Source organism: Melanerpes formicivorus, unplaced genomic scaffold (genome assembly GCF_026170545.1).
Source record: "Melanerpes formicivorus ecotype bairdi unplaced genomic scaffold, bMelFor1.0.p_v2 SCAF_2, whole genome shotgun sequence".
Taxonomy (NCBI): domain Eukaryota; kingdom Metazoa; phylum Chordata; class Aves; order Piciformes; family Picidae; genus Melanerpes; species Melanerpes formicivorus.
Window position 1 is genome coordinate 12,227,510 of NW_027142354.1, and position 124,136 is coordinate 12,351,645.

At 39.5% G+C, this 124,136-nt stretch overlaps 1 protein-coding gene across 4 annotated transcripts; it reads left to right on the forward strand.

Annotated features, from left to right (window-relative positions):
* The first annotated feature begins 963 nt into the window (after positions 1-963).
* Positions 964-119,673, forward strand: ADGRG6 (adhesion G protein-coupled receptor G6). Of its 4 annotated transcripts, XM_068150804.1 has the most exons (26): positions 2,052-2,102; positions 6,926-7,026; positions 47,093-47,434; positions 54,138-54,758; positions 59,765-59,833; positions 62,864-62,947; positions 70,151-70,236; positions 71,381-71,433; positions 71,514-71,567; positions 81,622-81,764; positions 82,345-82,459; positions 84,801-84,862; positions 86,267-86,474; positions 86,929-87,094; positions 90,608-90,748; positions 94,311-94,427; positions 95,480-95,525; positions 97,190-97,296; positions 102,738-102,865; positions 104,100-104,368; positions 105,888-106,002; positions 106,854-107,137; positions 112,304-112,405; positions 113,551-113,703; positions 114,411-114,457; positions 116,796-116,885. In XM_068150804.1, exons 1-25 carry the CDS (start codon positions 2,083-2,085, stop codon positions 114,422-114,424), a joined length of 3,600 nt encoding a protein of 1,199 aa, XP_068006905.1. In that variant the 5' UTR covers positions 2,052-2,082; the 3' UTR covers positions 114,425-114,457; positions 116,796-116,885. The 4 variants fall into 4 exon arrangements, with proteins under 4 accessions (XP_068006879.1, XP_068006896.1, XP_068006886.1 ...); XM_068150778.1 differs by lacking the exons at positions 2,052-2,102; positions 114,411-114,457 and adding an exon at positions 964-1,195 and having other exon boundaries at positions 116,796-119,673; XM_068150795.1 differs by lacking the exons at positions 2,052-2,102; positions 114,411-114,457 and adding an exon at positions 1,629-1,697 and having other exon boundaries at positions 116,796-119,673.
* Positions 119,674-124,136: the final 4,463 nt, after the last annotated feature.

The window sequence follows — 124,136 nt, forward strand, 5'->3', positions numbered from 1 at the left end:
AGTCTTCTCTTCCCTCATCCATCCTAAGTCTGCCAGCTCACATCCAAGGAGCTCTGTGAAAATGTGGGACTTTTGTGACCTTGTGATTTGCTGTGTTTCCCTTTCTGTCACTTCAATGTTTTCCCAGCTAACTATAGTGGAGTACCATGTTACAGAGATCTTAATTGAACAAAGCAGATAAGGATCATTAGGAAATGGTGCAAATTGCCATCCTCCAAATAGGCTATCCAGGAGGTGTGGGCCAGCACTGTCTGTGTGAGCAGGGCACAGCTTTGTATGTTTCATACAACAGGTCAGAGACGTAATCCCTCCCCCAACTTTTCTACAATGCATCACAGAAAATGGTACATGGTAAATGCCTTGGGGTCTGTGTCAGCAGCCATGGGATGCATCACCGTGGTTTGTTTCCCAGAACCATGCGGGCAGGCCTGTGTGCACTCTCCTCTGCTGTCTACGGCATAGCGGTTCTGCGGGCTGTTTGCCCCAGGGACCTGCTGCTGCCGGGATGCTGCGGCGTGCTGTATGCCCTGGAGGTTGTGACCACCGAGGATAGTACTTCTAGTACGTGATCTCCTCCGAGGTGTCCTTCGGGGATGGCTTTGGGCCTGCGGCTACCGCCGTCTGGGGGATGCAAGTGTGCCTGGGACCTCTGCGCCCCAGCACTAGCCCATAACCAGTGAGCCGGGGTGCTGTATGTGAGCAGTGCCCTTTAGAGAGGTGTCGGTATCAGGCGGCGCGGCCCCGAACCCGCCTGTCTTCCCGGCGAGGCGCGCCGGTCCTCGGAGGAGAGAGCGAGGCCCCCCGGTGGCGGCGGCGGTTCAGCGGGTCCCATCCTGCTCCCCACGCGGCGCGGCGGGTGGGGGCGTGACGGAGCCACCACCTGAGCCCCTGGCGCGGCGTGCGCGGGGATCGGCGGGCGGGGCGCCCGTTGCCCTCTGCGGGGGTGGCTTCCCTCCACACCGAAGTTTTCCCGACTTGTGCCAGGAGAGGCCGGTCCCGGCGTGGGGGCTGGGGGGCATCGCGGCGGCAGAGAGGCGGATTGGCGCGGTCCCGGCCGCCGCGGGCGGCATGCGCGGGGGCGGTGTGGACGAGAGGTGGGCGAGCAGCAATGACCTTCGCGAGCAGCCCTCGCGAGCGGCAGCGGGGCAGGATGGTTGCTGAGACCCGGAGGAAAGCCACTCCGTAATGTCACCATGTAAGTTTTCTCTCTGGACTCCGAGGCGATGGTTGCGGATAACCCCCACGAGCTCCCTCGTGGGGCAAGAAGTCCTGGCCATCTAGATGGGCAGAGCTTTACATCCCCCACGCCGCCTTCCCCAGAGCAGGCGATGAGTAATGTAAGGTTTGAGCGTGCAGATAGGTAGGGCTGAAGGAATGGGGAAACGGAGGGAGTTTCATGTCGGGAGCTCAGAGGGCAGGGCCGGCAGAGCTCTGCCCCGTCCGGGCTCCGGACCCGCTGGCGGGTGCCCTGCGGGGTCCCGGGCGGCCGCTGCTCATCTCAGAGCACAGTAGTCCAGTCCTTAGGACTGATCTGGTGTGAGCTTTCCGGTGCTTGGAGGCAAGTAGCATGCTCCCGGCCCCGCTCGCTCTGAGCACTGGAGCCCGGGCACCCGCCCGATCCGGCCTGTAGGCTCGGGGCCGTGGTCGCTCCCGTCGAGGAGTCTCGTCCGCCACAGGCACCGTTCCAGGCGTTCCAGGTGCAGTGCCAGCAACAAGCACGGGGGAAAGGGAGAGGGAGGGCCGCACGGGCTCCACGAAGCCTTCCCAGCCCCGCCGCTCCTCCCTCCCCGCAGCGCTCGTCAGAGAGGAGGCACCGCGGGGCTCCGTCGCTGTCTGGGGGCCAGGGGCGGTCGGGGGTGCCGCGGGCGGGTGGCGTCGGGGTCCTCCCTCCCTTCTGTGCGTACGCCTCCTGGTCCTGGGCGGGCCACACCAGTGGCCGCTGAGCGCATTCCCCGATATGTTTTGCCTTTCCTGACAGGCTCTCACCGAAGGTAAAGCGAGGTACTGGAGTTTGGGATTAGGCGTTTCACCGGTGCGTTCACGGCCGGAGGAGGGAGGGGAGCTGTGGTTGGTCTTAAGGGAATGGGTCCAAGGGGGAAAGGGTAAGGTTTTCTAACAGTTCACGGTGAGGAAAGTTAAGGCAGAAACGAGAAGGAGTTCGTAAAGAGCTAGCGTTGCAGTCTTTCAGAGTTGCAAACTGCCAGCAGATTAGTTTCCTGCAACTGGGAGAAGTTAATTTTGTAAGGAAAGCCAAAGGACTGAGATGGATCTGATACAGTTGGCACCGTTTAAATTAAAAAGCAGTGTCTTATGTTGCTCATCTCTTTCGGTGACTGAGGGTGTTTTCAGGGTTGACTGGAAGCGTAAGTAGGAACAAGTAATATTTAACAAAATGAAACTTTTAAGTGGCATTGTGTGATTAATTTTTCAAGATATTTTGTGTGCTTTTTGAGTTTAAAGCAAGAGTTTCAAAGTTAAAATCGACTCTTAACCTGCAGGAGCTAAACTGTGAGTTGTAATCACCATTCACTTGTAGTTCCACTTAGAAGTGATTAAGCTTAAAGTCTTTTTGTTTACAACCTATATAAGAAAAAGAAATGTGAAATTGATGTTATCTTTCTTTTAATTTTGAAATGTCAGCGACATTTTTCCTTAATAGCTTTGGACATGTCAAAGACCAAAGAAAGTCATGTCAGCCTGCCTGAGGCATAGTTCTCATCCTACTCTAGGGAACTTTGCTGAAACATTGAACAAGGATGATGAAGTAGTCAAATTGAGTTGTGCGTGTTTTAAGGCCATACAGTGTACAAGTGAAATGGTCTAGACTTATTCCCATTTTTGTGTATATTTTCTTGAAGAGCTGTATCCTCTCTTAAAGGTGATGGTGTTGTTTTAACTGGCTGCTGGCATGGAGAATACAAGGTCTAGTAGTTAGATGTAGCAAGACTCCCACTATGTCAAGTTGCCATCCATTTATGGTTTAGATAAATTACATGTCTATTTTGCTCTTCTGGAATGAATTGTGAATAAGCTCATTGTCTCCTATGTTATAGAAATGAAAGTAGCTGGGGACTGGACTGTATTGAATTCGTAGCTAGAGTGCAGAGCTGCCCGTGTCCCACAGTGTCTGCAATTGGAATAATGCAAGTCCATAGATAAAATAGTAGTTCTGTCAAACTCCATAGAAGGTCACTTTGTAATTTCTCTTTTTCTTTTTCTTTTTTTTTTTTTTTTTAACCCCCTCCCCCCTTACACATGCATACAAGAAGCCAACAAACACCACCACCACCAAACCCAAATGTTCAGAGGGGAGTTTTGTTGTGAGACTTACCCGGCGGTAATGGATGTACTCCTACCGTAGGTGTTCTCACAGTTCCCAAATAAAATGATTTATTTGGAGCTGCTGGTGTCTTACTAGCTGGGAACAGAAAAAGGCTTTTTCATTTAAATGGAAACAAAATAGAGAAGGAAACCCAATATAAACAGTGTTCAGCAATTTTGATGTGTTGAGAGTTGAAGGACTGAAATAATCTGTACATGTTCTGAGAATCCTCATTATGAACTGCTTTGCTTACTTAAACTCCAAATGTGTTTTAGTACATTGCTGTTACATCCATTCTCTGTGTCATTGATGAATATTAAATGACAGAATGCATCCTTTTAATTCTATTTAGGAACATAATACCAAAGAGGTTTCTTGGGCTATCAAGTCAGTGCTGTTGTAGCAGGGGACCATATAATCCCTTGGTAAGCTATAAACTAGCCCAGAATGGTTTACAAAATTTTCTGTTTAATTATTTATATGCTGTTTGCATTCAGTTCCAGATGTTAATTTACACTAATAATCAAGAAGATTAACCTTACAGTAAATATAAATGTAGTTGGCTTTGACAGATGAATAACATGTGCAGCTAAGTTGGATTGTTGTTAATATCTGGGAAGTATTTAGTCGTTGCTCTGGCTTGTTTTTGTAACTGTCTGCCAATTGGGATGTCACATTACAAAAATATTAGGGATGAGTTTTGCTACAGGAGAAGCCTTTTTGTTGGCAATGTGTTATCTGACTTCCATCCCTGACAACTTCTTGTATGAACAGGGGTGTTATACACATCATAGCCATGAGCAATCAGGTTTCTAAAGTTTGTCTTTTTGTCTATGCACGATCTCAAGAACATGTGAAGAACTGATTTCCTCAGTCATTATGGCACTCAGAAGTTATGCTCTGTAACACAGATATTTGAAAATCCTCTGAAAAAGAAACAGATTTGACTCATGGCTTCTGCATTTCGGTAACATGCTACTTCTGTGGTCATTCTTGTTTTAGTTTGATAAACCTTTCCTTCATGTCAACTGAGGTGATACAGTGTAAAGAAAATTATTTTATTCTTCAGCAGAAGCAAGTGTAAGTGGAAGAGACAGGCTTGCCATTTTTTACATATTAGTTTATTTTGGTGGAGAATTGTATATTTTTTTTATTGCAATTGTATAATTACCTACCCTTTTTCTCTGAGAATGGGGAAAACCCTTTATAGTTACTCTTTTCTGCCTTGTTTGCACTTGTTTATGCTCTGCTATTTTTATTATCCATGTTCTTGAAACCTTTCATGACTTGGGCTTTTTCACAAGAGTGAGGATGAGGAAACAAACTGTAAACTCTGGAGTACTGGCTTGTAAGTGTCACCACAATGCAAGTAAACATTAACAGAAATTGGCCAAATTAAATAGCTCACTCAAACTTACATAGAATCTCAGATTCTTCAGGAAGGCACTAAAGGCCATGGGACTGGGTAGATTTACTCCATATGTAGGCAGCACAAATTTGTCATGTTACTTTTTGGTATCTCAAAAGTTGTGTCTTGGGCTCTCCAGCTATGCAATGAGCAAAAGCAGCTTCAGCTGAGTTCAGAGACATCAAAGGGGATAATTTTGTATAACACGTTGAAAATGTATCAATACTATGAAAATCAACATAGATGTCTTCTGAATTAATAAACAATTGTTTGCAGCTGTTTCCTACTCTATCTTTAACTGTGTTGGCTCAGAGCAAAACAACAAACAAAACCCAGTAATTCACTCACTCTGACAGGTTTGCATCAGTTGATTATGCAGCAGGCTGGCATGTGTCTCAGCAATAGTGCAGCCTCTTCCTTCTGTAGAAACACCAATATTCTGTATCTCTGTTATGGCATGCTGTTATCTTTGGCATTTCCACTTCAGCACTCGGTGAGGATATATGCATGTTGTTTGTGTATGCGTGTGCGTAAAACTCTTTTTGTATCTTAAAAGGACACCGAAGTAATTTTTTAGATTAATATTAAGAGTATTGTGGATTTATTAACTATATACATTGAGCAGTAACTGTGCTCAAACCTCATCATTCTGGTGTCTGAGATTTTAATAGGGATTTTTTAGGTCATAAAGTGGAGGACAATAATTCTATTGTTTGATAATCTGGTTATTTTGTGTGTCTGGCTTCATCAAAGAGATTCTTGTATTTCAGTGCCCAGTGTTTTCTGTGCTTGTCTTCAACACTTGTTAAGTTTGACTTTACAATATCTCAGAAAAATAAATCGGCTTCAAATTCCTAATTTGATACAACTCCCCATAAAGAACTGGACTTCTTTTGTAATCAGAGACTTGTGCTATGTAACACTGCACTGAAGGGAAACCTGTAGCAGTCTGTTGGAAGTGCCATTTACCTGGGCCCGTTGGCACCTTGCCCACAGGATTAGTTTGATGAACTGCTACTTTTAAAACTGAAACATTAGTTGCTCCTTTACAATGGTTTATCTTGCAGCATTAAGGTTGGCTTGTCTGCGTTACAGAATTCCACTATGGGAAGAAACAGAAGCTGGTATTTGAAAAGGACTTACATTTGCCCCCCTCCCAGGTTTCACAGGCAGGTTCACAGCAATGTCTGTAGTGCAGAGGAAAGACTGTTTTCCCAAGTTTAAGAAAATTAGATTTTCTTGCCACTAAGGATGAACTCTGTACTTTCTTTCACTTAGCTTTCACATCTCCATCCTGACAAATCATACCAGTGGCCATTCCAAATACCTTTCTTTTTTTCCTGTGTTTAATATGCACTAACCTGGAAAACATTTGTGTTCATTGGTGTTTCTTCATGACTATTCATTTGTGGTTCTTCTTCACATGTTGTTACTGGGAATAACTTATGAAATATTGTGGGGATTCTGTTAGAGGTTTTGTCCCAGTATAAGTTGATAATATCTTACTGAACAAAAGCCAGTTATCATTGCCAAATAGAAGGGGAAGGAGTCAGTCAAAATAATGCATGTTGTGTTTTCGTACTTGTTGCTTACTTTTGCTTGCTGCTAACTTGTTGAATAGAACGAGACAGGAATGTAATGGATTACCATTCATTCTGGATACATGGTTTCAAGTCTGACCAAATTTATTTGGTCTTTCTTGCTTCCTCTTCTGCCCACTATGGAGGAAACATTTTGTTTGAGCCATTAAATGTCCTGAATGCTTCAAGGGAAAGGAAACTTTAAGCTATAATGGATAAAAAATTTTTGTATAATTGCATTTATTTCTTTTATAAAATAATATAGAAGTCCCTGGCCTTTCTGTCAGCCCATATGAACCCTTAGATTTTGGCAGGGAAAGTTTCAGGATTTCGGCAGGAAATGTAGCTATCAAGATACTAGCACTGGAAAATATGGCTGGCTGGTTAAGGGTAGGTGTAGATTTTCTCCTCCCATCTTTGTATCGTTAATAAAAAATATGTATATGCTAGATATGTAAACAGCATATATATATATTTTTTATATATATATGTAAACAGGTAAGGTAAACTAAAACTTTACAATCTCAAAAAAAAACCCTACATCTTCCCCCCCCCCCCCCCCCCCCCCCCTTTTGTTTTGGCTTGTTGTAAAGCTTTTTTTTTTTTCCCCCACAGGATGTTTCATCTAAGTGAAATGTGGTGCTATCACTGGAAATGGAAGCTGCAGCACTGTCTTTGCTTGTTTACTACATACATTGTATGCATGCAGCAAACAGGTAAGTCAGCAAATTACCATGTTGCTTAAATAAATGCTTTGTTGCTTAAATCAGAGTTTTGGTGACTAAGGATTATGTGTTTGTATGACTGAATTATCTACAATAGAACATCTTGATGAAAGTGACATAATTGATAGTAGTGATTTGATAGGTTAGGTCATATTCTGCCACTGATGATTTTAATTTTTGCTGCTTTTTATAATTTTGCTATTAATATTTTTTCTTTGACTTTGGTTTTTGAATTCTTTAATTATGCTCTTCCTTTGCTTTTACCTTGTTAATGCTTACCTCTCCTCTGAATTTCTTCAGGTTGTCAGAATACTAGGAGTTATCACATAATTCTTTTCCACAGTACTGTTTATGCCTATAGATTGTGTGTCCTTCCTTCTAGTTCAAAACTGTAAAATTACTATGGTGTGTTCAGTGTTTTTAATCACTTTTATAATTCAAATAATAGAAACATTCCTCATCAATCTATTGTGTACATAAATATAATCATACGCTGTAAAGGACAAGCAATTTAAAGTTACCATCTTGTAGTGGCACTTGGATACAAAGTAACATATTGTGTTGGGACTCTTTTCTTTAAACATACGAAGGAGAGATTGCATTTACTAAATGTCTTTTCCTAACCACTAGAGTGCAAAGTATTTTAGGAGCTCCAGCTGCCTTACTGGAAAAAAAAACTCTGGAGTTTATTCTGGAGCATATGAAAATTTTGGATCAGCTTGTAGTGCTCAGCTAATTCCATATCAAGTGGGTAGTTCTGCTGTTACAGACTTGCCATTGGAAAAATGATGGTTTATATATAGAAAGAGTGTCTAGTTTCTTTGATATTATTTTTTCTCAAAAAGTCATTTTTTCTCTTTTTTAATCCTGCACTTTTTATTTAGAGAAAAAACAATGCAGTAGCTGTTCAACAGCAGTTTCCAGCTTCATGCCACTTTGATGGGTGTTTTCCATTTCCACTTAATTGCGTAGCCAGAAATGCATTTAGAACCCAACTCTCACCTGTGGCTCCACTGACTGACAGCCTTTGTTCCTGTGTTCCTGGCCCATGTGAGATCCTGGGCCATGCAGCTGCCATTCTCAGCATAAAGCAAATCATCAAAAGCTGCTGTAATTTACAGCTACTGTGGGCTATTATCTAGTGACTAGAATATTATACTCAAAGAGTATTGGTCTTTGATAGTTTCTTTTTATAAAAGTTTAGGTACTGAAAGTGCAAGTAACACAGCAAGAATAAGTCCCATGAGCCTGAAGGTCCTAGCCAGTACGCTGTGGGGACAGAGAAAGCGACTACAAGCTCACTTGTGCATTCAACTCATCAGCACACTGTGGCTACCTGTGCTGGTACAGAAAAAGCAGATAGGTCAAATACCCCATGCCAAACTCCCAAGATATACTCCCACAAAATCATATATGTTACCTGGCTGACTGCTTCAACAATAATGTGTTTGGTGCCACTGGACTGATGAAAGCAACCAAAGCATTCTAGATAATTTGGTCTCTGCTGTAGGTACTGTCTGTACTCTTTTCTAAAGCACTGGTTTAGCATGTAGAAGACTTATAACTAGGTGGTTATGATGGAAGGGAGTTAGGATGGAAGTCAGAGGAGAGACCTTTTACATCTCAAATATATGCCCCTGGGAATGTTTTCTTTTTTGCTTTGATTTGCTTTAGTATTTTCAATAAATGGAGAAGACATTTCCAATCAGAATGACAAGAAGATAAGTAAGGTACACTGGAAACACCCAGGTTCAATAGACATATGTTTGCTGTTCAGGACTGAAAGAGACCATAAATAGTCTGCTCTTAATATTTGACTGAAATGAAAATCAGACATTCACCTTCACAGCAACCTGTCATTTGGCCATACTTGCCTGTAGACCCTCAGGATTCATGTTTCTTTTTATGTTGCTATAAAGCCATAGGTTATGCTGCAAAATGGAGTCTTCTTTTTAATAGATCATGGCAGACAAGGTGGGAAACACTGCTGCTTCTGTATTTTTTGTGTTCTTAAAATATATTGGTCACTTTGGCTGTGGATTCACATGGTATTCATAATCTCTCTGGCAGCTTATGGTGGAAGTGTCATAAAACCTGATATTCACCCAGCTTGACTAGTGAGCTTTAAGCTTAGAAAGCTATTTGGGCTTGTTAAGCTTTGTGTAGAAGAGGTTACATACAAGTGAGGGATTAAGATCATCAGGTGCAGATTTTATGGATTATTTAAGGGGCTGTTCATAAGGATAAAAATGTCAGCCATGCTGTGACATGACAGAAAATGCAAAAGGAAGGATTTTATAGTTTGACTAGAGAAGAACTAAAGGATTTGTTCTGCTTTCAGGAACAAAGCTTGGGAGAAGAATTGTACCGCAGACAACTTAGAATAGGAGCAGCACGGTCTGAGAAAAAAAGTGTTTAGCCACAAATTGATCAGTAAGGTCACTGACAAGCAGGTGCAACAGTGAAATGCAATCTCAGAATACCTCAGGTGAATCAATGGATGGACACTGACACTTGAAACAGAAAGAAACAAATCATAAAAGTAATTTTAAAAAAATGCATCATGTACTTTAATTTGAATCTCAACAGCTGTAACTGTTCAGGCATACTGGCTTCAGGTCATGTGTTGTGACATGGGGTGAAATTACAGAGCAGCTCAGTAAGCAACTTGACAGGTTTCCATTCCTGTCTGGGGTAGACATCCCTTATGGCCTTCAGTGAGTCATTTAGCTGTGCCTCAGTTTCCCTGCCTATTATGATGAGTGTATGTCTTGCCTTCCTCGTAAACAACTTGTCTGTCTTCCAGTGGATCAACTGTATGGAAGTTGAGCTGTTAGAATGGTGGAGTTTTAAACAGAATTAATTAAATTTTATTTTTTAAAGAAAAATCTGTGATTCAGACTTGCCTAACTTTTTGTTTGTAAGTACGTCTCTTTGGTTTAAGAGAGCCCAAAGCAGAACCAAAAGAGTGAACAGAATTTTGGAAAACATAACTAATGAGGGCAGACAGAAGGAACTAAGGTTTCTTAGTGTAGAGTAGGCAGAAGGGGCAATGTATAGGAACTGAGAATATTTGAAGAGAAAGCTTCAGTGGGAAGGAATGGACTGATATTTTTAGACAGATGAAAGAGCAAAAATAATGGGTTAAATTACAGCAAGATAAATGAGAGGAGGACATCTCATTGAAAGGTATAGATAGCAGTGGGGTAGATTGCCAGGGAAGACTGAGGAATCTCATTCTTTGGGAATATATAGTAATATTTGCCAGAAATGTTTTAAATCTGTAGTCCTCTTTCCTTGGGACTGAGAAAGACATTAGAGGGTTCCCAAATTCCCCTAATTTCTATAGTGCTTCCTTGGTCTTTGCCCAGTAGAATCTATTTTGGCTCAAATATGGGAAATGTGGAGAATATGATAGTGGTTTTGCTGTGCCTGCAAAATTATGTTGGTGTTTGTCCTATTGCAACAGCTTCACTTTTATCTGACATATGGAAGCAGGAGGTAAAAATTGTTGTTTCAGGTATGTGTAACCTCACAAAAAGCCTTCATTTCAGTTTCACCTTGCTTTTTGGCTTTTCTGCTCTTACAGCAAAATGTCTAATGTTTCAATAGTGTACCATCTCTTGGGTTTCACTGTGCCCTCTGTGGTAGCCCAGGAGCAGAACTGAACATTTTTTTCAGTAACATTAAAAGCAGATTACAGTTTGCTTAATTACTTTCCAGTCTAGTTTCCAAGTCTCTTGTTGGTACTAGACTTCTAGGGCTTTGAAGACTTGCAAACTTTGAAGAGATTTCAACATTCTCATTAGAGTTTTTACCTTCTTCTGTCATCAATAGGTACATAATTATTTAAGAGCCAATAGCTATTTTAAATTTTGACTGCCATGCAACCATATTTAATTTTACTCAGTATGTGGAAAATATTAATTTTAATAAAGCTATGAGTACATCTACAAATCTTATTACCCTATTTCTTCATTTGCTCCATATGACAGGATTAATTTGTCTGTAGCTAATGCCAGAGCAAGCATTTATCTTTTTGTTCATCCATCAGTAAAGTGGGTTGGTGTCTGTAGTCACACATCCACGTTTTCAAAGGGCTTTAATCAATCCCCAGGAGCTAACCAAACAGCAAGTTTTAATTTTATTACAGCACTGACAATTTAATTTAGTTTTTTTTTTAGTGGCAGTTCAGAGCAAAAATTTGTGCTGTCTTTAATTCATCAAGAAAAAGAGAAGTGTGAAGAATAAAAATGAAAGGTCGTTCACCTGCATGGTTCATAATGGCATAGTAATCAGACTGAATAATCGCTGTCCATCATGTTCCTTAATTCAGCCTGTGTAAAGAAGGGATTATGGGAGGGTTTCAGAGTGACTCTGCAGGCTCAGGAGACTAATAAGAGATGGGACAGGGTATGGTGAGAAATACTTCTCATGCTACCAGTGGCTAACAGCAAGAGTTAGTCACATGGCTATCTGTGAAAATGGTTTTATCTGGTATGTCCCAAGTCAGGAAGTGTGTATTCTCACCAGAGATCTGAAACAGCCTACCCTAGACAAGGACCAAAGATGTTATTGCCAAGCAAATGATGAAGTGGCTGTCAGCACATTCCTTTATCTTCCTTATCTACCAAAGTGCCAAGATACTAAACCGATCAGCACAAACATTGCATTTGGCAGAGAGGTGGGGGGTGACTTTACAACACTATTACTGATGCATTTTGAAACTTCTCCTGTGGTGTCCCTGGAGTAGGAATGAGCAGGCATATATTGCTGAGCAGAGTGAAAAAAAAGGGCTGTTCCTGACTAAGGCATGGAAATTCTTGTTTCTGAAGTTATGGAAAAACTCAGGAAAAAAAAAAAAGGTTTGAGAAAAATATTCACTCTGGCAATCTTTTCCTTACACAGGCACACATATATCATTAATCAGAAGGAATTTGGATATTTAATGAATAGCTCCAAAATATTATTCTTTCCCCTTTCTCTGACAGCCTTTTATATTTTAATGTAGTGTAAACAAAACAAAGCAAAACCAATCCTTTATGTTCTCTTTAATAACAAAATTTCTACTGTCTTGAGGTATGTGTTTAAAATGACTGTTCATTTATATCTTGCAGAGGAAAATGTTATTAGTTGGCTTTGTTGTATTTCCCTTAGTTGACAGTTCATTAATGTAAAAGTAAATCATTGTTGGAATGAATTTCACAGGAAGCTGCCTCTCATTACCTCTGTTTACTCTTTTTGCTATAATTTTTTGATGGTGCTGATAATTATTTTCCCTAAAGTGTTTGGACCTTATTGTGTTTACCATAACAGTGTTGCCTTAAAAGCACAATGATTTTTTTCCCCTGATATGCACCTGTAGCCAAAGAAGTGAAATACTGTGAAACATCACAGAAATTAAAAGCTGACTAGGAACTCATCGTACAGGGTCTTTGCACTCTTTCACTGGAAGATAGGCTAAAGAATGTACCTTTTGCTAAAGAATATACCTTTCACTGAAGGTCCTGTCTTTGTGAACTGTTGATTTTAGGATGTGTTTGTAATTTATTTTTGCCATATTTTTTCCTGTTCACTGTTAAAAATTAAAACCATAGCCACATAAGAATTTGGCGCTTGTCAATATTGCCTGTGCCAATGGCCATCAAAAGTATCTAGCCCAGTGTTATATCCAGCAATAGCCCCCCCACAAAACTTGTGGCCAGCTGGACTGTGCTTTGCAAAAGGCTGCCTCTCAGAGGGGGTATTATGTAAAGAAGTTAATTCTTTATGGTATTTGGCAATTGCTTTCCATAAAGCAAATGAACATTTTAGAACAAAATGAGTTTCTGTCTTACTAAAAGACTTTGCAAATGTCACTTTTTTTTCTCTTGTGGATTAGTAATGTGAGAAATGTTGCATCACGAGGTGAAAGTTTTAACTGGGAATAGAACAGCTTTCCAGATAAAATGCCTCATGTATAATTCTAGCACTCACGTGACATGCATTTTAGTATGTATTACAATTCAATACAGAGTAATGACAAGGTTTGATTCCATATACAAGTGGACTTTTTAGAAGTGAGTGATTACTACTGTAAGTTTGTTGCTTGTCAATTAATAAGAAGGGCTGATCTTGCAGATTTTGGATGAATATTATGCCCATGATTATGTTGCTAGAATATTGGATTACTTAATAGGATTGCTTAAGTGATTTGCATATGGTGTAACATGTAATCTGCACTAGATCAAGGCCTCAGTAATCACTATCTGATAATTGAAATGTTAAAATTGAAGCTTTTCTTGGAACCCCAGCATAGATGTGCCTGAGACAGATATACTTAACTCATGTATTATATATGAATTAAGAAATGAGAAGACCCACCTGAAAAATTACATACCTTGGTAATATTTTGTATGAAAATACTTTTGACTAAATAATTCATCCATACTGCTTCAGAATGTCTTCTCATTGTGGAAGAGAAGAATATGTCTACTATTACAGGAAAAGAAAATATTTCAGTTATAGGCTGTAAAAATTGTCTCTGTCAACTGTAATTGTTGACTGTTACAAATTGCTGTAATAAGGGTGTTAGATGAGAGGAGCACATCCATTACTGTGATACATTGAACTAAAACTACTTTCCCTGCCCTAAATATGATTATGTATGCCCTCATATCAAGAGAAGGCAGGGCTTTTAGGAACACTTCTTGTTTTGTCTGGATTCAGTGCTCTCTGGTCTGTTCAGTTCCTGTAAATGACAGACTAAGCTCAAACTCTTCCTGCAGAACAGGAAAATTAAGTGCATAATTCATAGTTAGAATTCTGTTTATGTGGTCTGGACTCAAGGTATCATTCACACTAATTCATTTTATTGGTCGTCTCTTGAAGAATCAGGTCACTTTCCACTCCAAACCCAACTCCCATCATAATTTTTTAGTACCACAATGAACTTCTAGTCCTTTTTTTTGTTTCTTTCATCCTGTCTGGGACAACAGCACCTTTAGCTGTAAGTTCACCATTTTACATTTCTTAGTTGAAAGCAATTTTACTAATTGTCTTCAATATTTCAACCCCTAAACATTTTCCCTTTGGTAATTTCTGAACATCTTTTCCATTATTTACTGGTTTGTCCAAATTCCAGTGCAACAAATAGCTCTGACAAGAGATCACACCATGGTGGTGACTCAGATGTTTAATACTCTGTAACAACAGCTATAACAGTTACAACGTAAGATAATATTCTGTGGAAGTGTCAGCATGGCATGTTGTCAGAGAAAGTATTTATATGCAGGTTTTTGTAGACTGAAAAAGTGTGTTGGAAAACATTTTGCTCTTTTAAAGGGTTGCAGAAAGTTAGTTCTCATTCTTGAAACCACTTCTCTGGACATCCTCAAAGTAGTCCATTTGTCTTCCAGTATATTGTAAAACAGCTGGTTTGGTTGTTGGGTTTTGGTGTGTTTTTTTTTTCAGGAATAAACATCTGCAAAAATACAGATCTTGCAGAACACAGGGTAGATCCATGAAAAGATTGTCACACAGCTGACCTAATTTCTGAAAGGATACAATGCCATCAGAGTTTTCCAATTCGAGATTTTTCCCTCATGAATATGCTTCTTAATGGGTGTCACACAGAAAACTGCAACTCCCTATCTTGAACAGAGTTTGTTTTGTTCAGATGCATGGTCTGTCTTCTCACAGCTCGTCTCATTAAGAGCTGTGCAGTGACAAATCCATACTATGAAGCTGAAGTCATTTTTTAATCTGAACTTGATTTGAAGGTGGTGAAAAAGGCCTCGTGTTTGAAGTTATCACGGAGGCATTTGCACAAGCATCGGTCCTTGGTGTTTTTTGGTTTGTGGTGTGAGGACTAAGGGGAAGTGTGTGTGGGTTTTGTTCATGTTGTTTGGTGTTTGGTTTGGGGTTTTTTCCTCCTCATTTTCATGAATTTACAGGAAGGGCCTATAAGTGAGTATAAATTTTAAGTGTTTTTCGGTTTTTGTTTGTTTTGTAATTTCTTGTGATTCCAAAATATGCTAGTAATACATCATCCTGCACTTCACAGAAGCTAGAAGTACACAGGGAATGCAGAAATCGCCTTGCCTGCTGAGTCATGCACAAGGAACACCAATATTGTGTCCTTTGTACCAAAATCTAAACTAACAGATTTTGCGCTGGTATGTTTGTCCACCTCTCCAATATTTTGCATAACAAATAGGCCAAATTGTGTTCAACTGGAATTGGATTTCAGCTTTGGCTTAGAGAATTATTATTTCAAGAAATCATATTTATAACAAGCATACAGAAATAAAAGGGTAAAATGCTGGTGCTGAACAAAAGCATCATTCATACGATGAGTTTGAAGTTGTGGGGTGTTTAGAAAACAAAATATTATTTGACCAATTAAAATATTTAAAGGGAGTGTAACTATAACAACAATGAACCCTATCCCTCCTGTGTGTAGTCCTGGTACCTCAAATGTGCTGGGTGCAGCAGTAGTTGTGATTACAGTTTGTTATGTCAATAGTTTATAAAATGTTGGCTTTTTAATTTGACCTGTCAGATTTCAGCAGTCCATTGCCATGATGTTTGATCTTAGTTTGAGTTGGGTGTGCTTCTGGCAAAGATGTTGTATAGCAACAATACAACCAGTTAGGACTTCCCTCTCTCTGTGTGCATAGGAAATTACTTTTCTCTTAAGTAATTATTCCCCTGCAGTAGGAATGAATTGCATTTAACCCTTCCACCTTCTCAGAAGGGTCTCAGTAAAAATCAAAATGGTAGAAGTAGCTTTGGTATAAGGAACTTCTCTCTTTGGTAGCACATGGCAGTCATAAGATAGTACTGAGGATTAAAAGGATGAACTTCTATCTATATACAATCTCTCCCTCTAATAAAATCTGTGCATATTTTTCACATGCAAGTAATACCAGATAAGTGGTTTCTATGTCCCTTGCTAAACATTAGTAACATAAAAGTTACCTGCAAATAATACATGTCTGGCTTAGTTGATTGTCTTTAGTTTGGGTGGTTTTCTTCACCCCATTGTATCAGCACTGGCATTGTAGCATCCTCTTTTAGGCATCTTCAGTGGTTACTGACTTCTTTGACTACTTCCCTCAATAAAAGTATCTGAAGTTATTCTATGTTATTTACGGAACATTAGAACTGAGTGACTGGCAGTTTAATTATATAATTAGTAGCTGAACTCAAGATTTTAGGGAAAAAAAATTGCCTATTTTCTTGTGCTTGGCTACATAATTCTTTTTTGAATATCACATCAGAGCAATGGAATGTATCAGATGCCAGAAACGTAGCTGAGAGTAATCCAGTTTCTAAAGCTATTGTTTTAAAAACATTTGTCTTGCTTTACCGTCATAATCAGTTTTCTGATCTAATAAATATTCTGAATTTGAAGGAGAAAATTCCAATATTAATTTCAAACATTCACCATATTTGCCTATTTTTAAAAATAGACTTTCTTAAATAGTGATTTTTTTACCCCCAATAAAGTAAAGTAGCTTTCTTGTAGGCCCCCTTCAGATACTGGAAGGCCACAATAAGGTCTCCTTGGAGCTGTCTTTTCTCCAAACTGAATAGTCCCAGCTCTCTCATCCTGTTCTCATAGGAAAGGTGCTCCATCCCTTTTTGTTGCCCTTCTCTGGACATGTTCCAGCACATCCAGATCCTTCCTGTAATAGTGGCTTCAGAACTGGACACAGTACTCCAGGTAGGGTCTCATCAGAGCGGAGTAGAGGGGGAGAATCACCTCCCTTGACCTGCTGCCCATACTTCTCTTGAGGCAGCCCTGGATATGGTAGGCTTTCTGGGCTGCAAGTGCACACTGGTGGCTCATACTGATCACCTACCAAGCACCCCCAAGACATTTTCTTCAGGGCTGCTCTCAAGCCATTCACTGCCCAGCCTATATCAGTGTCTGGTATTGCCCCAACCTAGATGCAGGACCCTGCACTTGGTCTTGTTGAACCTCATGAGGTTGTCATGGGCCCACCTCTCTAGCCTGCCAAGGTTCCTCTGGATGGATCCCTTCTCTCCAGTGTGTCTGTTGTACCGCACAGCTTGGTGTCATCAGCAAACCTGCTGAGGGTGCACTCAATGCCACTGTCCATGGCACCAACAAAGATGTTAAACAGGTCCCAGGACTGATCCCTGAGGGACTCCGCTTGTCACTTGCCTCCACTTGGATGTGGACCCATTGACAGCCACCCTTTTGTGTGTGATCATCAAGCCAATTCTTTAACCACCAAGTGGTCCATCCCTCAAACCTATATTTTACCAGCTTGGAGATCAGGATGTTGTGTGGGACACTGACAAAGGCTTTGCTCAGGTCCAGATCAATGGCATCAGTTGTGCTCCCTTGCTATTGGCGTTGTGACTTTATCATAGAAGGCCACCAGTTTTGTCAGGCAGGATTTGCCTTTGGTGAAGCTGTGTTGATTGTACCCAGTCACATTCTTCTGTCTCAGCAATGCTTCCAGAAGGATCTGTTCCATGATCTTACTGGGCACAGACTGACCTGTATTCCCCTGGGTCATCCTTCCTTCCCTTTCTGAAAATGTGGGTTATATTTCCCCTTTTCCAGTCAGTGGGGACTTCCCTGGACTGCCATGACTTTTGAAATATAACAGAGAGCAGTTTAATGACCTCATCTGCCAGTTCGCTTGGTACCCATGGATGTATCCCGTCAGGTCCCATGGATTTGTACACTCTCAAGTTCTTCAGATGGTCAAGATCCCTTCTCAGAAATCCAAATAGAGACTATTTCCAAGTTAGTGTCTTGGACAAATCGTTTTATGTCACAGGAAGCTGACATTCTGCCTCATGTCTTTAAAAGATTTAACTTGCATGGTGTCACAGCATTGCTGTTCACTGCTCAGGAAAGAAAAAGGCATACCAAGCGAAAGAGTTACTGTGTACACTTGGCAGCAATTATATGCTGCAACTTGTGGGTTTTGTCTACAGATGACTGTGATCTCACCCAGTGAGCTTGAAATGGAAGAGGGTTTTGTATTCTGCTTTTTGTCTCTGTAATCTCCCTGTCATGTGAATCTTGACTTGGTACTTAAGAACTAACTTGAGCTCCCACAAAAAAACTCATGCTGCACAAACTGTCCTGGAAGGACTAATACCGAAAGACTTGTTTTCCTAGCACTGTTCATGCTTTATGCAGAACATGGTACCATTTACAGGAGTTAAGAGCATGTCAGATTTCCCTGAGATCCAGTGGGAAGTGAGCATTCTCAGCACTCACAAAGGCTGAGCTGAGGTGAAGACAGCATTTTTGCTCTATTGCCCTCTTTGTGGCTAAGTTTACTGTATCCTGTTCAGATTGTTCAGTAGCTGGCAGAGCCAGAGCCAGTTAAAACACCGTAAGAATCCACACATCCACTTTTGTTTCTCTCTGCATGTTCAGCCATGGTCTGCCTGGTTTTTAATCTTAATACAGAGCAGAAATCTTTCTTTTTGTTCTTTAAATGGATTGCTTTTTGTTACAGTGGCATGAATGACTTTTTTGAGCTTTCCTCGTATTTCACTGTAGCGTATGCCTTTCCAGTGAGAAGACAGCTCAGCCTGGAAGAGTTTTAATCTTTAGGGTGAGGTCTGCAATGCTTCTTATCTCAATAAGCTACTGTGTTTATTCACTTGAACTATGTGAAAATGTGAAGAAACAAAATCTGGGTTTAGCAATTTATGATATTTTGCATTAGATTTGTATTAGCTTTCCTTTGCAGAACTCATCATAAGGAATGATACAGTGGCAGCAGAATGGAATATAAACTTACATGTTTCAAACTAGAATCTAGTCAGAAAAACATGAACATTCTGAGTCACAAACATAAATTGTTTGATAGCAGTTAGTGAAAATTAAAAGAAACTTTTTTTTTTCTTGCCAAGAAGCTCTTCTGTGGTCTTTGCAATTTGTTCTTTGTAGATTTTTGTTTAGGGTTTTTTCCCCAATATTTGCCCTCGCAGTAGTTCTCACAAACAGTCTCTGTTAATCTGTTTATGTCATTCCTCGTGAAACTTACAGTATAGGAATGCAAATTAAGAAGTAACAATAATAATAAACCAGGTTGGAAGAGACCTTCAAGATCATCGCGTCCAACCCATCAACCAATCCAACCCACCTAAACAACTAAACCACGGCACCAAGCATCCCATCAAGTCATAGTTTCATAGTTTCATTCAGGGTTGGAAGGGACCACAAGGATCATCTAGTTCCAACCCCCCTGCCATGGGCAGGGACACCCCACACTAGATCAGGCTGGCCAGAGCCTCATCCAGCCTGCTCTTAAACACCCCCAGGGACGGGGCCTCGACCACCTCCCTGGACAACCCATTCCAGGGTTTCACCACTCTCATGGTGAAGAACCTCCTCCTCACATCCAGCCTGAATCTCCCCACCTCCAGCTTCATTCCATTCCCCCTAGTCCTATCACTACCTGATATCCTGACAAGTCCTTCCCCTGCCTTCCTGTAGGCCCCCTTCAGATACTGGAAGGCGACAATTAGGTCACCTCGGAGCCTTCTCTTCTGCAGACTGAACAGCCCCAACTCCTTCAGTCTGTCCTCATAGGAGAGGTGCTCCAGCCCTCTGATCATCCTCGTGGCCCTTCTCTGGACACGTTCCAGCACCTCCACATCCCTCTTGTAATAGGGGCTCCAGAACTGGACACAGTACTCCAGGTGGGGTCTCACCAGGGCTGAGTAGAGGGGGAGGATCACCTCCCTCGACCTGCTAGCCACACTTCTCCTGATGCAGCCCAGGATCTGATTGGCTTTGCGGGCTGCAAGTGCACACTGAGAGCTCATGTTGAGCTTTTTGTCCACCAGCACCCCCAAGTCTCTCTCCTCAGGGCTATCCTCCAGCCAGTCACTGCCTAGCCTGTATTTGTGCCTGGGATTGCCTCGACCCAGATGCAGGACCCTGCACTTGCTCTTATTGAACTTCATGAGGTTGGCCTGTGCCCACCTCTCCAGCCTGTCAAGGTCCCTCTGGATGGCCTCCCTTCCCTCCAGCGTGTCTGCTGCACCACACAGCTTGGTGTCATCAGCAAACTTGCTGAGGGTGCACTCAATGCCACTGTCCATGTCCCCCACAAAGATGTTGAATAAGATAGGTCCCAGGACTGATCCCTGAGGGACTCCACTTGTCACTGGCCTCCACTGGGACATGGAGCCATTGACAGCCACTCTTTGGGTGCGGCCATCAAGCCAGTTCCTTATCCATCTAGTGGTCCACCAATCAAACCCATGTGTCACCAGTTTGGAGACCAGGATGTGGTGCGGGACAGTGTCGAAGGCTTTGCTCAGGTCCAGGTAAACGACATCAGTTGCTCGCCCCTCATCTATAAATTTTGTCACCTGCTCATAGAAGGCCACCAGGTTGGTCAGGCAGGATTTGCCCTTGGCAAAGCCATGCTGACTGTTCCCAATCACCTCTTCACTATTCTTTTGAGCGAGTAGTGACTCCAGGAGGATCTGTTCCATGATCTTTCCAGGCACAGAGGTGAGACTGACTGGCCTGTAGTTCCCTGGTTCCTCCTTCTTGCCCTTTTTGAAGATGGGGGCAATGTTTCCCCTTTTCCAGTCTGTGGGGACTTCACCAGACTGCCAGGACTTTTGAAATATAATAGAGAGGGGTTTAGCAACCTCATCTGCCAGTTCTCTCAGTACCCGTGGGTGTAACCCGTCGGGTCCCATGGACTTGAACACTTTCAGGTTCTTCAGATGATCACGAACCTGATCTGCACTTACAATGGGCAGTTCTTCCTCCCTGTCCCTGGCTTTGACTTCCAGTCTCCTCCTGAACACCTCTGATGATGGTGACTCCACCCAATAATAGCAAATACCATTATAATCAAATGTTGTGCACATAGATTTTGTATGCCAAGGTTATCCATACGTTCAAGACCCAGTTACCTGAAATGCAAGGAGATAATCTGTGCCAATACTAATACTAACTAACACTAATTAACATCATCATATCTCACCAGGGATGTATTGTTTGAATGTGGGATCAGTCATTACCCTGTGCTTCTGTACTGCCACAAATACTGCTTGAGTTATTCTTTGACGTTACTTTAAAAATAAAAGTAATAAAGAAATATGTGATTAAAATGACTGATGAAAATGTCTAGAAAACATGATATGTTTATGATGCAACTTAAACTTTAGCTCAGCATTTTCCTGTATTAAAGTTTTGGAACAGTTTAAGGACAAATCTCCATACAGAAACACTTGAATGTGTATATTTGGATTGTGCAGGTGTATGTCCAGTACTGCCTGTGAGCACTGACAGATCTATTAAGTCTAGCACAATAGCACAGAGCCTTTGTCCACACTATAAATAAATTATGTTCTTGAGTATGAGCTGCTTTGGTCATGGAAAAACATATCTCTATGAGACTAGAATAAATAATGTGTTTCATTGTGAGCACCTTTTTGTTAGTAGCAATATGAGGGATTTGCATTAATATCCAGACTCAGTTACACATGGATATTGCCATTTCTGTGTAACTTTCCTAATTATGACATAGCACATCTATTTCTGGAATTTCACATGCTATTAAATGTGTCTTACTTGTCTGTTACTGCTTTAAAGCAACACAACCCTTTGTTCTGGCCAATTATAACAGAGACTGAAAACTTTACCTTTCTTTTTTTTTACTAATAATTTCCTGCCTTATGTGGAGGTGAGGAAAAGATTAGGACTGAACTAGTGAACTGAAGTAGAGGATGATAATCAACCCTTTCTACTTCATCTGAAATGTTGGAGACCTGTGCAGTGAAATTAAATGCATCACCCAGTGGGGTAGGTGTCTTTTGATTGTCACACAGTGGCAGTTTTCAAAGTTTTACTTACTTTAAATAACAGAAAAAAGGCTTTAGGAAGAAAATACTATAAAGACAGTGATAATGTTTGAAAGCTCATGATTTAGTAATCTGGAAATAACATCATTGAAGAATTCAGATTGTCTGTGGAAGTTCCCATTTCACATCCATTGTGGTGATGCAGTCACCTGTTTTTGTTGTTGACCTCCAGCTTTGTTCAGAGCAGACATGCCAAGAGGCCCAAAGCAACACCATTTTTAAGATCTTTGCTTAATATGTAGCCAGAGGTAGACTGTACACTAAACAAGGCATTGGCTGCAGGAAGATCTCATGGTTAGAATGATCAAAGGCTGTGCTAGAAAACTGGATGCTGGATATGATTCTTGTCTGCTAGGGGTGGCTGAACAAATTAATTTAATGGATGTCTTTAATTTGTCTCATTTTCTGTGCCTAATTTAAAGCTATAGAGTCATCTGCATCTATAATTGCAATTGAAGTGAACAGGAACTATGTTTGACTATATTAACCTCTATATAATGCTGCAAATCATGAAGTCAGGTCTTGTGTGTTTGAAATTAGATACTTAGAGGATTCTTCCAATCTTTGTATTCCCCAAGTACCCTTCTGGTAAATTAGTTGAAGAATACTTTTCCCCTCAGAGTTGTATTGTAATATTTTAATTAATAACTGTTCAAAAAATGTTCAAATATTATACTAATGAACACCAGAGAAGAGGTCATGAGGGAATCACTGATTCTGTATTAAGAGAAGACTGAAATTGCTGCAAGGCTGAGGCTCACACATCAAAGAATGGACATAAAGCAGGATACTGAAAAGTTGCTTTTTTAGTGGGATTTTGTCCTTCCTGTGCACTGAATAAGCTTTTGCAAAAATGTAATTTCTCTGATTATGTAATTGAAGATTTCTTTTCAGTTAATCTGTGCACAAAGGCCAGAGGAAGGTTAACTCTGGTATTTCCTAACTTCAGTAGTTGTTGATAGTGTAGTCCTAATGATGTCTGCATGTTTCTGCAAGGGTTTTCTAGTGTCGGGGTGTGTGTGTATGACTGTGTGCAGATAAAGATATAGTTACTGTTAGAGATGCTTGCTTAGAATTTTAATTTAACCCATATGCAGCACAGAAAATCTTGTTAACAAAATGTTATTAACTTATTTTTCTTGTTTCATTTATTATCACTTATGTTTAAGGAAGGTATGATTGACAGTGATTGGAGTAATCAAGCCACTATACTGTGAAGCAATTTGCTTGAGAGCAGAAGAGTGTTACTTTTAATTTATTTATTGTGACTTTTGAATGACCCATCAGTTAGAACAGGAGCAAGCTGGTTCTGTACAACCTATGTAACTCCAGTACATAACTTTTCATTATGAAATACTGGAAAAAAAAAAAAAAAGAGAGGTATTCTGTTGTAGTATTTCCTAAATGCTACTATTACTTTTTTCCCCTTCATTTTTTTCATTCTGTCCATAGGTTGCATATTTGAAATGTCTCTTTTCTCCATCTTATTCAATATTCATTCCATGGAAATACTGTACATGAGGGGTCTTTTGTTTTGTTTGCTTTACTGTTGTTTTAAGGCACTGCAAGTCTTAGTTTATTGATGATTGATTTGTGTCATTATGTTGAAAAAAGAAAGGCTTAAGTCTTTAAGTCTTCTTAATGTAGCCTGTTAAGGCTTCTGCTTTTGCAGTGTTTGTTTCAGGATGAGCACTTGGGGAATACTGGAGTCAGGATGAGGATGTCCTATGTATACTGAGGTTTGAATGATGGCAGCATTTTGATAGGAAGTGGGGTTCTCTGAAATGCATAAAATATTTCTGTGTATCTGAAGTAATGGCAGGGTGCCCTGAATTTTATGGAAGGGTGCGTACTTCTTCAGCAATAAATAAAATAAGTAAATAAATATACTTAGTCAAGGGTAGGATACCTTTGATGTGAAGATCTTCTGCTAGATGAAAGACTGTAACTGGCATGCAATGCCAAGCATCCCCCTGCTTCCTTAGCGCCTTTGGTGCCAACATCCTCAAAAAGAACAAGGATTGTAATCCTTCACATCATATTTGAAAAAAGGATTTCCTTTAGAGTTAAGATTGTTTTTCTTACCCTCCAAACATGTAGCTGATGGTAGGACAAATAAGTCTTCCAGAAATATTTAATAACTGTGGCAATTTTCAGAACCCACAAACCTTTTGTAGACTTTTGTGAGCTCCCCATTGCATCATTTGTTTCCCAGTTTGAGGGGTACTTGACTACTCCCTTGCTTTCCCTGAGCATCCCAACTCAGGAACCCCACATCTGTTTGCCTGTGGCTCAAGGGCTTCATGGAAGCCCAGACTGAGACACCACATGTGCCCTGGCCTGTCAGCAAAGTGAGAGCAGCAGGAGCTAGGTGGCCTATGATGAGGGAGGATTTGGGAGCTGGTTGAACCCTAGCAGAGAAAAGGTGATCGCTGACCAGGTGCAGTGCCACCATATCTGAGCTAGGTTAACAGATGTGGCGAGACAATGAACCAGGTCCAGGATCCGTCCAAGAAATCAGATCAGGCGTGGCAAGAGGCAAGACCAGCAACAAATATGCCTACAGCATATGTCCAGCAAGAATAGAAAGCCAATTAAGGACTTTTAGTGCACTTAGGGCACTGTCACACTTATCTATGTTGAATTTTATTTATTGTTTTATTGCTTAGTCACTCTGTCCTGTAAGAAGATTAATACTCAATTCTTTGGTTTGCCTTCAAGGTATCTGTTATCTGGAATAGCTTTCTGTCATTAGCAAGCTTTTCCTGTACTTTTATTTTCAGATACTTTCTGGATATGGTAAGTAACATGGATCCCATCAAAGACCCCTGTGGAACTCTGCTGGTGAATTTCTTGCCTTTTTACCCCTTCAATTTTGCTCCTACACCTAACCTCTTAACCAGTTATTTATCTGTGCCAGAACTTTCCTTACTGTGTAACGGCTGCGTAGTTTTCCTTTGGTGAAAAGTCTTTTCCAGAAAATTTCTGGATATTCAAGTTGACTGTGTCAACTGGGTCACATTTACCCACATAACAAGACTGAACCGTGCAGAGAACTCCAAGAGGTTTTTAAGACAAAATATTGCTTTACAGAAGTCATGTTGACTTTTCAAAATAGATTTTATTTATCCAGGTGTCCACTAATTCTAGCATTTCTTATACCACAGATCCTTTCTGGTAGCTGAGGTACTGGTCTACTCAGTGAGAAAAATAAAATTGGAATAAACCAGTTTTATGTGACTGGCAGCCTTTACGTTAATGTTGTTAGCAAATCTTCAGAATGTGCAATTTATAATTACACTCCTGTTCCAGTGCTCCAGACTAAGACTGCATCTTGCAGGAATGATCTTGAAAATAATAGAATGCATTTGGTCATGCTGACAAGCAGCAGAAAGTACTGATCAGGGCTTCTAGTGCTTTATTACAACGTAATGAAAGATTCAAGCAGATCACTTAAGTGGTAGTTCCTCATTATAATTTCATCCTAGAGCCACTCTTGCAGCTCAAAACTGTGAACATTAGCTGAAGAACCTTTCCAGTTGCAGGGAATAGCTAGACCACAGTTTTACCATTTCGAGGAAGGAATCAAATGTCTATTTTAGTATAACACTCCCTCAGACTGAAGGAGAGGAAAAAACCATCACTTGAATAAGAAAGCATGAACTTCTGCTTTCTTCTGAAAAGCAGAAGAGACAGGAATAACCTGAAATGAAGAAGGAGCAGAGTCAGCCTGTAATTGACCATATAGACCATTCAAAAGTCAGTTCTAAGTCGAAGATAACACTGTTGTACTAGTTTTCTTTTGTTTTTGTAAACTCAAATGCCAAGAAACTTCTGATACTATTACTTCCTGGAAAGCAATTGTTTTCTCAGAACAGGAAAGCTTGTAACTTGTAAATGAAATGGCAAGATTTGCATTTGCAGGGAATAAGAAAGTTGGCTTAAAGCAGATGGAAGTGTAAGATAAAAGAACGTGAACAAGAGCAGCCAAATTAGTTAACTTATTTAAGCTATTAGGCTTTTAAATTCTTTTGGCTACTAGCATTGCAGCTAGAACAGGAGCTTTTCATACATCCCTCTTTACAAAATTATAGATATGTATGTAAGGATAGTGAACATGATTCATAGCTAGAACTTAGAACTCTTTGTAATCTAGTGACATTAGTGGTGTGCAAGGACAGTCTTGTAGGCAAGAAGTCCCAAGTATTGGTCTGCCTAGTATATACCTGCCTAGTATCTTCTGTAGAATATTTTTTCCGATGCTTCTATTCTAAAGTTGTATTTTACCACTTTAAGTGCCAAAAGGGAAGAAAATCATGTTCTTCTGATTATTGTAATACATTTCTAATGTGGCTACTTTCCATAGTATCTTGGTCCTCTACAATATTTACCATCACTTTTACTTCTGAAGGTTAAGAAATTTCTACACTGGAACTACTGTTTCCTTATTGTCCCTGTCATTTGCCATGAAGTTGCATTGCATCTGTACTAAGCATCATGGATTCCAACTAGAATAAGGTGATTTCCCATTACAGCTCCTCTTTTGGCTTTTGAGGTGAAACTGAGCTTTTGATTAGTCATGGACACGCTGCTGGGAGCAAGCCCAGCTTCAGGCAGAGTAGAAAGTTGCTTTGTGCAGAAGTCTGCTGTAGGCAACAGAGAGTTGTAGTAGTTGTAGTACTGCTATATATGTCCCATGGTAGCCTTGCTGCCATTAAAGAGGGATGTGAACATGTGGCTTATGCCAGAGGAGGTGTTTATTTTTGTTGATTTGTCCTATTTGGACAGTTGGTTTAGGTTACAGTATTTGGTTTTTTGTCTACAGTCCTTTTGCATTTGTTTTGTTGGTAAAGTCAGGCTCAGTAGTAGCACTTAGCACAGCTAAGAAGTTTGAAAAGTGCCATTGTCTGTCTAGTCATTAATGAAAGGACACTTCTGACAAATGTTTGCAAGTCATACCTGGAGATGAATCCAGTAGTTGCCTGATGACTTATAAACAACCCCTTGCCTTCTCCTTAACTACTAACTGCTTAAAGTTGCTGCTGGCAGTTGATTTTAGTTTAGAGTTCAGGCTGGAGCAGATTTACCAGATGAGCTAAAAGGTGTTTATCCTGCCACCATTACTACCATGCAATGCAGCATGCAATTCTGCACTTCAGTACTGGGAAGTGTGGTCAGTTTCATGACTGTTTAGATCATGATTACACAAATGTTTTGTTTCTGTGACATTGCATATATGTGAGTGGTACCTGAATGGGTCTGTTCAGTGTTGTAGACCTTCCTCAGCTGGAAGGCAGGCATTTTGTCCAACTATGTCCTAGGCAAATCATTAAGCAGTGGTCTGCCATTTTCATAACTGATCCAAATCAAACTAAAGAAAACATGTAAGCAGTTACCATCTGAGTTGTTATAAGAATTTTCCTTTTTGTAGTTGCTGCAGCCTGGTCATAATGACTCAATTATCACACGCTGTAATTCCTGTTAGTACTGTATACTGCCAGAGCCTGTTTTTGCTGTTCTGGTTGAGTAGTCTTGAGACTGAATAAGGATGGGTTGGGATCTGCCTGGAATTCAGAAACCCCTGTAATCATGAAAGACACAGGAGAGCTGTCTAGCACACCTGAAGGCTTTTCAGACTACACATGGGTCTCCAGCACTCTGTCTAACCACAAGAGTTTACTGCATAGTAACACCTAAAAAAAACTACAAAGAGGAAAGAAAATCTCTGGAAAGCTGTTTGGATGAGGAATTAAGTTGCTATTAAATCACAGTGATGTTGGGTTTTTTATGTGGATTTTTTTTTCCCTTCTCCAAATATTCTGGTTTTGTTGAAACTGAAAAGCGTATCAGTTGTGAAGAAAAGTGACAGGGTAAAAATTCTAGCTGAAATGTTTTGATGAAGGAGGAAAAGTTCTTTGAAAAATCAAAGCAAGATTTTTGAGTAATTGTTTTAAACTGACTTCAGGTGATAACAATGAAGTGTTTTGATATATTTGATGTAATACAAAATATTTATTTAAAGGAACTGTCTTAATTTTTCCTTTTTAAAACAAACAAAACCAACAACAAAAATGTTACTGTCTAGTTTTTCCTAAGCTACTTATTGTCAGGAGATTCAATTATTAGTTATCAGCTTTTTAATCTTCCAGCTGTTTCTTTGCTGCACCAAATTAACACGTCTGGATCAAATGACCAGGTATTAAGTTCATATTGGGTTTAATATCTGCAGATGTTAAAAGATCTCTCAACTTCTCCATACTTCCTGTGGAAGAGCTCTACTGAAGCTATCCTGAAGCATAGTGAAGACTTCCTTGTTGGTTTGCACATACAGCTCAGTAACTTTCACTGAAGAACTTGCAGTGATTGGTGCTATTGCCAGCCATACAATTACTAAAATTGATTTAATAAGTTTGATTTCATAAGAACTAGGAGATCTGTAATTGCCTGTCTATTTGGAGAAAATAGGTATAGTCATTCTTCAACTATTGGGAGCAGCAGTTTTGCAGACCTTGGTAATGGGGTCAGCTGAAGAAACTGGAGTACAAAGGAATACTTCTCTAACTAAGGAGCTCTTCATATTGATTGTATCTTAGTTGAGCTACTACCTGAGATTCCTTGATAGAAAAATCTAGAGGAAAACATGAGGTCACTAAATTTTATTGACTGAACTCTTGATCAAAGACCTAGTCTTTGCACAGTAGGTCTGCCATAAATCTCAGATATCTATCTGAAAATTCTGCAGTTCCTGCCATGGGAGTCTATCACAGCTCCTGGCTTAGTTACTGACATGTTGAGGAAATAATGGTGTCACAGGACTGTAGCAATGTGGATTTAAGTCAACATGACAGCATGCAGAATATAATAATCACTTGGTTATGCATGTAGGTAGTGTGAAAGGAATTGTTTAATTTTTCTTATCCATGGTAATTAAACACTGTGGTCAGGGTGAAATGCAAGACTTCCTTTATTTCCTGTTTACACAGACTCCATCCTCTTTATTCTGTGCTTCTTAATGATTGGTTTGGACTCTTGTTCCTCAGTTTTCTGACAGTGTGTCCAGCTTATTTCTCCCATAGCCTTGGTAGTGGACTAATTTTCACAGACCTGTTATGAAATCATTATCAGCATCTCTAAATATCTAAGGGTTGGTGTCAGGATGAAGGTGGTAGTCTCTTTTCAGTTGTGCCCACTGACAGGATAAGGAACAACAGGTACAAGCCAGAAGGAGGTTTGACCTCAGCATGAGGAGAGCCTTCATTACAGCAGGGGTGATGGAGCACTGGACCAGGCTGTCCAGAGACACTGTGGAGTCTCCTCTGGAGACATTCAAAACCTGCCTGAATATATCACATGTGGCCGGCCCTAGGTGATCCTGCTTTGGCATGGGGGTTAGACTCAATGATCTCTGGAGGTCCTTTCCAAGCCATAGCATTCTGTGATTCTATTGCTTGCATGAGTGAAATACTCCTGCTAAAAAAGAATCCTCACTGTGGCATGACAACATGTTATGTGTGCTGAGCAGTGTCTTAGCAAATCTGTGCAACAGGTTCAAACTTACACATTGTAGTATTAATGTGCTGCCCATAGAGTGGCCTGATGGATGTTTTGGAATGTTCTTACTCTCAGGATCCAGAATATCATTCAGAAGGAGATAATATTAGGGGAATCACAGAATGTTAGGGGCTGTAAAGGACTTCAAAAGATCATCTAGATAAACCACCCTGCCAGAACAGGATCACCTATACCAGGAACACATCCAGGCAGATCTTGAATATCTCCAAAAGGAGAGTCAGATACAGTTCTCAGTGTTTTTTTCATCAGACTTTATCTACCTTTTCCTGTTCCACTTGTGTGCAAGTACAGTGACACAATCATTTCACAAGCAAAATGGTGTTGTGGTGTGCCTTACCTTGTTTTCTGTGCTGTACCTTTTCTATCACGACTGTGTTACAGCTAGGACTAGCCCAACAAAAGTTAGTTTTGTGTTTTAAGCCACTTCTTGCCTTTTCTGACAACTCCTCTATGAAGGTAACATGCTGTCCAAATTAGGTCTTGTATTTATAGTTTTCTTTCCCTCTGAAAAATGTTCTGTGATTTCTGCATTATCTTACACTTTTTTATTACTTCCCATGTTTAGGAAATTGAGGGTGGCACTGTTGGAACAATTTGTCAGTTTTCACTTCTTGTTTGTGTAGATTTTCTAGTAATTCTGTAAGCCTGATAGGGACCAGTTTGAATAGTGATTCAAAACTAACAATGTAGATTTATGAAGTAATAAGGAGCCCTTTCTCCATTCTGTTGCCTGCTGTTTTCTGGTCAGATATTATAACCATTCGTAGGGGTAGTATGCTTTCCATGTGAAAAAGTGCCAAGCTTAAGGTGCATAAATTAAGCAACTTTTTGTGATGAATGTTGTGTGTTAAGATAATGAAGTAGGTAATTGATGTCTGTTTCAGAAGTTGTACATAGACAGCAGTCAGGTCACTCTCTGAGGCTCCCATATTTTCAAGTGCAGTTTTTCATGTTTAAGTCTATAAGGTTTGATACAAATACTACTCCAAATGGTGAGAGTATTTCTTTGCGTTAAGAGTTTTGATTGAAGCCTAAAACTAGATCTGGCTGCAGGTCATGAAAGGGGAAAAGCTTCCAGTAAGCCTAGCATCTCAAACTAAAATAAAGAGAATTAGGATGTTTATATGTATTTAATATGTTTAAACATATTTTCTTCTTCAAAACTTGAAATTTATACCCCTGAATTCCCATTTTTAAGTATTTATCTGAACTCCAATAAGATAACATCTGAGTGCCAACAGTTAGTAGAATTCACTTGTACTTGACAGGGTGGTAGGATGTGGGAGACAGAAACTATGTCCACTAGTCTCCTCAGACTGCTTTTGAACACTTTACTGATAGGTTTCATTAGCCCCTGAAATGAATTTTCGATGTAGGGAAATCATTGAGGAAAGTCCTAAATGAGCTAAGTCATTGATTGGTTCATTTATGAACCTGTTTGCAGATTAATAATTTACATAGCATATGTGGAGTTAGGTGAAGATAACCCCAAGAACACAGTTTTATTTTTGTTATGTGAGGTAAGTTTAAATACCTTGCTACTCAGAGCATTGTAAAGGGTAATGCTGTTAACATAATGGCATGTGCTGTAACAGTTGGCATACGCTTTATATTTTGATGGTTTTTATTAACTGTCACACATGGCAAATTGCTTTTCTGTTAATCATTCTGTACCATAACACAGATATTTCTCTCAAGTTCTCCATCCAGACTTTGCAGTTAACTCTGCGTAATCACAACCCTGTAGTCATGAATAAAAAGATACTTGACTTTTAGCTGTTTGCTGCTAGCTATTTTATTGACTGTTACTGCAAAGTAAATCTACAATCAGGAGACAAAATCTTTCCCCTGTTTTGGAGAAGTATGCTTATACTCTCCAAGCTGGCTTGTTTAAGCCTTTGGGCTTGCACCATTGCTTGTTCAAATGCTAGGTCAAAAATCACAAACTTGAAGATTTTTAGTATTTGCAGAATCAGAGTAATTGTGATTAAATCTGTAATACAAGGTAAGTAATGTGAAAGCAGGGAGAATTGTAAGCACTCTTGGAACTTCAAAGTCAGGTATTGAATATTAGAGTTTGATTAGCATCTCTTCCATATTTGCTCTTTTTATTAAGCGTGTTTTATTTTAGATGTCAGTCAGGTTCCATCATTGGAAAGCCCCTGACTCAGTATCTTGAAAGATTCAGTCTCTGAGGCTTTGAAAATGTCAGCAATAGTAATCTTGAAGTCAAACTCGGGTTTGATTCTCCGACAAGTCCAGGGGTCAGGTGTTGGAATAGGCATCCCAAGGAGGTGGTGGAGTCACTGTCCCTGGAGGTGTTTAAAAAAAAAATGTAGCCATGGTGCTTCAGGACATGTTTTAAATGGGCATGGGTGCATGGGTTTAGGTTAATGGTTGGACTCAATGACTTTAGAGGTCTTTTCCAACCAAAACAATTCTGTTATTCTGTGATTCAATACTGATGGCAGATTTTAAATGGTTACTTTCATATTGTTGTTAGTTCATATTTCAGGTGCAAAGTCAGAGACAATTGATAAATGGACTCTAAACAAGAAGATACATTTTTCATTGTGGATTTTAAAAGGGCTTTCCTTGAGAACAGCTGAAATGTAATGATAAATGGTGTTGAAAATGTTGTTCTTCTGGAGAGCACCATGGTCATGAGTGATTGCTGAGCATGGGTTTTTATAGAAACATTGGCTACAAATTAACGAGATGACAATTTTAAGTTCTGAGATGATGACATGTTGCCTTGCTGGAACTTCAAAGCTTTGCTGAATACAAAACACCTTCAGAGTTAGATATTTCAGAAAAATAGTTTATAAAATAGACTCAGACAAAAGGAATATGGGAGCAACCCAGGGCTTGGCTGTCATTAATTGAATAGTTAAGGCAATAAATGCAGTACAATGTGTTAGAGGTCAAGTGAAGGTACAATACTTACTTGTAAATGTTAGTCTATCACCATTATTAAGAGAGAACAGTCTGTCCATTTAGCTTTATTGAAGGATGATGCCGTAAAGTTCTCTCATACTCACTTCCTGCCTCATTTCAAGGAACACTGTGCACCTGTCACTATACTTCCTAATCTTTTAAAACCTCCTTAAATTGTGTCTCCAGAGTTAATAAAATACCTTTTCCTGTCTGCTTTGTATGTAAATAACAGATTCTTGAAAGAGGTTTCCTTTGGTTGATTTGCTTGGTTTGGTTTCAGAAATTGCAGACCAAGTCAATTGTAAAACTGCAGCTTCCATTAAGTGACAAGTGGTTTGGATGTTGTTTCCAAATAATGCTGACGATTGCAGAACCATTGCATAACATAAAATGAAGTTTCCTTATGTGAAGCAAGTTCTGTTAGGACTAAGAAAGGGTTCTTGCTCTTCTAATAATAACTCAATGGTTTTGATTTGGGGAAGAATGAAGTTGTAACTCTATTTTCAGAATTCCTCTCCCAGTGAAGAATTTGTTTCTCCTGATATCTGAGTTTGAAGCTGTCCAGTACTGCATAATTAAATGCTGCACATGTTTTGAACAAATATAGCAGTTTAGGTTTGTAAGCAGGCATATTAAAATACATCATTTCATCATCTGGAAATCTGTTCGTTAAGAATTAAACATTAAAAACAAGACAAAGCATATTGAAACCAAACAGAGGTTTTCAAGCCAAACTTAGTAAAACCTATTGTAGTTTCCTTGTTAAAGAGAGAATATTTTGGGGCTTTGCACTAAGCAGCCATAGTTGACAAAAAAGACACAGATTAGTTGTTTGTTTCAGATTTGACCCTTGTGAATTTGTTTTCTTGCTTTCAGTAAAGAAGAAAGAAGCAGAAAAGAGAAGTGGGGCACTCACTGTCCATCCTGAAGAAATTAAATACATGTAGTTTGATCAGAGTCAAATTCTTACCTTTGAAATCCATTGATCCATGGAATACTTTTCTCTAGGGAGCTAGTAGAAAAATCTAATAGAGTTGGAAAAAAGTACTTGAATGTGTAGAGAGACTTCTTGATTTATTGCAGTGGGAGTTCAGTGGCTAGAGCAGCTGGAGAACTGGATGGAGGTTACAAAAATAAATCACATAGCCCAGACTGGCAAAAATAAAAAGTTCAGGTGTAGTCACACAAAGATCAGTCATTGTAAGCTCAATGGAAGCCGTGAGGAGACTACTGACTGTTCAGTATATGACTTTACTGTCTGTGTTCATAATGTTTTCTTTCCTTCTGTTATGTGAAGGGCCCCCCAGTTCAAGAGGGACAGGGCTCTACTTGAGAGAGTCCAACGGAGGACTACAAGGATGATTTAAGGGACTGGAGCACGGCCGTATGAGGAAAGGCTGAGAGAACTGGGACTCTTTAGTCTGAAGAAGAGAAAAGGGGATTTAATAAATGTTTATAAATATATGAAGGCTGGGTGTCAAGAAGGAAGGGACAGCCTCTTCTCACTTGTGCCCTGTGATAGGGCAAGGGGCAATGGATGTAAACTACAGCACAGGAAGTTCCACCTCAACATGACGAAGAACTTACTTACTGTGAGGGTCACAGAACACTGGAACAGGCTTCACAGAGAGGTTGTGAAGTCTCCTCTGGTGACTTTCAAGACCCATCTGGCTATGTTCCTGTATGATCTGCCCTAGATTATGTGGTTATGAGGTCCTGCTCTCGCAGGGGGGTTGGACTTGATGATCTCCAGAGGTTCCTTCCAACCTCTTAACAACCTGTGATCCTGTGACCAGCAAACCAGGGGCAGAAATAAGTAATACAGCAGTGAAGGAATTAACTGTTTTGAACTAGGTATCCCTTCATCTTTACATCCAGTAAAAGTAACCACAATAAGAAAGCAGTTCTACATGTTGTATCACTTGCGTTATTCAAAATTATAATGATTGGTTTCTACGAGAATATAGAGCAAATATCCAGGACTAGAGATGTCAAAGTAACACTACATGGCAAAAATATACACAGGTTCCCCCTGCAAAAGATACTAGTTTGCTATATTATACATAGAGTTATTTTTCTTAGCAATGCAGAACTCCAGAGAAGTAATTCCTTATCTCACTTGTGTGGTTTTGCCGTTTACAGCAAGTCCATAAATGAAGTATGAAAGGTAAAAGCTTCAATTAGCAAAGAGGCTCTAACACCTTTCCAATCTTCTGATCCATCCACTAAAGATAGTATACAATACCTGATATCATTAGTCAGAACATCTTTTCAGTTTGCTCTGGGCAAAACTGATTGAATAGTAAGTGAATACTGAATATGTTACTGTCTTTCGAAGGTAAAGGCATGACCAATTTTCTGTGATGGTAAAAAAATCACAACCATTTTGCCTCAGATTACTTCTTCTTGAGACAGATCTGTTTTTTAATATCTTAATGGGCCCAGAAAATACTGAAGTACTGAAATAAGTAGCACAAAAAAATGTTGAAATAGATAGTTGAAAACTAGTAAAAGGAGATTGGCAGGCTCTGTATAAAACAGGGTTTGAGTCAGTGTTTTCTAGTCTATTTAGGAGACTTTGGTATTGTAGTATAACAGTGGATTCCAGTGTAAAGTAATTGTGCATGATTTCTGTATCTTAAACAGCAGCAAACCATAGCTTCAGCCTCTACTGCTGCTGCTACGTCACTTGACAGCAGAATTTCTGGGATAGCCAAAAAAAGGAAAGACTGAGGGAGCTGGGGTTGCTCAGCCTGGAGAAGAGGAGATTCAGGGGTGACCTTATCACTCTCTACAACTACCTGAAGGGAGGTTGTAGACAGGCGGATGATGATCTCTTCTCCCAGGCACCCAGTACCAGAACAAGAGGACACAGTCTCAGGCTGTGCCAGGGGAGGTTCAGGTTGGATATTAGGAAGAAGTTCTATACAGAAAGAGTGATTGCCCATTGGAATGGGCTGCCTGGGGAGGTGGTGGAGTCACCGTCATTGGAGGTGTTCAGGAGGAGACTTGATGGGGTACTTGGTGCCATGGGTTAGCTGTTTGGGTGGGTTGGATTGGTTGATGGGTTGGACACAATGATCTTGAAGGTCTCTTCCAACCTGATTTGGTTTATTCTAAATAAATAAAGTTTTATTCTAAAAAAGCCTTCCATATCCCAAATTTGGCTTATAAACAGAAAGCTTGAAGAATGTAACTGACTAGCAGTAGAGTAACCCCCTATCTTCCATTTTCCACAGATCTTTGTAAGGTTTAAGAATTAAGCTGATTCAGAATACAGATAGTAGCATCCTGAAAAGGTATTCCAACACCGCAGTCTGGAAAAGTCAAGTCTGCAATTGAACTGTCCTCTTATAGGCTGTAAAAATTGTTGAATGCATCTTGGGTCAAATAGAGACTGTTTTGGATGTTGGGTGTGTGTTGGATTTGTTGGATAAAGCACCCAGTGAAGAAGCAGTGTTTTCCACTTTAACTGCACAACCCACAAATTGAATCCTAGCAATTTCTTTAGTCTGTGTCCAGTGTATATGTAAAGCAAATATATTTGCTGTGTGCATCTTATGACTTCTATTAATAACATGACTTGTGCCCAGATATAACATTATTTTAGCCAGTTTTGTGGGATCTGCAATTCCTACAAATGATAGCTTACTGAAAGATTGTCAGCTCTTTTCACACCATATTTTTTGAACAGCTTCCCAGCTAAGCACAACACTTGCTTACACAAGGATTTACTCTACCTGAGGATGTGTTCCTCTCTGTAACAGCGCAGCAAGTAAACAGCTAAAACCCAGCAGCCAGGATGCCAGGACTTCTTGCTGGAGTGGACAAAAATACAGCATTCTTGATGACCACTCCTTTTTGCAAATGTCAGCATGATTTGTGATGAAGTGTAATCACACACACAGAATCACACAGACCAGTTTGAAATGTTATGTTATATACAGCAATCTCACCAAAAACCGTACATATTCCCACTCTATCCCTTCCCTAACATCATCCTCTCTCTCATAACCTGTGTTAAGCCTATGTGCTTGTTATACTACCCTGTATACTTACTAGTTTTTTGGGGTTTTTTTAAGCATATCTAAACTAAACTGTCAATACCATTCTTTGTCCCAAACTACTTCTACTTTGTGGAAAAAAATTCCAACTCAGGCCAAAACTAGCAAGTCAATTCTGTTATTTTTATAAGATTATCACAGGAATGCCAAAAAAAATATTCTTAAGTTACAATGGGTGTAACACAGGATTTTCACATTACCCCCTCCCTCTGGGGGAAATCCATAACTTTGTCTACAGTGTGAACTCCACTCATGTGGGTCAGGGCAGATTTACCCAGTCAGTATGTTTGTTTCCACTTCCATTTTTATTGGCACAAAACCAAACAACTAAGGGGAAATAAGCAGTGCAGGGCCCCCACCCTGGCTCAGAATGTATTTTTGTCTATTGTAGCTGGTTCCCTCAATTTCCCAGATCATTTAAAACCTGCTCCAGTCACTGGTATGGTAAAGTTGATTGCTGTCAGGGGGTAGGATGTTTGTTCTAGAGTGATCAAGAGGGGTCAGAGCTTTTAGTGGCAATGACAACCCGACAGAAATACCTGCTGAATTCCAGCATAAAACAGGGCTATGGTCCATGTAGAATATCTGGAATCACACTGAATTTCTTATGATCGCAGTATCTTGCTAGGATCCCACTCTGAGAGACTAAAGAGCTCTGATCTTTCCACCTCTGTCACAGCATTTTACAGATCTGGCATATTAACAAATGCCAGTAGTGTCATTATCTGGATGACTCCCTTTGAGGGCAAGTCCTAAGGAGTCAAGAATTCCCAGAACCATTCCGTCCAAAGTCTCAACAGCCTGTGTATGAGTGATAAAACCCTAAATAGGTGTAAAGTTCCAATCCATCTATGTCCCTTATGCAAGTGATTAAGAATTACAATGTGTTTTATGCATTTAATGATGAGAAAGTAAAAAACCAAAATTCTCTTGGTGTAGGCCCGTGTTATGTAGCTGTGTCATGACAAAGTGCAGATCAGCTTATGCTGTCTTGGTTTTTGTGTAAAGTCTACTGGTGGTTACTGACTGTGTTCATGGTAAATGCTTCCTGAGTCAGTAATGTTCTATTCTGACTTCTGTTTTTCTAATCTGAACCTCAGATTTCAAAATTAAGCTTTGCTCTTCCTGATTTTTTTTTTTTTTGGGTGCATTATTACTGTTACTGACCTCAAGTGTATCCTGAAAGATAATTTTGATTATCATGCTAGAAACAGGATGTAATACCACCTGTTTCTCCCGGATTTACGTGTTTGAACCACCAAACCAGTGAGAACTGCTCTATTGGCTCCCACATAAGATACACGAGATAGGGTCTAGTGCCCTGCCTCATGTGGCTTCTCTCCCTTTCCCACATATGCACTGGCCACCTTTGTTCTGGTAAATGAGACACGCTCAGGTCTGTTCTCTGCCTCAGGCCAGCTCACGCCATGTTGCAGATGCTCATGGTTATAAAAACTAGAATAGCTGGTATTCAGACTGAATGTTGGCAGTGGTGCCTGAATTGTACTGGCTGCCTGAAGGAGAGCTCGCTGGACTGGCCAAGGGTCAGCCTCATGCTGTGGCTACACAGGCAGTCAAGTCCCAGAGCTTGGGATCATGCTTACCATCAAGGTGGAGCTATTAATACTTATCGTTTGGTTGAGATTAGTTCCAAACATGAGCTGCGAAGTTTACAATTCCTTACAGTTGTGTGTCATCAATTATTATATATCTGGAGAGATTCAGGGGTCTTACTAGATATTGGAAGCTTGAAAAACTGTCTATTGGCTTTCAGAGTGGTATGTTCTTTGCTTTGACGCTTTTCAAATTGGATTTCCACATGCTGACAGTATAACATAATACTGCCATTTATCAGGTTTCATTTGCTACATGTAACTTTATGAAGTGCCTTGTTCTGTGTTTATAAAAGAGAATGAATTCTAGTACTATGTGACAAAAAATAATTAATTTGTTAATAATCTCATAAGTAATAAGGGTTAGAGAAAGAGGAAGAAGGAATATTACATGACTTCACAGGCAAGAGTTACACTTTCATTTGCATCTATGTATTAGCCTATGAGGAGATTTATTTTTAAACCATTTTATTATCCTTAGGTGCGCCAAATGGCTCAGTCATTTAAAGTGTGCGCAGGAGGACTTACTGCATCAGCAAAAGAAGATGTGAAGCAAGCTGATATGACTGGCCAGGGCATAGTACTCTCTTTGTCTCCTGGCTTCAGTGACCAAAACCCAATTGTTGAATTATTTTGTGAGAGCACAATCTTGTCTTTGATTGAATTGTAAAAGGCTCTGCCAGGGTTATGTGCTATTTCCAGTCAGGAATATGGAGGCTTTAAATTCCTGCTGGGTACAAGGAGTGCTATACAGATGATGCAATGGGAAAGATGCAGAATGATATTTGAACTTAGTTTTAAATAGTGCTTAAAATAGTGTTTTCTTACAAACCAACAAAAAGGTAACATTTGCAAACTAAGAATAACACAGAGATGAAAATTTCTTTCTAATAACATCTTTATTATACTCATATTGTGCAAGATGTGTTTGATTATGTGTTCCAACTCTATGCAGGATAGTTTCACTCATACAGAGCCTGAAAGATTTCTGGTTTTAAAATTCAACTGGCTATAGTACTGTTGACTCTATGCAGGTGATTCCACATAAAAACTGTTGGGTGTTTTATGTATCCTACATCTTTCAGAATGCTTTAGATAATTATTTAAACTGTACTGAGTGTCTTTTTTTTTTTACAACCTGCACTACACTGCCAAGTATTTTAGTCACCAGCAGTTTAGTATCTGGGAAAATTTAAAACCTCTCAAAGGTGAGCTGAAATATATTTCTCCACACACAAGTTGTCCCAGCATAAAAGCCTGTTACTGACACCTTTGCAGAGATGGAAATTAATATAGCATCCCACTGACAAAAGTTGATGGGACAGGTTTGAACCCTGCCTACAGGAAGAATGCCTCTAATTTTAAGTGCAGAGGGCAGGGAATAAGAGACTTTGACCTCCCCATCTACTCTGCCCTGCTGAGGCTACATCAGGAGTACTGTGTCAAGTTCTGGTCTCCTCAGTTCAGGAGAGACAGAGAACTACTGTACAGAGTGCAGTGGAGGTCTACAAACATGATTATGGGACGAGAGCATCTCTCTCAACAAGGGAAAACTGAGAGACTTGGGGCTTTACAGCCTGGAGAGGAGCAGACTGGGAGGGGAAATTATCAATACTTACAAATATCTAAAGGGCAAGTGTCAAGAGCATGGGGCCAGTCTCTTTCCAGTGGTGCCCAGTGACAGAACAAGGGGTAATAGACACCAACTAGAAGAGAAAGCGCCACCTGAATTTAAGGAAAAACTTTGTGGGTGACAGCACTGGAACAGGTTATGGAATCTCCTTCTGGGGACATTCAAAACCCGCTTGAATGGATTCCCATGCAACCTGATGTAGGTGAACCTGCTTCATCAGAGGGGGTTGGACTACATGATCCCAGAAGTCCCTTCCAACTTCTAACATTCCATAGTTTTCAAACACTCACAGAACATTCATGACTGATTTAGAATTAAACCTTGCCTTTCCTGATCTTTAGGCAGTAAGTAACTTGGGAAGAAAATTCAAAGGCTGGAAGGAACTATTTCTGCAACAGTGTGATATAAAAGATCAACCTCTTGCTCTTGCCAAATTCAGTGAGCAGCAAATCTCAAATGTGCCCAGTGGGGTGGCAAGAAAAGGAATGAAGGTTATGGATTGCTCTGTGGATGTTAAATGGGTGTGAAATGGTTCATGTTAATCACACAGTAACTGGCCTTTCATATGCAACCTGTGTGTTAAACAGTGGATCTCTCTCCGTGAATGGGTGTTTGTATATGTTGGTCCAGTTATTACTCCTTTCCTTCAGAGGAAAAGAAATTATTGGAAATGGAGAGGATGGCATAGGCTTCGTATCTGTTTGGGTCTGTGCAGTACCTCCCCTGTGGTTTTTATATGCAGCAATTACAGAATCATGCCCTTCCGTTCTGCCTTGAGGGGGCTGCAAGGATGAAGATGGGACTGTGCAGTTTCAAATACAGAGCTAAAAGGCAACATTGTGCAGGAAAATTTAAACAGTTGCTGAATTTTAAGTCCATGCCTAAATCCCATTGACATCTGTGAGATTTTAGTTTGATCAAGAATTTTGTGACTTTAGGGCTGTGCACATTGTAGAAATGCTGAAGTAGAAATGATTCCATATTATCGTTACAGATTGGGGAGCATTTACATCTGTACACAAGCAAAATCATATTTCCAACCAGTAGACCTCAGACCTGTAATGTTGTATGTGCATGGACAAACCCTTGCACACATCAGGATAAGAATCTGACTTCCCTTCTCTTTATTGCAGAAATAATCCTTTTTTGTTGTTTTCATCCTTTATTTTTGTCCTTCCTTTTTTCTTTTTTTCTTTTTTTTTTCTTCTTTTTAATTCCAGATGTTTAAATTGTTATAATGACGATTCTCTGTTTAATTTGAGGGTTGCAGTCCGTGCTAACATTAAATTATGTGTAGTGTTGAGTAATTTTTATCAAAGTCAGCATACTCTGGCGATATAAGGATCTTTTGGTGAGATCAAACAGCTTCTACAATTAGGAAAGGAAGTAAAGAAGCAAAAAATAAGCCTGCTATACCTCCTCATTTACACTTTCTCAGACAGATCTCATTGAAATTGTGGGTTGAGCAGAAAGCAGACAACACAGTTTGATGTGCAGAGGCTCCAGAAGAGTGCCATGCTTAATGTTTTGCATAAAATAATGAATAGGTCTTTCCTTGTAACTAGCTTACAAGTGAGTAAACAGAGCATTATGTTTTGTCTATATTGAATGACATGACACTTACTTGCAATTAATATGCTCAGATTTTGCATACAGGTATTTATGTAGATCTACAGATCCCCTTCCAAAATGATTTTTTTAAAGTGAAGATAAGTGACCGTTGAAGCCTTTGGCATGTGATAGTTGTTCTGAGTTTAGTGTTTGTGTCTCATTGGAGTAATATGGGTTTGTTTGTTCTGTAGCTATTCCAGCCCACCCACATCTTGGTGGTTTGGCCCTTCCTCTTGCTTGTCTGCAGGTGTGTCCATTGCTGACCTCATTCACCCGTCTATTTGGAGTCATAAATACATTTAACCTAATGTTTGGACATATCTCTGTTATGCCATCATTGAAATAGAAACAACCTCCTCTCCTCCAAACAATTAATTCCTTATTATGAAACAAGAATTTTCTGCCTAATGTTCATCAAAATTGGTTGGTTTTTTTTTTTCATCCTCTCACAGTAAAAGATTGTAAGGTTTCACTTCTATTTTGGGCTTTGGCACACACTTGCATCATCTCCCTGTTCTACTCTCTTAGTTCAAAATGACCATCCTTCGAAGTGCTACCTTTTCAAATGTATGTAAAATGCTTAAAGGTTCTCATATCTCTATATGAAAGCACATTAGAATGAATTCTTCATGGCTTTTTTGTGTCTAAAGTGCTTAGGTACTGTAATTAAGATTTTCTATGGTTTAGGACTGGCCTAATTCAGTCAGGCAGAGGAGATTTTAATTGTTCACTTGAGTGAAACTAGAGTTAAAATGAACTGCTTTGTTTTGTTTTCTGAAAACTCAGTCTCAGAGCTATGATGATTTATTTCACGACATTTTCATATGAAAGTTGTGTCCTGTCCCTACTGGGAGAAGTAGAGTTAATTTTCATGCCAAAATGAAACACGGCAGCATTCTATCTTACTTTTATGAAGAAGTTTTTTAGTGGACTTCTAAAAATACCACTAATGTTGATTGAACCCATACTGGCTATCATTGGTGTCTGCTGCCACAACCCATGCGTATGTTGTCTTTTACACTTCTCTTAGGTGGAAAATGCTGTACAGAAGGCCTGCTGCATGCTACAAATGGTAAAAGAAAAATCCAGTGCAAGATGTAATTTAGTGTGAAAACAAACTGGATAATACACAAATTGCAAGTGCAATTTTCTTCAGAGACCCTGTTTTGTTTTGATCCTAACTTCCTCAGCAGTACCCCAAGCTGCACTGCTTTTGCTCTTTTAAAACAATTCTTGCCCAAGCAAAATTTTACTGTCCAGCATTTCTCCAAGGTTGGGCAAGCACAGAAATTAAAGTGGGTGGAGAGGTAGAAGTCAAAACTAATGCTTGAGAAATAAGTGGAAAAGATGTAGTTTTAGGGGAAAATTATGACAATGGTGAGAAGTAGGGACATGTGAGGAGCTAGAGGAAAATACAAATATCATCACAGATTTTGGAGGCAAGTGCTGGAATGTGTTAGTCATGTAAGAAGAAATCAAAAACAGAGAAGTATGAATGTATGGGACAATATATACAGAATGTTTCCTTCCCAGATCTGCAGTTCAGTGTTACAGCTCCAAGTCTGACCATGGCTTCAGCTGCCCACAAATGGCTTGTGAAAATTACTTTCAAATTGTGTCTCTCAGTGCATACTCTCAGTTCTGTGCTGGGCCTCTGAAGGGACAAAATCAGTACTTGGTACAAGCTGGGCAATTCATTTTGTCCCATGGGATATGGGGGGGGAGGAGGGGTGTATGGTGCAATTTTTAACGAGTCTCATAGTGTTCCCCCTACTTCCTTAGCTTTAGGGCAGTCTTCAGACAATTCAGCATGGTGTAGGAAAAATTAATATAGAGTACTTTCCTCTTCATAGAAATTAATATATATACATGTGGAATAGGCAGGAGATTCAGAAGAGATTGAGTGGTCTCATGGTTAGGAAGATTGGCAGCTATGAGAAAGGGTAGACTACTCCTGCCTTTACCAATAAGTTCCTATTAAAGATGGCCAAATTGCTTTGACCAAAAATACTATTCTATTCTAAAATTTTCCATCAGCCACTAGATACTAATGGTTTTGATTTTCTACAGTGGGACGGATTGGCAGACTGCTTTCCCAGCTGGAGTTTTAAGTCATTGATAGTGTGCTTTGGACATCTAAAACCTGCTACAAATACTAAGTAGTGAAGGAAAATCAGTACTCTAATTTCTTATACTAGAAACTCAAAATACATGGAAACTTCTGCCTTTTTCCCCTTTATCTCCATGCCTAACTTTATCCTTATATAGTGAGCATGATAGGAGGGAAAAAACATTTCCCCTACATTCAGTTCCCCTTCTGAAGTCAATGTGAATTGCTTAGATAACTTTGATGAAAGCTTTAACATACTCCAGAGCAAATTATTAATTTTCCTTTTCAGTGTAACATTGAAGTATCATACTAAATACTTACTTATTCTTTTATTATAGGAAGTATGAGTCCTGCAGGGGAAAAAAAAAAAGTGATTTTGAAATGAAAACCATACTCCATGGTATTCTCATGATGGAGAAGAATTAATTGCCTGGTGAAACTTTCAATGTAGGAAACGCTGTAATTAAGTACTTGATTTCACCATATGGGGAGAGTATTCATTCTGGTTTCAGGAAGAAAAGATGAAGGGGTTTATTTGATAAAATACATGTAGAGAGTGACTTTCCTGTGACCTAGGGTGATAACAAATCCTTGACAGGCACAGTCTGCATATGTGGAATTGCTGACCAAGAATATCATACCTAAGTTTGTTCTCATTAAAATCAATAAAATATCTCAGGTTGCTTGTAGAAATATTTGTGGTGTGTATTGCAACAAGTATTCAGTATCCACAGTTCAGAACTGCTCTGGGCCAATGGGATTGCAAAATATCGGTCAGCTTGGCTGACAGCCTAAGGTTGCCACAGCATTTTTTATCTTTAATGAGTAAAAGAGGTGGTGTTTATAGAAAAATAACTGTCTCTTGAGAAGCTGTGCAAAAAGTTCCATTCAAAACCGTTCTGTTTATATATAGTTTTGTTGTTTGTTTTCTTTTCTTTTTACTTACTACTGTGGACATTTGCATGAAAACAGGATATTTCTCCTTCAAATTGCAGTCATGGACAGAATAGCTACTCTGCCAAAATGGAGCCAACCCACTTCAAAAAAGTAAACTATTTTTCTCACCAAATCTGTTTCTTCCGTGTATGTAAAGTTTAGAGCACTTATTTTCCTACCTAAATTTAGGGGCTGGGTTGGGTTGGGTTGGGTTTTTTTTTTGCATTAGATCTGTAAAACCAACAAAACAATATGTATATAGTAAAATGAGACTATGTTAGTGAAAAGATTTAAGTTAGGGAAAAAAAAGCAACAGTAATGTAAGTAGCATTTATGGTTTAGTATTTACAGTGACAGAGAGCAGGGATAAAAGTATTTTTGTTACATGTACTGAGGTTTGGGGTTGTTGTCCACACAGCTTAGAAACAATGCTAAGTACTTGAGAGAAATAAATAGAAGAGCTGGGTCCTGTTTTGGCTGATGGTGATCAGTAATACTAATAAAGGCGGGCTTCTCTTAAGAATGCCTCTGTTCCTTCTAATGAACAAATTTGACTTCTCCAGTCTTGGGTTAAATGTAATAGTCTATCAATTTAAGAGATATGCTTTTACTGACAAGTGGAATATACTTTCTTGTTTGGCAATGTTTTATAATTCCTTTAAAATTTACTTTAGAGGCCCAAGGTTGAATGAGTGTACATTAACAGCAATGTTCCTATACGTATTTACATCACTTAACAGCTCAGTCCAAGACCATCTGGCTGCACATGGAACATCAACTGCCCAGATAGCTCTGTGTCATTTATTTCTTGGCAGAAATGAGTAGGATAGTGGGTGTGGCACGCTGCCAGATCCTTAGCCCCTGTAGCCCTCATCCTAGAGAATAACAAAGGCAGGAACGTGAATCACAGAGCCTTCCAGCTGGAGGCAGCTCCAGCCAGAGCCGTCTTACAGCTGCTTTGCCCTGAAGAGGCTCACTCACCCTAGACTAGGAGGCTGTGGTAGCTTCTGGCTTTGAGCATGCTTTTCTTGTTCCTCCTACTCTCAGTCTAGGGTGGCTCTCTGAAAACTGATACATATCCGTGTAAAATCTTCTGTATTATCTCTTTATACAACTTCAGGATTTATAGTCACCATACTAATAAATAAATGTTCTCTCTCTCTGCTTAATAAATGGAACAGCAGGGTTTTAGAGCAGGTGATCATAGTCCTCTGACTGTAATGATTTGCAGAGAAATTAAGAAGGAACAAGCTCTCCTTGTCAAGTTTTCCAATGTTGTGAGCACCAATTCTTCCCAATGTAACTGCAGATCTTTCAGACAATCTTTTTTTTCTTCTCATTTGAACAAATAAGCATCTCATTGATATTTTTTATGTAACCAACTTGTACCTATTTGGGGCCATACAAATTTGTGATTTACAAGTAATAAATTATTAAACCTCTGTGAAATAGACCTTGCAATTCTCTCTGCAGATATAAACTGCCTTTGATTTTGCCATGCCACTTCACAGAGTCAGGGTCCATTTGCTTAGGCCAAACACTATTTAAATGTGACTGAACAATATCAAGACTCAATCAGTGGGAAGAAACACCAAAGGTCCTCTGGAGGAATCTGTTGTCTTCATTCCTAGTTTGTAGCTGCTCTATGTGTAGTTTATACTTGACAACTTTTCTACTTGGGCAACTCACAATGCGTGTTCACATTGTCCTATTTGTTTTGTACTTGTAGAACTTTACACAGGATTGGGGCCTAATTAAATGTTTGCAAAGTAATTCAGCATAAATGTGATGATTAGTTTCTTTAGTTATTGGTTGGCAATATTCGGTTCCCACCTAGTTTGTTCAGTGCTACTTTGGCAAACTTACAGTTTTCAGCAACAGTCATTCACGGTAATTATCTCATATAACACACTAAGTAAATATATGGTAAATGAGCAAATGTAAATCAAACAAGAAAGAAAACCCTGGGGACTAGCGGGGCCTGAAGTTCTTGTGGCACAGCAGGTAAGCCAAAGTAGAAGGAGGAATAGGATAAGAATTTCTTAGAGCCTAACTGCTGCAAATATGTCAATGGAGCTGAGTCAGCATGGGAAGAATGCAGTAATCTGCTGTTGATTCAAAAGCCAGTAGCTCACTGCTACCCTTCTGGGTGATGTGGAGATCATTTGCTGGAAATGCCAATGACTAACATTCGAGGACTCTGCAGAGCTGCTGCTTCTGCTGCTCTCCAACCCATCTCTTGTACTGCTGCATTCCAGGGGCATTCCACTGGAAACAACATCATGTCACAAAGCTGCTGGAATAGCCACCAGTCAGCATCAGACCAGCAGCTAGAAAATGTAAATGATACCAATCATCCTTTTAGAAGTTGCAATTTAATAATTGGTTTGCCTTTCTGAATTCAAAAGTGTTTCTTCCCCTTTGTCTGTCTCAGGTCAATATACATAGCAGATTTGTATGGTATTCACAAACGAATATTTAGCAGCATAACTTATATTTCTTTTGTGTAGAATTTCTTAGGTAAAACATTCCTTTGATATCCTTATTCCTCTAGAATTTTGCTCACGAGAAACCAGGCTTTTTTCTGCCTTTCTTCTGGCCAGCTGTTTGTTTTTCTCTGCAGAAATCCTTCTAGTTATTGTGTTAACAATTACTTTCCTGTTGTCTTCCTGACTTCCAACCTTTCTCTGTTTGTTTTTTTTGCCAGCTTATGGATGCTATGACTGCAGGACGGTGCTAACTGATCCCTCTGGAGTTTTCACTTCTCCATGCTTCCCCAGTGATTATCCAAACAGTCAAGCATGCAAGTGGATCATCCGAGCACCTCATGGGTTCATCATACAGCTAACATTCATTGATTTTGACATCGAGGAGGCTCCAGGTTGCATTTATGATTCACTGACATTAGACAATGGGGAAAGCCCAATGAACCTTTGTGGAATCACTGCCAAAGGATTATCGTATAACTCTACCGGAAATGAAATGATTGTGTCATTTAAAAGTGACTTCAGTATCCAAAAGAAAGGGTTTAATGCCAGCTATGTACGAAGTAAGTAAACTCAAAGTATTTCATCCCTCTTAGAGATGTTAGAAGGAAATATACTATAAGAATTAGAGCAATAATTCCCAAAGAAATCAAGTCCTCCATGAGAAGGGAAGGATGGGGAGGATTGGAGGATAAAACTACAGTTAGCCAACATGGATTTAGGAAGGGTAGGTCCTGCCTCACCAACCTGATCTCCTTCTATGATCAGGTGACCTGCCTGGTGGTTGTGGGGAAGGCTGTGGATGTAGTCTACCTGGACTTCATCAAGGCCTTTGACACCATCCACCATAGCAAACTCCTGGCCAAGCTGTCAGCCCGTGGCTTAGACAGCAGCACTCTGCACTGGGTTAGGAACTAGCTGGAGGGCCGAGCCCAGAGAGTGGTGGTGAATGGTGCCACATCCAGATGGTAGACAGTCACTAGTAGTGTCCCCCAGGGATCAGTGTTGGGCCCAGTCCTGTTCAATATCTTATTGATGATCTGGATAAGGAGATTGAGTCCATCATTAGTAAGTTTGCAGATGACACCAAGCTGGGGGCAGGTGTTGATCTGTTAGAGGGTAGGAGAGGTCTGCAGAGGGACCTTGACAGGCTGGACAGATGGGCTGAGTGCAACATGATGGCATTTAACAAGTCCAAGTACTGGGTGCTGCACTTTGGTCACAAAAACCCCATGCAGTGCTACAGGCTGGGGTCGGAGTGGCTGGAGAGCAGCCAGGCAGAAAGTGACGTGGGGGTACTGGTTGACAGCCAGCTGAACACGAGCCAGCAGTGTGCCCAGGTGACCAAGAAGTCCAATGACATGCTGGCCTGTATCAGAAGTAGCGTGGCCAGCAGGAGCAGGGATGTCATTCTGCCCCTGTGCTCGGCACTGGTTAGGTCACATTGAGTACTGTGTCGATTTCTGGGCTCCTCAATTTAAGAAGGACATTAAGACACTTGAATGTGTCCAGAGAAGGGCAACAAGGCTAGTGAGAGATCTCGAGTGCAAGCCCTATGAGGAGAGGCTGAGGGAGCTAGGGTTGTTTAGCCTGGAGAAGAGGAGGCTCAGGGGAGACCTTATTGCTCTCTACAACTACCTGAAAGGAGGTTGTAGCCAGGTGGGGGTTGGTCTCTTCTCCCAGGCAGACAGCACCAGAACAAGGGGACACAGTCTCAAGCTGTGCCAGGAGAAGTTCAGGCTCCAGATGAGGAGAAAGTTCTTCACAGAAGGAGTAATTGGCCATTGAAATGGGCTGCCCAGGGTGGTGGTGGAGTCACTATCCCTGGAGGTGTTCAAAAAAGGATTGGATGGGGCACTTGGAGCCATGGTTTAGTTAGTCATGAGGTGTTGGGTAATAGGTTGGACTTGATGATCTCTGAGGTCTTTTCCAACATTATTGATTCTGTGATTCTCTGGTTTTTTAACTAATTTATTTTTCTTTGGAATAGAAGAAATTATATTATTCTGGGACATGACATGAGTCATGTTAGAAAAGCTTCTCACATGCAAGGATCTTAGGCCTTATGGTGCCTCTCCCTGATGATTTATGCTGGAGGGTTTGGAACCAGGACACCAGGTCAATATACCTGCAGAGAGACATCAAAAAGAGAGCATGAGAGGGAATTTAGCTCAGTCAGAAGTGGGGCCAGCATGGCCCCATGAGGCACCCAGCAGTGCGGAGGAGTTTATTCACAAGGCAGAACTTCTCAGGGATTCTTCCAGGCTCTAGGAACAAACTCCCAGGGATGAACTAGTGTGTTCAGATCCTTGACCTTTCTTTCCCTTCTTTAAATGCATGGCAATGCTGCGATTTCAAAAAGCCTAACAACTGAACATGACAAATGAGATATGATTGGTGTTTCCTTTGTCGTTTCAAGGGTTAATTACAAGTTGCTCTGACATGATGGTAAAGGGCAGGAAGGTAGTGGAGACCATTAGGGGGGTGATCATTTACAGGCCCTATCTGCTGCTCACCATTCATCCACTTCAGAGTTATAGTTTGCAGTTGTGAACAGTAGTCTTTCTTTTGTCAACATTACACACCTTGGAATGAACACTAGTATTGCTTTGAGCATTTATATTTCTGTAGCACACACATTCTGTTGATTCACTGGCAGATGTAGAAATGCAGAGCACAGAGATTTGCAGTTATCTCTTCAGTTACAAGTAGATACTATGATACTAGATTCTGATATTCTGATACTAGATCCTCCCTGTAATTAATTTTGATTTTAATATCTATATATTCATATAGATGTCATATATTTTAAAATAATGAAGATAGCAACCCCTGGAAATCATAAGGCAAAGGAAGTCCTAATTGTGCCAGCAAAATTGGTGTGCTGTTCTAAAAAGGCAAAAAAAAGATAACATCATATCAGAGGAGCTAAAAATACTTAATTCTACTGAGGTCCTTTCATGCTGACAAACTGAAGGCAGTAGTAATTGTAGGAGCACCTATTCTTTTCTGAAAGTGGAAGCAAATTTTCTGAAAGGTGTCTCTATTTGAAAATAGCAGCTTTTGCTGTATTGTAAGAAGTTGTAATGTCAGGTGGATCATAAAAAATTAAATGCAATCTGATCATGCAAAATTATGTATTTCTTTATTTCCCTTTAATCTTTTTTTGATTACAAGGGATAAGATGACTTAGAGCCAGAATTGAAAAATTTAGTACTGCCCTCAGATATATTCAATGAGGAGGAGAGGAAAAGTCCACAAATGTAGTTGGAGAACCACTTGTGTATATATACATATAGGTGATGCCAAATTGAGTTATACCTTGCATTCATGGATTGCACTATTAAAGTTAAATAGTCTTGGAAGATACTCTTTCCTTTTGAGTAAGACAGCTGCTCCCCAGCTTGAGTAATGATATCAGTGACCTTCACCAGTGACATATTTTAATGGCTCACATATGTGCTACTTTGGAAACTCTGTTAAGGCTTGCTGTTAAGCATCTGCTGGATTTTCTTTCATTATTCCGAATCTATAACTCTAATCTGATGTCTTGATTTTGACTGTGGATGCCAGAAGAGCTGGCTTCATGCATATGTGGCAAATGACTATTTTCTGCTTATTGACCACGGTCTTGCAGTATCTGTAACACTGGATTAGAGACAAAGATCATGGCAATGTTTAAGCTGGCAATGGATAGAGAAAAGGAGCTTGGTGAAACAATGATAATGTACTGCTTTCATGTTATAAAAGCACACACATAGGCAAATTATGATGCAGCTGCATGGCAGATGACAATACCATGTTCTCCTGCCCCTGTAAAGAATTCCCAAAGCCATCAGGGAAATTGCACACCCCCTCACATCAGGTCCCCAGTGAAGTTTCAACGCACCCTTGTCAAGCTGACGCCACTGCAATTACTATAAACATGATAGCTGGGCAAAATCATTATTTGTCCCAAAGTGAGGGGACTACTGTTTTATTCATATTTAGCTTCTGTTTCTCTGAAATTATCATATGTAAGAAATAAAACTAAGTAGTTTTTTTCAATTCTGTGTTTTACAGAGTAATGCAAAGTTGGAAAGTGTATTCAAAGAAACACAGCAGTTTGCTATATAGTATTTAAAAATACATTAATGGTACAATATGTACACAAGACAAAATATATGTGGGGAAAGACAAATATAAATGAGTTAGTTTTGGGATGGAATTAGCCAAGAATAGAACAGGTTTTGTGTGACTGCTTAGTTTTATGTAAGAGCAGTTTCAAACTGAGTTTCACAGGGCACATCCTGTTATCCACAACAAGCTGACCACCCACACAAATGTTGGCTTTCCTCATTGTCATCTCCTGCAGTACACCAAGAGGAGATGGATGGACTAGATCCTCAGCAGCAGTAAATGAATGCAGATTTGCTAATCTTTGGGGAATTGTGTCAATTTACACCATCTGAAGAGCTGGCATGTTAATTATAAGTCACTCAGTTACCAATTAATAATGATAAGTAGAAGTCACTCCATTACCAAAAGGAGAGGAAGGAGAGCTAACAGACCTCTGCTAGTACAGAAATGCTTGGGGCAGTGTCACATAAAATTAACTGACAGCTGAGTAGTAGTGCAGCAGCCCACATTGAAAGCACAATTCAGCACAGTAGTAGCAAAGAAAGGTCTCAAGGAGCTATTTGGTATATACATATATACACACTTGCAGGTGTCATTAAGGTTAATGCATTTCTTCCAGCATCAGAGAAGGAGCAGATGAAAGCAGTGAAGCTAGGAACAGATGAAGCCACCACTTAAGCACTGAACCATGCTGAAAAGCCCATCAACTGTCAGGAAAGCAATCTTCCCTGCAAGAGGTTGTAAAATACAGTCTAAGGACTCCTGGCTTGCTTATGTGTGAAGGGACATAGGAGATGTGCAGCAGTGAGCTGCAAGTAAGCTAGAGGCTGTGAAAAGCAGCAGAGGCAGGCTTTGTGTCATCCCAGCGCTCCTGTGAAAGCAGATGTGAGTCTCAGAATAGTGTCTGGTTGCTCCTTATGCATCCAGGCAGACTTTTGTACATTCTTCATGAGTAAATAGCAATATGTCCAAAATAACCCCTATTCATTGTAATTCAGTTATCCTCCTAACAGAAACAATTTAACATTATTCTGAAAGTAGTCTAAAGACTTGGATAATCATTCCTAGAATGTGTTCTTTCTCAGAGAACAATCTGTTTCTGCGGTATTAACACCTGAAATTCATCAGTGTGACAGTTGTCTGTGCTATAGTAATCAGGAAAGAGATCTGTACTTAATGTTGATGGCGGGATTCTGTTTTCTCCACATGGTCTAAATACTTGTCAGTTTTTTCACTGTATGGGGAAGGTGGCAGTGTTTAAATCTCTCGAATACAGCAGAGTGTAGTAGAATTGTTCAGTACTGGAGCAACATCCTCTCTGTTTATTTCTCTTTCTATACTGTTTAAATGTGGCCAGGTGTTCCATAACTCTTCTGCCCACCCTAACACAGGCTATACAGTGCTTATATGAATGATCTCTCTTCTTTTTTGAGTTTTGAATCCTTATACTTCTGGAACATTTTCCATGTTATGTAAAGAAGCTAACAGTATAATTAACCCATGGAAAAAAAAAGGCTCTGTTTTCAATGGAGAGTTGAACACATTTTCTATCTATAAAATTGTTACAACATACTTTTGCCCTTGGAAAGAAAAAAAAAGGTCTCTGAAGTAAATCCAGTAACTGTAAAAGCCCAGTATTTTTCTCCCTTCCCACCCATTCTTTAGTTGCTGGGTTGGCAAATAATGTGAAATGCTTTATGTTATTTTACTGTATAATATATTGGTCAAATTATGTCCTTGTGTATATCCAAATATGGTAGTTTGGAGCTCAGAGTCTTTGCAAGCAGCTGGCAAAGGGAAATTGCAATACCACAGAACACACAGCATCCTTATACCCCATAAATGTGTCTTATTTTCCTGAGTGTGGCATGACAGTCACCCTTCCCCCACATGTGTCATCCCCTGATATGGAAAGGGTTTTATTTCATTCTGAGATAATGTATGTTGTGGCATCACTTAAAAATTCCAAGGGAGACTAGATAGTAACTACTGTAGAAGTCATTCTTCATGTCTGGCAAAACCCAATTTCACTTCCAGCATATACACTGTGAAAATGTGTAAAAGAGGCAGCAGACATTTACTGGATGTGTGGTTGGCCACAGGACTGCAGAGGCAGAAGTAAAACTGAGAGCTGCTGCAGTCTGGTCTTCTTGACGTTGATACCTTTGCATGACTGATAACCTGAAACTTCTCTCTGTGGGGAAATTTACTGGAAGAGTTTTGTTGCCATGAGTGTGCCAATAAAACTGATCATATCAACACTTTATTTTGAAAAACAATGTTCTTCAAATTAGGGTGAACTTCTACAACTGTCAGTAGTATCCTCATGGAGAAGAGGCATATATTGTATAATAGTGTTCTTCACATTTGGTGACTGCAATGTTGCCCAAGCAAATCAGAATAGTTAATATTGATTAGAGACGGACTAGTTCTGACCACACCTAAATACCCTTCCTGCAGTGCATATTTGCAAGGAGACTAGTCATTTCTAGATACTTATGCTGACCCAAATATTAGCAAATAATGAACAGCTTGGATATAAAATTCATGAGCATGCAATTGCAGTGTTCAACCAGAAGGCTTCTGGGAACAAAATTAGAAAGCCCTGTGCTTTGTAAAAAGCCATTAGCTGAATTCAGGAACAAAATGTAATGGGAGATATCTTGCATTGCCATATTTAAAAGAAGCAAGGCCTGAACTTCATCGGTGTAGTGCAGTCATGCAGACAAGTAATTAAAATAATACATCGTAAAAGCCAATCATCCTGGGTTTTTCAAATATAACTGTTTTATCCCATTGCCTAATGCCTCCTTACTAGATGAATGGGTAGTAATTTTTCTGAAGTGTTGGAAGTTAGGTAATAAGTCATAATGCTGCTCTTCCTGCAGCTATAGGGGTTGTTAACTATGTGTTGTGGAGTGTTCACTGTGCCATTGAAAACAAACCCTACATTGTTTTCAGCTGAGTGCACTCCCGAGCCAAATTCCCCTGGATGTGTGCTATTGGTATATTACAGTGATAGAAACCACCCAATAAATGTTTGATTTAATGGATGTTACTTTCACCCCTGCTGTCAATCTGCCTTCATTTCTATACAATGAATTTTATTTTTTTTTTATTCATTTATTTATCTGCTCCTGGTTCTAGTTGCTGTATCTCTGAGGAATCAGAAAGTCATCATTCCCCAGGTTCCTGATGTCGATGTTGTGTCCCTGTCAGAGACTGTCTCAGTGCCAGAGCTTAGCCAGTTTACGCTGTGCTTTGAAGCAACCAAGGGCAGCAGCGATGACAACGACGACTGGAAAGTTTTCTCCTACACTGATACCTTTTCAACAGAATTCTTCAGCTTTGGGAAGACCACAAAAGGCCATTTTCTGTCCATCTCAGGCAAGCAGTGCATCCTTGAGAATACCTTGCCCCGAAATGCAGAGTTTTTCACAGAAGTCTTTCAACAGCTCTGTGTTGTAGGGGACAGCTTCTCAGGCGCTATAGGTGTATATGCCAAAAGCACCTATCAAGTAGAATACTGTCCAGATATCTTTGGCAAAGTTATCCCGGGAAATGGGAGGCTGGTGCTGGGCTCTAATAGCAATGAAGTGAGCTCTCTAAATGGGGACATTTACAACTTCCGCCTCTGGAATTTCACCATGAATTCACAAACACTGGCCAACCTCAGCTGCGATGTGAAAGGAAACATTGTAGACTGGGAAAACGAATTCTGGAGTATTCCAACTTCAGCACTGAAAGCAGAAAACAATTTGAGTTGTGGTGAGTACGCCTTGCCAAATCTTTTTCGCTTATTTTCCCTGCGCACATCTGCATTGTGCTGACCATACATACCAGCATGGAGGAAAAAAGAGTTCCTGTGAAAGAAAAACAGCTAGGCTTTACCTTCTTAAACTTTAGTTCAACTCTTACCATAAACAGAGGCTTTGAAACAGTAGACGATTCCTAAATAAAAAAAAAAAATCCTCTAAATACTAATTTGCTGCTTCAGATGATCTGCAGATGAAAGTATTTACTAAATAGTTTGTTTATTTGGCTTCTGTTCATATGAAAAGGTTGTTTATTGGCCTTCTATTCATACAAAAAGGGCATAATAGGCAAGTACCTACTAGGTTCAGATAAGATTGCAGTGGTCTCTGGAGAAAAAAATGGGTGTTAACTAATCATCTAGTAAATGTTTTTATACCTGCTCTTTGATTAATCAGAAAGAGCACTTCCTAGCCTTGTGCTGTGCGTGCAGAGCCAGCAGAAGCAGTGACAAAGCAACAATGATTGAGACAGAAAAGTACAAGAAAAATTTAAATTAAGGAAGGCAGACAGGAAGGGGTTTAGATCAAAATCATTGTGATTTATCTTAATTATGGCATATTATCAGTCCTTCTTTTAACTGGTAATTAATGGATGTCTTTCTTCCTGTGGATTACTCTGAAAGATAAATTTCAATACGTTGCCCAATCTGTTCTCATTTCATGGCTCAGACTCTTGATTTTCATAAGTATCCAGATATAATTTTTATATAGGTGTACATCACTACAGCTGGTTGACAATTTTCTACTGGAATTTTTTTTTTCCACATGACCACCAAAAAAAAAAACCCCAACAACCACCAAATTAAAAAATCAAAGAATATTAGGGGTTGGAAGGGACCTCCAGAGAGCAAGTCAATCCCCTCTGCCAAATCAGGATCACCTAGGGCAGGCCGCAAGGGAACGCATCCAGGTGGGTTTTGAAAGGAGACTCCACAGCCTCTCTGGGCAAAATAACTAAAAAATCATTGTCACTTTGGACCATTTATTTTAATAATTATTTTAAAATATTTTTTTATTAAAAAAAAATACCCAGTGTTTGTGGTAGCAGCAATTTTACAGAATTTGGAGAATTATAAAACGAGTAGGGGAAAATCTGAATCATAGCCAACAGTAGCCTATACATGCACTGATGATGCTTGTGAAAATCAACTGCTATCAGACCTTAGTTTGAGCCCTTCTACCAAAGCAAATACACATTAGTTAAAAAAAGAAAGAAAGAAAAAAAAAAAGTTAATCAATTACAAATATTTATTGGTTTTGAACCATGTGGTGTCTTTTCATATCTAATGCTGTCCTCTCCAATTATGCCTTTTTGTTCCTTTGGCACCTCAATAGTTTAAACTTACTTTAAGTAGTGTCAATTTAAGTCCTGACAAGGCATCACCCACTGTGATACAGGCTTTCCTGGACCAGAGTATTTCCTAAAAGAAAACACTGGGTTCAGTGCCATTTCAAAATTGGTCACTAATCCCAGAGATGAAATTGTCAGAATTTTCTTCCCTTCATCTTCTTGAATAAACGCCTTCATTGTAAAACAGGCCTTCAACAGGGGAGTTGATGAGTCAGGCTATCAACCATGAATAAACCACTTACAGTGGGGAGATGACTCAAACCGATCAGGCTTCATTTAGCAGCAGTGGAAGGGTTTATGCAGAAAAGAGGCTTTTGCAGCGCTCCAATAATGCTTCCCAGGAAGCAGCATGTAACTTCAAAAGAGGCAAGCCAAGCGTTTAGAAGTGATCTCAGCACATCTATGCCTGAACAGTGCTTACATTTTTCAAGGAGAGTTATTTTCATGGTATTTCAGACAAAGCTCATACAAGTACACTGGCAAATTGTTCCAGATAATCTTTTCATAGTTTTACCTTCTCCTGGTTTATTCCTTAGACTAATGTTTTCACAGCTGTGCAATCATGGTGGGGTGTTTCTGTAAGACTTGATGGAATTCTGTTTTTATTGCGGTACCTCCGCACAGCTTGCATTTAAAGGTATATGTACACAGCCTGGGTATCCGGACTAATTTTAAAACAGGTAGCCTAGGTAACGGCAGCAGGGTAATGCCACCAATGCAGAGCTCTCTGCAGGCAAACTGAGGAGCATGTAGCCAGTTTTGGGTACTGATCTTGGAGCCTGAACTGGCTGTGCCTATACCACGGTATGATCCACTCAATTTAAGGGTGACATTGCTGCATGTGTGTCCATGCCTGCAATTCCATTTGCTTCATACACACATCATGTAAACTCTTCATTCTCAAAGGCCAGAAGAATACTTAATTTTTCTGCCCACCATAGGCAGCTGGATGATGTTTCAGGATGAGCTAATTGACCTCAGTGCTGTTTATGAGTAATAGAATGAAAAATGCTGTTCCAAAGGTCATTGCATATTGGAGAAGATGCCTCAGTGAAGTCAGAATTTTTTTGCTGTTGAAGTACCTGTTCTGCTTTGCTGACTATAAGAAAGTCTAGTGTGACAAGCTATATATAGATATAGATGTCTCAGTTTTAGTGAGTGACATACATCAAAGTGTTCATATCTGTTGTTCACATTACTGACCATGCCACATTACTGACCATGCCATTTAGCTTCATAAAGTTGCTTATGGGAAGTATCTGCTAACATCTAAATCATTATATTTTCTTTAGTGGATACGTTGGGAAAATCTTGCTGGAATTCAACCCAATTAAAAGTTAAAAAAGCTGATATATTCACTGGAAGTATCCCTCTTTAAAGTATACGGTTGTGGTGGATTGAGCCCTGGCTGGACACCTGGTGCCCACCAACACCACTCTATCACTCCCTTCCTCAGCTGAACAGAGGGAAAGAAAATACAACAAAAGCCTCATGCTCAAGATAATGACGGGAGTGATCACTCACCAGTGACCACTGTGTACCAAACAAACTAGAAGCGGGGAAGTTAGTTCAGTTTACTACCAATCAAATCAGAGCAGGATGAGAAATAAAATGAAGTCTTAAAAACACCTTCCCCTCACCTATCCCTTCTTTTCAGGCTCAACTTTACTCCCAAATTTCTCCACCTCCTTTCCCTGAGTAGGACTGGAGAATGGGGGTTGCAGTCAGTTCATGACATGTTGTCTGCTGTGCCTTCCTCCTCCAAAGGAGGATTCCTCACAATCTTCTCCAGCTCCAGTGTGGAGTTCCTCCCATGTGAGAAAGTCCTCCCCAAATGTCTCCAGCATGATCCGTCCCATGGACTGTAGTTCTTCATGAACTGCCCCAGTGTGGGACCCTTCCATGTAGTGCAGTTTGTCAGGAACAGATTGCTGCAGTGTGTGTACTCCACGGGATCAAAAGTCCTGCCAGCAAACTCACTTGCAGTGTGGACTCTGGTCCACAGGTCCTGACAGGAGTCTTCTGCAATGTGGACTTCTGATGGGGATCACAGTGTTCTTTGGGCATCTGCTTGCCCTGGTGTGGGGTGTTCTGTGGACTATAGGGGGACAGCCTGCCTCACCATGGTCTTCACCAATAGGCTTCAGTGTAATCTCTGCTCTGGCACCTGGAGTACCTCCTCCCCATTCTTGGCATCTGCAGAGTTGTTTCTCCCACATATTCTCACTTTTGTCTCCAACTAGAGTTGCTGTTGTGCAACAGTGTTTTCACCTTCTTAAATATGTCATCACAGAGGCACTACCATCATCACTGATGGACTAGGTCTGGGCCAGCAATGCGTTCCTCTTGGAGGCAGCTATCGCTGGCTCTATCAAGCATAGGGGAACCTCTAGCAGCCTCTCACAGAAGCTACCCCTGTAGCAACTCTCTAAGTCCCCACTACTAATACCCAATGCAAGTCTTCTGACTTAATAGTTTTTACCAAATAAAATCATACAGAAACAAGGAGTTAATTTACAGCAGGGTTGGATATTGACTGTTTAGTATTTACAAATATATTTTTGGGGGAATATATTTTTTTGGGAGCCAGTATGTTCACTTCATCATTCCTGGAGTTTGCTGAGCTTTGTTGAGGTTAAGCTGTTGAGCTGCCCTATTTTTCTCAGCAATGCATGTAATGGTATCTGTGGCATGACATGATTTTGGCTTCAAGGCCCTATGCTTTATCTATTCTTGTATCACAGGAAGTATTTTCCTAACTTTATCAAAGAGTTGGCTCTTTTATAAAAAGATACAGTGTTTTGAGAGAGACTCTCACTGAGTCAATATCATTCTGAAGTGGTAAAGCAAAAGCCAAAAGGGCAACCCTCACAGTAGGTTCATGATTATGTCATGCTCTATGGCCCCATTATTTAGCTCTGTCTGTGGTTGAACTTCTGGGATACACAAGGTGTAATTAATGCACAAGGTGTAATTAACCAGTTCTTTTTCAGTAGCCATTCTTGTATGCCCTGGTTTTGGCTCCATGTCATCAAAGTGTGTGCATGTTGTTATGAATAATTCAGTAGGGATACAGACTTACAACATTATCTGCTTATAAATCATGCATACCAGAATATTAATCACACCCACGTCCCAGGCAGAGGAACAAGTTTAATCACCTTTTATCTAGTTGGTGTCTGTCACAGGCAGATTACTCAGAGGTGTGTGGTGCAAGTAACCTGTGCTACAGCAGCTAAGTGTGGCTGGTTCTCCAAGACACTTTATGACACATGACACAGGATTGCTTAACTCCTGTGGCCACATGAACCTCTCTCTTAAAGCCATTTCACAGGGTACGTGCAAGCTGCATTCATTTAATGCAGTTATTTAATGAAAGCTAAATACATGACTGTAACTTGAAAGTATGCAAGGTTTTCACAGATCCCTCAGCTGCAACAGAAAACAAACATAAAACCCCTCAAGCCTTACATGGAATGGTAGCATCAGTTTCACCAGAGAAATTAGGAAGAGGACTATGTAACTGCAATATGAATATATTCTGAAACATGACAGTTTTCTTCCCAGTAGCCAAACATTTCTAATTATTTTGCTTTCTTTTTCTGAAGGCTCATACTTAATTCCCTCTTCTACAATTGAACCAACCAGTTGTGCAAACCTGGGAAGCCTTTGCCAAGGTAAGAAGCCTGGGTCATTTTCACAGGTTCGTCTTTGAAGAATATCTGTTTTCCTTGGTTTTTCAATTAGTGTTTCAAAAACAGTGAACTGCAATAAAACATAGCAAGGGAAGGAATTCTTCAGTCTCATCAAGTGTGTGGGTGATCTGTACATACAATATGTGGGAAAAAGTGTGATCACTCCCTTGATAATACATTTTTCAAATAGTTTCCACTATATTAAAACTGAATTAATCAACTGCTTTAATTTTTTTCTCACATCTCTTTTCCTCCTGCACATTTGGACAGTAAAATATTAACCAGGGTAAGAAATGACTATATCTGTAAATATTAAATGGGCAGATGTAAATAATCTACTAGCATTCCTTTTTTTTTTTTTCCCAATAAACTATTTTGAAGCTAGGTAATTTGAGATTAGCAGCTAAAAATTTAACATTGAACTGCAATATCCAGCAGCTATTAGTTAATGAGAGGCTGCTTACAGTACTTGGTGGTGGTCTAATAGCCTAAAAATTACTATGTAGAAGGATCCATTAGGTGTCTTTAAAAGTCAGCTTAGTTGAATTCAAAGAATTGGTGGACCCCATTTTCTGTGCCACGTAAATCATTTGCCATACAAGGAGAGTTAAGTCTTTCTGCTTTGTTTAGAGGCTGAAATTCTATGAAAGTGCTCAACGGGAACATCAATTCATTTCACAATACCTTCACGAACACCTGCTAATGAGGTGGCATCCTATGTCAAACTTTAATCACTGCAGCAGCTGCACTAAAAACAATGTCTAGCCTTCTAACCCTTTTCACAGACTGAATGATGGAAGAAGGTGACAGAAAAAAAATAATATACAAAAGAGTAGGAGGAAGTTTCAGAACTCTTTCAAAATGGACATTTATAGGTAGCTTAAAAATGAAAATGCATTCTGCTTGGGAAGCCAGTAAGATATGTCAGTCTTTGCCTGAGGTAAATCTGGCTCAGGTTCTTGGAGCATATTGTACTGATTTCCACATGGAAAGTGAGATGCCAGGTATGTCCATAATCAGATTTCAAACAGTAACTTTCAGGCATCATATTCAGAAAAAACAAGATGAACTAAATACTACTACTTGAATACCTTAGGTAAATGTGACAGCAACAATTATTAAGTCTTTTTCTATGTAAAAGGTAATACAGCCACTATATAAAGAACTATGCGTATTCTCTTGGAAGAATTCTGAGCATTTTCCTCTGTCAAAATGGCATAGTGTGAAAGGAGAGAGAATATCTTTCATTGGGTCAGCTAATAGGGCTGTAGAAATGGACACACCTTCATCAAAACAAGCCCGCTTTTCTAAAAGCCTCATGCTTTTTTCCAGCCTTGTTAACTTGTCTAGTAGAAGATATTGCCTCTAATAAAAGATGCTACCTTTCAAACTTGCCTCTCTTAACTTCTTAGACCACCACATCTTCAATAAAGACTATGAGTACTTTGACAAAGGTAAAACACTTTCATTCTCTGAAAATTGTTTGGTAAAGTATCTGTTGTTCTGTTTGTTACTTTGGATGTGGCAGATCAAATTTACCCTGTTCATCACCATCCTCTTTACTGTCAAAGTAATGAAAAATCGTAAGAAGGTGTCTGTGTATTTCTCTCATCAATGCAGACCTATTTTAAACTGAGAGGCCAGTTTGGATTCCATTTTTACTTCTTTGTTGTGTGTTATGCAGCAGTAACAAAGTTTGTGAGTGCCAGATTATGTCAGCTGCAGTCTGACGAAAGAGATGTTTTCTTCATTATGCATAGCAAATATTTTCATTCATTGGAAGATGCCTCCTTTGACAGCATTGACTGAAAGACATAATCAGTAAGAAGCCTTATAACTTCTTTCTCAGACAGTATAGTCCTGAAGTTTCATGGAAGATGATCTTTTGTTATATTACAGGGTGTCATTTTATATACTCACTATCCCAGTTAGAACCTGTTTGCTGCAGTGTCTAATTCATCCTTCGCTATCCCTGAGTTCCTTACTGAACATGAACATGAACCTGAACATGAGCCTGCTTCCTGAGACTTTCAGAATCAGCAGATAAGCTAAAACAACCTCAGAAAAAAAAATCAAAAGTGCTGTTTCTTGCTTAAAATACGATTGCTTAACATTTCCAGTTTGGTTCTTGGTCAAAAATCTGTAAAAACCGTGTAGCATTGTGAGGTTATGCTTCATCAACCTTCAGATTTTAAAAAGAATTATCAGGGAAAAAGAATCTGTCAGTGAGTGGATTTTCATTCCTTGGGAGTTACTAGGCAAAATTAAATGATTTTCCAAATTATTATTTGAAAATTTAGTGGTGTGATCTTTGAGTTCCTTTACCATGTACTCCCTCCCAATCCACTGAGGGGGAAATTTGCAGTTTTGTCTTCTCACTCTGATTTTGCAAAGTGTTCTGTCTGGTTTTCCTGGGAAACACTTGCCAGGATTCTATGAAGTGTTTCTGTTAGTGTCAGTGGGAACAGTACAGCTGAGACCCTACATGAAGCTTTCAGAATATGTATTCCACTCTTAAGTATTCCAAGTCTGATTTCAATTTTCTTCATTGTACAGACTTCAGTGGAGTTAACTGGATCCTTACATGGGTGTTTGTTTTAGTTTCACATTTGTTGCCTTGAGTCTCTGAGTAGGGATAATTACTCTTCTCACATGCAATGCTCTCAATGCATACATCTTAGAAGATCTATTTTCTGGTCTTTACATAGATGTTTGAATCTGAAGTTCTCATGAGAGGATTTTCAGTTATGAAAGCAGTACAGGACTGATCTTGCAAACCTTACACTGGCAAAACTCCTGCTGAAGTCAGTGAAAGTGAAGATTGCGTGTTTGGGATCTCGGTTCATATTCATTCATCACTTTGTGCAGGAAAAATAATGTGTTTATTTGGCATTTATGGCATTGTGTGCAGGTGGTTTCATTTTACATTGTCATGCGTTGTTCCCATTTTGTCTTACCTTATTAACATTCATATTTCATTCAAGTTCACCTCTTTCTCATCTTTATTACCAGCTACTGTAAATGCTACTACTCCTACACCACCCACTGTCACCACTAACATGCCTGATACTAACAGAAACGATAAGCCAAACAATGGTAAGAAATCCTGTGTTACATTTTTCCTTGTACTGTGTCTAGAACCGATTGATTGTATTTCAAGGTGTTTTTCTTCCTATTATCATAATGTCAAGGGTCATGTCTCAGTTCTGATTTCATTTACACTGAAAAAAACATCAAGAGTAGCTTCACTGGACCATGTAAGAATAGTGTAAATAGGAACACAAACCAAACTTGGCTATTTTTATTATCTTTAACTGGGTCTTACACAAAAGGGACCAAATTTGTGTCACCCATGCAAACAATGAGGGAGGTGGGAAGGATTTTTTTAAAAGGGTCTAAGAAGAACCATGGCCATGATTGTATAGTTGTTACTACTCTGTGCTGTGATTTAAATGTCATAAGGCTGCATTATGAAGCAGTGTGGAGCTCTTGGTTGTGTAGCCAGGGTGGTAGTATGCTAGAATTGTCTGTTCCTCACTAGTCACGCACAGGAGCCAAGTGGAACCATTCCTATGGAGCAAAGCCACTTCCACTGAGTCAACAGGAATCTTTCCACTGACTTCAAGAAGAGCTGGATCAGACTTTACTAGGGAAAATGTTGACAGTATCAGATATCGTTTACTTTTCATTTAGAAAGATTAAGGGGAAAAATAAGGTAGTAAATGAGCCTATTATTAGCACAGGAAAAAAAGCAGGGATTTCTTTTAAGATTTTTCTCAAATTCTGTGATATCACTGTCTCCTAGAGAGCATCATTTTGTCTGACACTGATGAAGTATTTATTAGATTGTTAAAGATAGCTGTTAACCATTATGGGTTAGCTGTTTGGGTGGATTGGATTGGTTGATGGGTTGGACACGATGATCTTGAAGGTCTCTTCCAACCTTGTTTGTTTGGTTTGGTTTGGTTTATTCTAAATATATATTAAACTATATTAACAATACAGAGATAAATTTCTGCAGTTTTCATCTGAGGCTCAAAGATATTTTTTTGTACAGATCTATTTTTTCTATGTGCTCCACAAAAAAAAATTAATTAGACTCTGAGGATTTTTTTGGTGGGTTTTTGGCATTTTTATTCCTAATTTTTTAATGTTTTTTTTTCAAAAAGCATCAGAAGTTACTGTAGGACTTGAAATTCTTGGAATACTTTTTTTTCTCTTGGCAGATTATTTCTTGTACATTGGCAGTCGGGCTGTACAGTAGACAATGTGAAAGAATTTATCTGATTTCAGCCTGTTTGGATGTACTAAACTGTAGAAGTAAGAAGAAAATATTGAAAATTTCTTTCAAATTGTGTTTTTTTTTTCTTTTTGGGGATCTGTATTCACCAGGTGCAGTTAATGTTGATTTTTGTAACTACAGAAGTAACAGAGTGCTTTATTTATGCTAGTATGGATAAAAGCTAGACAATTCTGTCCCTTCTTTGGCTTTGAAACTCCCAAGAGAAAGTAGAAACACTAAGAAAAATAAGCCAAATTAACTTACAGTAGAAGCAAATTAAACTTTCACTCAGCTAACTGGTATAATTTTCCACCTTTGATAACTTCATTTCCAGACCAAGAGCAGACCAGTTAAGTTGCATGTATTTTCTTTAATCCATTAACTATGTGGCTTGCTACACACAGACCTGCAGGAATTCAAACTTCCTGCTACAGTTATCTTCAGAATGAAGAGAAATTCACCTGTATCCTCCCATTCACAACCACAGAAGCAGCAAGAGTCTAAGATAGAAGGAATCAAAACCATAGGAATTATTTCAACCCCAATTATTTGGCCAGTGAAACAAAGGCCTCTCCGTTTCAGTAAAAACTCAGCAGAGGAGAACCCAAAGAAAAAATCCACATACAGCTTGTTTCTTCCAACTGTGTCCACATCAGCTGCTTCCGAGGAGCCCAGCAATGATATTTTGGCTGCTTTTACAGAAAAAATTAACCTAGATAATACTGTGATGAATCAGTTACCAAATGAAAATATTTTGAATGATTCCAGAAGTTCATTTCATGGCACATCTTATGCAGCAGTTGCTGTTACAGAGCCTTCTGTGAATGCAGCAGTTCCTCTTTTTCAAAGCAGATATCCTAATGCACAGGTAGCACAGACTTTGGCAGATGGGCTAGATCATTCCAACTCTGAGTCAGCATTCCATTCTCCCATTAGCAGCAGCAGTGCTGCTTACAAACAGGAAAAAGAAACTGTGTGGATTTCATCCTCCAATAGCAGCACGACGAATTTCATGCATATAAGCAACACCTTGGAGCCTATGCGTTGGTGGAGAGAGACTGTATTTCATCATCCTATCACCTTTGATATTCAAGGCAGACATTCTAGCTTATCTATATCACCTACAGAGAACTCATCATTCCAACAAAGGCTAGATTTGTTAGACTTCACACCTGAAAATTTTAATCTGGAACTTGTAGAAGGCAATGCTGATAGGAAAAGTTCTTTTATGTTAGCATCAAATAGTGACTTTCAGTTTAGTGAATCTACAGACATTAAGGAACATCACTCAGGAGTCATTACAAATTTAACCTCTGCAGAGACTCCACATGCAAACCCAACAACTTTTTTTCAGAAGATGAAAATGACATTCACTAAATCTATGCCTGTCATCCAGCTGACCAATTCAGTCCAAGGACACAGTGGAGAACTACTAACATTGTCAGCACTTCTAGTAGGAGCAGACTGGGCAGACTCAGCACTGAAGCATGTTGTAACAACCCTGCCTGTTAATCAACAATCATTGACTCACATATATTTGGAAATGGATGACCAATTTATATCTAATAGCAATTACTGGTCTCATTATTTAAAACCTTCATTACATATTCAAAAGCCAAGTGAGAGCCTCAGAAGTGGGGTACTGGCGAACAATTTAGATTCATTTCATGATAATAATGAAAACAAAGAGTCAGCCTTTTCTATACTAGAGCCAGGGAACATGAATAGAATTGGCAGCTCCTGGGACTCAGGTTACATGAATTTTCCAACAAAATATGGAGATATTTTGCCTTCTTTAACAGCCGATTTCTGGACTGTCTCCTATCATTTCAAAGAAGTATCGCAAGTGTTTTCAGCGGAACCATCAGAAAATTGGTGGCTGTCATTTAACAAAGGACTTTCTTCCTCCACAGAAAGATTGCCACCCCTTAATTCACCTGCTGAGTCTGACAGTACCTCTGAACAAACAACTGCCATTAGATTACTAGGTCACAAGGCTGAAGAAACTAATTTCTCTAGTCAGGTGTCACCTTTGGAAACACAAATCTTTAGCTCATTAATTGCAGACATCTCAAGGGGAATTTTGGAAAGTAATGGCAAGAGAGTATCACAGTTGCAGTCAACAATGAACTTTGCAGACCCAACTATACATTCCAACACCAAACTTTATTTTGATTTTTCTTTCCCTTCCCTGGATGCCCCTTTGAGTCAATCCTCCCTGTGGGTACAAGTAAGTCCCTTTGATAATGGACTTGGAAACTCCACAGAAAAATTGATATTTGATAGTTTGCAGATGCAAATTGGAACTGAAATAGTAAGTGGTCAAACCAACATGATCTTCCTAAACAATCAGCAGCATCTTGTTACTGCATATCCAGGAACTCAGCCTTCACGTTCAAGAGATAGCCAAGCTGCTTTCTCAATCAATACATCAGTTAAGAGTTTGGCAAACAGTACAAGAACACATAGATCATCACAGTCTCAAAGCCTTTCAGGAAATGGTACTGTGACAGATACTACTGATAGAGCAAGAAGTAAAGTTCAAATAGATACAAGTGCTTTTTTAAAAAATATCAGTTTGATGACTTCTGACTTCCTTCCAATGACATTGTCTTTGGAATTAAGGCACCTTCTTCATTCAGACTCAAAATTCAGCATCGGTGTACCTCCTAATAGCTACTCCACACCTCCACTCCCACAAAGTTTTCAGAACCATCTTGATAGAATTTCTTCAAGCCTGATTCCTCAGTGGGATGTAGAAGAGTTAAGGTTGCCAACAACACCACCAAGAAGTCACTTAACTGTTTTAGGACAGAACTCTGTTGAAAATCAAGGGGACAGCCTGAGATACTCTATTTGGGCAACAGAACAAGAAATCCTTGGTGCTAATGAAGACATAAGGAATTTTGCTGTTCCAACATCAACAAACATATTGACACTTTCCATATTGGATGTGGAAGCAGATGGATATGGGTCTTTTAGCAACAACAGAGGGGTATCTTCTCTGAATATTGTTAGTACTCAAGCCTTAGATTTTGAAAATGCTGATTATGAACATTCTGCAAATCTGTCCTCTATTTTGGAGTTGTCAAGAACTGCAGTGATGAATGATGCAATATATTTGCAATCTTCATATAGTGAAGTTATTACTCATCACAGAGAGACTGTCTTGAAGGGTACTTTGATGACACCTGCAACAACAATCCATCTCTCTCTCATGCAGTCCCAAATGCCAGTTTCTTCTGTGATGTACCATCAGTCATCAGTTTCCACACATGTTCATTCCTTGATCAATTTACCATCTGGGACAAGCCAAAATACCATCCCTTATCCACCAGTGGATCAACTTGCTAGCTCTTCTACAGGCTTTTTATCTTGTGTATGCCACTCCCTCACTGAGCTGGGCTGCCTATGTCAACCTGAGGTCTACTACAGTATGTCAAGCCATTAAGTCAGATGTAGAATAAAACCCGGATCATCTTATCTAGTAGATGTTCAGTTGGTAGATGAATATAGAAGTAGCTGGCTTTCATCCTTTAGCTATAGATCCATTTAGCACATGAAAAGATTTTGGAATAGTAATTTAATTACAGTAGAAGGGAATTTGTAACCTCTTAGTGATAGTAAATGTCATTAACATTTGATTTCTAACTTTTGTGTACTTCTCTAAGACAGCTCTCATGAGACTGTGAGGATAATGTATTGGGTTACCATGTATTTTATATATATTTATGCCATTGTATTGTTTGAGGCTGTATGGGTGTATTGCAGTTAGAGTATTCACATATTTTTGAGGATTTAACTTTCAAAAAGCAAAGATTTTCCAGAAGAAACTTTTGGATCATTTGCATAAGAGAATGAAAAGAAAACAATGCTGGTATTTCATTGATCATTGTATTGTTGTGTTTGGTGCTGGGTGTGGGGAAAATTGTTTTTCCAGGTTCTTTTTTCAAATTATCTTTGGCTACTTTTCATCAATTTTCTGCCCATAAAAATATTTATTTTTATTCAGCATTTTGAGGTGGGATTTCCACTGTTTTATTTGGAGAGTGAGGAATCATTTTTAGTTTTCTTTATCTACCACTGCAGTCTCCTGAGAGTGTTTTAAAATGTAGATTAGTTCTTTGTTCTTGTTCTTTTTTCACCTCGTTAAAACATACTTGGGTTCACCGTCTGGTGGAGGCCTTGAAGCTGTTGACTAGTTTGTAGTTACTATTTGATTTTAAAAATACTTTGCATATTCCTATATGAAGGTGATTTTGTCCATACACATAATTACATGAATTAGGTTATAATTATATATATGATTATATATCATTGCTTGAGACTATATATAACACACACTACATTTGTATCTATACAGTACATTAAAAAGGCACATCATACATAGAGAATGGAATGTACGTATGAACAGAGATCCAGGTCTTGCAAGTGTTTTAACTTGCCCAAAGTTCAATTTTCTACACCCAAAAACTTAATTTTTTGTTGTTGGTTTTGTTTTCTTGAAATGGTCACAGTAACCATAACAACAAACTAAAGCACATTTTCAAATTAAACTGCACACCAAATTTGTGTGTCTGTGGAGTTAAGGGAAGAACAAAAGCGATCAAAAAGCAAGCATTCTACTCATATCTAAAATTTAATCATGACTCACCAAAAAGGGTAACTGGTAAACCATCTTCCTGCAAGAAATCATGGAGGAACTTTCATACTAATTTTATCATGGAGGAATTTTCATACTAATCTCTGTGATCATTTTATCACTTCCCTAATGAAAAGAAAGAACAATACTTAAGCCAGTTCATGAACAGGATACTAACCGATCTGCACAATTAAATTGTAAAATACTCAGTTTAATATTTTTTCCAGTTACTTTTGTTTCAGGCTCTTGTAAAATGATTGTCTATGAAGTTGTAAAATGGTGACATTTGTTCTGCTTAGAATAAAAGGTCTTCTATTTACATGCAGATAGGGAGGTTCCTTTGTAATCAAGAGGCAGAAAGAGATTTCCGTAAAATTGTTTTCACATCCTGTTCTATCCAATGTGGTGTCTCTGTAAGATTAACATAATATTGATATAAATGCATGTATCTGTGATGAAGACACATAGCTTTGTTTGGTAGCAGCTGTGAACCAAGAATGCCATGTGCACAATAATGCAAGTGAATCAATTCAGAAGCTCTTAAACCTCCCCCTCATCATAGGAGAGTTTGTCCAACTAGGGTGTCCAGAATTCTTAGTATCTTAACAAAAACTGACTTGTAAAAAGTATAGACTACTAACACAGAACATAACTATGAGATGATTTAATGACATTTATTGGCTGTAAAATCTTGTAATGGTGCCTACCAACTCATGAGTTTAAGGAGAGTCTATATTTACCCAGTGCTCTATCAAAACAATTTTGCTGAATATAAAATCACTCCAAGCCAAGTGTTACACATTTAGTGACTGAAAGATGGTTTGTTCAGCTGCCAGTAATGGCCATGTGGGTTCTTCTACTATCTGGCCATCACCAAGCCTGAGAGCCAAGGTTTTGCTGTGAAAAAAAAAAAAAAGAAAAAAAAAAAGAAAAAGAAAAAAAGAGCTGAGTATCCTTTCTACCAGCTAATTCTGTCCTCAGTTATCTTTTTACTTTCAGCTGATGAGCATTATCAGCTCACTCAGTTTTACGTCCAGTAGCTGAGAACAGAATTTTTCCATGTTACAGACTTCAGTAATTGATTATTTTTTTAAATTCATGACACACTCATGATCTTGCTTTTATACACCACATTAAAGGCATATGCAAAATACTATTTAGCTGTACCTTGTGAGTTTGTGTTGCATTTCAAGTGTCTGTAAAAATACGGAGGGTTCTGTTTTAACAGGACTAGAGAGAATGAGCTCAAGCGTGCAGAGCTTGTGCACACCAAATTTGGGAAACACCCGCAAGAGTGGGATGAGACTATAGTCTCATCATTAAAAAGGTACATTTGTTCAGTTTCTAATATTGTAATGCTGTGTTTAATGGACAGGTGGGCTATTCTACAGGATATCTATAACTGTTTTTAGTACCAACTCCAACTCGGTGTCGAAAGTACACGATGTGGTTGCAGAATGGGTAAGTTAAGTTTTCTTTCCTGTGTAATTAGATATATGAATCTGCCTCACTGATGTAATCATTCTGGAAAGGAAAAATCCGAATAAATTCTTAAACTACTATGTATTATCTGAAGATCTTTGTATTACTGGTTTGCAATTTTAAAATGTCTCCACTATACTAGCTAGCTTCTTAAGAAATGTGGATACTAGCTGAGATTTTGGAAAGTATGCAGAAATCAGAAGTGTCGACTGAAAGAGGTAAATGTTTAAGTTCCAGCATCACTATATGCACAGCAAAATTTTTCTCCTCCAATACTTTTGTGGTTTAGAAGTTGCATTGTGATAGAAGTAATTAAAAAAAAAACCAAACCCAAAAACAAAGCTAGCAAAAAACCCCAAAACAAACAAACAAAAAACCCACCACAAAACACACCCCCAAACAAACAAAAAACCCAGGCAGTATTCATTTGCCTGAGGCAACACACTTTTGTGATTTAACCTAATATTCTCTACTTTGGAAGTCTTCTACCATATTATTGGGGTTTCTAGTAGCCCCTGTGTTTTCCATCCCATTTTAGCAGACATAAGCTCCTTTCTGGGGCCTCTGGGTGGAGAATTCTTGAAGTTCCTGCCTCTGAAAATTCCTCTTGTCTGAATACAGATACTCTCTGTTATTTTGACAGTTCACATAGTGGTACTGACACAATCTGTAAGTAGCCTTTTACTGACTACTTACATGAAAATATGTCATAAATATGTGCTGATTATTTTTTCCTTTTATAAATGCTGAGGCTTTCAGAAGCTAAGAAAGCCAGCTGTAGTCATCAAACTAGAAATGTAGCCATCCACACCTGCCAAGGTTGTTCTCTTATCAGCTGTAGCCAGGTGAAGTACTTAGATGCCTAAGCAAAGAATCTAGAAAGGTGTCACTCATCCCTAGCAGACTGTGCAAAAGCCCACGTGTAAGAAAGCCCACATCTGTCACTGCTAGTTGTACATCTAATAAAGCAATCACCTCACTGAAACTGGAGTGTGTTCTGTTTTGAAAATCTAAAGGGGATTTGTTGAAGGGGAGAAGGGTGAAATTCGAACTCTGTCTTAGGCAAGTAAGAGCCCTGTTTGCATCTCACCATTCATGTGATCAATGTCTTACTTTTTTTCAGCTAAATCGTACATTCCAGAACTGGAATTACACGGTGTATGTGGTCAATATCAGGTAAATGGAAGGGGAAGATGCTTTTGCTGTGTTTCTTTAGAGAATGAGTCCACCCTAATCAGTGTTTATTTCTTTTATAGCATCCACCCTGGCTCCATGAAAGAGGGAGCAAGAGAAAAAAGAAGTATTAAAAGGTAACATTTGAAAAGACATTTTCTTGATAGAGGCAACAGCTGCAATTACAAGTGGCTTTACAACAGGCTTTAGTGTGTATTGTTGGAATTCATTGTCTGCTACTGGACATAAGCTGCTAGTCTGTAAATACATGACTGCTGGAAGGCTGAGGGCTCTGGATATGCTCAGAAACCTAATATTGGTTATAATGGTTGGTTTGGTTTAAACCTACCAAGCTTTAAGCCTTAACAGATTGTTTTTTTTCAGAGATCAGATTTCATCTGTCACAAAGATTACTAGACAGTCATATATATGTATTATGGCACACCCAGCTTTATTTAGCAGCAACCTTTGGTACAGCGGTATCTGTCTGCACTCACTATATTTGTTATCATGAACCAGAGCCTTTTGAGTTAAAAAAAAATCTTACTAGATGCAAAACACTGAAAAACCATGCTAAAATAGAAAGCCAAACTGGTGTGAGTTAAACTGTTTACCATATGCTCTCATTTCCTGACTTCTGCTGGGCTCAGTGGCAGCAGAGTTGGGATGGCCTCAAAGGCAGCCAAAGAAAGTTAGATGGGTCACACCCCCTGAAAATTTGGTCTCAGGAGATGTCTTTGAAAGAAGCAGGCTGATTAGTAAGTGATATGCAGGAATACAGTGAATCTTAGGACCTTAGTGATAGTGAATCTTAGTTTAATGAGAGGAAGCCAAAACACTAGTCTTGTAAGAAAGGGGCCACAAGTTGGTATGTGATATATCTGTTTGCAGTGTAGGCAAAAGTCCCATAGGAAAAGACTTTATCTACACAGTCTTGAGAACTACAGTGGTAAGAGCTGGGCTTCCTAGTTTCAGAGATAGCCCGGTATTTGCAATTTACCATACCGATGCTTCCAGTTTGCTACAGAGTTTACCTAGACATGAAAAGATTTGTAATGTGTACTATCTCCTTCCCACATACCCACAGCAGAGACAGCTTTAATTGCCAGAGCTATTAAACTGGTATAGTGTAAACCCAGTCTCTGAATAGGCTGTTTTGCTGCTTGACCTACATTTACAGTAGGGTGTAGTGATGTGGGTGGGATTTTTTTTCACACTTATAAATGATACGGTTACGCCAGCAAAACCTTTTAAGTGGAGACCATGCCTCAGGTCTTAACAACAATCCAGGAATGTAAAACTTCACCCGTCCTTATTTCTGCATCTTTTACAAGGCTATTAGCCCAGCTTGTCAGCATCTGTTCTCCCCTACACAGCACACTTGACTTCTTGTCTTACTTTCCCACCATCCCGTCCTCTAGGTTTTGTTTCTTCTTCCTGGTCTATAATAAAGCAGGTGAAGAGGGAGACTTTAGTCTAGTAATTTCCTTTCCTTTTCCTCCCTTTCTGAGACACAGTGCATATAACACTGAATTACCTCTAATAATGTATGACCATTATGGGGTGTTAACCCCATTCCTATCTACTTACCTTATCATAAGGCAATAGGATTGCATGTTAGTAATAAGTCATAAAGGTTTTCAAGGATGTCTTGGTCTAATGAGAACTAGTCTTCACATGGGAACTAGTGCACTTTGTCATCATTCTGAAAGATGTTACTGTTTGCCAAATAATCAGGATTGCTATGCTACTTTCTTAGAAAACTGGGGGGTTTTCTGTTTGGGTGGTTTTTGTGGGGGTTTTTTTGGTTGGTTGGTTTGTTTTGTGGGTGGGGGTTTTTTTACCCTGTGGGGTACCACAGGGATAATTAAGATTTTACTTGAGCTACATGATGCTTGAGAAAAATTACGCTTTTTGCACATTGTATGTGCATATATACACACACAGAGACATCTATGTAGGATATTTTTTCTGTTTGTTTTTCTCCCCCCATGTATTTTTCATGTACATCATACATCTTTTCATGCATCATTTGCCTCTTACAAGAGAAACATTCAGGAAAGGTTGGTGCTCTCCCAGCTTTAAGTGTTCTGAGTATATGCCTATCATTGTACATTGCTTCCCTTCTGAGACAAATAAAGAATCATCTTCCCAGTCTTCAGTGTTCCTGGCTTTCATCACCAGGTTTCCAGCTCTTCAGGGTTCACAAAGCTGTTTCTAAATTTTGCAAGGAAAAATATCTGTTGAGTTTGTGAAGATCCAGACAGTAAACTTTTTTTCCCCTACCAGTTCCTAATCATTGTTTTCAAGACATTTTGTTTGCCTGTCCAATTTCTTGTTTTTTTCCAGGGAATGTTTCTAAGGAAATCCTAAATGACAACAGAGTAACATTTTGGGGTGTAAAAAAAAACAACAAAATAATTAGCAGGTTACAGGTTGGATGTGTTTAATCCTTGATGAAAATAATGTTAATTTCTCACTGCACAGATAATGCACTGAAATATTATGACTGGGTTCTTGTTGGTAGCTTGCTTGTGATGTGATTTCATACAGTTTCAATTCATTACATATTCCTGTAAATTACCTCTTTGAATAGCTGTCCAAAGATTTTCTTTTTTCTCCATTTTGGATAGTCAGGAATAAGTCTGTTGCAGCTTTAGACATTTCCCTTAGTTTTGAAGTATTTTGTATTGCTCTTACCTTCATGTTCATCTGAACAGAATCTTACTCCACAGTTAAAAGACCCATAAATATCCTGGCCTTAACTTTAGAGAAATTAATATACTATTCTTACTCTAACTCATTAAATATTATCTCTCTTTTCCATTTTTTCCAGAAGATCATAGCCTTGTTATTACTAAGGCATTATTATAATTCTTTAAATTGCTCATTGACAATATTTCTTATCATCCAAATTGCATCTTTTTTTCCTTACCTTTTGGATTCGTATTTCATACAGCAGTTTAAAAAACCCTAAACAACAAAATAAACTTTCTCAGCCTTTTCTATGGATTTTGCCTTGCTTCAACCCTTATTTACCACACTGTTAGCTTATCAAGGAACTTCTGTTATCAGACTCCCCACCTAGTCGTCTTGTCAATGAAAGGAAGAATTGTTAGAGAGAATGATTCAGAGAAGAAATAGAAGCTGGAAGTGGGAGGTGGGAAGCTGCTATTTTTGTTTTTTTTGGTGCATTAAAAATAGGTGTTTTCCATATAAATATTTTAAACTGTACTGCATTCTGGAGGAAAGCAAAACAAAATAAAAATATGGAAGTGGATTGTTATTCTTTCGTTGCTGTGTTCTATGACCTGCAGAAATCCAAAGTACACTGTGCTTATTATGAGTTTCTTTATGTGGTGATGAGAGACAGAGTGCCGAGTCCAAAAGTGCATGTTATTATCAGCACCTTTAATACTGGATGGTGGCAATATATCAAGCTAATACTTTGGTATATGATTAACTATTTTAATAGAATTTTATCACAGCTATACTTGACTTTGTGTCAGTGTTTAATTTTTTCCGACTGTTTCCACCCTCTTAATAAGAGGGCAGCTGTTCAAATTAAACTAAGCTATGGAAGTTCATTATTTCATTTCTTTATTTCTTAATTATTTTCTTTCTTTATTAAACTTAATTAGAGTATTTTAATTGAGCTGCTCAAAACAAAGTAGTCTAATTCAGAATGGTCTGTGGGCATACCTGTTTCTTTGTGCCCCGTTATTTTGCACAAAGCTTTGAAAGTGAAGCTGATGTGCAGATTTTATGTAGATAAATTACCATTGTATTTGTATCTTTGATAAATTCTTTGCTTTTTATGACTCTACAGCTTTGTCAAAACTTTCTATTGCTGCTGCTTTTCTCAGAAGGGTCCTTCAGATCCTTGGTCTTGACTGTACAGTGCTGCCTCAGTAGGGGAATTGGTCTTTATTAAGCAGCTCATACCCCCTGCTACTCTTGTTTGATTTCACAAGCAATTCTGAGAATTCAGGTCCCAATTAATTGATAATCTTGTCTCAACATATAGATAAGATATTAGTTGCTCCAACTTTCACTACCTGATCATTGTAATTTTGACAAAATTGAAAAACCATGGTGACAGCAAGCTGTACAAAGACCACTAAACTTAAACAGAAATCCCTTCTCTTAGGGATGAAAATAGAGAGGAAAGCAAGGAAATCAGAGGTGCCCTTGCCTTGTGCTACATTTTTTAAGCCCATGGGATTTTTGCCACCAGTGTCAGTGAGAGATTCAGGCTCCTGAATGTTGTGTTCTTGGGTGCTGTGTTGCTTAATGGAAAGTTGAATACACTTGGATAAAACTTGAGCTAATTAGATTGTGTAATAGTTTTGGATGGGACTTAGCAACATCAGAGTAGCATAATTTTGCATTTATAGCTGTAAGTTTCTTTACCAACTAAAGTATTAGGCTTTTACAATCTTCATAGATTTACTTTCAATTATTAGTTATTAAATAAGAATGCTATTCTTCTTATAAATAAATCTGTGATCCCTATTCCCATTAAAAAACAATATAAATTAAAAATTCCTGGTTTCTTTTGGTGAGGTTGTAATAAAATTTATATTTGTATATATTTTATAATTAATACTTCCTGGTTGTGGTATCTTCAAACACTGCCATAACTTATTTACAGGTTCTATTACTCAATTGGGGGTATTAGATTCCACATATAAAGACAGTTAAATGACTCGAGCACACGTCTAACATTTCCAATACAGCAATTCAAATTGGAAATGCAGGTGCCGTGATCTGTGGTTTTCCCACAAATGGGAACCTGTGGCAGATTAGCTGGGTACTCACAACTTGCTCCTCTGTCCAGTATCTTCCCAGATGCTGTGGCTATGATTTGAGCAGTCCTTGGCTTGGAGAGGGCTAAGGGGCCTCTCTCTTGTGTGTTCTGTTGCTGTAGCCTCTTCTGGGATTCACTTCTCTTGGAGCTTTTCCCCTTTCTGCCTCGGTCCAGGTGCAACGCCTGGGTGTAGTTGTTGCCTATTAGGACAGGTTCTTTAGCTGCTATTTGGGCACATTTGGCTCCTGTCTCTTTGTGGTAAGCACAAGGCCCAGGCGTAGTCGGTCTGCTAGGACAGGTCCTTCAGTTGCTACTCCAGCAGCATTTGGCTCTTGTTGCTTTCTGGGTGAGAACAAGGTAAATTGCCTGACTTCTTGGCAGGTTTACTGTCCCAAATCAATTAATGCCTTTTGATAGCATAGAACCCTGATAACTGGACTTACAGGATGGGGCATATCCAAACATGGCCAAGGGCACACACAGTTCACAGCTGTGTTACAAAGTTAATCACATGTACTACATGTTTATCTGGACCCCAGGAAGTGTCCAGGCTTGCACATTCACGGGTGCTTACATGTGCTTGACCATCTGGACCCCAGGAAGTGTCCAGGTTAGCACATTCGCAGGTGCTTAGCCCATTGTCTGGGCTGCTGCGGCATGTTTTGGGGTTTGACTCTTCAGGACAGAGATCTTAGGAATAGCTCGGAGCTGGCTCACTTCTACTCACCCTGAGTTCAGCTTCACAGTGTTAGCAAAGGCAGTAAGGGACAACCCTGACCAGTGCTGAACAGCACTGTAAAATGCCTCATTATGTGCAGTATTTCTGCTTGAAAAACTGACCAAGCACAAATCTTCAGGTTCCTCCACAGTTCCCTGCTGTCGTCTTGTGTCAATGATGTGTAAAAAAAAACTTCATCTTTGACTCCCTCTGTGGATGGAGGAATTTGGGAATTCTTCCCACATGACTAAAGGTTGATCCCTTCTTATTGTCCTGCTGAAGCTGCCTGCTCTTGATCCAGCTTCCAATGACTTGCTTTTTCTTTCTGTTGATTTTGACTGGATTAAGTGTAGGTTTGATATTAGATGCCATTTTTAGGAAATTAATATATCATTGAATGGGGGGTTTCTTTGTTATTTGGTGTGGGTTTTTTAACATTGTTCAAGCATAGCCAACAACTCATTTCAGCAAAGAATGGCTGTTTAAATGTGAGGGATTCCAGTCCTTTCCAGTTTGCCTTTCTGCTACGTTCTCTAATGATGATCAGTCTTCATACCAAATCATCACATATTGTAAGTGCTATAGTTGTTTTTATTCCCACACATGATTTGAAAGGAGGGGTAAGGCCCAGAGACAAAAGAACAGGCACAAAGACTTTACCATGCTGCTCACAGCACTGTTCTGTTACAATGGCTATTAACTTGAAAGGAAGGCTTAGGATTTTTTAATTTTCAGTAGTCCAAAAATTAGCTGAAATTTTTAGTTTTGTGTCCTGAAGACTCAGATTTTGTCGGTTTCTGTAACATCATCTTCTGCTGAGAAAAGAACCAGTCCTAATTTTTAGCTCTCTGTTCTGAACATTTTGATGCCATCATAGTCAAAAATCACCTGAAGTAAAAGTTTATCCACAACTCAGATGCTTTTGTGGAGTGCTTTTCATTTCCCTCTATCTTCGTATTTCTTTCTGCTTCATTCTGTGTTTTTTCTGAAGTTTCATCTGCTGTTCATATTACACTTTCACTGAGTGACTTACACAAGAGTCAGATCATTTTTTGTCTGTCCAGTCAATGTGAAGAAGTTAGCAGGTGACTATGTAGGCCTACTTGTGCTGCCAGTCTTGAGTTATAGCTGCCCATCACTTCTTATCTTTGAAGCCAATAGAACGGCAAGATTGGTAAAGAGTTCAATTCTGACATCTTAAAACTGCTAGGGTAGTTAGGAATTAAAGTCCCAGGGCCTTTTAGTGGAAGTTTAGATTCCTTGATTAGTTAGGTGCTTTAAAAATTGTTCTTTAATTCAAGTAACATTTACAACTAGAGAAATTAATAGTTAAACAGTTTGACAACTGCAATAATTCAGTATTGTTCACCCTGTCTTGTAGAACCAAAACAGGAGGAGAAATATGCATTGCTAGCTATCAGACAGATATCTTCAGGTATGAGACAGTCTGTGCTGCACGGTTCGCATGGTTTGTTAATCCTTCCTTCAGGCTTCCCACATCATGAGTGAGCCCACAGCCTGTGTGTAGGCACACTGTCCTGGAATAGCTCTGAGTCATGCTGCCGGAGAAGAAAGCAGGCTTTGTGGTACGTGCTGTGGCAGCGCAGGCTCCCTCACTGCCTCCTGTGCCACTGATGAGGATGCAGCTTGGTAACCTCCTTTCTCTGATCTAGCTTAGCTTGACAGACTAGGACAAAGTGGCACAGCCACCGGTCTTCCCCTGCTTTCCTGCTTGCTCCAGCTGTCATCATTTCAGTCAAAGAGAAGAGGGCCATAAGTGCTTATTCCTATTGTGTTTACCAGCACCACAGTCCATTTTTTAATTGTGGCAGCAGTAATACTAGCAGTACAGATCACTGTAGGTGATCACTGTAGGTGATCTGTAATTTGTAACTGATTACTGCTGTAAGAATCCCTCTGCTTTTATACAGCATACAATAAAAGGTGTAAGGTTGGGTGTAACAAATGTGATGAATTTGGCAGAGCATGGTAGTGTCCCCATTTATTTCAGTCCAGGCCTACTGTTTCCCAAATCAAGAATTTTGTTCTTCATCATTAAAATGTTTTCTTTTTGAGATTTGAGTGTGACAAAAGTGGAAGGAAACATTCAAGCTTCCTATTGCATCAGCTGTCAAGCTAAAAGGTATTTATTTAATTTAGGAACCTAGCATGAGTGATTCTGAAAAGTTCATAATATGGAACAGGTTCTTATTACACAGACACGTGCTATAAGAGTTTCTCAGGAAAAAAAGAACCAAACAGTACTTCATAGCCAATACTTTACAACTTTTCAAGATAACTGTAGCCAGTTCTACCTCATCTGTCATCATCCCTTCTTTTTTGTTGCCATTATCCTTTTGAAAAGTTACAGGTACTAAATATAATTTTAATTAGTTGAAAGTCCCACAATATGCAGCGTAGCAGTAGCAGTGACTGTTCACTTATGACTTCTGTTTTACAGCCAAAGCACTGAGGTAGGGAGTGGCATCAGCATATTAAGTTTTCCTCTTCTGAAGTAAAGGGAATAGATGAGTGAAGCCAGAATCTTTTAGGAAAGATGGTTTAAGTGCCAGGAGACTCTGGGGCTGAAATAGTGGAGGGCTGAAAGAACTGGCAATCATGTAAGTAATTTCCATGCTTCTGCTAAAAATAAATGCCATAATAAACTTGTGCCTCACAATATATCTGAGGTATACAGCAAGAGCCTGCTAATGCACATGTACCCTACTGGGGCTATTGCCATATGTTGAACACTCCACAGAGGCCAAAGGACTGTTAGGAGCTCTGTATCTGTGAAAGCAGGGCAGGAGCAACCTGGTGAGAGATCGCTGGAATTTCTCTGCTAAAATGGATCGGTTGGGAAAAAAAACAAGCCAAACCAGCAGGTGATCACATTTTAATCTTCTTCTCCAGAAACATGTTACCAGTAAAACAGTGGATATGGCAAGAAAAAAAGGAGTGTACTACTGTTCAACAACAACAACAAAACTCCACAAACAAATAAACAAAACAACCCCCAAACCAAACAAAACAAAACAAAAGCAAAACCAAACCAACTCAAAAGATCAACAAAAAAATACACAAAACCAAGCAACAAGAAAAACCCTATAACACTACAACCAGGGACTGAGTATATACTTATTTCTTTGCATCAATGAAATGTGTGGAATGTTTATTTCACTTTCATGACTTCTTGATGATGTTTTGGCATTACTTTACTTTTTTAAATTTTTTTATCTAGACCAAGAGATTGTTTTCTAATGCCAGCTCTTTTAATGCCATTTCACTGATGAGAGTAATTCAGAGTAATTGGTTGAATTTGTTCAGTTTACAGAATGATGTCTGACAGAAAGAGGGTTAAATCTGCCATCTCAGAATAACACCTGTATTCTAAGCTGCAGTTTTATTCTGTACCAAACTAGGTACCTCTGGAAAGTGCAGCTCTGACCTGTCATCATGGGGATGTCTTTTTGGAAATGAAGTCCTGATCTCTGTGGTCCTTCTCCCATACAGTACTTCTGCAGACTTCTAAGTAGACTGCAAGACCCTTTATCTCGCTGCTGCTTTCTTGCACTGGGGAGCAGTGGCGAAAGCAGCTCTGTTTGGTGTGTGCCCCACTCGCTGTATGTGTGCTGGCAGTGCTACCACTTGCCAGGCTGCCAGGAATAGCTCACACACTGTGAAGGTCTGTCTTTATTCATGCTTCTGGGTATCCAAGGGCAAAGCTAAGATGAAGACAGCCCAAAGCAGGCTTTTTTCTTTTTTCCACATTTTGGCTCCCATGGAGTTCCAATGTTCCATGCTTCAGTGGCGTCACCTCCCACTAGCCAGAGCCAAGCAATGCTCATGGGTACCAACATATTCTCTTCTCCAAGATGTGTTTTCTGAGTCCCAGGAGGAATTTTTTGAGCCTTCCACTCTGGACTTACTTTCCTGTGTTCTGCTAGAACTGGTTTTCTGTTCATTTTTCCCTTCCAGAAAAGTTATGTTTTTGGACAAGGGTGGAGATTGTTTTATTTCTCTCACAGCAAAGGGACTTGAGCCCTTTGAACTAGTTCTTATGCTCCAGAAAGTAGCAGTGGGCTACAGTACAAAATAGTTATAACTACTCAAACTTAAATTACTCATCTGAGCAGCTAGACTTTCCTAATTAGGACTAAATATTTCAGAAGTCAGGGTGGTTTTCACTCCATCAGCATTTAGACAAATGTTAGGCATCTGTTCTATGTTAATCTTCTACCCCTGTAGTCAGTGAGGAGACAGACCCTCTGATGGATGGCTTGTCCTGTCCTGATATGTTCCATAAGGTGGGATGAATCAGCTCTGAAACTCCTAAGCATCAGCAACCAGATTTTTCGATTTAGTTAGGGCCTGTTTGGAACTCACAACTCAGATTTATGCTTTCACCTTTGAAGATTGTCAAAATCTTCTGAAAATGTTTCTTAGCTCTTCTGATAAGATGCTTCATTAATGGCAAATAAAAGACAAAATTCCCAACCATATTTTCTTGTCATGTCCCTGTGTATACAAAAATAATAATGAGCAACATTGTTTTGATAACACCGTTCCATACTCAGAAAACCAGAGTTTGTCAGATATTTTTATTTCCAAACATTTGGCCTCTGCTGTTCTGACTCAAACACTCAGATAATTTTCCTTGCAGTTTTGAGGTTTTGGCTCTTCTGGTTTATAATGCTACCAACAATATCAATTTAGAAGAGGAAGACATCCGACAGAAGCTCATAAATAATAATGGAACCATGGAAGAAGGGTATAGGCTTCATACTGTGAATGTCGATCCAGTTGGTAAGTAGTTTTCACCTTTATTACACAACAGATTTTATTTGCTTGTCCACAAATAAGCATCTTCTGTGTCAACATTATCACATTTCCAAACAGTATGACTTTCAGATTTTAAATTGTCCCTTTAAGCCTCAGTGTTCCACTAATCTCAGAGAGCTGTGCTCAAGATAGCTCTTTTAACACAAAGACAGTTGTCCAGGTTGCTTTAGTCAGTGTTTTACTGACTCGTTCAAAGAGGCTGGGACAGTTCTTGACAGCTACTCTGATATAGGAGAAAGAGGTGTGATTTACAGCCAGAGCTGCAGAGAGACATTTCAGACCTTCAAGGTCCCTCATGCCCTCTCCTCAAGCTGTTGTGCTCTTGCCAGCTGCTGCCCTTAGTCAATCCTTTCCCTTAAGAAGCAGCAGTATATGTTGTCCCCTATTGTGCACCATTCCATTGGCACTGCTGTACAGATAACAACCAAGCATGCGTTTGAAGGCAGCTTTGTGCTGTTGACTGGTTGATGAGCTCAGGATAAGAAATGGAAAATGATTAGATGAAGAAATTACCATTAACACTGATACACCTTTGTTCTTACAGAAAAATGTTTAGCTGAAGAAAACCCTCCAAACTATTTTTGGCCTGATACCAGACCAACTGTGACCAATTTCACATTATGCCATGGGAGCTCAGTTCAGACTGCATCCAGAACCTGGTAGGCATTCATGTATCTGAGAAGATGAAGGTTTCAAATGCAACTTTCTGGTTATACAGTTAAACTGCCTCCTCCATAATGGTTGACATTGGCTGGTATTTTATTTCAGGAAGGTGATTTCTATACTGTGAGAATTATGTGTGAGTGTAGAAGTATGTACTTCATAGGTAAGAAAAAAAGGCTCATCTTGTGTAGGGCATACTGAGGCTATCAATTAATACATGTTCAAAGTGACTATAAACTCAGCACTTTCTTGCAGAATGAAACTGCTTTTCTCAAGTTATGATGTTGATGTTACCTCTACTCCCTCCTAGAGTGATACAAGTACAGAAGAGGGCCACAAAAATGATCAGGGGATTGGAGCACCTCTGCTGTAATGACAGGCTGAGGGAGCTGGAGTTGTTCAGCCTGGAAGAGAGGAGGCTCCAGGGAGACCTAGTAGCAGCCTTCCAGTACTTGAAGGGGGCCTACAAGAAGGATGGAGAGAGGCTGTTTACAAAGGCCTGCAGTGATAGGATGAAGCGCTATAGCTTCAAACTAGAGAAGAGCAAATTTAGATTGGATGTTAGGAGCAAGTTCTTTCATGAGGGTAGTGGAACACTGGAACAGGTTGCCCAGGGAGGTGGTTGGAGCCCCATCCCTGGAGATACTCAAAGTGAGGCTCAACAGTGCTCTGGGCAACCTGATCTAGTTGAAGATGTCCCTGCTTACTGCAGAGGGGGTTGGACTAGATGACCTTCGGATGTCCCTTCCAACGCAGACCATTCTATGATTCTATGAAAACCAAAGTTTCACATTTGTGGCCATGCCACTACTGCTGTCTGGCTTGTATAAGAAATTATCAGTGAAGATGAGATGTGTATTTGGTTTGATCCAGAACCCTTCATCTTATTAAGGGAAAGAAATTCTGTGAAAGAAGCATTTTGCCAGTAGTTAGTCATAACTGAAGGTGGGAATAATCTTCTGCCTAAAGATTTGAATTTCAGTTTTTAAGGTTAAAGATAATATTCCCTTAATTCAAGCTCTCTGTGTGAATATCTACAAAAAAAATTAGATGCTGTATATCTGTTTCCCATTTGTAGTCTTACTATGCCCACATTGTATCTGGAATGTGTTCTGAGAAGACCCAATTTTTTGCTTCTTGAAACAATATGGCAACATGGATGTGAATCATCTTTTAAGTTTCTGTGCCAAACAGGAAAGCAACCAGCATTATATTTAACTAACTCACTTCCTCAGCCTCTTAATCTTGTACAAGAGCTGCTGGATTCTGACTGACCAACTTCTGTTGTAGAGCGAGTAGTGCAGAAGTCAAATTGTTTTTATGTCACAGCCTCAGAATCATTAAAAATTAAGGCTTCTGGCCTTTGCTGCCCCAGTCTTGCTTATCTTTATTGCTCATTTGTGGTCTACACAATGCCATTAATTGTCAGTGTACGGCACTTCTCATTAAAAGATGACAATATTCTGCACTGTGCTATGCTTTCCTTGGCTCTGACACTGTTAGCTTTTGCCAGAATGGAGCACAGGTGGGATGTGTTTTGAGAGAAGAGGAAGCTCTGCTAACGGTCTCCTCTAGTGCTGTGCATCCCACAGTAGGTAACCTGCTAGTGTGCTCACCTGAGGAATGACTTTATCATGTGCTAAGTGAAAGGATGTATTTTTCATAGTCTCCATCCTGCTTTTGCCATACAATGATAATGTGATTGTCGTAAAGAAAATTGAGGTAAAAGTGTGTTTGATTTTGGAGTATTTTGCTATGTGATTGATTTTGGACACATTATCTGAGTGCTTGCTATGATAAGGCTTTTCTAAAAAGTGTTTTGAAAACATACATCTTTTTATCTGCCCCTCACCTTGGACATGGATCTGATGGTGACCTGCCTTAGTTTTCTTGGGTTGCATAAGTTTATGTCTCCACATAGCTTCTGTGCATGTTATACTGAGAGTTATTACAGCTTGCTATTGATTTGACCAAAGCCATTTATATAAAAGGAAAATTATCATCTGATTAGGCCATCATAGGGACATAATAATTTGTGTCAACATTTAGGTCTTTTCTGAAATGCAAGGCCAGAATTTCCACTGACACAGTTTGTCATATCACTATAGGAGGCAGCTGGGAATTTATCCAAAAGAAGTAGAGTTTCTGTCAGCATTATCACTTTATTGATCACATATTTCCACTGTCAAGCATACATATTTCTTTATACGAGGGGCCACGCTGATAGGAAAATAGTGAATTGAAAAGAGTGGACCAGTGTGACACCTACAAAATAATGAACACTCACATGACTTTGCTGTTGTATTTCATATGAACTTTGCCATTTTTCTCCTTTAGCTATTTGGGTCTGCATAATTACACATCATACTGGGGGCAGCCTGATCTTAGAAATTGCACAGGTGAGTATATTGATGTTGATCTTTGACTAAAGGAGTAATTTTGTAACTGCTGATTACTGCTTACTATAAGGAATTTACATTAAGGAAAGCATTGTCTTCCTTTATGCTGAGTTGTTTAAAATCTTTCCAAAAAACACAACAGTGCAAAAGAAATATTTAAACTCTTGGGGAAGTGTACCCCATTGAATTCAGTCCACTCATAGAAAGCGTAGAAATTAATTAAATAACTCAAATTCTTCAGGTAATTTAAGCTAGAACAGAGGCACGCAATAGCTTCCCTCAGTCTGATTTTCAGATTCAGACAAATTTTCAAATGTTTCCAGTGCCTGTAAGTGCCAGTGGAAAGACTCCCACTCTTTTCACTGGGCTTACGATCAGACATTTTCAGATTTATCCTGTTTGTAAAATACCCCTTGATGTCATTCTGGCCTTAAAGGAGTAGTAAATTAAATAGACAACAATTTATGGGCCTTTTTTAGAGCCAGAGTTAGTGAAGAGAAATGTACTCTTATAAGCAATTCAGAGCACCTACAGTAAGCTCCTGTTCTGAATGGCTTTCTTAGAGAAGCTTTTTCTTTCTCAACTGATAGAGGTTGTCCAAGGGGGCTTGGCTACCTAACTTAGTTGCTTGTGTACTTGCAATCGGGCAATATGAAAATACCTTTTCATGTAAAGTGAACATTCTGGAGTAAACACAAGCTTAAAAAAACACAAGCAGTTGCAGACTGAAGAAGGCTGGTCTTTCAAAGTCTTACTTGCAAATTTCAGTAAATCTCAAATATTGTGAAATGCTAGTGTTTGCATCAGTTTCCTATCCAGGTGGAATCAAACCTACAGTTTAGCATGGGATTTACACTGATGTTTTACCATGGGACACACTATCAAACTTTCCTTATAAGCAAGATTCTTCTAATGAAATTTGCTTGTGTGTTGTGTTTGCCAGCCCTCTGAGTAAGAGTACAGTCCTCTGAAGGGACTGAATCATTTGCAGTGAGGTCAGACTTCTCCCCAAGGCTTAAAAGAGTGAATAGTTTGTCCATAATAGAGACTTTGGATACATTTCTTTCACTTCAAGAGTGAGAAAGGATCACATAAGGAGAAAAAAATTTCCTTACTTTCCCCCTTTTTTTTTTTTCTTTCAGTCAGCCCCTTAAATTTACAAACTCAAATCAAATTAAAGAAAAAAGATACTGTTGAGTACAGTATATAATAATCAGCAGATTCTATATTTTTTCATCAAATTACAAATTTGATAAAATGATAACATATTATGTTCATTGTAAGTGCCACAGAACATGCTTTAGCTTTCCCCAATGAGGATAAAAATTTGTGTTTCTGAAATACTTTAGAACTGATAAGCGTTGTTTGCTCTTTGTACTTCATTTTGCTTGTATACTTATACAGAAAATGCAGCTGACATTGCCAATCAGCTTCTGAATCTTACCAGTGAAGGGCAGCAGCTAACTTCAGACAAAGTCAATGATGTTGTGCAGAAGCTAAAAAAAATTGTGAACGATGAAGAAATTGATGAATCGCTGGGGTCTACTGTGGTGACAATATTTTCCAATATTCTAAACAGTTCAGACAGTGTATTGGCAGCATCATCCTCAGAGTAAGTATTTCTGCATTTGGGACAAGATTTTGAGAGTAACCTGCAAGGTTAGACAAACAATTGCAGTACAAAAATCAATTTTTTCTAATTTCCAGTACAAAGAATTTTCCAACTTGGATACACAGATATTTCTTCTTGTACTAAAACACATGACAAAGATAATGTATTTGAATGGAAAAGAAGTCTCCTGCTATATGGCACAGCAGAGATTTAAGTACTGTTACAAAATTATTTCAGGACCAGTGACATGTAGTCAGTTTCTGGAAATCAGAATCTTTTGTTTTCAAGAGAGATGTGTAAGCTTACAGCCTGACAGTCTCCTTGTGAATACACAGAGGGATGATAGAGAGATAGTCAATAATGAGAGTCATCTCAAATGTGGAGAGCATACAGAGCATAATATTTTCTGGTTTTCTGTATTCAGTTTTTAGAATAATTTTATTTCTGTTTTTAGAGCTCTAAAAACTATTGATGCCTTAGCTTTAAAGATCCAGTTCACTGGACCATCCATGAGTATTTCAACACGAAATCTTGCACTTGGAGTGTCTTCTATAAACTCAGCTTCATTCAGCGGTGGTTCTTTCAGTGTCAGTCCACAAAATAATGCATCTGATTTCCAGGTATGGAGCCAGCAGTTGTATTTGAACATGAAATGTACCTGTTGTTCCAACTGTGTTTACTGTGGTTCCTCTAAAACCACTTAAAACTCCCAGTTCCCCCCTACTTTCTATTTCCTTTTTCCTGCAATTATCCAGATTAATGTAGTATTTCCTTGAGTGACAGGAAACCCAGATAAACTTACACCTTCCGTATGGGTGAAAAGTAATTTGCTTACAAATACACAACAGATTTTATCTTTTGTAGGCTGTTTTTACTAATTAAAAGAGATAATAATCATTAACAGTCTGCTGTGTTATCTATTGTACACTAACAATTCCATTGATGCATTTCAGCTTTGGAATAAAACGCCTACATGTAGGTAGGTTAATTACATGCAGATTTATGCAGATAGACAATAGGTTTTCAGCCTTCCAGTATAGTTTAAACACCTGCTGCCAGCAGAGACCTACAACTGATCCAGGTGTCCCACACATAGGTGGTTGGGCTTGTGACATTTGGGATTTACAGGGTAGTTCAAGGCATTCACTTGGAGCCTGAAAACTAAGAGAAAGAGGTGTCAAAATGCAGAATGGTCTTCAGTGCTGCAGTACCTAGACAGGCTGCTGTAGTTAAGATATTTGTCACTGCTGCAGAAATATTTTTTTTCTTCTTTTTTCACAAGTAGAAAAGCTCAGACATCTAAAACCTATGAAATAGCATTTGAGATGTACATAAACACCTGCTGGGATTTCTGTTGAAATCAGTAGCAAGGAGTTGCTGAGATTTTTTTCATTTCACTCTATGCCTGTTTGCATCTTTTGACACAGAAATGCTTTTAAAAATGTCATTGCAGTGCATTTTTTTTTCACAGTTGTGTAAGAAGTCTGTGACCGAGGTAATGTAGTATTAAGTTTCTTGGGAGAAATGCACAGAAAAGCTTAAGCAAGAAAATTTAAAAATCTGCTATGTTTGGGCAAGAGGAACCAAGACTGAGCTCAAACAAAACAACCAAGTTACAAAAATGGTTAAAGGCCTATCTCTAGAATATAAGCATCTCGTGGAACCAAGTTAATTCCCACTGCAAACTGGCAAAGCAGCAATCCTAATAAATGTCTGATCATTTCATAAAATGCCATGTACTGTAAAAATCAAAATAAGTTATGAAAATAGTACTAGAAAAAGTAGTAAAATAAAACCTGAGCAAAGCCTTCGACACTGTCCCGCACCACATCCTGGTCTCCAAACTGGTGACACATGGGTTTGATTGGTGGACCACTAGATGGATAAGGAACTGGCTTGATGGCCGCACCCAAAGAGTGGCTGTCAATGGCTCCATGTCCCAGTGGAGGCCAGTGACAAGTGGAGTCCCTCAGGGATCAGTCCTGGGACCTGTCTTACTCAACATCTTTGTGGGGGACATGGACAGTGGCATTGAGTGCACCCTCAGCAAGTTTGCTGATGACACCAAGCTGTGTGGTGCAGCAGACACGCTGGAGGGAAGGGAGGCCATCCAGAGGGACCTTGACAGGCTGGAGAGGTGGGCACAGGCCAACCTCATGAAGTTCAATAAGAGCAAGTGCAGGGTCCTGCATCTGGGTCGAGGCAATCCCAGGCACAAATACAGGCTAGGCAGTGACTGGCTGGAGGATAGCCCTGAGGAGAGAGACTTGGGGGTGCTGGTGGACAAAAAGCTCAACATGAGCTCTCAGTGTGCACTTGCAGCCCGCAAAGCCAATCAGATCCTGGGCTGCATCAGGAGAAGTGTGGCTAGCAGGTCGAGGGAGGTGATCCTCCCCCTCTACTCAGCCCTGGTGAGACCCCACCTGGAGTACTGTGTCCAGTTCTGGAGCCCCTATTACAAGAGGGATGTGGAGGTGCTGGAACGTGTCCAGAGAAGGGCCACGAGGATGATCAGAGGGCTGGAGCACCTCTCCTATGAGGACAGACTGAAGGAGTTGGGGCTGTACAGTCTGCAGAAGAGAAGGCTCCGAGGTGACCTAATTGTCGCCTTCCAGTATCTGAAGGGGGCCTACAGGAAGGCTGGGGAAGGACTTCTCAGGATCTCAGGTAGTGATAGGACTAGGGGGAATGGAATGAAGCTGGAGGTGGGGAGATTCAGGCTGGATGTGAGGAGGAGGTTCTTCACCATGAGAGTGGTGAAACCCTGGAATGGGTTGTCCAGGGAGGTGGTCGAGGCCCCGTCCCTGGGGGTGTTTAAGAGCAGGCTGGATGAGGCTCTGTCCAGCCTGATCTAGTGTGGGGTGTCCCTGCCCATGGCAGGGGGGTTGGAACTAGATGATCCTTGTGGTCCCTTCCAACCCTGAATGAAACTATGAAACTATGAAAACATGCTGCAGGTCTTTTACATGTTGTGTACATACACTTTGTATCAAAATTCAAATACAAGTATAAATTGATACATAGAATTAATATACTTGAGTGTTCACATTTATACTTGTGGACATTTTGGCTAAAATGACTTGGAAATCATTTTATTTTATTTGACATTTTTGATGACCATAAATCTCTTTCATTTAGCTTCCTTATTAACAAAGCTCAGTATCTGAGTGCTCTTTGATTGTTATCAAAGGAACACTCCTCCAGATTTCACCCTGTATGTATGGAAAGAGGAAAAAATCTGAAGCCAGGTTTGGGATGTTCGCATGTATAAGAATTACCATCTGTGGCATGAGGACATCCAGGAATATTCTTGCCCTGGAATCATTTATTACAGCACTGTCTAAATAATCATAAAATCCAAACTCCGTCAAATTTTTTGTAATGTTCCTATTGGAACAAGAGTTTGTTTTTAGGATTTCACATTTCCAACAGCTGACAGAATTCTTAGCATCCTTCCTACCAGAAGAGTCCGCCGCAGTTGTGGTCACCTTTTATATTTTCCATGCTATCCCTGCTGCAGGGAGATTCCCTTGTGGAAGCCCATGTTTTTCACCAGTGATGTGATGATCTATCCCAGCATCATCAGGGAGCATTAAAGTCTTTGAACTGTGTGTCAGGATGTTTCCAGCTTTTATTTCATTACTTTTTTTCTTAAATCAGATACCAAGCAAATGAATCCATGGCTGTTTGGAATGATTCTATTTCAGTCCCCTGTGTCTTTATGTTTCTTGCCAAACTTTTGACTAAGTTAGCTTTTGGTGATTCATATTATTAAATTGTTCCTGTAATACTATATCCTTACAGAAGCCTCCACCACTCTGTTTGCAGAGAATGCCTAATGGGACATCTTTCTCACACACACACACACACACACACACACACACACACTATTTTTTGTGGCAGAATTATCCATTGAAGACACTTTTATCATTCTGGAATAGTGGAAAAACATCCTAAGCTTTAATAAAAAATTATTTATTGCATCAACTCCTGCACAGGTACAGCTCATATTAGTGTTTACTGGTTTTAGTCCCTTGTTTAGATGTCTCTGTGTAAGGGTGTGAACCCAGCTGTGGAGAGTGGATGGTATGGGGTTTGTTTGAACGTGTTCTTCTGTTGTTTTTCTTTAACAGATAGATTTTGACAAGGATCATACAAATGCCTTGGCTTCTGTTGTTCTGCCACCAAGTTTACTGAGGAATTTAAGTCAAGAAGAGTTTGAAATTATATCCAGGGCTCAGTTTACTTTCTTCAATAAAAATGGTCTTTTTCAGGTAAACTTTAATATGTCTGAAGTAATTTCAGTTAAAGCCAGCTGCTAAAAGTTCTTTGTAGCATCTCATGAGTTACAGGAATGAGAAAGTGATAGCAGATGTGAGCACTAGAAACAATGTTATGTTCAGAGTGACAAAATAGTGAAAATGCCAAGGTTTAATTAAAGGTAGCAAATTCCTCTTATATGAGAGAGAAACTTTTTCTTAGGGTAATCTATGGAAAACTATATCCCAGCTGCATATAAACAAAATAAAATAGACAGAATTATTAAAACAGCATAACTTTTGTTAAATGCTTTAATATAGGTCCTTGGTGTTCAGTGGAGCCAAGTTCTTTTCTATCAGAAGTGATTTTGGCTAACACTTTCAAGTACTCTTTCTTTCTCTTTCCATTAAAAGAGTTGATTGGTCATAGCCAGGTGGCTACTTAGTTGGAAACTCTGGGCTGACAGACATCAACCAAAGAACATTTGATTCTATATACATGATTGTTCTTTTCATACATGTGTTCTTAGAAGCACACCGTATTTTAATACGAAATAAGATAACAATACATCTACCTAAAATCTAGGGGGGCTCAGGAAGATTTGATCTTTTCTCCTTTGGGTCCCATCAAGGGATAATTATAAATAGTTCTGAGTGGTACATGGCAAAAAATTAGGAAATGTTCACAGCTTGTAAAAAAAAAAAAAAAGGGGGAAAACCCACAAAAATAACCCAAAATACACTTATTTTGAAGAAAAAAAATAAAAGAAAAAGAGCTAATTAAAAAGGAAACATTGTTTCATAGTGAACTGTAGGCTGAGCCTCAGAAGATTTGAGTTTGTTTTCCCATTAGTGACCTTTGGCTCTTGTGCATCCGCAGAACTCTGTAGTATTGTATTGTCCCTATATTATCGTTTTTGTTGGCAGTGTATCCAGATTCTTCAGATAATCTAGGCAAGAAAATACCCATGACCCTCAGTTGCCTTCTGAAATACACCCCAAAGTATCTTCATTTAAAATAGTGTACATTTGAAGCCTGCTTTTGAGAAAAACAGGATGGATACATTAATAAAGAAACCAGAAGAATACAGGTGTTTTTTAACATAATGCCATAAAACCATATAAAGTCAGAAGTTGTCCTTTAATGGTATTAAAAGGTATTTCTAAGGGATACTTTATCAGTAATTAAAAAGCGAAAACCAGGAAAATTTGCAACTAAAATTCTTTCCATGTTTTGTGTTTTTCAAACTATTCTCATGTGATATGGGCAGCAGAATTAATTCAAAACGTAGAAAACTCAGTAAGTCCAAAAAACCACAAATAAATAAATAAACTCTAAAAATAAAGCCTAAATACAAATTGATACAGATGCCACCTCAAACCAAAATAACGTTATCCATTAGTATAAATGTATTTCATTAATGTATTTATTCCAATTGCAGTTTAAAAAACCAAACATTGCTGTTAGTTGTATTTGTAAGCATTCAACATGACAGTGAAATACCTTATTTTACAGCATTGGAGGGTTTCTTTATTGCAGCTGAAAGAATACTAGTGAGTTTTTTTCTTGTCAGTCATTAAAATCTGATCATTATATTACTTAGAAGACAATATGACAAATTGATGTAAGCTATTCAAGACAAGATTCATTTCACCAAAGGCAGGTATGCTCAATGTACATACCCATGCCTGAACTGTTGTCCATAGTTGCTTCCAAACCTTGTCAGTGGAAAAGAAGGACTCTGTTGAGATGTGACACTTCATCCTCTGACACCTGCAGAACACATGTTCTCCAGACAAAGAAGTATAGTGCAATTTAAGACACCCCAAGGTACAAAGGTATTTCTGGCAGACATAACAATGAACCTGTAAGATATGTGAGATTTTCTTCACTAGCAGCTGGAAACTGGGCAGGAGGTTTATGTTTAGGCAACTCGTAGTCAACCTAGGTGTTTAAAGTAGGTGGAATAAATTAAGACCTGGATGTCCTGTCATGGGCTATGTTAAGAAATGCTAGGATGCCCACTTCAGGTCTAGATATATTTTCATTTATCTAAAGTTAGGTTGGAAGGATTATCCTCATGAGTTCTGTGCAAATATGTAAATGTAATGCAGGCTAGACTAGATTTATTTCATCGGTAGTAGCCTCAGCATAGTTTTACTTTGTAGCTCTATATGGTTTATAGTCTAAAGGTTTACTGCTGACTTTAGTTGAGCACAGCCTTGTGGCTAAATAAGCAGTTATCTGCATTTTACTTTAATAGACACATTATTTCTATCCCTTTCTAAGGACAGGTAAGAATATATTAAATTGCCTTCCCTGAAGAGAACATCTGATATTTTCTTCTAGGTTTTATTATCTGCTAGAGACAGAATCCACTGAAATCCACAGAATTCTGTCCAGAGGTTTTCATAGACTTATCAGATGTTGAAATTTAAGTCATATCCAAGAGGTTTTCTTTAAGCTGAATGCTCAAGAACTGTCTAGAAAACTGCATTTTGATTCCTTTGCAGTTTTTATGTTTTCTGTAAATTAAGTCACAGAACTCCAGTATAACCTGAAATGGTTCTTAAGAAATGAAATATTCTCAGAATAATGTGCATTAAATAGCTAAAGCCATTCTGTCTCTCAAGAGTAGTGGGATCTCATGAGCCCAGTGCTGAGCTGCTGATACCTTGTCAGGATGACAAAACCCCTAGACTGAAGGAATCAGGGAATTTCAGGAGTTTAGCAGCCCAGATTTTTGGAGGAAAGGTGAGGGGCAATAGACTTCATTTGACCTAAGATCTGCCACAGACAGTGACCAAGTTTTCCAGCTTCCCATAAGGCCAATCAGGCATGTAACTATGCAGGTTTCAATGGAAGCTTATTTAAAGGAAATAGCATTTCCAAAGCACTTCCATTTTCATCATCAATCATCAATCCAAGGAAAACTTCTCTTCCAGAAATCTCTTAACATGGTACTTTTTCACTACAGATTAGAAATGGTATTGCTCAGTGATAGTGTCAGTCTTCTATTAAATTCCCATCAAATAAGATCTTATAGAAAATATAATCTCCTACAATATGTAACGTTCCTTTGACTTTATCTACAGCTACTTAGTCATTCATTGTAAGCTGGAGAGTCATGTAGCAATTATATATAAGAATAAACTATTTCCCAAGTACTTTGCATCTACTGAAAAGGACAGCATCAACAATAAGATAAGAAAGATAGTTCATTCTTGTTTATGGAAATGAGCTAATAATGTCATGGTTTGTTATCTGCCGCACTGTTTGGGTTATAATTTTGTCAGCATCAGACATAATGATTAAAAAGAGAACGTCTACCTTTTAACCTCTACCTATAAATGTGTCTGTATATGTTTGTGACCGTAAGGAAAATACAGAAACTTCCATGAGTGAAACCCATAATTGGATTTTATAAACACAGTGGTCTTATATTGCCTGATCAAACGTGTAGAAATGCTGACAACTTATTTATTCTGGCACACTGCAAAAATGAAACTGCATACGCTGGCTTTTATGTTATGTGCTATGTAAGCATTTCTTACATTTTTTCTGAATCTTTCAAAGGATGCAGAAAATCCTGCCAATTTGACCAGTTTTGTGGTGGCATGCAGCATTGGAAACATAACCATTCAGGATCTTCAGGATTATGTGAAGGTTACAATTAAACATACCAAAATACAGGTAAAATAAGATGTATTATTCAGAGGAATGTAGCTTATATATAATAAAGGATATGTTATATGTAATAAAGGGTAGGTTCTATATAGTAAAGGCTAAGCATATAGCCTGATGGGTTTGAATGAATTTTGAGTAAGAACAGAAACTCAAATGGAAATAAAAGCTCTAAAGAAAAAAAAAAACCAAACAAAAAAAACAAGTAAGCAAAAATTTAAACCAAATAACCTCTGCCATCCTCACACATTCCAACTCTTGAACACTTGAACACTTGAACGTGTCCAGAGAAGGGCAAAAAGGCTGGTGAGAGGCCTTGAACACAAGCCCTATGAGGAGAGGCTGAGGGAGCTGGGATTGTTTAGCCTGGAGAAGAGGAGGCTCAGGGGTGACCTCATTGCCCTCTACAACTACCTGAGGGGTGGTTGTGGCCGGGAAGGGGTTAGTCTCTTCTCCCAGGCAACCAGCACCAGAACAAGGGGACACAGTCTCAAGCTGCGCCAGGGGAGGTTTAGACTCGAGGTGAGGAGGAAGTTCTTCACCGAGCGAGTCATTCGTCATTGGAACAGGTTGCCCAGGGAGGTGGTTGAGTCACCATCCCTGGAGGCGTTCAAGAGGAGATTGGACGTGGCACTTGGTGCCATGGTCTAGTCATGGGGTCTGTGTTGATAGGTTGGACTCGATGATCCTCGAGATCCTTTCCAACCTAAGTTATACTGTGATACTGTAACTCCATTCATAATCTAACATTTATCTGAAAGAATATTGATTCTGCAATTTCTGTGACAATGACTGTGGGCAAAACCTCTGTTCATGACCATGTTCACCACCAGCAAAACAGCACAGAGGAACGGTGGTCTAGATTTCGTAATGTGGGCAGGTCTGTCTTTTTAGCAGAATAAATTCCAATTTGACTCAAGCTGAAATGTCAACAATCCAAATAATATTTATTCTTCTGCTCATTGATGAAAAGATAAATAGTAGAACTGTTGCAAATGTATATGTTGATGAGATTTATGTTTGAAAAGGTGTACAAAGTCTACTTTTGCATGTGTCCTTAGGAAGATCCTAAGCCTACCTGTGTCTTCTGGGATATGAACAAAAATGGTAAGTTTAAAAATACTGTAATTTCTTATATGTGGAGAGTAAAGGTGTCTTAAGTTAAATCAGTCACAGTCTTGGCCATTTTACTTCTTAATCCTTGCAAAATGAGGTGAAGCCTTTAGGTTGTATCATTTCTTCTGGTTAGTACAGGTGCTTGTAACAGCAGATGTTAAATAATCTTCTGTTTATTTTTTACCATTTAAATTTGTAAAATAAAATTATCTTCTGTATCTGATAACAGATTTTCACTGATCTGTCTACAGGTACAAATTAAATAGTAATGCCACTCAAACATATAAAGGTTCTTACTTGTGCTTTTAACTTGTAAGTTTGAAAACGCTGGAGTATTTGAGATTGTGCCTATTATACATCTTAAGCTGGTTTGTCTTCAGAGGAAGGTTATGAACTACATTACATGCACTTCATCCACCCTATAAATGGATGAGAATCACCCTGATGAGGTCCCATATGCAGACACACATTAACAAGGCAGTATTTTAGCTCATTCTTCAATTGCTACTGCCTTGTGTGTGATTTTATACTCAGGCTCTTCATCCTTTGCACATAACTTTCCAGAGCCTTCTATATAGAGATTACTACTGAGATGCTACTCTTCCCTGTGTTGAAACAGAGAGTGGAGAAGTAACTGTCCTTAGCAGTAGGATACTGGGTGGAGGGATTTAGTACAGAGAGTATTGCAAGAAATAAAATTTACCATCCAAAGTTGTAATTGAAAGCAGAAAATTCAGACAGAAGAATTGAGGAGAATGCAAAAGGAAAAAAAAAAATGAGGGGAAAAAAAAGACTAAAAGAAACACTTTAATGAGAAACACAAAGGGAGGAAACTGTTCTCAGTGGCTCCTTGAGTGGGGAAAGTTTTAAGTAGTTTTGGAACATCTTCACAGTTTTGTGAGAGATCCTGTCTTGAATTTGAGGTAAAGTTACAGGGCCAGTCAGATAATGTGATGAATGTTGTCTGGAGTTGTGCAAAAATTTCTTTCAAGAGTTCAGAGTATGTGAACTATTACACAAAATGAGTTAGTATTTTAGCAGGGGAAAACAAAAAGTAATCAGAAATATAAATTTTACTTTTTAACATCTATTTAAAATAGAAAATTCCTTTTATTTTTCAGAATGGGCTTTTCAGAGCAAACGAGTAGGGGGTAGTTTACTTCATGTTTTTTGTTAATGCCTCAGAGGAGCCTTCTGCATTACATCCTGCAGGAGAAGGACAGGACCGCTCCTGGGTCACAAATGCTTTTATGTGCCTAGGGATATATGAGTAGGAGGGTGGCAGGTACAGATATCACATCACTGTGATAAAAGAGAGATTTACAATGATCTTATTGCTGGGTGAAACTAAGGTACGTCTTAATGCATGACCCACAAAGTGGTTCTTACTCATCTCTCAATCACCAAAAAACTCCCTGCTATCTATAGATCTCTATTGCTTCTGCTCAGTACTCCATTACTGGGGCACTCATGTGGTATGATTCCTTGTAGAAACTGGGAAATGGAGCACTTGCTTCTGTCATAATTGGTTTTAGTGTATATTCAATCAATGTAAGAAAACACTTCTGCCTTTGTACAAGATAAAGGGAGGAAGCTGTTAAAAGAGTGACATGAGTTTGTTGGAAAGAACAGTTTCTCCTCTTTCATTTCCACAGGTGGCAATGGTGGCTGGAACCCTGAGGGCTGCCAAGTGAGCACAGAGTCCAATGAAAACGAGACAGTTTGCTTATGCAACCACCTCACACACTTCGGGGTCCTAATGGTAGGCAAAATCCCTGTTCACTAAGTTGTCTCTCCAAGAAACTGCAATGCAGTTTTCATCCTGGGTGAAGACAACTCTCATTTTTCTTGCTTGTCTTATTCCTTTTGCACATATTTATAAATAACAATGCATCATTTTCCCCCGTATTGTCGCTAAGTTATATTTTCACAACAAAATAGCTAGTGATAAGTATTCAAGAATGATGTAATGAGTAAAGTAAACAATGAAAGTCTATTACTATGTTTTTTTACAAGTGACTAAATATTGTAAAATAAAAAGTAAAATATGCCCATCTGAGGATTCTAAATTTTGAAAGTATTGTGGCCCAATAAGATGTGGAGTTGAGACTTCTGAGTGATACCAAAATACAAAAAGCGTATTATAACGTCTGACTTCAAAGAAGGTGCATCAAAAGAGGTGTGGCCAGCAGATTGAGAGAAGTGGTTCTCCTCCTCTACTCTCATGAGACCCCACCTGGACTGCTGTGTCAGCTCTAGGGCCCCCACTGTCAGGAAGACATGGACATGCTTGAATGGATCCAGAGGAGGGCCAGGGACATGGTCAGGGAGATAGAGCACCTCCTGTATGAAGACAGGATAAATTGAGGTATTTCAACTTGGAGAAGGAAGGCTCCAGGGAGACCTTAGGGCAGCCTTCCAGTACTTAAAGGAGGCCTATGGGAAATATTGGGAGGGACTCTATTAGAGAGTGTAGTGATAGGGAAAAAGATAGAAGTTTTAAACTGAGCAAGGGTAGATTTAGATTGGATGTAAGGAAGAAGTTCATTATTGTGAGGATGGTGAGGCACTGAAACAGGCTGTCAGAGAAGTTGTGGGTGCGCCCTTTACTCTGCCCTGATGACACCACACCTAGAATACTGCATCCAATTTTGGGCCCCCCAGTTCGAGAGAGAAGGGGTCTGCTGGAAAGAGTCCAAAGGGGAGATACAAGGATGACTGGGGGACTTGAACATCTCCCCTATGAAGAAAGCCTGAGGGAAGTAGGGTTGTTTAGACTTGAGAGGAGAAGGCTGAGAGGGGGTCTTACCAATGTCTATAAATATCTGAGAGGTGGGTGTCAATATGAAGATGATAGTCTCTTTTTGGTGGTGCCTAGTGATAGGACAAGGAACAACAGGTACTAGCTGGAACACAGGATGCTCCATCTCAACATGAGGAGACCTTCTTTTATGGTGAGAGTGACAGAGCACTAAAGCAGGGCACCCAGAGAGTTTGCAGAGTCTTCCTCTCTGGATGCATTCCTGTGTGGCCTGCTCAAGGTGATCATACTTTAGTCATGAGGTCTGTGGTGACAGGTTGGACTCGATGGTCTTTGAGGTCTCTTCCAACCTTTGTGATACTGTGATCTCTACAGGTCCCTTCCAACCCCTAACATTCTGTGATTCTGCGTTCAAAGGCAGGTTGTATGGGGCTTTGAGCAACCTGATCTAGTGAGAGGTGTTGCTGGTGGTTTGGAAATAGATGATCTTTAAGGTCTTTTCCAACCCAAACCACTCTATGATTCTTTGAAAGCTGGGATATGGCTGGGTGAAGAAGAAAGTCAGGGGCTATAAAACCAAGGGCTAGTACTAACATTACCAATAAAAAGTGGAAAGAGCTGATCACAATGAGGTCTAAGGTGCAGGGTATCCCTGTCATTTCTCTCATCAATATAGTCTGGTACAAATGACCTGCATCTGAGATGGGAAAGGTGTAATACAAAAGGAATGAACGGGAAACAAGTCTACGTCGTTTTGAAATGTCAAAATGTGGAAAGCGGCAAGTTGTTTTCAGAATAAAAGAAGATAGGAGAAAAAGTTGAGGTGCTGTTTTCAAAACAAACCAAAAAAAGATGTACATGTATTGCTAGGGAAAACAGTCATGGAAAGAAAAATATCCTACAGTCAATAAAACTGCTGATGGAAACGAAGTCAGGGGAGCACAATAATCCCCTTTCATCCTCAGATTTAAGAAGTTAAATGGTCCCTTGCAAATTTACATTTCCAAATGTGACAAGATTTATATTGATCTAATGATAAAAAGGTATGAAGCAATAACTTCTTTGGTGAAATGTGTAAGCCTATACTTGCAGTTCTTTTATAAAAGACTTTAATCAGGTTTGGGGATGCCACACGGTACAGGCTGCCTCTCGGAGAAAGTCTTCCCACTGAGAGCTGGTACAAAATGTGTAACTCGACTCTTTCAGAGCCTTAAGCAAAGTCTCCAGACTGGGTGTCTGAGATAAGCAGAGAATAGCGTGTTAGGGAGCTGCATTCAGGTGGCTACAGTAATTTGCATGTGAAGCATTTTTGAAGGGAAAAACTCCCCATATGAAAAAGATGGAATACTGCTATCTTTTCTTAACACTTGGTGATTTTTTCAGTTTCTTTTATTTTAAGATCACAAGTGGGCTGAAATATTTATTCCCATCTGAAATTAACATCCTTTAGCCTTTGAATCTCACCTGTTGAAAAGGTGTTTGCTCCTGATCACAGCAGTGCTCCTAGTGGAAGTGTTTGGGTTTTATTTAACTTGTCAGTATCATAGGATTTAACCACACAAAGGAGCCGTGTGCACTTTTTCAGCTTTGGCCTTTTAAACCCTTCTCAATAGAGCTGCTCTCTTCACGTCATGCTTAGATGTAGATATGAAAAAGCCCCAAGATTTTGGTCTTTTTGCAAGCTAAATTGTGGTCTTGTTTCACTTTTCATCCTTGAAGGCAGAAGAAAGGGCTTTCTTCAGGATATATTCAATGAATCCCTTCTCTTCCCTGAACGCTTTTGTGGCAAGAGGAAATAAGGCAGAAGTTCTTTGAATCAGGGCTATGTTCCAGCAGTTTTGACCCTTCTAATTGCTTTCTCATTTTAATAATCTTTTCTGACTTTAATTTAGCTATGAAATTACTTTCAGATAGGACTCTCCTTATACATATATAAACTGTCATATAAAGTTGGGACAGAGTGTGAAAAACATGCTGCGTCCTTTTTCTATGAAGAATGGCAAGTTTTATAGTGTTTTATTAATTTCTTTTTGCTGGATAGTTTTACTGTGGCTAACTGTGACCCTGTAGAATGGCACCATTATGTTTCAGTATTTGCTTACATTTACTCCACAGTGATATAGACCCAAACATTCTAATTTTTTGTTCTTCTTAAAAAAAGGAAATGACACTGGCATTTATTCTCAGACGGTATGGTGTGGCAATTGCAGCTGGACAGAAAGCTGGAAAAAAGTCCTCAGAACGTTCCTGCTTCATTTCCAAATTATTATTTTTTTAATGTTGTCTATGTCACTATTTTTCTGACCAATTCTATTTATAACTGTAGTTTGCATGTCAAAACAGACCATAAAACAAAAAAGCAGTATCTTGCCCTTGGTTTCACCCATACATGAGTAGGCACATTGACTCGTACGAACGTTTAATAAAAAGCACTGACGTCAGAAGCTCTGAGAATATTGCATATTTCAGTATGAATAACTCTAATTTGTGTTATCCTAAATCTTGCATCTTCTTAAAGTAAGCAGTGAAACTAAAAAGTTTGAAAAGGGGAGATTTTTCCAGAGAAGGACATTAAAATTCCTGATACTGAAATACAAGATTTTGTATCAGGCTCTGTCTACTTGCTGATCCCAGCAGTTATAATTCTTAAAGTGCAATGTTTTGAATAGAAATGGGAAGGAATGGGAAGAAATGGGAAGCCCATGGCTTGGACAGCAGGACTCTGAGCTGGGTTAGGAACTGGCTGGATGGCCGAACCCAGAGAGTGGTGGTGAATGGTGTCATATCCAGCTGGCGGCCAGTCAGTAGTGGAGTCCCCCAGGGATCAGTGCTGGGCCCCATCCTCTTTAACATCATTATTGATGATCTGGATGAGGGCATTGAGTCTATCATCAGTAAATTTGCTGATGACACCGAGCTGGGGACAGGAGTTGATCTGCTAGAGGGTAGAGAGGCTTTGCAGAGAGACCTCGACAGGCTGGACAGATGGGCAGAATCTAACGGCATGAGATTTAACGCATCCAAGTGCCAGGTTCTGCACATTGGCCACAACAACCCCATGCAGTGCTACAGGCTGGGGTCAGAGTGGCTGGAGAGCAGCCAGGCAGAGAGGGACCTGGGGGTGCTGGTTGATGGTAGGCTGAACATGAGCCTGCAGTGTGCCCAGGCAGCCAAGAGGGCCAATGGCATGCTGGCCTGCATTAAGAACAGTGTGGCCAGCAGGAGCAGGGAGGTCATTCTGCCCCTGTACACAGCACTGGTTAGGCCACACCTCGAGTACTGTGTCCAGTTCTGGGCCCCTCAGTTTAGGAAGGATGTTGACTTGCTGGAACGAGTCCAGAGAAGGGCAACGAAGTTAGTGAGGGGCTTGGAACACAAGCCCTATGAGGAGAGACTGAGGGAGCTGGGGCTGCTTAGCCTGGAGAGGAGGACACTCAGGAGTGACCTTATTGCTGTCTGCAACTACCTGAAGGGGGGTTGTAAACAGGCAGAGGTTGGTCTCTTCTCCCAGGCAGCCAGCACCAGAACAAGAGGACACATTCTGAGGCTGCGCCAGGGGAAGTTCAGGCTGGAGGTCAGGAGGAAGTTTTACACAGAGAGAGTGATTGCCCATTGGAATGGACTGCCCAGGGAGGTGGTGGAGTTGCCGTCACTGGAGGTGTTCAGGAGGAGACTTGACAGGGTGCTTGGTTACATGGGTTAGTTGATTAGGTGGTGTTGGGTGATAGGTTGGACGTGATGATCTTGAAGGTCTCTTCCAACCTGGTTTATTCTATTCTATTCTAAGAGATGCAGCAATCGTAGACTAAGGTTACTTAGTAAGCATGAACCATAATGTCAGGGTTATAGCAGTGTTGTTCTCTCAAGAAAGACAGGGATCTGCTGGAGAGTCCAACAAAGAGCTTTGAGGATGATTGCAGGACTTGAACATATCTCTCATGAAGAAAGACTGAGAGAACTGGGGCTGTTTAGTCTTGAGATGAGAAGGCTGAGAGGGAATCTCATCAACATCTGTAAGTATCTGAGGGGTGGGTGTCAAGATGAAGGTCATAGTCTCTTTCTCTTGGTGCCCACTGATAGGACAAGGAACACTGAAAACAACCTAGAACACAGGATGTTCCACCTCAACACAAGGAGACACTTCTTTACAGTGAGGGTGATGGAGCACTGGAACAGGCTGCCCAGAGAGGCTGTGGAGTCTCCTTTTCTGGAGAATTTCAAAACCCATCTGGATGCAATCCTGTGTGGCTTGCCCTGGATGGTCCTGCTTTGGCAGGAGGGTTTGGACTAGACGATCTCTGCAGGTCCCTTTCAACCCCTGACATTCTGTGATTCTTTGATTCTGTGAAAGTGCTTTTGAGTTTTATTTGACTAATTACCAAGAGTGTTGAGTTCATGAAAAAGATGTTTACTATAACTGATGCCTCTTCCTCCTCACACAGGACCTTCAGAGAGCTGCTACAGAAATTGACCCACATAATACCAAGGTCCTCACTTTTATCACTTACATAGGCTGTGGGATATCTGCTATATTTTCAGCTGCAACTCTTCTGACGTATATTGCATTTGAGTAAGTATTAGCTCTGTGGAAAATATCACAAAGAAAATACCCATATGTGACAAATAAAATAAATTAGTTATAAGATTAGGGTGGTTTATTTGTCTAGGAAGGGAAATCTATGTGTAAGAAAATAAATATGCAAAATCATGGTCAGAATGTTTTTCAAGGGAACTTAAGTTCAGACTCTTTCCTCCTGTTTCCAATGAATGTGTTTTGCTGCTCAGGCCTGGGAATAAGGCTCATGTGTCTCAAATTTTTCTCTTTTGGGAGTACAGTATCCTCTGGTTTCTGAACAGGTATGTATTATTTTAAAATCTGCAACCAGTCTTTTTGTGAAAACATAACAAAACAAAACTTGCCTGTGTGAGCATAAAAAGTCTTAAGAAATTTCCAACTAGAATAATTACATTTTAGAGCCCATCGGAAGGCAGTAGGAAGAGAAATAAAATGAAGTTGTGAATTGCTGCAACAATTTCAACAGCAGTCCTACTGAAATGTGAAAGTGACTCCTGGGAACGCAAAAGTTTTGAAGTGATACAGCTCTGTGAACAGTGAAAAGAGAAAATGAAGTCATAGCAAACAAAGGAACCATTCTGTCTGTAACTGGACATCATAGTGTAGCTGCTAAAGAAGCTTAGCTTGCTAGGGGGGGCGGGGAAAAGGGATCTTCAAGTTCTAAATGTCTTCAATGATTGCATTCTTACAACCTATGGTATAGTGTTCCGGTCCAAGGTAGCAGAATGGGTTGTATTGCCCCTCAGTTTATACATTTCAATGTGCATCAGTTGAAAAAGAAAATTTATTTGATCTTCAGTCTTCCTAAAACAAAAAGCAAGGGAAGCTAACAGAAAAACCTACTGAACAGAAAGCAGCGAGCACTGGACAGTGTATATTCCAAAAGTTAAGCAAAGATTTACATATAAAATTATCAGAGGTGATCTGGTCAGCTGTATTTTGAAAGTTTTAATTTTCTTCAGTTCTTTTTTTTAAAGTACAAAATACATTGCATTATATTTCATTCTAAATGTTTTTATTAATAAATCCTCATTAAGGACCCAAAGAAGTAACTTTCCCCTACCACATACAGCAGATAATCACACTATGCTTTATTGCCACAAAAACTCGCAGGTAGGAGGAGATCCCTGTGCTTTTATTTGCTTTGCAAACTGATAAACCCTACCGCTCTAAGTGGCCTGGGTGATTGAAGCTAATTAGTCATATGCATTTTCATTTCTCTCATTAGGAAGCTGCGAAGAGATTATCCATCCAAAATCCTGATGAATCTGAGCACAGCCTTGTTCTTCCTTAACTTGATCTTCTTGCTTGATGGTTGGATTGCATCATTTAAAATAGATGGCCTCTGCATAGCTGTAGCTGCACTTTTGCACTATTTTCTTCTGGCCACCTTTACATGGATGGGACTGGAAGCTGTTCATATGTACATTGCTCTAGTGAAAGTGTTCAACACGTACATCCGGCGATACATACTGAAGTTTTGCATCATTGGCTGGGGTGAGTTCCATCGATGCAATATTTACATAGCATGTTTTTTGAAATGATAACATATAAAAGTTATCACAAATGCAGAGCAGAATCAAAATCAGCATGGCAGTTCCTTTCTCCACCCCCTGGCAGTGCTGACATGCAGCCAGCCCTCTCTGTCACCAAGCTCCCCCCAGTATAGATCTTTGCAAACACACTGCAACTGGCACTCAGCAGCCAGAGCAGCTCACAGTGCAAGGAGCTGCGGAGAGACAAGATAAACTGGTCTTAACTTTCCAGAGAGTTCAGAATGGGAGGGGGAAAGTGTTAGTGTCATATCAGAGATGGAGAGCCATGGCACACAATAAATTCAGAAACTCTTGCAGGTACTGCAGAAACTTTTAATCTGACTTAAAGTTTCTTGCTGATAAATGTGAAGCCTATGGCAGGACTCAGAAACAACCAAAATTTCCTGAGCTTCAGCACATTGCTTGAATAAACCACTGAAAGATCCTGCCTGCCCTAAGCAGTGTACACAGCAGGACTGAAATGGAAAATGTAATACTGAAAAATAACTGCAAGGCTCAGGCAGCAAGGCTTTTTTTCTATATCAGGAATCTGTGCCTTCTGTCTGAATGCACATATTGTGTTTGAAATAATACAACACAATACAAAACCATTAACCTCATGGCTAGAGCACTGACCTCAGTCCGGCTGATAATTGATGTCTTTCCATTGGCAACTAGCATCCTTTTTGGCAACCTCAGCAGAGCACAAGGAATGAGCGGTCAGAAAAGCAAATTAACCTCTTCCCCTTTGAATCTGTTTTATCATAGCAAGGATAAGACATGTAAATAAAGCACGTCAGGAAACATACATTTTTTGTGTGTGAGCTGTACAGAGTTCTGCACAGACTTCTCTCCCACATAGCTGGCGATGGTCCCACAATATTTCCTTTATTTTCTTAAAAAATACACAGTTTACGTATTTTTGGGGGGGAACATATTTAAGTAAATGATAGGTAATGATGTAGAAAAAGACATTTTCTGTTGAGAGAAGCAGTGGAGAAATTGAAGTTCGTATTTCCCAGTTCCCTAGCCTAATCAAGTATGTTAGCATCTCTGAAAAAAAAATCTCTCAGAACTAATCCCAATACCATCCCTCCATTAGATCTGAATTTTGTGATAGTTTGTTAATCTTCTCACGATGTTATGAGAACCTAAGTGCAATTGCAAATTTAGCTTTAGGTAAATAAAGGAGATTATTTTAATTTAGTTTCTCTATCACATGCTAAAATAATACTTTCTACCTTACAGAACATTAGGAGGCTTATTCAGTAATATACATTAAGTGCTTTGAAAGTTTTATACATTTGTACTTTTTGACAAAGTATTTTCTTCGACTTCTGAGTGCAGTTTTCTGGTATAGCTACCTCAGTATACTCTGTACCAAAACAATGGGGATGGAGATATCAGTAATTCAGCTTTGCATGGTGATTTTGATGGTTTATGAGATGTGAAAGCAAGCTGCAGGTTTTCTTGTGTTACAGGTTTGCCAGCTCTGGTGATAGCAGTTGTTTTAGCAAGTGCTAATACAAATGCAAGCCATATTTATGGCAAAGATTCATATGGCAGAGATTCTAACGGACAGGGAGGAGATGACTTGTGAGTATTTCTTTAAATCTCTTGTAATTTGGCATTCACAATCTGAAAAACAAATATCATTGATCAGATTGCTTTGGAAAAGTCAGAGGTGTGTTGAACAAGCAAGGTGGGCAGGTGTGAAGAAGGCTACAAGAAAAATTGGGGGGAAATATGCATTACCCAGTGCCAGGTGCAACCACTCCTCTATCAACAGCAAAGAAAGTAATAGTATTAAAACAGCCTCCTTTGTAAATATATGAGACTTTGTCAATAGCTTTCTATGTTTTTTGTTGGATGTCCATATAGTTATCTACAAATGTCAACACTTTTGTATGACTGTTACCTCATTTCCTGTTTCTTCTTTGGGAAAACTTCATCATGATAAATGAAAGTGTCATTCTGTGTTTTTATTATAGTATCATGCTAAGCAGTTTGCTGCTATATGGATAAACTAGGTCTCTTATACGACAGACTATCAAATGGCTCTCTTAAAGGGCTACCCATCCTCCTTCTTCCCCAGAGATTTATGATCACGTGATAGAAAGTTGAGATCTAAGTTTGCCCATTCTGTAACTAAGGCTTCACACACATAGAATCGATGAAGCTACTCATATAGAATCTAAGTTTCCATGATTGCAGTTCCCACAGCTTCAGGTTTCCTTTTAATGAGTTTTAACTAAAATCAGTTACAGACCTCAGATTAAGATGCCACTGGGCTTCATCCTCTTTACAGACAGTGGATAAAAGTTTTGTTTTAAAGTATAGCACTGCATCGGTTGTATCAGATATAGACTGATTTTCCTTGTAGTTGTACAGATAATTGGAAGATAGTTTGCATTCTCTAAAAGTGACATTTTCATGTATTTTCACAGCTGCTGGATCAAGAATAAAGTTGTCTTTTACGTGACTTATGCCGGATACTTTGGAGTGATATTTCTGATCAACGTTGCCATGTTTATTGTGGTGATGGTGCAAATATGTGGGAGGAATGGGAAAAGAACTAATCGGAGCCTGAAGGAAGAGATTCTGAGGAACCTCCGTAGCATGGTCAGCCTGACCTTCCTCCTGGGCATGACCTGGGGCTTTGCCTTTTTTGCCTGGGGTCCCTTAACTATTCCTTTCATGTATCTCTTCTCAATTTTCAATTCACTGCAAGGTAAGATGAATTTCTGTTCTGTGAACAATTAATATTTCAGTTGTTGCTGTTCTAGAAACTATTATGTCCAGCAATTGGTTTGGTAGCTCAGATCTAAGCTCTTCAGGTTTTCCCTTGATGCTAAACCATCATTAGTTTCCATTTATGTGGAATAATGCTACCAACTAAATATGGGCTGAATATCTGAGTTAAATGAATTGTTTCATGATCTTTTCCATAAAATACACCGTATTATAATAGTGCTATTCCTACCTAATGGTTTGCAATAATCTCTGTTGGGACAGATGTTGCACGACCTTCAAGATTTCCTTTCGCTGATTATAACAAATATAGGAAGCTACTTCCCTTAATTTATTCCTTTAGGAAATCTGTAAAGCTCATAACTATTTTATTACAGATTCACAGATTGCATTAGGTTGGAAGAGACCCTCACAGGTCATCTTGTCTAACCCCCTCCCTGCAGTGAGCAGGGACACCTCCAATTAGGTCAGGCTGCCCAGGGCCGTGTCAAGTCTGATCATGAATGTCTGCAGGGATGGGGCCTCAACCACATCCCTGCACAACCTGTTCCAGTATTTTTCCTCTCATTATAAAGAACTTCTTCCTTATGTCCAACCTAATTCTACTCTACTCCAGTTTATAACCATTGTCCCTTGTCCAATCACTACAAGCCCTTCTGAACAGTCCTTCCCCAGTCTTCCTGCAGGTTTCCTTCAGGTTCTGGAAGGCTGCTATAAGGTCTCCCTGGAGCCTTCTCTTCTCCAGCCTGAATAGCCACAATTCTTTTCATAGGAGAGGTGCTCCAGCCCTCTGATCATCTTTTGTGAGCTTCCTCTGGACCTGCTCCAGCAGGTCCATATCTCTCCAGTGTGGGGGGACCCAAGAGCTGGACACTATACTCCAGGTGGGGTCTCACCATAACAGAGTGGCAGAATTACCTCTCTGGATCTGCTGACCATGATGCTTTGGATGCAGCCCAGGATGCGATGGGCCTTCTGGGCAGAAGTGCACTCTGTAAGGCATGAGAAGCTATTAAAACAAAACTCAGTCCTATTTCAGTGTGGAGAGATGGTACAGAGGTGTGAGATGCTCTTTGGTCCTTTAAGGAAAATCAAGCCACTGTTACAGTCATCTTATTTTTGTTTCCTTTACTGAAATTTTGAATATTTGACTTTTCCAACATAGCTTGTCCTTCTGAAAAATGGAAGAGCATGGCTACCAATTACAGAGTTACATAGTTGACATTTAAAATAACTTCATCTCAGAGCTAAGATTTGCGTATGCACCAAATGACATAAGAATGCTCACCTCCACTTACTCTACCCACTAATAAAGAAAAACAAAACAAAAACTAACAGAAAAGCAAAAAAAATAAGAAGGCCATTGGAAGAACATGTGTTATACCACACACACTAGTATGAAAAATAAGTCTGCCAAGAAAAAAAAGAAATCACAAAAAAGCAAACCCAAGAATGTCATTGGAGGAACATGTGTTATCCCACACAAATTTTGAGATAAAAAATAAATTTTCCCAGGGTCAGCAAAATGCCTCACTTTTAAGGAAAAAGTACTTAACATTACACTGTTTAGATTTTATCTGTTACAGTTTAGATGTGTTTACTGCACTAAAAGATTTATTGAGCTTTCGTGGAAAGAGAATAGTGTTGTGGAGTTTGGTTTGGTTCAGTTTCAACCTAAAATGTAGGCAATATGGCAAAAATTGTTCAGATGTGGTGTTCTTACTAAAGACTTCTTTTCCAAAGGACAGATTCTGATACTCCCCTAGCAGCATAATGAACTATTTGCTCCAATGTGCCTGTGTTAGAAATTTAGATGGGCCTAGGGAGATTAAAACTATGGGAAGAACATGAAAAAAACACTAAAACTCTGAAAAACATGCCAAGGATCTAAACAAGCTCTCTGTAACCAGAATTTCCAGTGCAGTCAATTAAGCTTGTATGTGCATAGTGCATACAAGGTTGACCACCACTGCTTAAGTCTCTATGGGACAATAGCACTGTTCAGTGGAAAATGAGTATGTGGAAGGCAGTTAAGTCAGAAGATGAAGCTGAAAAACCTGAGGAATAAATGCAAAAAGAAGAGTGATGAGATTTTTCAGATTGTGGTAGCAATGATGGCGCAGCATATGCTCAGGCATGTCATGTAGGGCACAGGATGATAGCAGCTCCATATCTGAAAAGGCTCGATGCTGTGTCAAAAAGAGCTAGGCAAAACTAAAGAGAGAAGGAAGATGTTTAAAGTCACATAAAACTGATGGAGTGCACATGTAGCTCTAAGGGGATGGAATAAAGCAAAGAAAAAAATTAAGATTTGTATCGTGAGGTTCAACAAGGTTAAGTATAAGGTCCTGCACCTGGGTTGGGAGAGTCCTTGTTATCAACACAGACTGGGGGATTATGTGATGCAGAACAGCCCAGGAAACATGATTTGGGGCTACTGGTGAATGAAAAGCTGCACATCAGCCAACAATGTGCACTTGCAACCCAGAAGGCAAATCACATCCTGGGCTGCATCAAAAGAATCGTAGCCAGCATATCCAGAGAGGTGATCATGCAACTCTTCTCTGGTGAGACCTCACATGGAGTACTGTGTCCAGCTATGGAGCCCTCAACACAAGAAGGATGTGGACCTGCTCCAGGGGAGGGACACAAGAATGATCAGAGGGCTGGAAGACAGGCTGAGAAGAGAAGGCTCTGGGGATACCCAATAGCAGCCTTCTAGTACCTGAAGGAGGCCTACAAGAAAGCTGAGGAGGGCCTATAAAGGCATGTAGCATTAGGACAACAGGCAATGGTTTTAAATTAGAGCAGAGTAGATTTAGACTGGTCATTAGGAAGAAGTTCTTCACTGTGAGGGTGGGGGAACACTGGAACAGGTCGCCCAGGGTAGAGACCCTGTCCCTAGGGTCATTTGAGGTCAGGCTTGATGAGGCTCTGAGCAACTTGGTCTAGTTGGGGACATTCCTGTTACCTGCAGGGTGGTTTGTCTTGATGACCTTTAAAGGTCCCTTCCAACCCAGTACATTCTATTATTCTATTATCAGACAGCAAAAAGTAGTTCAGTATGGTAAGTCTTTCATTATTATTAATATGAGCTTAATTATTGAGGCCTCAGTAAATATCTTTATTCTCTCAAGTTTTTGAAAACTGCAGAGTATTTTAACCTATATCAGCAGCCTCCATCAACAGTTTTCTGTTCACTGGCAGTGAAAAAGTAACTTGCAGCAACTACTGGTGTTACTGTACTTTGCTATTTCATCTACATAGGAAATTATTTTTCTTTTTGACAGAGTAACAAAATCTGGGAACATGTCTTTTTTGGCTGCTTATTTTATATATGTGCCTGAACAAGCCAAACACTTTTAAGTCAGAGCCAAGGTAGAGTCAAGCCTAGGGTCTGATTTGGCTCTGGGAAACAAAACCAAATTACTAAAGCACATTGTAAATGTAATGAATAATGAAATAGAGAAAAAAAATTGGAGATCAAGCCCAGACAGGGCAAAGACAAAGTACTTACTGCAGTACATTGATTTTCTATTACTATAGACACATAGTTATTTAACTATTCAATATATTCCAAACATTCACCACAATTTAATTAAGCATCTGTTTAGTAAGTTTGTACCTGTGCAGAAGTCTTAAGAGGTACTTGGGGCCACAAACAACTGCTTGTTTGGAAGCCTATAAGAGGTGCTAGTGATAGCACAGCAATTACTTTGTACTTAAAACAAATCACACAGATAAATATTTTACTAAATGCAGACAATAGTAGCCATAAAACAACAGAGCTTTCATATAGGGTGCTTTAAAGTCTGTTTGCCTTTCTTTAATTGTGCTTTTGCCTCTTTTTGCCCATCAGCTCTTGACAGGTTCTGCAAAAATGTTTCATGACACAGCCTTTACCTAAAGTTCTCAGTGGTCTTTACCTAAAGATCTCAGTGATCTCTGCCTGGCCTGATGGCTGTAAGCAAATAGCAGCCCAGTTCAATGACATTCATATATGCACTCATACATTCTCAGCAGTTAGGAGGAGAGGATAGTTTTATACTCCAAAGCATTTTTTCCAAACTATACTCTGACACTGTGTTCTTCCAGCTGAAACATAGTGGGCATTAGTATACAGAAGTATTGAAGGTGATCATAAAGGAGCAGTTTTAGAGGATGGCACTTAAGCATGTTTGCCCACTCTATATAGCATTTATTCATGCTTAAGATGTAATCATGAGGGATTTGGCAATAACATTTTGCCATCAGGTGTTTGACTTCAAGTTGGCTCTGTCTCATGGAATAAGAGCAAAACAAGAACAGGCCAACCTGAGAATGTCGGGAGATTCCACAACCACTGCCGGCTCGGGAGAGCTGGGAGCATATAAGATTTCCAACTTCTACATTTAGCTCCAAACTGTCTCTGTAGAATTATGAAATTGTACCATACACCCAGCTAAGTCCTTCTTTACCAGGTGGTAGATGCTAATTTTCTGTCTTGAAAGACTATGCAATTGCATGAGAAATATGAACTCTACAAAAACATTCTTAAACACATTTATTGTGATTACATGCACAAAGTCATTTTTTTCAGAATTAACTGGACACCTAGTTAGCATTTATGAACATATTATTAGCATTTTCATAATAATTTCAAGTACATACATGTGATGCATATGAATCCAAGTGTGCTTTTTTTCATAGCACTCTTTAGCGCCTGTTACAATAATTCCAGTTTTAAAAGAATACATCCCATAGTTCTGAAAATAATGGAATAGGAGGATAAAAGCATCTTCTTGATAATATAAAAGTATCTGGATTTACTTTGCAGTCTGACTCTTGCAGTCCTTTTGGATGTAAAATACTAATTTGTTTCAAGGAAAAGCTATTTCCCTCTAAGACAGAAATAATAATTTAAGAAAACACACTGAGCTGGATCTAAACCAACAGTATCAATAAAAGCAGCCCTGTGCTCGCTCTGCCCTGATATCCCAGACGCATCTACAGCAGCTATGGCAAAGCTTTAATTAATTTCAGTACCTCTATGAAGCATAGGTAACAATAAGAAAACTTAAAGGTTGTTTTCCTTTGCTTATATTTTATAGTAGATTTTAGTTTATCTGTCTATTCATTTACTGTTTATGTAATTTTTTTGTTGCAGGTTTGTTTATATTTGTATTCCATTGTGCTATGAAAGAAAATGTTCAGAAACAGTGGAGGAGACATCTCTGTTGTGGCAGATTCCGACTGGCAGATAATTCAGGTAAAAGCAATTCACAGCTTCCCTCCTTAGATGCTGCAATGGTCCATAAAAGTCCAGGTGAACAGCTCGCTGTGTTTTTTTTAATATAATGCAACATTAGACAGAGATGTGGAAAAATGGATTAATTATAGGCTGTCACTTCATTGATAACAATTGCCAAGGGACTTTTCAGACATCCCTTCATAAAAATTCTGAAGTATTTTCTTTCATTTTTCCAATGAACACAGCTGGTAAATTTTGTACTGCCCTTTGGACCCTCAAAAAAAAAGGAAAGATAGAAAGAAAGAAAGATTCAAACTCTGTATCATTCAAAAGCTAATTTTAATCCTTTTCTCCTATATTACAGTATGTGTACTGAATTGCATGCAATTGGTTTGTACTTCTCTTCCATTTTGTGAATTTTATTGAAGTACAGGGCATAATGGCAACAAAAGTGTGAAACTGTCTGTATTGACCTGCAAATACATGATATGAAAGGAATTTGACATATTTATTTGACTGATATTGGGACATTTGTGTCAGTCTTCCTCAATACAATTTTTTATATTAGTTTGGTATGTTAGTTATTAGTTGTTCCACAATTAAAACCTGTTGCATTAGTGGTTAGGACAAAACTCTTCAGTTGTGAACTTCTGAATAACCATTCTAATTCATTGTTATTAATAGTGCACCAATTTGCTAAGCCCTGTAACAAGTGCAAATCCACCAGTAGGCAGTATCTGCCTCAGCACATCAAGCCCTCAAATGATAAAACCTCTCTAAATGCTCCTATCCAATCCCCTTCCTATACATCACTTGGGATGTCTCTCTTGAAGTGGTAAAACTTTGGCATTCTTACACAGCTAAAGATTTTCACTGCTCTCCTGCATCCTGGCAAACCACATCTTAGAGTTCTGCCATCCATCCAAATGACTGTTTAGACTGTTAGAGCCCCGATTTTAACTACCATTGTAAGCAGCAAAGTAAGTTAAGCTGGAATTCTTGTATTTCCTAAGAATCAAGGAGGCTACCTGACAGGAAGAGCAATGGGCTGTTTGTTATAAGGTAGATTAAGAAAGAGATCTGATATTTGAAATGTTCATAATTTAATAAATCAGGTATTTGGTACCTATGGTAATTACGTAAACATTTTTAATCCTTTTTAGACTGGAGCAAAACAGCAACCAATATTATAAAGAAGAGTTCCGATAATCTTGGGAAATCCTTGTCCTCTAGTTCTATCGGCTCCAATTCAACCTACTTAACATCCAAATCAAAGTCTACAACAAACACGTATTGCAAACGAAACAGCCACACAGGTGAGTTCTTGCACTGCAGCACACTTCCTCTGAAAAGATGTGTTTCCATGTTAAAGCTGGAGTGGGAATTTCCATGTTAAAGCTAGAGTGTGAAAACGTCACCAATCAATGTACTTTTAGTATTTTTAAAATACACTGTTCAATAAGGACTCTTAACCTAATATATATTGTATCAAATACATAGTTCCAATCTCACTGTGTTCCCACACTTAACAAAGAAGGTGTGGTGAAAGCAAATTTTGCTTTTTGTATAGCAGTTTCACCTTTCTTGGATAAAAGAAGGTAAGCCTTATTATCCCATGGTAAACACAGAGTATCCAAAACAGAGAGAAATTACATTCAAAGTTGGTAGTATAATCATAATTTGTAATGGTTATTGAACATTAAGGGAATGCCACATACTTTCTCTGTATTTTTTAAATTTTAATACATTTTGCTTTGACCTGTAAAAATAGACATTTCAATATGGTACTCCAAAGGAATTGTTGCTAATGTTGGCTTTTAAACTGCTGACATTTCTTCTCGTGTTAAAACAATAGAATATAACATCAAGATTCTGATTTTTAATGCAGCTAAACTTCTCAGTTTGATGTCTTAGTAAATTGGAGGCAAATAATGTCATAGCTACATGACTTGGCAGCTCTTGTTAATATGGTTATAATTTGCTCCCTGGAATTGACACAAGCATTCATGTGTTTGTGGTATAGATAATGTCTTCTAAGGCCCTTTCCTCATCAGTGGTGGAGCGTTACAGGTAAAGTGAGAACTGCTTTTGTTGATGCATGGTTTAAACAGGGTGGAGGGATGCTGCTTGCATGATGTCCTCACTGACACAAAGGACTTTGCTAATCAATTCAAAACGCTGCTTGTTTCTCACTATTATTATCTTGCGCCATTGATGCTGAATCAGAGGATAAGCATGCTTCAAACTCACGGTGTCTGCGATCTGCATGGGGCATGAAGCAATTGGAAGATACTATTTTAGAAATCAGACCATGTCCTGAAATTAGTGCCTCTGTACAGTAGTCTGGAGAAAAAGAGATTAAATTGGAACACCCATACACAGACCATACATTGAAAAGCAAAACCAATCTGACTGAGTCCTAGAAATCCTTTTAGTCTTTTTAAAAGTTATTGCAGGAATTTTAAGATACTGTATTTCTATTTGATCTGTGGCCATTTTTAAATTAGTCTTCTAGCCATTGTTTGCCATATCAAATCTCTCCCAAAATACCTCTGAATGACAAACTGTATGTGCCCAAAAGCCGTGCTGTGAACTGGTGGCTGACTGATGGATGCACCAAGTTGGACCCAAGTATGGGGTGGACCCTACTGGGTGAACGAAAGAAATCACGTTGGCACTTCAGCATTTTGTGGCACTGCTGTCTATGAGGCTAAAACAAACTTGTTGTAGATAGTACTTAAATACCATATATAACACATCTATGAATTAGAAGTTAGGATTATTTCTGCAGATAATTTGGTAGTACAACTCCCATTTACTTCAGTGATACAGGATTTTAACCCTGTGTGAAGCCTGAGCTAAAAAAAATAGGTCTCCACTGGTTCCAAAGGCCTTTTGTAATTCCTGTGCATGCCAATTTCATGAGGAAATATCTGGTACTTAACAATGTTATGATGCCTTGGGAGTAGATATTTACAAGGAATTTCAAAAGTTTTCCCTAAAATCTCAGAATTAACTTTTCATATTTGTCATAAGATATGCAATATGTAGAAAAGCTTTAAACTGTGCTACCATTGGCTAATAAATGCCTACATTTGAAAGGTACATGATAGTCAGAAGTTTGCTGTTGGACATGGAGTTATTTGCTGCAATTCATGGACATTCTTGCGTGCTTTGAAAAACTCATTCTGATGTCTGTGAACATGCCTGTTTCTTTTTTCATGAATGAAACTTTTGATTTCTCACTCCACAACCCATTCCTCCTTTGCAACACTTCATACTCTTTTATGGCTGGATGTGATGACTTCTGCAGGGGTGGGTTACTTTCCTATTTTAGTTACATTTTTTTTATATGAAAAAAAAAAAAAAGGCTAAATTCTTTACCGGGGAATTTTTGAAGCTGCTTTCAGCAAAGTCTTGTAAACAGCCATCAAAATTGTCACTTTGTAGAAAACATTGCTTCACAGGATCTTACTGTCAGCTTATGGTGGTCCAAACCTTGCCTGTGTTGAGAGTTAATTGCAGCTTTATTTACTACAGTGGAAGAGATGAGAAAGCTCATTAGGACATTGTCGAGTGAGACACAGGATCTTTCCTTCTCCATGCTCAGTACATGAGCTCTACCTACTGACTGTTCTTGGAACAGCAATAAATAGCATTAGCCACTGTAGCAGATTTTCTCAGCCCAGTTAAGGATTGCCTTGATGGGGTTTTTTTTCAGTTCCACTTTTTTTTTATAGCACATGAACTCTGAAGAGATGCCAGTTCTCTGCATCTTTTCCTCCACACAGTTGTTCAGTCCATACCCTGCACACTATGGAAAAAACAAAGAGATGCTAGATGAGCACAAAGTTTAGTTGCAAGTCCAGTTACCTGCTTTAAGATGCAAGTTGTCCTCTGCTGCATTCTGTGCTGAGTACATTATTTCTGTGCATAGCTTTAAAACCACCACTGTTTATTAAATTATTAAATTAATATTGTTATGTTCAATTAGTTAAATCAGCTTAACTGTCATTTCCCACTACTTTATTATGTGGAGATGCTATTTACTGGGTGTTATGGTGGTCACCCCTATTCCAGTCCAGTTGAAACGGTTTTAGTTTGTAAGATTCAAAGCATCAATAGTAAATTAATATATTAAAAGATTGTAGGAGTCAGTTACACTTTAGGCAAAATAATAGCAGGATAATTGCAAGAGAGACCTGAGAGATCTTCCGCAAAACCGGTGCCTCAAAAGAATTTAGACGAAACAATGCCAAGCCAAAAAGTAGTTTGCTGGCTGCTAGGTCAGTAATTTCATTCAGCAGTAGAAGGAATTCATGGCATATCAGTGTGGGAGTGAAACGCCTCTTAAGCTATGAGTTTCCTTAAGAAGCCCTAACTTCTTGTTGCTTTTTCCTCTTCCTAGAGAATGTTTTTCTTGACAAGCCATCTTCAAATTTTCCTCAAGAGGATGGAGAACAGACATCAATCATCCCTGTCCACAATGTTACTGACAAGGTTAAGAGATACTGCAATCCTCACTCTGACAACTTCTATGAAAATATCATCATGTCTGACACGTTTAGTCTCAGCACAAAGTTCTAACTGTGCTTCTGAATTTTTTAAAGCAAAGTCTGCCTGGAGTTGGGAATACTGAATGTCATAGAATGTGTTTAATTATTTTTCCTAGTTTTTAATGTTCATCTGTTAACAGCTTCCACTCAAGGACCAATTTCTCTACCTTTGTAACGTTGTGGGAAAAGACAAATTTCCACTGTGGTATTGAGCTGTTTTTAAATGCATGCCTGCCAACAGCTAATTGCAATCCTGTGTAAATAGACCCAACAGCCTAAATTATATAGTTCAAACAGAAGCAAGTCTTGATTCCTGGAGAAAAGGGTAGACACGCCACACAGTATAGGCAAGCTCTTGCCAAACAGTTTGTTGATGGTCTTTTTCTTTTGAAAAATAGGGATTTTCCCTACAACACTTGTTAGATTCTTGCTTCTTGACTTTCTAATGCTGTCTGTTTGTTATTTTTTCGTAAGTGGATAAAACCCTCATAGCAGTGTTAAAAGGGTTATTTTAAACCATATCTCACTAAATAGACCTAATCACGCAAATCATGCTTACCAAAACAGTATGTGCTCTAAATTCAGGCTACTTTGTATCCATGTACATAGCAACACACTTAGTGCAAAGATGTACTGGCTGAGGAGGGCATGCAGGTTGCTAATAACTCTTGCAAATATTAAGCCTGTTGGTGTATATGGAAGCAGGCAGTGGCATGGATCTTTTGCATCTGTGCAGAACAAGTACACAGGTAAATCCAAAGTTTACATGAAGTCACGTTTCAACAGTAATCGACTGGCATGTATGAAATGTGGCATCTCCCATCACAGTCCTATATTTAATGTTCTTTTTTCACTACACAAAATAAGACATTCAACTAGATACAGATATATAAATATATATCTAGATCTCTCTCCACATACATTTGTATAATCACATAATAAATGTGACAGAGGAAACCACCATGTGTAGCACACAGACAATCTAAGTACAATGAACGGTGCTAAAACTTAAGTATTTAAATACAAGGTGAATGCTTTGTAAACCCATGGGTTCTTTCATCAGTCTCTGTACTTCAGATATACTGTATGTATGAACACTTCCATCAGATGGCATTGCAACATTACAATAACCTGGAATACATTTAGCAGTAATAAATAAATAACATCTTTCCAGGCATATAACATTATCAGTATCCCTCTCCTGCCCCACCCCGCCCCCTGTTGGCTGACTTGATTGAGATTGTTGGTGGCACAGAGTTTGTTTAATCAGTGTTCAGGCAACATGAGCGAGTTTCCTACTGCTATACTGTGTACATAATGACACTTGAGTTGTGTATGTGTGCAGAGACCAGACAAAAGCATAACGTGCTTACTTGTTCTAGTCTCTATAAATGTGTGACACGTCAGTGTGTTGCCATGACTGCCAAAAGGCATCTCTCCTCATAAAGCATGTCTCACTTCATGACGGGTGATACAAGCATTGTAACTGTACATGTCCCTGAAGGCATGGGATAAACCACCAAAGGTATTTTCACATACTGTTTCCAGAGGAGAATGTCTCCTAATGGAAATTTTCATTTAAAAAAAAAAAAGGGCTCTTTCTTTTTAACCAAAATATCTTTATCCAAATATTTAATTGCATTCAGAAGGTGACCATGAAGTTGTGCTGAAATTTTTTTGCAGTTGCCAGGCAGGTGGATGTTCAGTGATTAGGGATGTGGATTTGTGCCTTTCTTTGCTCTTTGCATGCACTTTTGTGTGCAGAGATCATTTAATGCTGTGACCGCACAAATGGTGTGTATTCCCTGGCTGCAAAAACCTGGTGAGGGGAGAATGACCTGACCATATCCCATCCAGAAACACTGCTGTTGCTACGTGGACCTTAATGAAACCTCAGTCTTGTAACTGCAAATCCTTATATGGTGGTATGAGTGAAAGTCAACTCGAGTCACTACAAATGTGATTATTAACATGGATGAGTGTTGTCAGATACCTTTAATTTAGGGAGAGATTAAGTACAAGCATTTAATGAACTTATATTTTATCGTCCCACTTGCTTAACTACTGTAGATAATAGTGTTCATATAGCAGCTTACTGTGAGATTCTACCTGATTAAGGTGTGTTCGGAAGTGAAGAGAAGGAAAAAATCATTCTTGAAAAAATGAGGAATCAGTAAAACATAATAAATCAGCATAATATAAAAAAGCAAACACAGTATCCTGAGTGAAGCTGAGCTGTAACCTATCAGTTTAATGTACAGCTACCTATATTTTTGCTGAATTAAGATTTTTTTTTCCTCTTTTTTTTACTACCATGTAGTAATCTTAAACTCCGTGTCAGTTAGATGCTTTTGAATGCTCTCAGTTCTACAGCGAAAATCTTGTACTTCCTAGTTGACATGCTGTAACCTCCCTTGTATATATTTATTTATTTGTGAGGTTAAATATGTCAAATTTATTTAGCTCTATAATGACTGTTCTCGTTGCTTTAAAATCCAGCTTCTGCTTCATCATAGAAGAAGAGGGAAAGAATAATTTCTTATATATGTTTTCTTCAAACACCATGTGAAAAAATTTACTGTAGTTCTGTCTTTTGCAAGTCAGTGAAATGTGTAAAACTAGTCAGTGGAACATAGTGTAACAGGTTTGAAGATGGACTAAAGTGGAAACATTTTCAAGTAAACGTTCTTGATGTTAGTGTTCCAGATAATTAAAGTCTTTCAACAGTGAGTGGTTGATTTTATTTTTATTTTACTTTTTAGTGTTTCATGGCAAAAATGACTCAGTGGAATTCTGGGAAATAGTCTTGTGTTTATTAAGTATGTGAGACAGGTAAATGCCTAGCCAAAACATTGGAAATAAATGTGCAAGAGTAACTCAAATTTACCAGAGGAACACATTCTGCAGAATACGTTTTTCCCTTTTGTGATTTACTGAATGCCACATCCAGTGAATGATCTGAGTGTTATGCAGGTTCATGGTAGCAGTTGTGTCAAGGAAAGGAAAGTGAAGGCAACAGACAATATGCTGGGATGATCTTGTAGAAGTAATAGAAATGAATAATCTAAAAGTCATATGTTTCCTTCCAGCTAAATGTAGTCTCTCATCATCGATAACTTGATTTAAATTGTACTCCTACTTTGATACTGTTGAAATATTTTAGTCAGCCAATCACTTGATTAATACATACTGATGTATAAACATTAAATGTAACACACTAATGGCCTACTGTTGTTTACCTTTAAAGAGCAAGGAAACCTGCTGAAACATGTCAGATCTGCTCCTCTATATGTAAGTCTCATCACAGAAGATGCACAGAATATGAAGGTTTAGCAGTAATATTGTTTAGAAAACAATCCAAAAAAAAACCCACACTGTGATAAGTGGCATGGATTAATGAGGATGCTGGGTGTGTATGGATGGTCTGTCCATATGTGTCCATGGACAGTGAACACCACTTTTGAGCTTTATGCTATGAACAGTGTGGAAAGACTCTCTGAGTGAAGGAGTCCAGGGTTTTTTTCCAAGTAAGATTTTGGCAGATGTCAAACTTGTAAGGAGTGATTTGCAGTGCGTGGGGGTGGATTTATTTTTCTCCTCATTTCATCACTTTTTAAATATCAAGAACAGTTTTATTTTAATCCTCTACTGTTAACAGCTTCCTACTGTAACCCATTGAGTTACATAAAGTGCCACTTCATTATATTACTTTTGAAAGGCAGATCTATAATGTATGCAACCACAGGGACAGCTACCAAGCTATAGGCGGCAGCGTGTCATTCACTGAGCCATTATAAAATGTTGTTGTGCATTTACAATATGTAAAGATGTAAAATCGTATATGGGCCAACCAATTAGACAAAGGGCTTAGAAGTTAACATCAGGGAAATCAGTCATGCAGAGCAGTCAGTGGCACAGATGTTTCTTGCGCTCCAGCTGCTGCTCTGCTAAGGAGGCTTTCCCCTTTTCCCCTTCAACCTCTGCTTAGCTGGTCTTTGGTTACTCAGTCCATTTAATTTTTAGGTACCCTGCACTCCCATCCTCAGGGAAATCATGTGCTGAAGTGCTTGGGAAAGGGAAACAGAAGAGATTCCAGAAGTGAATAAAAAGAAAGGGTAGTTGGTCAAGGCCTGCTCTGCATCACCCTACATGTTCCACATGATTTTTTTCCTTTTCTTCAGGATATGTCACCCTGACCAGTGATGGATGCACACCACTGGAATAGGTGGAACACACCACTATGGCTATTTGTGCATGTCAATTAAAACTAGTATTTTTAACCCTCCAGCTCTAAGCAGATGATCTGCAACAGTTCTTCAAGGCAGTGGCTCCAGTATTTCTATGATTGGGAGACTAACCTAACAATAAAATCTGTATGGTTCAGGAAGAACACAGTGCTCCTCATAATGACAAATCAGTCTGATAGAGTTCAAGCACCACAGCAAAATAAGTAAATAAGTCTCATGGAAACCTTTCTGGAAAGGTAGCACTTCCTCAGATATATCTGCTTGCTCAGAGCCAATAAATGCTATTGGTCTTAGATTAAGCCCAGATTTAGTACTCATGAGGAATGCACATTGTGGGGATGTCCATATGGATTGTATAACCACAGCCATCTGACAGCAGTTTGAATGACAGGGTTTTTTCAAGGCATGTTGAATGATCTACCCTACAAAATGCATACTTGCTTGAATCTTTAGCATGTACCTGATAGCCTAAACTTTATATCCAGACTATTTTGGAAAGAGCTCTCAACAAACATAGCTTTAGACAGAAAAGTGTTCTCAAAAATCCCAGCTGCATTCTATATATGGTAACTCTGGTCTGATGTTTCCTTCCACTGCCAGGTTTTTCCCATCCTGGGGAGCCCACAAACACAAGGGAAGAAAAGGGCCATGTCAGAGGAGTGAATCTGGCTCTGCTTGATGGGCAAAGGGTTCCTGCTGTCCCTGCCATGCTGCGTTTCACAGCACTCCAGTTCCAAGTGCAGTAAATGCAATACTATTATGCTCTTAGAAAATTCCACTCTGGTTTTCTTTCCCACTCACCTGGCACAACTGGTCATGCTGCTCCAGCAGAGGGCACTGGCATATTGCTAGTTGTAAAGCTGAAAATCAAATGAAAAATTCTACAAGATTCTTCCACATGTAAGCACCAGCACAGGAATAAGAAGGAGAGTTCATATCAGGTTTGTCTCTTATTTAGAAATGTGTTACATCACCAGATAAAGCAAACACTCCATGCTTGAGGAAGTGAGGGGAAGGAGCTGTCTGTTTGCATTCGGGCACATTTAATGGGAAGAGCAATTTTCCCCTTGCTGGATACTATGTTTTCTGCATTTAGCCCTGACAGGATGCAATGGAATTAGCAACAGCTACAATGCTGTCAGCTGAGCAAACAGAGGCAGGTCACTGTTTCACGCTTGCACACTAGTTTATTCCAGTACTGGACAAATTCTTTGATCTGCTGGGCTGCCATCCTGTGACTCAGAAATTCACAGTATCCATAAATGTCGGGGGTGGGGGGGAGGGCACGGAATAGCAGTGCCTCTTGATGGTGGCATGCTGGCTCGTACCTCCCTACCACTTCTTCCCTCAACAGCATAGGGCCAGATCTGTTGCCATCTGCATCCTCTTTGCCCATAACATCTATTGCCAGGTAGGCTCAAGCAAGATGCAGAACTGTGCAGCTACATGCTCAGATGTACAGCTGCACCTAAGGCCACTCTGTAATTTCACAGAATTTCAGGGGCATCCAGGCAAGTTTTGGATATCTTCAGAGAGGGAGACCCCACGACATCCCTGGGCAGCCTGTTCCAGTGCTCCATCAACCCTCACAGTAAAAATTTTTCTTCATATTTGCATAAAACTTCCTATGCCTCAGCTTCCACCCATTGCCCATTGTCCTGTCACTGGGCATCACCAAGGAGAGCCTAGCTCCATCCTCTCGGGACTCGTCCATTACATATTTATAAACATTGATGAGGTCACCTCATGGGCAGGGCTGAGCAGAGTGCTGCTCCACTGGAAAAGGCACTGTTATCTGATCTGCAATTCTCACAAAATCTTTGGGGAAAGAAATCTGAAGTGGTTTGAATCCCTCATCTGTAGTTGTCCCAGGAGACTGGCATGTCTCTCTCATGCCACACCTGCAGCATCACTAAGCTGAAACCAGTCTAAGGCAAGATGGATAGTCTGGGGTGATGGGGTAGGGAAGGATATGACCTGCTTTTGCCTCGCCTTTTTTTTCAAGAGCCCGTAGGCATGACTTCTACAGCAGTCAGAAGGGAGGCCCAGGAACAGTCAGGATTTGGTGTACATAGCAGGGCATAATACTAGTACATCAAGATAGGTCATGACGCCATCACGTCTCCCAAACTCTTGTGATGTTGGTGTCACAGCACTGCTGTGTTACTGGCACATCATCTCTTGGTGAACTTACACAAGTACTGCTCTGCACAAGGCAGGAGCCAGCTTGAGTTCCTTGCTAGTGCTCCCTACAACCATTGCTCACTTCCCAGGAAAGCAGACATGCCAGCATGCCTCTCAGTCTGGCTGCAAATGTTTCATTGCTCAGACATGTTCATTTTATAGAATTTCCCAAGGTACAGAGGGAGCTGGGCAGATGCTGACATTTCTACCCAGAGAATAGAATAGAATAGACCACACCAGGTTGGAAGAGACCTTCAAAATCATCATGTCCAACCCATCAACCAATCCAACCCACCTAAACAACTAAACCATGGCACCAAGCACCCCATCAAGTCTCCTCCTGAACACCTCCAATGATGCTGACTCCACCACCTCCCCAGGCAGCCCATTCCAATGGGCAATCACTCTCTCTGCATAGAACTTCTTCCTAACACCCAGCCTAAACCTCCCCTGGCGCAGCCTGAGATTCTGTCCTCTTGTTCTGGTACTGGCTGCCTGGGATTGAGCTGCAATTCAGTTTTGGACCGTGAAGGTGCTCTGGAAGGAGGGCAAGCATGGGAAACCAGCACTCAAAGCTTTGCAGGAATGGAGGACAGGGGCTGAGGGCTGAGGGCTGAGGGCAGGGTTTGTGTCCAGAGTGGAGCTCAGACTTCTCAGAGGAGTTTGCAACAACGTGGTGCAGGTTGGGTCCAAGCTGAGCTTTGCAGGAACGGCATCTTGAGGGGATGCAGCTCCTGCAGCCTCGCTGGACTTCAGCCCATG

Bases quoted from the DNA above. Each gene is read 5' to 3' on its own strand.
- ADGRG6 (XM_068150778.1), top strand. The intron at 81,765-82,344 runs GTAAGTAGTTTT...TTGTTCTTACAG, and splicing joins TGTGAATGTCGATCCAGTTG to AAAAATGTTTAGCTGAAGAA. The intron at 86,475-86,928 runs GTAAGTATTTCT...TTCTGTTTTTAG, and splicing joins TTGGCAGCATCATCCTCAGA to AGCTCTAAAAACTATTGATG.